At 40.3% G+C, this 111,466-nt stretch overlaps 2 protein-coding genes and 1 long non-coding RNA gene across 11 annotated transcripts; 1 reads left to right on the plus strand and 2 right to left on the minus strand.

Moving 5' to 3' along the window:
* The first annotated feature begins 2,493 nt into the window (after positions 1 to 2,493).
* LOC113128869 (uncharacterized) lies at positions 2,494 to 4,703 on the plus strand. The gene is made up of 3 exons (XR_003295546.1): positions 2,494 to 2,580; positions 4,054 to 4,104; positions 4,578 to 4,703. It is a non-coding gene; the product is annotated as an uncharacterized LOC113128869 (long non-coding RNA).
* Positions 4,704 to 9,075: 4,372 nt separating this feature from the next.
* On the minus strand, positions 9,076 to 32,889 carry sh3gl2a (SH3 domain containing GRB2 like 2a, endophilin A1). Of its 3 annotated transcripts, XM_026303440.1 has the most exons (12): positions 32,717 to 32,889; positions 15,284 to 15,352; positions 14,384 to 14,456; positions 13,621 to 13,764; positions 13,151 to 13,284; positions 12,886 to 13,044; positions 12,560 to 12,663; positions 12,251 to 12,366; positions 11,763 to 11,777; positions 11,600 to 11,611; positions 9,618 to 9,629; positions 9,076 to 9,508 (listed from the first exon to the last, which is right to left on the minus strand). In XM_026303440.1, exons 1-12 carry the CDS (start codon positions 32,759 to 32,761, stop codon positions 9,312 to 9,314), a joined length of 1,080 nt encoding a protein of 359 aa, XP_026159225.1. In that variant the 5' UTR covers positions 32,762 to 32,889; the 3' UTR covers positions 9,076 to 9,311. The 3 variants fall into 3 exon arrangements, with proteins under 3 accessions (XP_026159225.1, XP_026159226.1, XP_026159227.1); XM_026303441.1 differs by lacking the exons at positions 11,600 to 11,611; positions 11,763 to 11,777; XM_026303442.1 differs by lacking the exons at positions 9,618 to 9,629; positions 11,600 to 11,611; positions 11,763 to 11,777.
* A 5,669-nt stretch (positions 32,890 to 38,558) lies between these two features.
* On the minus strand, positions 38,559 to 111,022 carry cntln (centlein, centrosomal protein). 7 transcript variants are annotated; one of them, XR_003295514.1, is made up of 29 exons: positions 110,590 to 110,931; positions 110,240 to 110,327; positions 107,323 to 107,411; positions 105,716 to 105,800; positions 103,261 to 103,395; positions 102,158 to 102,337; positions 100,484 to 100,617; positions 99,420 to 99,582; positions 98,637 to 98,855; positions 91,945 to 92,085; positions 88,253 to 88,372; positions 85,405 to 85,526; positions 81,968 to 82,084; positions 74,734 to 74,834; positions 72,230 to 72,327; positions 70,698 to 71,233; positions 67,586 to 67,667; positions 66,124 to 66,199; positions 65,480 to 65,748; positions 62,199 to 62,420; positions 60,920 to 61,017; positions 58,027 to 58,153; positions 57,589 to 57,726; positions 56,774 to 56,959; positions 52,685 to 52,882; positions 48,908 to 48,982; positions 39,991 to 40,583; positions 38,839 to 39,640; positions 38,559 to 38,746 (listed from the first exon to the last, which is right to left on the minus strand). XR_003295514.1 is itself a non-coding variant. In XM_026303711.1 (28 exons), exons 4-28 carry the CDS (start codon positions 106,502 to 106,504, stop codon positions 40,473 to 40,475), a joined length of 3,756 nt encoding a protein of 1,251 aa, XP_026159496.1. In that variant the 5' UTR covers positions 106,505 to 106,582; positions 107,076 to 107,134; positions 107,323 to 107,411; positions 110,240 to 110,289; the 3' UTR covers positions 39,809 to 40,472. The 7 variants fall into 7 exon arrangements, 5 of the variants coding, with proteins under 5 accessions (XP_026159497.1, XP_026159496.1, XP_026159494.1 ...); XR_003295513.1 differs by having other exon boundaries at positions 38,559 to 39,640; XM_026303711.1 differs by lacking the exons at positions 38,559 to 38,746; positions 38,839 to 39,640; positions 110,590 to 110,931 and adding exons at positions 106,482 to 106,582; positions 107,076 to 107,134 and having other exon boundaries at positions 39,809 to 40,583; positions 110,240 to 110,289.
* Between the last annotated feature and the right edge of the window lie 444 nt (positions 111,023 to 111,466).

The following is a 111,466-nucleotide window of genomic DNA, read 5'->3' on the forward strand; positions in this document are numbered from 1 at the left end:
GTTTTATCTGTAAATAAAGTATGTCCTGTAATCTTGCTAAATCACTGACTGTCTGATGTCAGCAGTTACAGTGGTGAATGTATTGTTATCATAATAGATGATCACAAATGATGGGCAACAATGGGAAATAATGGGAGCCGGATCAGTAGTTAATCTAGAGCTGAAGTTAGGATAAAGGAGGTAGCAGAGATAAAAAAAACAAAAAAAGAAGTGCAGCGAAGGTTGCATGGATGGAGTTATTGTGTTGTATTAGTAATAAACACATACTTTGTTAGTCTGTAGTTTACATGCAAAGCTATTCTTAGATTTGTTCAATCAGATGAAGCTTTGCTGCTTGACAAGTTATACTGGATTCTTTCATAAAATAATAGGTTTTACCTGTATGTCTGGGTGCCTTTAGTGCCCAGTGAGGTGGCAAAAACCACAGGGAGACAGAACGAATGTTGTGTTAGTCTAACACCTCAGCAGTTCTTCACAACTTAAAGGTGCAGGTGTACAGCAATAAGGATATAACAAATTCCCATGAAACAAGACTTGTGTGAATTGAATTGTGTGTGGCCGTGCCATTTAGTTTGTACACCTGTGTGCACATATGCATATTTATTATATATGTGTGTGTGTACGATTTGGGCTGTGGTTGCAGGTTAATGAACTCAAACATGCTGTCATGCGGAGAGAGGTTTCAGCTCCACAGTGGCAGTGTGATGGGTGTGACTGTCTCTGGGATTAAAGTAGGAGAATAGATCCAGAAACAGACCAGTTCCACCGCCTGGCTGCTCAGACTCCTCCTTAACTCTGAATGAGGAACTTCTGACACTTTTTTTTATATCATAATATCTTTATCAGTATAAGCTGTATTATTATTTTTGCCATCTGAATTGATTCTAATTTTTACCTTTGAAAGTGTTTGAACCTGTTACCTCTTGTAATTAAAAGCTGAAGAAACAGCTTTTTTTTAAAAAAAAAAAAAGTCTTTTTTTTTTTCTAGATTTCTTTCCCCCCTCTGGTTAATTTATTTGTTTATCAACTTTTTGTTTGGGACACAATTTGAATGGACAGGTGGATTTGCACACCAAATGCGGTCCCATTGTACTGTTTTGCATGCTGCGCGGCTGGCCCTTAACCTGGCACCATTTGTCATGAAAGCCCTTCGCTCTGGTTCACTGTCGACTTACACTTTTGCAAGCTGAGCCACTATAGAGAGGTTTATGACCAAGAATAAGCGACACTGAAGTTAATGCACTCAGTGACTCAGAATAATTTGTTAAAACTTTGTTCAAATATTTTTATTATTTGTTTTATTGTGTATAAACTGATTTGACATTTTTATATTGTTTGGATAGAAAATTTGTTATTTGGTAAACTGAGCAGTTGACTGACAAAACAAAACATTCCAAAACATTAGTTTTATATTTTATAGACAAAACGAATAATCCATGAATTGAGAAAATTATTGTTAGATCACTAGATAGTTTAAATAATAGTTACATCTGTGCTTAATAGATAATCATTTTTGGCCTAAGAGCTAAATTTAATTCTAGTGTTTTCCATGTGTCTTTTAAATATTTTGCTAGTTTGTTTACTCGTGCAGTGACATCTTCACATGAAATAACCTGTTACACCTGTTCCATGAGATTAGATTAGTGTAGAAATCTATTAAATAAATTATGTATTTTTTGTTTAATTCGATTAATTTGGCTCCAAAGGGGGAAATTTGACATTTCGCTAATACTTTGACAACCTTAATTGTTTCAGCGTGAGGTTGAGTCAGTATGAAGTAACTGATTAATGGCAAGATATCCAGAGTTCAGAAGAGCCTCATAACTCTTATTATCTCAGTGAATGCATAAACCACTTTAGTCACCTAACTACCATTTGTTTGTTTTGTAATTATTATGTCAGTCTACCCAGATGCTATAAAGCAGCCAGAAATTAACAGACGTGTTCACATCTGCTGTCCTCAGTGGCTTTGTGGTAATTGATGATACTTTATTTGGAAATCATTTCGATAATAAACAGATTGACTGACAAGTGTAAATGAAGCTAAATTAAATGTTAACATTTTCTTTGTTGCTGCACCTGAAGATAGTCTGACGACCGGAAATACAGGTGTTGACAATGTGCAGGATTTTTTTGTGTTTCTTTTTTTTTTTCAGTCTCTGTGTGATGTACTTGAAATGTTTTGGCAGTATTTCCACTGATGCTAATTACACTTAATGCAGTCAAACTGAAAAAGAATTGAATTGCACAACGTGGATCACAGTGTTGATACTGATCCTGCCTCTGAGGACACCTCTGAGGACTGGTCCATGCCTGGTGAAAAGAGAGGGTGTCTGACACACACACTTCCTACAGTTTGGTGAGTTTGATGTGATGTTGATCCTCACAATTTCCTTTTTTTTTGGACTTAGAAAAGAGTGTTTTGTGGCCACACGCATTTTCTCTCTGTTTTGGCTTTCAGTGTGTAACCAGAGTCACAGAGACTCTTCGTGGGGGACAGAGCTGGAGTTGGAAGTGGAGCTGGAAACCAACTCAGACCTGACAGACAAGTGTGGCGTCAGACCCTGAGAGACCCTCACAGTAAGAGGAACAAATATGCAGGAACACCCACACAAAGTACCCGCTCACGTTGGCACTTACCTGCTCCTTTCAGTCCCCGCCTCCCCTCTTTTCTCTCCCTTTCTCTGCTGCTGCTGCCTTATAGCTGCTGGACTTGTCTTACTGCCTCGTTTGTCATCTCCAATCACTTGCTCTTTGAGCGGCCCTGACAGACGAGGGTATTAACTGCCTCTGTGTGGTGTTGAGAGTTGGGCTTTCCTGCTGAATAGCAAAACTATGTATAAACGCTACAGGAAAACATGTAATGACACACACTGGCATACTCCCACCTACAGCTGCTTAGAGTGTGATTGTGTGTGAATGCTGAGAAGTCTCCGCTCTTTACTCTTTTTTTGGTTTTTATATTCTTTCTCCACCTCATATTCCTATTGCGTATATACTGTTTTCCCCTCTACTTCTACTTGACCTCTTGCAATGTCTGGTTTTGGTTTATTGGAGATGTTTTACTATAATGTGATTTGGAAACAAACAGTTACAATGTCAGACACAGGAGGTTCTATAGATTTGTGGTTTGGGGTTGGCCAGAAAATAGATGCAGCCTGCCATTCATGCATTAAGAGCTGTGGCTGATTCAACTGTCAGATATGATGGAGTGGCTGACTACTCTGCCAGTTTAAGCTTGCCATGGCTGACTAGCTGAGTGGCTGACTGAAAATGCAGTATTGCTCTTCTTTACATGCAGACTAAATGAATCATTAAATCTTCTGTAGACAGGCTAGTTCAATTGGGTTTTACAAGGGAAACTTTGCCCTAAATAGTTTTTTTTTTTGTTTTTATTTCCTTGATTTTTAATTTAAGTACAAAATATCAGGTAATAATTAAAAAAAAAAAAAAAAAAAAAAAAAAAAACTTGTGGCAATTAAGTACAACATGATCGGTTGTTGGAAAAGTTTCGCAGCCGCAGCCACACGTCAGTGTCTCTAACACCGGCTGATGTGGGCAGACACAATGGCTGCAGAGGAATTTTAGAAATAGTAGTTTCTGTCTGGATGGTGCAGTGTCCAAGCAGGCCACCCACCAGGAGAGTGGGCCTGAGGAATGCTTTTTACTGGATTGCTTGTCTTATTACAACCTCCTGCCCCCCCCCCCCAGACCTACAGTGTGTGTGTATGTGTGTGTGTGTCTGTGTGGGCATGTGTCAGAAATGACATTACGTACATTACCTGGAACACAGGAGTGTGAATGTGTACATAGATTTTCCATGTGCACTGTGACCACCAGTGTTTTTCTTCTGACAGTTGGCCAGTAACAAAAAGAAAATGGTGGTAGCTTTTTTCTCCAGCTTGCTGACAGACTAATTAAGGAAAGAGTGTAAAAGAAGGTCGCATAGTTGCAGCTGAAACAAATTCAAACAAGTTCAGTATTTGATTGATAGAAAAGTCTGTGGCAGCAATTTAATTTTGACAATCTTTTCTTTTTTTCTTTTTCCTTCAGTGGATCACTTGGGGTAATGCCGGCTGGGTCTCCCTCCCACCTCTGCTTCAGGTCAGCGCATCAGGGCTATATATTGGCTTCTATTAGCATAACACATGAATCTCTGACCACACTGTTGTTGGCCGAGTTGCATAATGGGTAAATGTGCCAGGTTTTCACAAGCAAGAAAATTCTATGAAACAAAACAGATGATATCTCCTAAACTGTCCAACATGAGCCCAAGAATATAACTTTTTGTAATGCTGGACCAACACAGGACTCAAATCATTTTTAAAAAAGAAAGGTCAGAAATTTAGATATGTTGAATTTTTTTTTTTTTGGTCTAAATATTTTTGGCTGACAAAACAACCCGACTGCATGAGTAAGCTTGAGAAGACATTTTTTTCATCAAATAATTGCTCAGCAGCAAAGTTATGAAAATGGAAATAATTGTTAGTTGCCTCTCAAGTGAAACGTTACTACTGACTCAGTCCTCAACTTTATTGTTAAAGTGACATCTTCTTTTTCTGTTTTTCTTTTGTCAGCTCCAAACCCACAAATATTCAGTTTACAGCGATGAGCAGACAAAGGCACTGAACTGTCACGTTGGAGAGGCCAAACTGACTTTTCAGTTGACTGGGTAGGTTAATAGTTTTCATTTCTACAACAGGTTACTGAATGTGCCATTGCTCTTAGTATCAACAGGTAGCAACTTGATACACCTGCTGCTGATCAATTATTTAGCACTGACTAAAATTATGCATTTTACTCTGTGGTGCTAAATAAAGAGCAGTTTAAAAATAGAAGTGATAAGAGAGACCATTGTGATAGACTTTATTGTCTAAAGTGTTTTTCCACTTGATGTACTTTGACAATAGTTACACTGTTTTACAGTGGTGTTCTTACCTACACTTCGTAGAAGTAGCAATAGTAGTAGTAATACATTGCATAAGTATTAATATTAGTTGTATCTTTATCTTAAAGCATCAACAGTAAAATAAGTAAGATCTTAATCTGAAAAGTAAATAGTAACTGAAAATTTCCAATTAATTTAAAAGGTAAATATTTGCGTCTGAAATGTGGAGAACTGAAAGTATCAAGTAGCATCACATTACAGTAAGTAAAGTACTACCCATGTTTTCAGGCTTTGGTTGAGCACTATGTGTTTTTTTTTTTCTGCCTTCAAATAAGGCATAGAAAGAAAAACCAAAAAACTTGGCCAGAGTACTAGTAAAGATAAAAATACGCTTTATTCTAAGCAAGCTTCATGCTGAGCACTGTAAGTCTGCCACCACTAGGGGAGGCTTCACTTCTACTTCCAATGTGAGAGAGAAAACTGGCAATATTTCACAAACAGCATTTAGTAGAAGACGCCCTATATCCACATTATCCACCTGCACACATGACAATGCCAGTTACTGTATTTTGTGGTTGGCTTAAGTGTTTGTAGATTTATCTCACCTGCAACCGGTCAAACAAAGTGCAGGCTGTGTCTATATTTGCTGTGATCATGGGGTGACGGGCCACAGGGTGTGTGACTGTGACAGTGACATGCTCTGATGCTGTTCAAAAGAACTGGCTGCCTTAATCTGCTGAAGGACTTTACCCCACTATATTGGATGTGTCAACACAGCAGAGCGTTATGTTAATTTGTGTGTGTGAGTGCAGCAGTGTAGAGGGAAAGTAGGGGTTAAACTGTCTATGTGAAGAGAGGGTGTAGCCAGATTGACTGGTGGTGAGAGATAATGGGTGGGGACCAAAAGGTGTCACCGCTTGTCTGATGTTAACTGTCAAACAGTTATAACCTGACCTGGTTTATCAGATTGTCATGATTGGAAAGTTCATCAGAAACAGCAGGAATATATATTACTTTTTATTATCAATATTATAGTACAGGATTTCATGATTGTACTGGTGGGACTTTCACAATGGAGTTTCAATGTGCAAAACATCTTCTTTATAAGTTCAGTTGTTGAAAATAGGCGTGAGTTTCTTAAATGCATTAATTCTGTAAAGCAAAGAACGTTAAGGTGAATTTTTTATTTTTTTTGTAGTGATTTGCAGCTATATTTCTGTATATTTAAGTGATAATCATGAACGAATGATAACATGAGGTGGCTGTATTGTTTGTGTTATATTTTATATGAAGCAAATTAAGAATTTCTAAGTTCAGAGTTTAGCGAGTCAGCTTATAGCATTTTTGTGTTGCAGGTGGTTAAGGTGAAACTAATGTCAGCTACTTAAAATACTTTTAGTTAATGTGCAACATTGATCACATTTCAGGCTCAACCCAAATACAGTTTTTTGGTACTTGTACATAGGAATAACACAAGAGTGTGACCAAATTCATTTAATATTTACAACATTACTCATAGTAACTGGTTTATTTCTTTTGGTTCCTTTAAGGGGCAGCATGGTGGAGCTTCCATGTTCTCCCTGTGCTTGTGCGGCTTTTCTCCAGGTACTGACCTATTTTGTCTTGTTTGGCTTGTTGCAGGTGGAAAAGAAATAATGCATCTAATTAGTTGTTTCCTGTTTGCTGAGCTGGGTTGCTGCTGTGTCTTCTCAGTGTAATGACAACAACAGCTAGAGCAGTGCAGTAAAGTAAAATAGCTGATTTGGAAGAAACCTAAATTATTCAGAATAAATTTGTTTTTATTCTATCATCAGTGTACTTTTAGCTTGAGTTAAAATCCAGAGGACGTGTATATGAATTGAAAGCTGGTAGGGCAATAACCATTTCTCAGTATTTATTTGAATAAATTACATTGACTTATACATTTGTAGCATACCGTCTTAGATTCCAGTGCAACAATAAAATGACAGAAAAGAAAAAACAACCCAGAGACAATCATGTGCAACACAAAGAATCCCTCCCTCAACATTGCTTTTTGATAAGTACGCTCTCTCTATGAATATATATGTATATGTATATATATATCTATCTATCTATCTATATATATATATATATATATATATATATATATATACACCTATACTGCATGTGTATATTTTTGTCACAGTTACAAAAATAAGATACGTTACTGTAGATGTGCAACTACACCAACAAGGTGAAAACAAAACACAAAAGAGCTGTACAGTCCTCATTGAGGGCAAAGATACACACAATTGTTAAAAAAGTGAAAGAGAAAAAGAAGGAAGGATTTATATCGCCTTTAAAAACAAAATACGTGACCTGTTTAAACTGTATCATTATTCTTCCCCAGCCAACAAAGTTTGTTAAAGTTGTACTTCCCTCTGAACCCCCCCCCCCCCCCCCCAAAAAAAACAAACAAAACAAACAAACAAGACTTAGTGTGGGTTATTAGTTGAGTTTGCATAATTTATTGTAATTTTACTCAGTATGATTTTTTTCCTTTGATTAAAGAGACATCAATGTTTGTTTTAATGCTGAACACTGTCAGAGACAGTATATCTTGAATACCTCGGCATTAGAGGTCCTCTGTAACCCCATCCCTGTGCATTACATGTAGAGTCTGCAAACCAAAATGCACACCCCTCCCCCAAAACACACGCACAACATTACTACAAGATGGCGTAAAAACAATGTTACTACAGCACAGATTATTTTGCTGAAGGGTTAATACATCGTTGAGGTTGCAGATAATAATCAGCTGACGTAAACATATAACAGAGGCCAGTTAGATTTATAGATATAAGTTAAAGAAGAGAAAAAAAATCCTGCACAATACTGCAAAGAAGCATATAGCTGGTCAGGGAAAATTAAACAATAGTATGTATAAGATCTAACAGTGATTCTGAGGTCTGACATGACACATTAAGGGGGTTTAGTGTACCATTTCGATTTAAGTTTTTACTGAGAAAAAATAATTTTAGTTTGTATTACACTCGCCTATTGATATATTCCTTTTCCTGTTAGGAAGTATTTCATAGAGGATCATTGCTGGCTACATCTAGTTTAATCTTAATCAGAGGCTTATAGACAGCTGAACTACAGAATATTTATTTTACTGATAGGGATGGAGCAAAAACAGCTACACCTTCTGCTGCAGAGAAAACAGTTGCCCCAGTGAGCATTTAAGTCCTATAAGTTATTATATCACAAAACATCAACCATTTTTTACCACAAGTTGCCGATAAAATACACGTCAGAGGATTGAAACTTATGCATCAAAATTTTCTTACGTCACTTCAAACTGTTTTACAACTTGTGTTTCTGCACATGACACCATCACTAATCACTGGCTCAGATATGTAATATCACAGACTCAAGAATACGACTTTAACCCTCCTTGATGAAATTACCAAAGAACCGGAGACTGCATCAGACAGACTTACTGACACTTTGCTGTTAGAGTTGATTCAGGATTTTGCAGGTAACTTTGGCATCTATATCACATACAACCAATCACACATATGTGTTGAAATGTAAAAGAAGCACTATGGATAATCTCGGTTTTCAAATAGATGATTCTGTCTAGTACTTTCTGAAAACTCTGAATACTTTAAATGTCAGGATATCCTTTGGACAGATGTTTTAGAACATGATAGGGATGTGGTTTCTCCAGGAATGACCCAAGCATGCCAAGAGAGGACTCCCATTAAAAATAGGAATATTTAAAACTAAACAAAATCAAGATATTTTTCCATAAGCTAAAATGTTAAACACTTGAAACCATGCTTGACCTAATGTTCTAACAAACATGAAGCACATGGACCATTTTTTTAAACCTAGTATTTGAGAGAAAAACTTCTATCTACTGTAAAGGTTTCCACATAATACAGTGAATGAGAGTAAGCGTGACTTTTCGAAGCCGTTCTGATAAACTCATGACAGATAAACAGCCAATGTAAACCGAGACAAAAGTCAGGACAGAAATGGATAAAATGACTATAGAAGCCTGAAGGTACCTTCAGGGATAAGGGGGAAACAGTGCCAATTTTTTTTTTTTCATTTAAAGCAGGGCTGACCAACTCCAGTCCTTGAGGGCCACAGCCTTGCTTGTTTTCCAACTATCTGTCCTGCTTGAAAAACAAGCAGGACCGTGGCCCTTGAGGACTGGAGTTGGCCGTCCCTGCTTTAAAGTTTTTATGCTGAATTAGTGCATAAATCATAAATCTTATTCATATGTTCATTCGTAATTGTGTTGATGCTGTTTTGTCTCCTTTAAAGTGGAGTACACATGGTGAATAGGAATGTTTAGGAAACGGTTACTGGGAATACTGGAGGGAAGAACTGGCGGCCAGGATTTTTTTTTTCCGCCACCGTCACAGACAAAGCTGGTAGTTGTGAGGTCCTAGTGTGGCAATGGCACCAGGATATCGACGTAGTTGATGGGGAAGAAGCCAGAGTTGCCGTGCAGCATCCCCTCGTACCAGTTTTCATCAATCTTGTTGGTTAGGGTGATGATATCGCCTTCCTTGAAGCCTAGCTCACCGTCATTCTCGGGGTCAAAGTCGTACAGGGCACGACAGCAGGGCTGGTCCATAGGGGCTGGAGAAAAAGAAGAACGCGACAAGAGGGACAGTTAGATGAGAGGCTGAAAGTGGAAACAAGATGCTGCATATAGATTAGAGGCAAGAAAAGCTTGTGTAAGGCTCACCTGGAGACCTGGCTGAAAGAGAGAAACAGAAGAGGAAGAAACAGCAGAGGAGACACAAAACAACCATCAGTCACTATACGATTACAATTAAATTTACAAGGCTTAAAGGAATAGTTCAGTATTTTTGGAAATACACTTACTGTGTTTTCTTTCAGCTTGAGAGTTAGATAGGAGGATTGATACACTCTCATATCTGTCTTTTAAATATAATGAGATCAGCTTAAAAGCTCGAAACAGTCACTTTGGGTATTGTCTCATGATTGCATGGTCTTGGATAGTCTTTTTCAATAAAGCATCAATCTCACCTTTGTGTCGCTTGTTTGTTTTGCAGTGTGAAGTGAGCTCATTGCTGCCCCTTGTGGCCACTGACACAGCACCCATTGGAAACTTCAAAGTACCCGTGTGTCTTCCACCCTTCGGCCTCACGGGGGCACCAGTGAGCCCACTATGGTGAGTGCTTCACAATGTGGTGAAGAATACATGGCACAAGAAAGTTTACTTAGACAAGCAACACAAAGATGATGAGGTTTATGCTTCATTGGAGGTGTTGTTAAAACGTATAAAGTGGACGCAGACTAATTGGTTGTTTTGGCAAATGGATGTCCGCTCAACCAACCTGATCTCTAAAAAAACAACCTACCTATCAGCACATCTAATGCTCATTATATGTGATTTGTTTAATCTGTTAAAAAAAACGAAGCATTAAAAAGACATTTTGTTTTATAATCACTGTTTCTTGGTTCTGGGCAGTGGTCAGGAAGTTACTGCTCCAGGTCAGGAAACAGTCTGGCAGACAAGGTCGTATTCAGACTGAGATTTGCTCTGCATGAAACAAAAACAAAAGAGGTTGTGTTGGTGGGGGTGTGTTGCTTCACGTACTATTGAGACAATGAAATATGAGCCAGGAAATCCAGCAGAAGGAATGGATTTATGTGTTTAAAGCTTATTAGAGGCCCAAACACAGAACAGCGGTTTGCCAGTACTCACAGACAGGATTATACAACTCTGGAAAGTCATCATGGCGGCATTTGTTTCATCTTTGGTCGAGATGATCTCCAGGTAAACAGCTGAAATACAGCGTTTACGTTATAAAGTAATCCACCAGTATGCACACCTGTGTTTTTTTTCACACACTGTGGTCTCTATGTGAACACAGCCTAAGTCGATAAAAATGATTAAATCATGAGCTTTAGTATTTCTGGTAGGTGGATTGTTTTTGCATGGAGGCAAAATAGCAAAATAGCTCTTCCCCCATGTATCTAGTCTTTTTCTTCGGTAGTTTCATATTTAGCGTCTAGACATGAGTCATCACTCCTCTTATCTAATTCCAACACAGAAGCAAATAAGTGTATCACTCAAAAAGTCAGACTATTCCTTTAAAATTACAACAAAATTGGCAAGTTGATTTAAAAAAAAAAAAAAAAAATTCAAAGAGAAACCGGGGGTTAGACAGAAACGCACTCATTGCACTGCAGATGAGCTGCACTGCAAACAAAAATGCAGACACAAATCCACTTCCACAAAAGTCAATTTAAAGAAGGATAAGAGTGAGAGAGAGATGTTGCATCTCTTTCCAAGTCACTCTTGCTCACCTGGAGATCTTGCTGCAAAGGGGAAAGGGTGAAAACAAAGGTAAAAAAAGGAGAATTTTAGGAATGCGGTTTTAAAATGGGAAAATTCCGAATTAGTAGATGAGTAGCTGGTGGAGCAATGAAGAGGTCGATATACAAGAAGAAATACAAATTAGACAGCAAAGTGAAAGAGAGGCAAATTGGCCGACCGACAAAGAAACAGAGGATAAAAATGATCAGAAGATTGATGAGAGAACAAAACAGAAAGAGCAAATGCTTATCCGCTGCTAAGATGTTCACATTATATCGAGCGGATGGCACTTGTTTTTCTGCTGTGGGTATCATTTGGTGGAAAAAAAAACAACAAAAAGTTGAAAAGATATGGTTGTATCTCTGGGATTTTAGTCTCACCTGGAGATCTTGCTGCAAAGAGGAAACAACACAAGGGAGGGGGGGGGGGAGAAAAGGAGCAGGAGTTCTCAGTGTAAATGCAAAAAGTGTTGAAGAAATGAATGTGATCACACATCACAAACATACTGACAGAAGGAAAAAGCACAAGTTTGACCAAGCTCACCTGGAGATCTCGCCCCTACAAGAATAAACAAAAATCATAGGTGGAAAGAGAAAAGTGCAGAGTAGTATTTAGTTCAAAGACTGATAGATATTCTGCTCTGTACAGGTAATTACTGAAATGTTGGGAAAAGAGCTGGGAAAAGAAAGATAAGATTAACAAAGACAATAAATACCATAAATTCTCAAATATATTTTCATTTACCTCAATTACTGAAAGTACAATGTTTTTATTTCGAATTTCCCCTTTTACATTTGAGAATTTATAGTAAAGATGAAAAACCAGAACAAAAAAAGAAATGTTAAAAGACAGGGCAGCATGAATGAATAGAAACTGGCCCAGAAGCTAGTCTGGACAGGCAAATACTGCTTCACATTATTGCAAAGATTAACTGGTTAGATTCCCCAGGGAGACTATACATTTAATTCAGTACCGGGACTAATTTCTGGGCATGTTTCTGGATGGTGATGTTTGTATGTTCTGGGTCTCACCTGGAGAGCGAGCACTGTGGATGCCTCCATTGTGATTCTCACTGATTGAGAAATCCAGAGATGTACGTGGTTTAGGAGCGTACTCCTTCCTTGGTTTGCTAGAAGCGTCCCGTATCCTGCAACGTGTGACAGAATTCATCAATGCCCAAATAAAACAGACCCATATTAACCACATTCTGCTCCCTTGCATTGGTAATAGCTCAAACATGTACTTTCCCAAATGCCACTGACATTGACACTGACAACAAATGTTACATTCAAAGCACATTCAGTAATGTTAAGAAAAAAACAAGAAGTGTCTGAACTGACCGGTCATCCATTTTGCTGGAGAGCTGTGTGAGGATCTCAGCAGCTCGGGTGTGGTACTCCACCTGGGCGTGGACCAGAGCAGTGAGCTGGCTCACCTGCTCAACCTGGTGACGCAAGACGCAAAAGATCTAGGTTACCCCTGGAAAAAAACTACTCCAATACGTAAAAGGTCATAAACCACATATATTTCCAAGGCTTCAGGAGCACAAAAAGGTGAGTGAAATGGATGTAGGACGCAGTAACAATGGAAAGTTTGTTGATAAATAGATATGATTAAAAATCCTGGCTGTGTCAATAAGGAATGAAATGACTGAAAAACTACTCACATCACTCTCCAACAGGTTGAACATGCTCTGCTCAGCAACCTCTTTGGAGTCATCGAATTTCTCGAGCGCTTGTTTGATCTCGTCCTCTGTCACTTTGCCCTGGCGCTTCTTCTTGTAATCAAAGTCCAGACGGCGCCCCTCCAGCTTCTTCAGGTGATGCTGCCAAAGAAAAACAGACAGTAAATCTGAATCCTTGACTGTAGGGTATAAGGTTTTTTTTTCTTAGCCCTAACCCGTGTTATGTATTAGAGTTCTGCATTTGTACCTGAATTTCCTTGATATCTTTTTCATGGAGGTTCTGCAGCGGATCAATGAAATTCTGCTTGACCTCCATGTCCAGAGCGTCCTTAACCTCTCCCAGTTCACGCATGGCTTCCCCAGCATCATTCAGTGCAAGACCTTTAAAAAAAAAAAAAAAAAAAAAAAGGCACTAAAAACACGTCATTCATTGTCATTCAGTGCACAGGGTAGAAAAAAAATGCATTCAAATCTGGAGCAGACTTTGACCAAATCTGGAGCAGACTTTGAAAAGGTATATCTCTTTAAATAACATTTAATGCCTTCACTTGTGAACTAAATAGAGGAAATGTCAGGAATCTTGTCTGGAAAGTAGACTCATGCATTTTTCATCACACTGTTTCAGCACCCTTGAGGGCATTGAATTATGCCACTTTGTTCTTGTGAAGCCTATAAAGAAGTGTTTCTGTGAGAAGCTCTTAATTTGCCGCAGCTCACCGAAGTTAGACTCCTCCCCGAGCTCCCTCCCAAACCTCTGCATGGACTCTCCCAGGATGGTCTCGGTCTGTGTGTAGCCTGGCCCCTTCTCCTGGCCCCTGATACGTGACATGGAGCTCATCATGCTCATCTTGGCTCTGGTGGCTGGGAAAACAAGGCGTTAATGAAACCAAACACTTCAGGGCTAGTGCCTTGAATTTGTAATCAGAGGACACAGTGCCTCAGACACTAAAGTGAACTTTATTAAAATGCTTGGCAGAGATTAGTTGCTTGTGGTGAAGTTGGGGATTATTTCATGTGAGGATTGTTGCAGAAGAACTAGCATTCAGAATAAACTGTGTATTAGTGTGAGATAAACATCAGGTCAGAGAATACATATTAAAACCAATACACATCAAAACTATAATAATATGCCATTATTAATCTGAATCTTTCAACGTAATTAATGTCTAAATGTAGTGGAACAATTATTAGTATTTCCCAATAAAGTATTGTGTATCAAGTATGACAAAAACATAAGTGGAACTGAATTACCGACCAGTCCTAATGTGTACACATGTGCGTACATATGACTATGTAATGTCTAGTGTGTGTACTGTATATGATATGAACATGCATGTTTAAGATATATAGTATAGTAAAAGTTTGCAAATACTTTTAGACTCTCAGAGTATTGACTCTTGAGAGACTAAGGGCTTGATGAAATCCACACAATCAAAACCACCACATTCACCATAAACCATCCACAGCTGGTTTATGTCACCTGGGTTTGGCTGCAGATACTCAGTGGTCTTGGTCATGATGTCCATCACTGCCCGAGCTGTGGAGTCCACCTTCTATAAACCACAATGTAACCCAACGCACGGAAGGAGACAGAAACAGAAGGTACAGAAATAGCAGCTACAATAAACAAAAAAAAGATGTGCACAGTAGCAAAAATAGGAAATGGCTAAATGATTGCAGGAGAGAGGGAGTGAAATATAATAGCAGTAAAACAATTTGAGGACAAAAACGGAAAGTGTTGCTTTGTTCTGCAGCTTGTTGGTGAGAGGGAGAAGCACGGAGCTGAGAGCCAGCACCACATTTGTCTTTTAGTTTCAGTGTGATTAAACTCACCCTGCACCACTCAGCCTCTTTTTTACTGTACACTGGATCTACTAACATATTATCACATATTGTCACATGTAAAATACACACATATACTAACATGAGATGAGGCTTAAGGACACATATGTCAAACAAGTTGCAGATAGGTTTTTTTCTGGGTCTTTGCAGGAGGAGATTTCTAATGAACTCATTTTAAATGCTACGTCTAAGAGTATTAACATGGGGGAATCTTAGTTTAAGCTCTACCTTCTTGCTGCTGAGGCTCAGTCAGGTTTTCAGACATACTGTAAAGCTTTTGCGTTATAATGTGATGAGTGGGCGACCACCAAAGGTTTATTATTATACCACTGGTGGACCTTTGTTGTTTTTGGTTACTTATAACTTGCCAGCAGCTTTCAAACATGACAGCATAAATGGTTGGTGTAATAATTTAGAAGCTGAGCAGATCAGGAAGCCACATTTTGTTACTGAGTGTACAGAACTGTAACAATCTGTACCAACTGTAACATCATTCTTGTCAAGATGATAATAGGAAATTGAAAATGTTCAGTCTTGCCTTTTCCATTTCAGTGAAGTCCTCATCGAGCTTTGTTCCTTCTGCTCCTCCAACTTTCTCGCTCACTTTCTGCAAAAGACAAAGAAATTTGTTTTTTTAAACTTTTATTATCTTAAAAAATGAAGGTCAAGTTGGTGCAAATATTAAATGTTGGAGAATTCAGTGAGGTCATATCCAAAGCTGCTGTAAAGTAAATTACATCTTAGTTTATATTGTATCCACTGTATGTTGTAATAAGAGAGTGGTTCATCTTGTTAGGATGTGCAATGTGAACCAGCCTCTGTCTGCAACATCCTAATGTCACAACCTCCCTATTCCAATTAAGATTATATCAAACAAATACCAGCTTAACCTTCAGGTATTAGGAAACCCCTTTCATTAATGCTCATGCTGCAGTGTGAACCTGATCCTTCGCTGTGACAACACCAGTGCTGGCAGGTAACAACATCAGGAGTGTATTACTGATCTTCACCTCAGTACTATTGATCTTTATAGAATTAATCTGACCTTTACGGGTTATCAATGAGTCTCTGTTGAATAATTAAACACAAAAAGCAACATTTTTAGCTTGAGACTTCATAAAATGTAGTAGCATCAATTTGTGACCCTTTGTTGGAGGTTGTAATGATTGTTCTGACATTAGTTTACTAAAACTAATACACACACACACACACTCCCCCCTTACTCAGTTTAAACTAAAGGCAGTTCGTCTTTTGACATAAAATTGTCAGGCTCATTCTGTGTCACTGCTTTAGACAGATGCTGCAATAACAAGGCAGATAAAATATCACAAGCTGCTTGTATTGGCTATTATATACAGTAGCTTCAGTTTCACATGCACAGACATACACTGTATACAGAGAAAGCGACTGAGGGGAAAAGAGCCCAGTTCCGTTGTTATTTCTAACACTGCCACCATGCAACTCCAGTCTGTGATGTAACCAGACGCCTTTAGGGGGCAGCAATCTGACACAACGAGGCCAGACACAGCCCTGAGAGGAGGGACTGAGGGAGAGAAAAACAGGCGTTCAGGGATCATCATCAACAATGCATGACTAAAGGAACCATGAAGGTTAAGGTCAGTGGATGAAATCTTTCTTAGACACTCACACACACAATAAACACACTTTACCATCCATGTGTAGATTTTATCTTTATGCTGGCTCAAGGGTACAGTAAATGTTTTTCCAAAAATCCAGGCAAAATTAAAAAGATCCGACAAGAGCAAAGTAGCTGGAATGAACTGGGTAAAAATGATTTTTCCAGCGGTAAAAGCCTAAGGGGTGATCTGTGACAGACAGAGCAAGGGAGGGGGCGTTTATAAGATTAAGCCTGTGACAGCAGTTTATGCAGTGTAAGAACTTTCTGAGGATTGGTGCTCTGAGTCATCTCAGCAAAGGCTCTTCTGATCCCACTTGTCAAACAGCTCAATATTTTGACAACAATGCAAAACACACACACACACACACACACACACACACACACACACACTTGACCCTCCCCACACACAGTAGGGTGTCTACAGTGCCCCACACTTCCTGCCGCGAGCTTCACGTGTACGTCACCACAGGGTCTTCAAATCATCCTTTGGTTTGTTGCCATGGAGACAACTACTTGCCCATGCCTGGCTTAGCAGGTGCATTAGAGTGTATGTCTCAGCATCTGCAAAACCCTGTTATTTCTCCCATGACCTTTTACCTGCATTATTTCCTGATGGTCAAAACGTAACTGGGAGGTGCGCTTCACATCGCAACCACTAAGCTGAGCTTCTAAAACAATGAAGTGGATGGCTGTGTATGCTCGATGTGGTCCCTGCAGTGTATTTGCCTGTTTGCACATACACAAATATATAACCTGCAAATAGAGACAATAGCTGACATTTTATATAGAAACTGTTTTATCATAACACTGAGCACTGAGTGCTGAGTTTAATGGTCATCTGAGCTGAGATACATGGACTGTATTTCAACCCGACATAGAATAACTGAGAATTTGAGTGATTTTTATTTGTGGACTGAGAGCTTTAATCATTCTGCACACACACTCATTATATAAAGTATACTGGTGTGTAATGAAACTGTTACCGATTTGCTGCTTCTGCAGGATATTAGCAATTATCTTTTTTCTCTAGAGAGAAAACTAGTCTGAAGTTCTGACCCAAGATGATGATTAGTGTTTATGTCCACACCAGCTCTAACTGTCTCAAGTCTGTAGTTTTGCACTTAAATCTGAACTGACAGAAATGTTTACATCTGTACCTGAACTGAAATAAGATGTCAGTATGCTAAAAACCAGCAACCTACACAGTGTGCACATTAAGCAATTGACAGCACAAATCTTGATATAGTAAAAATTGCTCAGCACAATTCACAGCCCAAGGTGATGTTAGTAAAATGCTTATTTCACAGTCCAAACCCAAAGATCTTGGGTTTACAGAACAGACTCTCATAAAGGAGTTTGACAGTTTAGCTTGAAATATTACTACAATGAATATTACCAACTACGTTTTAGTTGATTAGCTAATTGATTTATTGACTAATCTTGTGAGGCCTAGTACAGGTTATCAAAAACTGTAGCCCCAATACTTGCTGAGCACAGACAGGATTTGCTGGCTTTAGAGAAAATATAATCTCTAATATGCCAATTTCCCAAGTGAACTAGAACAGACATTATTCTTCACACTAATCTGCCACATTTGTACTTGGAAAAGCAGCAGGGTTTTTGGGAATCAAGACTGGGGACTTGGTCTTGATTGATACACACTATTCAGAGCTCTCAATAGTCTCAAAGTCTTATTTTTGTGTGTCCCACACCAATGATGTTTTTGGCTTAGAGACAGACAGTGGCTCGGGAATCAGAGTCAGTAAAAGTCTGGCTGTGCTTGAGCTAAATAGATGAAAACAATTCAGAAGAGCAGTGCCTTTAGGGACACGCGTATAGCTTGGCAGGAGAAGAGCTACTGAACTTAATAAAAATTAGCTGTTGGTGGTTGTTCGGAGTAAGTGGAGCAGCCTTGCTGTGCACGCTGCTGCCCATGGCTGCTGTCAATGCGTATTCAACCCCCAGACACTCGCAAAGTGGAGGCAAAGACAGAATCCACGTTGAGCTTTAATGGCTGTAGGCCGAGGAGATAATTCAGCACCGAGATGGAAAAGACATACGTGCCTGAACACTCAGAGACACTATAACACTGTGTATCATGTCAGCCAACAACCACAGGACTGATGATGGACATGATATGTAACTCCCTCCAATCTTACCTAACAGCCAGGAAACAAATGATCTAAAACCTCCTGGGGAATTAGCAACATCAGTGTGTTTTCACACATAACTGATCGCTTTTCCCCCATATTCTGCCCCTCACTCAAAAACCCATCCGCTCATCACTTTCTCTCAGGCCCACATTCCTCATCCTCCCTGCAGCAGAAGGACGCTACAAGGTGAACGCAGCAGAGGAATTGGCAGCGTGGGGGGAACCTTTCAGGGATGAGTAAATCGGGAATTTGGGTGCTGGTAAATAACAGCAGTTGAGTGGGTGATAAACACGGTGACCTGTGACATCACAGCTTGTAAGGCATCACATGTTCTCGTAGTATAGCAAATACTTGTCGTGCACAGTGCTGATACATGACTAAATGCATGTGATTCGTGATGTCAGTCCTGCAGAGCTTGGACTGGGTTATGCCTAATGCACTGCAGTCATTGTAGTCCGGGCTTTCTATATGTGAGTTCACTTAAAGATGATCATTGAAATCAGCTGTTTTAAAGCTGCTCTGCTAGCAGGAACATTTTTCAGGCGCTCAAGGACGTTTTATTTGTTGATTTAACCGTGGACAGTGAATGCAGTGCATAGTGAAAGAAATAACAATGGTGCTACATAAAACATTACAAATTCTACATGTGCAGACGTCCAAGCAGGGGCAGTAAGGTACAAAACAAAGATATATATTTACAATATGTGTATGTAGCCATGTATTAAATGCCATTCTGCTACATTAAATAAGCAAATGATTCACCTAAACAGAATTCCCACACAGATTAATGAAAACACTCCTAGGGAGTTCATACAGAAAGGCTTTACACCTGTGGAAGACACAGTGAGCTAATACTATTATACAGCTGAAGAGGAAACTGACCTGAGATACACTCTTGACACAGAAGGTGTGTGTTGTTGCTTTTAAACAGCCCAGGATTAGATTGTGCTACTCACTTCAGAACACACAGAAATTGCAGCATCATATCTATTCATGCATACACACAGGCCCTGCTGATATCCTGAGGTTAAGATATTGGCTTCCTCGTTCTCACGCCTCTGCTTTTGTGTTTCTCTGAATCATAAAACATTTGATTTGATAAACATTTTTGGATTGTTTTCACACAAAAGGAGCCGAAAGGAACAAATAGAAATTTTGACCCTGATGGTGGTGCTAGAGGAAAACTCAGAGGAACGTTATTCCTAAGGGGGAACATAAACGACTGTACCAAATTTCATGGCAATCCATCCAATGGCTTTTTAGATATTTTCAGTGTGGACTAACTCTCTAGTGTGGCTAAAAATAGAACACTCATTTGACCAACCAAGACAAAAATATCAATACCAGATTGCTTTCATGTGCTAATAATGTAGACAGCCTACTGCATGTTAATCTCTTCACTGCTTTGCACCTATCATCATCTTTGTACAAGCCTACACTGTTTTATTCTCAACTGTACTGTTAGCACTAGTGTCAGTCACATGCCGCCCAATGTGAGGTGCACAAGGAGTGTGCTGCTGCTGCTGCCCCCCCGCTCACTAGTCTAATCCTGGCTGGGCACACAGAGGCCCCTGCTTTAAATATGCCCACGGTGGAAGAGGGAGATTAAAGACGACAAGAGTGATTAGTGAGGCTATTAGGAGGATAGCCCCTACTGCTGGACAATAGCAGGCCAGGATCGGACTCTTCCTATAGTTTTAAAACATGTCTCCCCTCCTCCCCTACAGGCCTGCTTCCTACCAGCCCCTTTTCCCCTCTGTGGGGAAATCTCTGGCTGGAAGCATCTCCAAACGTCTTAAAGTGGTATTCTCATTACATTACACCCTCTCACTTAATCTATTCAACTGGGATATTTTTCACCTGTTTCTTCTTCTAATGTTTCTTTTTACACCTTGTATGTCATGAGAGGAGAAAAGGATGATGAAGCAGGACATGAGTGGAGAAAGACAAAGACTTTGGACAACTGGGGATATGACACTGAACTGCCAAAAACAATTGCATAACAATGCCCAGAAGATCTTTGTCTTACCTCTCTTTTCGTCTTTCTCAGATTGCCTCACTCTTCCCATTGTCATATTTCTCATGCAACACAGTGCAGAGTACACTCACTGCAAGACTGAGTGTCACTGTTGGATTGTATTCGCTTCAGCTGGCATCTAATTTGCCACAGTTAAAGCTTCATTTTGGCTGACCAGGCTTTCTAAAGACATAGCACCAGGAGGATCAAATGGTGCGTGGGTATCAGAGCAAGTCTAGCTGTCCAGGAAAAGACCTGTGCACTCAGGGAATCAGGGAAAATCCACTTGTTATTCTTAAATGCTGGTGTTTAGTGTTAATGTGTGGGTGGCTGCAAACTACAGCTGTTTCAGGATGACAGTAATCCAGCAGAACATCCAGGCTTGGAGCACTGTAATGGGAGATGCTTGTGAAACCCACAGAGAAACAAGCAGTGACAAAAGTCTTACACAGTCAATCAGGAAACAAAAACGGTAACCTCATTTTGGACAGGTAGGTGTCAATTACAAACTGATTGGACTGTGACAGATCAGGGTGCCAGCTATTTCCACTGTCCAGACTTATGGCATCATCCATCCACTGGTTGGCCATGCTGCTTCACTGACCTCTATCCTCTCTGAGTGTGTGGCCTCTAGCTGTTATAATCTGATTTGTACATCTTTGCATGGCTCTTATGTAACAGCAGGGATGAGTCTGTGGCTGGGGAGATGTGTGCGCTCACACTCATCCGTGTACTGTGTGGCCAATGGGGGATGAGGAAGAAGAGCAAGGGTGGGGGGATGGGGAGAGAACCAGCTGGCACTGTGTGTGAGGAAACCGCGCCAGAGTTTGTGAGCACTGGGCTACGTGATGATGATGATGAGACATAGACAGAGGATGAGTAACTGCATATATGACATGAATGATGGTGGGTTGTACGATTGGACTGTGTGTGCAATGCTCACGACGAATATCAGTGAATCCATATATGAACCCACATCAAAACAATAGTTACCATGAACTACAAGGAAAGAAACGAATCCACCCCCTCTATTGTGCTATGACTGTTTCATCATAAAATGCTAATGTTAAGTATTTTCTGGACAATTACTCTCAGAATCCCCCTGACAGATCATCTGTAGTTCTGTGCTCTTTCAAGTACCTCTTGTGGTTAATTTTCTAACCACTGCTTTTGTCATTCATTCGTTAATTTCACATCTGCCCACATCTCATTTACTGTTCATTCATTGTTATTTTTCATGAATGTAGCAAGGTAGCTATCTAGCCTTAAAAGATGCTGACATTTCCAATTCAAACTGCTGTTAACCAGCACAGCACCAATTCTCATTGATTCAATGAAAAAAAAAAAAAAAAAAAAAAAAAAGTGGTGTAGTTGAAACCAGGTTAGAAAAACAGCAGTGAATTATTCTGCTGAATAAATGCATTTGTGCTTTATGAATCTATCCTTCCATTAGTCATCTACCACTTATCCTGGCACGTCCGTGGTGGCAGGGTGCTGGAGCCAATCCCAGCAGACATTGGGCGAGAGCTGGGGTCAGACCAGTCAGATCACCGGTCATGGAATGTAAAGGTTGTTTTCCTGTGACCTGCGGCATGTAGGTGGCCGGACTCGACCCCTTGACGCTGCACACTGTGCTCCCACACGTGGAGTGCTGGCTGTAACCTTTCACCTGCTTTAAGAATCTAGCTCGAAAATAAATAGCAGAAACATAAAGGCTAAAAAATGAGGAAAAGCTTGAAGGAAGGACTGGCATCACCACTGAAGCAATTAAAGATAATGTATATTTGCACAGAATATCCCATTTAGTGCAAAAACATTCAAATATCTGTATCATTCCTAGTTAAAGGCAGTCTCTCATTAATAATCATCACCCACAGATATGAGAAACATCACCGTGAAACAACGATTTCAAAAATGATACCGCATCCTCACATTCAGTGACTCAATTATTGTGTGCTTTCTCACTGAAAAACACACACACACACACACACACACACACACACGCAGATGTAAATGAACACATCCAGCTACATAAACAACGCACTTGCTTTCTCTCTTACTTTGCCACTCTGCAATTTCCATTTCAAATGCGAGTGTGTTTCTCAGAAGAGATAATGACAGAGCTTTGAGGCCCTTAGAGGACTTGACTTTTTCCAACACATAACTCAAAAGGGAAACATGTTATATTTATACAGTAGGTTTATGGTAATATCATTTTAATGTTTAGACAGCAGTGCTGTGATTTAAATCTGCATGGGTATAATGATGGTGCTGTCAAAGATAATGAACATGAAAAATCGATATTGATGACAGATATTAAAGCTCGGCTCTGCTGCCTGTAATGTGTGTGGTTGTATCTGTAATCACCGGATTCATGTTCACATAATTTAACCTAAACATTATCGTCCAGCTGCCTGTCAGAAGGAAGTTCTCTAGCATGGATCTCTGAATCAGTTATTAGTCATAAGTAACTAACCCTTAACCAGCTTCTGCTCTAATTCATGCCATTTATTTTATTATTTTATATTAAAGTAATCCTGATATAGCATCCTGAATCCTGAATAACACCCAATCAATAATATTTCAAGTAATATAATAAAACATTTAACAACAAATATAAATGATCTAAAAACACAATTCAAGTGCAAGGCCCTGTCTATGTGCAGTATATTACACACTGGTCCAAAATGAATAATATAGTAAATAAGATTCAAAATACTAAATATGTGTATATAAGGTAGAAAAGATGTGAGTATGGAAGGATCTGAAACAACAGCAGGAGGAGAAGAAATCAGATAAAGAGGACGGTATGTTAAAGTGTATATGCTGTGACAGTTTGCCTGCAGAGAAACTCTGGTTGCACCATTAGGGAAGACAACAGGAGTGTACAGACTGTGCCGGGGGGGGGGGGTGGGGGGTTGGAGACAGACCAAACACACTTCACCAAGGTCCCTGAACTCAGCACAAGCTTTTCGTACAACACTAGACCTGTGTCGAACAAACACTGCCTATCATGAAGGAACATTATCACTGCTGATGAAGATAAATGTTTTGTACTTTTAAGTTCGAGCTGAACCATCCAACAGCAACGACAGAATAATGGATCCTCAAACAAACACCCAGAGGTGTATTTATACCAAAATCAATAAAGCAACAAAAAAAAACAAAAAATTCTCTACACTCCACACAGTACTACATACTTTCAATCACACTGCACCAGTTCCTCCCTAAATAAATAGCAATATCAATTCATCCAGTAGCTGGCATTAAACAAGAAATAAATTAAACACCATCCTGTATATTCAACAGTGAATTTCTGCTGTGAATCAGGACTGGTCTGGTTTGATTAGATTTCCTGTCCATAAAAAGGCCATGACAGGAGACAGACAGTAAAACCATCAGAATACCTATGACTGAGCTCTGTCATATTCAAATATTCATACATGGGGGGAAGTGCACTAAATATATGCTTAAACAATGGAAACTAAAATGTACTAAAATAATCAAATTGTCAGAGCAGAAATAGGGTTTATTGATTAGTCAACCAACAGAAAATGTATTTTAATTAATTTCTTAGAAACATGTGACTCATTTGATGCCCAAATTATATATTTAAAGATATTTATCAGTTTGTTGAAAATCATTATACATTAGCCTTTACAGATGTCAAATTTATTAGACACTATATACTTTGCAGTTTCTACAAGAACACAAGGTGATGAAGACACTTGTTTATGCAAAGCAGGAGCATGATTAAATTACAGGGGCAATTACAGGTTTGGTAATAATTAATGTATAATAATAATGATAATAGAAGTGCAGTATATTTAGGGAATTTTACCAAGACACGGCTTATACTATATCTATTTCTAGGTGGTTTTCTAGGCAGTAGGTAAATGTGAGAATGGCATGTAAGCACCACATGAAATAAAAAAAAAAAAAAAGCTAGTTTGAAAAAAATAGCAAGGAGGAGCTATAAAATCTGCGACCCCATCACATGGTACATTTGGCAGTCTGCTCAGCACATGCAGCACGTTTCACAGATTATAGCTGCAGCCCTCTGATTCTGAGTCACACAGATCCAGTATGATGCAAAGTCACTGTGCTCCAATTAATCTGAGTATAATCCCTGACAAGACATTCAGTCTCTGCTCTGCAGTTGGTGGGAGGCCTCTATGTGGACAGGGCGTATGAGTTTACTCTGTGTGTCCATGGCTATGTATCCTGTTTTTTTTTTTTTTTTTTTTTTTTCCAGAAGGCTTGTATGATGCTGTCCACCAAAAAGACTGTTGGACACTCGCTTCACCACATATGTAAATACCATAAAGCACACACTGTTCCCTCCTACCCCTCATTACCGTCCATTCTTGAGCCAAACTAGACATTAGACGTGTGAAGACATGATGCTACAGCTGCCGGAAAGCACAGCCTCATCTCCTCTTTTGTACTACCCAACATCCTTCACTTCTCTCCACTTAACTCCACTACTTCCTCCACTATTTATGCCCTCTCTCTATCATCTTTTCTCCTGGTTTCCTTCTTTTTGTTCTGCAAGTTTCCTGTCCAATTTTCCTATTTCACTACCAAAGAAATAACGTTTTTGCGCAAAAACTTTTTTGCCATGCTTATTCCATGGATCTAGAGATTTAAATGTTTGTTGACTTATGTTGTCCAGGCTGAAATATCTTCTGCAACTACTGAATTGATGGAGCTCAAATTTTGAAACGCTTTTGCTTTCCAAAGAAAAAGTAGCTACAACCTCCAGTGTTATTTTATACTCTTATAAGGTTTTATCTGTGCAAACTGTTGAACCTTTGTCTTAAATCTCGACTGACATGAATGACTTGCGTGACTTGGTCCATGACCTCTGTTTGGACAGAGACCTTTACGCGTGCGTAAATTAACTACAAATGACAGACAATAACTTCTACAATATCTCTGGGAATGCAAACACCTCCATATCTGCAAATTATATTGCTTTGCCCTTCACTATAGCCGCATTGTGTCGGTAGCTATAATACAAGCCAATAACTAATAATGAATGGGTTTTGAGGAGAGAGTCCTGTTGGGTTATAGATTTAGATAATACAGATGTGACCCAAATGCCCCTGAAAGCAGTGGTGTGTGTATGAATATGGAGGTTTCATTTAGCCTTATCAACGTTTCCAGTTATTTCAATGTAGAAAAATACATTGCTGTTGAATCATCATACAACAAAAAACCGCAAGCATTATACTGTTGTGTATATTGCTGAAATTCATGTGAGACATATTCATGGTCAATTTTAAAGGGAAAATATAAACAAAAGGACCAACCAATCCTTAGCTAACCTTAGTCCACAGCTGTCTTTCCTGCAGTGGCTGATGCCCAGAATATACAACAGTACTGAATAAAAGATTAACCATGGCCTGGTTACTGATGCTGAGAGAGAAGAATGAGAAAGGAGGGAGGGGGGAAAGAGAGAAACCACAAACAGTGATGAACCACAGCTCTCTTTTTGTAAAACAACCGGAAATCCTCAAGCGACTGTCAAAATAAGAATGTATTCATCTCTAGGACAGCAGGAACCAGAGTCTTCATCACTCCGCACCACCTTTCTGCTTTGACAGATCTGAAATTGGCTCAACATTGTTTGTTCAAATTTCCTCTAGATGAGGAGTTTAGCTCACCAGTGCTCTTACTCAAAACATGCCGACAGCAGGAACCACAGTACAAGCTAAGAATAGGACCATCACAGTCCATGTCTGTCAGTCATTGACCCCCAGAACAAAGGTGAACGTCACAACACTCCACAGTCCAGTTTTCAACCCTGTAGCTCCTGCATGTACACTCCTGTCTAAAATTATGCTATTAACACTCTTCTCAGTGTTTCTGACCTTTTATTGAGTTTTACCAGCTTTACAGGACCTACTGAAATATGAAGTATGTCAACCTTTCAGCGTTTTGTTTCTGGCCACACCTTTCATTTGCTATTTGAGGTTGCAGCAGCCACTGCATGTCAAGTTATGTTTATCAAGAGTCAGTAGACAAAGTCACTGTTGTAACGCTGACATGTGGATTAATGTAGCGTCAGGGAAATGAAAGATAACATTTGTTAGAGGTGAGGTGACGGAGGTTATATTTTACAATCACAGCAGTCAAAAATCTGTAACTGCAGCTTTAATATATAGCAAAAACATTCCTGTGAAAGGTTTCCCTGTTTGAAACCTTCAGGAAGAGAGTAGCTGTCATCAGATATGTGAGAAAGATTTACTATTTGCAGATCTCTTGAGAAAAAAGACTAAGTAAAAACTTTTTTAAGCCAGAAGTCAATAGACAAGCAAAGGTGATGAGCAAATAAAGTTACTATGAGAGGAGAAAATATTTCAAAACAAAAGGATGGGAGGTCACTGAAGGTACCGACTGCTGGACTCTGTCCAGTACAGCATCACTTCTGCTGCATTGCTGATCCACATGAGAAAAAACAGGATACACTGGCTGGCCTGGGACACATGCATTAAATTCTTAGAAGACTATTTTAACAATGACTTTCTATTCTCCGACTCATGAGCAGACGGTGTACGTGAAACAATTCTGTAACTCACAACCTACTTCCAGTGCCAACTTTCAATGCCTGTGCAAGACACAATGTGCCATATCTGAAGTGAAGCGGAAAGGATGCTGTAGAGCTTTGGGTGGTGGACATAAACTCACCCATTTGACTTTCATGCAAGAGATGAGTCTGTGTCCTCTATAATTAACGTTTTCCTTTTTATAGATGCTCTTTCATAACTATAACCCTTTTAAATTCCCCCACTCTTAGCATCAGCGCAACCTTTCCCTGACTGTAGTACTGCATGCAATGTGGTAGTCCACAGGAATATAGAAAATTCACAGAATCAGACATTCTTGTCTGGCAATAGTGCAGTGATACAATTATCACAACTCCTGCCTTTACCCCTTGACCTAGGACACCCAGTACTATTCTCTTGCAGAAGATGGTGTTCTCTTCTAGAATTAGAGCTGCAATGACTCATTGAGTAATAAGGAATCAAGCCTGGAAATGCTTTTCTGGTTTTAATGCTAAAAAGTGAGGTCAGTAATAATTAGTCAATAATTATTAGTTACTCTCTTACCCAAAATCATTAAGCTTCCAAATTTGACTGATATATTACCAACATCATTAAACTGAGCTTGGTAGGAAATTATCCTAAAGTTTGCACAGAGAGTCAACCCCTGCAGATCAACTGTTATCCTTTCTCTTTCCTGTTTGACTTGGCTCAGTCCAAGTCAAACAGGAAATCTCTGAATTCTCTCTCCACCTCTCTGCTGCTCCGTCCCTGCTCAAGGCTGCTTCCTATCACCCTCTCTTTCACCTTTCTTGTCTTCTCTTAACTCTCTTTTCCTGCTTCACACTCTTTGTCCCGCCCTCCCCGTCTGTTATGTTCCAGCTGGATCTGTTTTACGCTGCACTGCAGTAGGCCTAGTGAGGATGCAGGCTGGATGATTCAGCCGATCACAATCTGGTGTCTTAATGCCCTGTGGGCGTCATCCACATCCAAGGACCCCACTGCTGTCCATGGGTAAGCACTGATCTATATAGATGCATGCTCACGTGTGCACTTGCACATTATATTCTTTATGCTGACAAGAATTAAATCTAAATGGACCCAGTGCTTGATAATTTGCTTTTAAGCTACAAAATGGTATCCGACTGACAAATCTGAATGCTTCACACAATACAACAAGGGTTAGACAACTGTGCTATGGTTATTAGTATTCAGCACACACACTGGGAAACCTCTAGTCTAACCAGGGATTACTATTCTTCTATCGGCTGTAAGAAATATATTTTAGGTGTCTTAAAGCTGCTTTCTAGCTTCCCTTAGTTACAATGCTACCTGGAGTTCACCAGTGGGATCTCTTATGATATCTCAGTTTGGAAGAAAACTGGAAGGATACACTGTGTTTACATGAGTCTAGCATTACTGAATCAGTGGTGCTGTCATCCTAAATCCATCACTGTCATGAGAGCATGTGGCTTACAGCATGGTAATGAGAAGAATTTAGCTCACAACACTCACTCTAAGATGCCATTTTATCTTACGCCACTTAAAGTTAACTAAAAGGAATCAGCGTAAGAGCAAAGGGGTCTTCAGTATCTGAGGTGCAGCTGTAGTCCGAAGTTGGACTTTAGATGAAGGTACAATTTAATTTTTTCATGTGTTAAAAACCACAGTTACAATTTTACCATCTTTAAAAAATGAACTTTAATACAACTAATTCTTAAATTTGGTTACTGGGCATTAAACAATAAATTACATGGTTTTCTACATAATGTCTTTGCCAAAACAACCAACTGAGGAAACATGTGAGCCTCTTTCTGACATTGACAAGAAGGAAAAACAACCATTTTATCTGGAAAAGCAGCAAGATCCAAACCACCAGAGTCGTATTTCTGTTTCCTCTCTCCCTCTCTCTCACTCACTGCCCCACTTTCTCAAATGTTCTTACCTTTATATTTATCTCTTCTCTCTCAACTAGTTTCTATTCAGTAAACCCATTTTTGTCTTCCTTAACATACACTGGAAGTTCAGAGGACACATACACGATCAGCTGGAGAGCCCTACACACATACACGACTCTCCATGGGAATAGAGCCATCATGAAGGTAGCAACTGCTCTATGCATTTCTATCATTCGAGTCTGAGGTGGAGTTGACTGATGACATAAGTGAACGGTTGTTCCTTTAAAATATCTTTGTTTCTTTGCTTGAAACAATAAGAGGAGAAATATAATGTAGGTTTTTCGGAGAAAGACGTTATATTTCTTACAAACAGCTATAAATTGTCTTTAATTATAATCTGCAACAGTATATGTGGAGTTATATCATAGTGAGTAGTGAAAATCAATATTGGCATTCTATATATTCTAGTGGACCTGTTGTGTTTTACCCTTCATGCCTTGTGCTTCCCTTCTTTTTAAAATGGCCCCCGTTATTAATGCGCCAGTCTGAACCCCAGTGTCCTTGAATGTGTGAGAAAGATTTCTTCTATTAAAGAAGTGTGATTGTGGTTGTGTGAAATAAATTACTCAGTGATGTATGTGAAAAGGTGAAACTGAGGTGTGAGTGTATGTGTTAATCATAAAATCCCAGTTACTCTATGGCAATCTGCCTTTTACGAGCTATTTCTCTCAGCCTCCTCTCAGCAGAGTCCACAAAGTCTATAATTAAGAGATGCAGCAAGGCCCCGTGCACAACAACGAGGATATCTGTGTCTCATAAAGCAGATGCTGTACACTTAAGTTCAGACACAGTTGCACTGCTAATTAGCAATTAGTGACACAATGGGCAATAAGGTTGATGCAGCATTTCATGATATTCAATCTGTTCTTATCTACATATAAACTAGTTTGACTCTAATGTGGCTCTGTTTACATTTGGATTTTTTTAAAACTTGAGCTCTTGTTTCATTATAAATATTAAGACAAGTCCACTGGTTCTTTGCTGTCCTTAGGTGTGGGCACTATGACGGTACATGTTGACTATATACAGTATATAAAGAAACAATGTAAATGTGTCAACCTTCTGTGAATTTACCATGCTGTTTATACAAAACTAAACTAAAGGGCTGCAACTAGCTTTTATTTGCATTAATGATTAATCTGTTTGTCTTAATTAACTGACTGATAGTTTGGTCTTTTAAAAGTCAGTAAAATGTGGAAAATCACTTTCCCAGATTCTTTACTAACATCATCCAACCAATAGTCTAAAAGCCAATTATTGTGTTTACAGGGACAGAAAAACAGGGGGAAAAGGAGCAACAGAGTATTTTACTTAACATTAGTCTGAAATTGATTAGCTCCAATGAAATAGCTGATTGATTGAACAATTATTTCAGCAGTAATTTTATTCATATTCCTCTCCCCTAGCTGCACTGCAACAAGAAAGAGCCAATGATTGTGCATCTTGTGTAAAGTAATGCAGATACCGTAGTACTATCCGATTATTTTTAATTCCCTGGTCTTAGACCACCATCTCCTGACCTCATGTCCTTGTGTTGGGGTGGGGACTTACTAAAGTATGGTTGGGCAATGTGTCTGTAACGTGTGCAAGTAGCCAGATTGATGGGTTGCTGCCTATGTGAATTTGGGGCGGATTACAGGACTGTGGCAAAAGAACAGAGGGGTCGAGGGGAGCCTTCTGCCACTGAGAGTTTGGGGAATATGGCATAATGTGGTGCGTGTATGTGTGTGTGTGTTGGGGGAGGGTGTGTATCATGTTAAAAAACACTTGGGAAGAGACCACAGAGACTGCAAACCCTTAGCCTAAAGTTGATTTAGTTGCACTGAGAATAGCATAATGATGAGTAATGAAGTGTAAAAACCTGCATATTTACACATTCAACAACAGCTCTTAATGCATGCACACTGAAATATAAACATATTTAAAGATATAAATGCAAGTACATAGCCCTACTTCACACACACACACACACACACACACTTGAGGCTGCAGAGTAACATGTGCAGCGAGAGAAAGGGCTCTGCCAATGGGTGACAATAGACTCATCACAGATTTAACAGCCATCTACCGTCTCTACAGCCATCTAATGCCCCTTGTGTGCAGCTGTCTACTTCCGACTTCACCAAATGAGCTCCTGATTAAAACTGAGAAGTGTGTTAACAGGCAAACATGGACGTTTCCAATTATTTCTGTTTTTATTTAATCCTTCCACATGATGTAAGTCTTGGGTATGTTTTACTGCTCTTGTGTCTGGGTTTCATCATCAACACAAGCCTGTCAAAAGCGAGAGTGACATTAATAATATAGATGACTAATGGCAGCATAATTCAACTAAAAATACAATACCAGATTGCAATTCATTAACATATTGCATCCCAGCTGTTAATTGTACAAATGGCCTCCTGTCCTCAGAAATTACTACCTTATTCTCAGTCATTGTCTAGCATGCAATTAAAAGAGATTAATATCTACACGCATTGACCTTCAACAGAGATGTCATTATTAGTGTCACAGTTCTGACAATTGCTTATAAAGATAAGGAATAAGGCAAACTGGGAGCTGTAGCTAAGGCCAACTGGTAAACAAGTAGGCAGAGAGGAGCTGGTGTGAGTCAGCCAGGCTCGGGGTGTCCTGCTGTGTGCTGCCTGAAGCGGATTGTCAGTGTTACTGTGACTCACCCCGAACACCGGACAGCCTCCCTCAGAGATCTGGAGCTCTCAGCTCACACAGGGAATACAAGTCAGTCAAAGCCCTAGAGTTAGTGGTGAGGGACAGATCTGTCAATGCCTTTGACCATCGAGGTCCCACTCAAGAAGACTGATGACCTATGGCCAGCACTCTGATGGGCTCCAAAGTTAATGATGCTTAAAGCTCTGCGTTTGACGCCAGAGCCTCTAAGTAATATTTTCATTATGCAGTGGGTTCACATCTAATAATACACGGACTCATAGTTCAGAATAAAACGAAGAAGACGTCATTTAATTCATCACCATATGGCTCAAGAGGCGTTGAGTGCGTTTAGAGGGCGCAGGGATCATGGCGTGCCGCTGCTGGTAGGAGCGGATTTCCCAAGGCGCACTTAGCGGTTGCATAACACCGTGCGCGTCGGAGTTCCCACTGTGGTTGCGTGAAAAAAAACAACAACACAGATTTAAAGAGTCATACATTAAGGGATACCTGCGCACAAGCCTACAGCTGTGAGCGGCTGCCATTAGATAGGTTTCTGAGAAGAATGTCATCTGAAGGGTATCGAGAGGAACTGACGTCCCCGACATCACAATCGTGCCATCTGCCCCCGAAACCGGGTAATTATCCTGCGCCTGTCCGCCATGCGTCCAATAGGTTCATCTTAAAACCGAAACGAAGACTCAATATAGATGTAGATACAACAGGAGTAATAAATAAATAAATAAATAAATAAATAAATGATTCTGTGGGTGCGTTGCTGCATCGTGACAATCTCACCAGTGGAGTTGATTTCAGCACCAGGACAGCAAACTACAACTGCTCCAAGAGACTACTACATGCGCACTATCATCAGTTCACGAAGCTGGATCTCTACCACCCAAACGCCAAATCGCTGCTCACCAACAACGTGACACTTTGGCGTGAAGGCAGTGATAGTGGTGGAGCTGCAGGACGTCGCGTCCTCTTACCTGAGTGGCTTTGTGAAACTGCTTCTTCAGCCCCGCTACAGACATGGCTGCTACCCGGTGCTTCTAGTTGGGAATATGAAGGTGTGTGAGAGGAAATCTCGCTCCTAACTGTATCTGGTGATGATCTTGTAGCCGTGGCTAACCCCTGTCTAGGCTGCTCCACCACCAGAGGAATCTCCTGTGAGAAAGGGGCTGACTAAAGCCCTGATCAGGCTATTGGATGTCAGCCCCACATGTCTAAAACGGCGCTGACGTCGGAGCCAGCTCCCTTTAAAGCGGCCGCCTCCTCACTACGGCTGGACTCTTAATCTAAAAGATCTTTCTAATATAAGCTCGTTTAGCAGGAGGAATCTGCGTAAAGCCCGAACCAGGAGACAGATTTTTCTATCCCATTACACTGCGCTTCAACATCAGGATAAGGTGATACTATAAAAAAGAAAAAAAACAAACAAAAAACTAAAACAACAACAACAACAACAACCTTAAAATCAATATCACTAGATACATTTTGTGTGTTTTTATTTCGTAAAACGTGAATGATGAGCTCTATTGTATGGAAGAAAAGGCAACACCGCAAAAACACTTTGTTACCAAATTAGTTCCGGCTCCTATAATCACGTCTGCAGTGCGCCCACATCTCCAGCACCGTGGACAGCGCCCATCGATGGGAGACAAGTCCCAGTGCGATCCATCTAACTAAGGGTGATCTGTGTGGTAAACTAACAGTCCTACCCCTCCATTTCTATCCGTGAAACATGCTCTACCTGGCAAACAACATAGTAAAATAAATAAATAGACCTTTATCACCTGTATCTATGAGTTTTTAGAACAGACTTGTTAATGCTGATTTTGTCCTGTGTTAGTTTTTTGCTGTAAACCTAAACACAAATTCCACCGTGGACCATAAATTAAGGTTCTAACTATCCGAATCATACATACACATCAAATCACAAATCAACTTAAAGTGCTATTGACATCCATCAGTAAAAAGTGAAGTTCACGAACAAAACCTACCGCGCGTAATGGCACTGTTACTGCTATGGCGCTGAATTAAATAACAGGGACTTTGGTTATTTCTAAGGACATAAAAAAAAAAGGTTTGTGGTCGTTCTTGTGTGGAGAACAGTGGGATTCGTGGTATTAATACACAATAATAAACGATTAATAGTACAAGAGGACTGTATTTACTATGAAGCAGCGATAAGCAAATGTCTGCTTCTGTACCTGCAGCTTTATCACGCCCCTTTTTCAGCTTCTCAGGCTCAAACTCAAGCCCCGTCACGACGATATTTTCCGGCTCAGACCATTGAAAGGTCTGTGTAGTAAAGTGCACGAAACTGCAAGACTAATGCGCGTTCTAACTCTGAGCTAAAGAGAAGTCACCTGCGCACATCTATCAGCTCAGCGCAGCCCCTCGACGCCAGATGGCTGCTCGCTTTTAGGAGGACTACTACATCCCCATATGGTCACTATCACAGCCCTATAATAACACGCAGACTACCGATTACAAATAAGCGATCAATTCCCGAATATGGCCGTAACACCGGGATGAAGTGTCCTAATAACGCAAACGTAGCCTTTGTATCCTTTTAGTAAAAATCTCGTACAGTGTGTTTTTCACATTAAGAGAACATGTGCCACATCCCCGTCTGACAACATATACCTGTAGAGTAGGTTTACACATGCTGAACTGTCTATAACTTGCATTATGTATTTGGATGTAATTGACTTGTCTTGTAATGATCAGATTCACCCACAGCAGATGATGGTAAGACAGAGCGCCTTAAAAACATTTCCTATGCTGCTGATGCCACCCTGTGGTATTTCTCTGAACATACAGCCAGATGTAAGGAATGAAAAGGAGAACCAGGATTGTCTATTACTGACAAACAAAAACAGTGATTTCCATTAAACGGGGGAGAAGTAATTCTGAAATCAGGCCATTGAGCACAATGAATTCACTAATTGTGAGATGAAGTCAAAAATGAAAACAAATAAAATGATCTTACAAATGAAGCCAATCATGGGCAATGGGATTAGACCACATTTTAAGGGTCAAAATAAAGAAGAGGAAGTCTATATACTGTAGCATAATATTTTGCACAAAGAATTATAGACTGGATTCTGTATTGTCTTTCATTCAGGTCTACAGACTCTGTCCACAGTCCAGTAAAAATATGACCAATAACTATGATGCTTTGCTACCACCTAGTGGTACATTACAAAATGATGCAGCAATGATGCTAAACACGTTAAACTGCCATGCAACACAAAACTACAGAAAAATGTATTACTTTCTGATTACATCAGTTTCACAGTATTAACAGCATACAGCCAAGGGTATATACACTGTAGAAACATCTCAAAAACCATACATCAAACCAGCTGACACTACCCTGAGCTCAGGGCTTTGCTCAGGTTTCGGTGCTCAGTCCCACAGCTCACTGATCTCCATGTGCCTGAGTGGCCCGAGGTGAATGTGCATTTGTCTAAACTGGGGAGATAATAAATCTCACATGTAGTGTACAGTCAGATGGAGGTCGAGCTCAAGTGAAATATGAGATTGTTGCCATTAACTTTATTACAATAAGCACTGGCTTAATTTTTGTTATTAACTGACTGAAAGTTGGAATAATACAGGTTTTGGTTTACATATTAGTATTATGTTTGTGTACAGAGAAAGTGGTTGTTTGCACGTCTGACGACTACATTTGGTTCATTCTGTGGTAACTGGAAGTCAGTCTAACGAAGTCAACAGAACTCTATAGTTTGGCATAAAGAGAGATGCCATCGTGAGATCACCAGAGTGGACAGTTTCACTCCTCAACTGACTGAGGACACAGTCATGAGAGTTCTCTAACGTTACAACACATGCAGATTAAGCTGACAAACAGATCAAACATCCATGACCTCTCCTGTATCCGGTAAAGCGACTCTAATAAAGAGCTCTCCAATAAAGAGCTGGTCCACTTTTAGATGACAAGGACAGAATCTGCAATGACCTTCAATTACTTTATTTACCTTAATTTAACCATGGTAGTTTTCTTATGAACAATGGTCTTCTCTAAAGCTCAGGAGCACTGTTATTGCCTGTAACATATAAATAACATTTCATCACTCCCTCTATTTACCTTTGAGGGATCAACCCACAACAAACTAACTTCACTTTTCTATATTAATCTTAAAAATATCAGCAAATGGTCATGTTTGTATTTCACCCTAAAGAATTTGCATCTCAAGAAATCTGCAGTTTCATGAGTAAAATCCTTGTGTAGGTGTAGATGAAAGCAGTGGGATGTGCTGTGACAGCAGACCAGTGGTCATTTGTCACACATATGCCAGTTACATCACTTGAGACAAACAGCACACACATACCAGACCACGGTCATGTGTTTGTGTCTGTTTCATAAAGCCTACCAATCCCCACGCTGCTCCACTCCACTCAAACATGCTAATGTACCTGTGCTCTGCTCTAATTGGTCCCAGTGATGCTCTCTGCTCCACCTGTGTTCATGGGAAGCCTCCAGTCAGTCCTGCAGTCAGGCCCCCGCAACTGTGTGCGAGCACGCAGTGGTAATATTATGCAAACAAACACTTCTTTGTTGTTTGGCACCTATTGCACCAACCTGCCACTGTGGAAGAAAGGGAGAAAGTAAGTGAAGGGAAAAGGAGAAAGGAATGGAGGGGTGGAGGAGTAAGGAGTGCTTGAATTCATTAGTGTGATTACCTGAGGCGTGCTACTTTACAGGGGGTAATCTGCCAGTCCGCTTCATACCCTCCAAACTTCAGCCAGTCTGCTAATGAGCGCTTGGAAAAGTTAGTCAAGGTGGAGAGGTGCTTTGAGGAGCTGTACACCCCAGACTAAGGTGCTATTATATATGCTGGATCAGAAAACAAAGGATGGCTGCCGACTTTAATAACAGCTAGGACCAATGAAGACTGATGCTGTTATAGTGTTTTGTTTTGAAATCTGAAATCACCTAACAAAATGGTATGATGGATAGTGAGCTTCAGAACAAAAAATCCCCTGCTTAAATCTTTGCTTACCTGAAAGCATGAACTTTTTGACAATATAGTAGCATGCACATATTAGTTTGACTTATCTGTGATATGAAGTGTCACATTTTCTACACCATTTGAGACAACCTACCAGGTTAGTCACAAGGACACCACAGAGTTCAGTTAGTCACATCTCTCTCAGGTAATGTCGAGAACTACAGCTCCCTCCTACTCTGTAAGTAGAGGTAGATTAGAGATCAGATCAACCCCCCCTCTCATTCTCCTTTTCTCTTTATTTTTCTCCCCAGGAGCTCAGGCCATGGCTTTAGAGAGACAGCTACCATGAGCAAGGCTTAGGACAGCCCACGGGGACGGAGAAAGTGAGAGTGTCAAAGAACAATAAAAGTGCAGCAAGGGCTTGGTTACAATGGACAGGACAAGACCAGAGGTGAGAAGGAGGGAGAGAATTCCAAAAAGAGAGACCAGAAGATATATACAGTGTGTGTGTATATATTTATGTATACACACTGTTGAGCGAGACAGAGATCCTGTAACTTTCCCCTTCCTCTCACCCTGTGCCTCTGCTTTATCACACAGCATCAAAACATAGCTTTAGTCCCTTGAGTAGCTGGCCTTTTTATCTGCTCCCTAGCTTCCCACGGTGGGCAGCATCCACCCATAATCTGCTGCCGTTTCATGTCTGGAGCGCTGTAGAGGAGGATAAGGGACTTGTTCAAGTGAAGATCAATGAGGTTGTATACATAGCATATGTGCATCAGGGGAATGAAATTCCTTTTTTCTCTTTATGGTGGCATCTGATCTAATGAAAAAGTACAATATACATGGATGTATTGAGAAGATATGTCTGCGACAAAAGTTTTCACAATAATTATCGGGTTCTTTAAATTTTTACACTACGGTCAAGGTTAATACAGAACTGTGGTGAGATTTCTGTCATGCACACTGTAAACAGCATCAACCTTTTGTTACTGAACCATCTCCCTGTGGGTCAAACATGCACAATACACACAAGGAAAAGTGTAAACACGTTGCATTATACATTTGTCAAAAACACATTTGGCTGTATGTCACAGGTATTTCGTTATTTAAGACACTGCCAAATGTCTGTGTGTGTGAAATCAAAGCAGGCTGGTGTATTGGCAGAAATAGCTGGGGTGTGAATCTGTGTCAGTGAATAAGGGAAATCTCCAGAGGCTGTTTTTTATTCACTCCACAGCTGGCTGACAAGATCTGCAAAGACTAATTGTGCATCCGTTGGAAGCTGCAGAAATTCTCCGTTTTGGATTTGACTGTTCTTTGTACAGTGGGCTACCTGCTTTCCCACCCAAGTGGCACATACAGGGACCAAGGGAACTTAAAAGTACAACAGAGAAGCCTTGAGTCACACGCAACATAACAACACATACAAACACAAATCATCGATCAACCCCAAAGTCAACCCTTGACCCTGACCTCCTCTAGCCCTCCAGGAACAAGTCTCCTGCAGGAACATGTGGAAAGGAAAAAAATATCAAGTTGGATTTGAAAAGAAGTCAGAGTGAAAGGAAGAGATTCAGACAGGAAACAAATGACACTGAGCTGATTGTGCTGGAACGAATAAAAGGGGAAGAGAGGAAAAACTTTGCATTGGAACTACTGATCAAAGTAATCCCCACAGGAAACCTCTTTTAATGAGAGCTGTACAAGAAAAGAAGGGTGGAAGACAAGGAGAGAGTGAAAAAAAAGATGGGTATGGTACACAAATTCTACACAAAAAAAAAAAAAAAAAAAAAAAAGAGAAAGATGAATCATATACAGTGCATGTGTGTGCGTGTGTGGCTGGTTGAAGGGTGTTTTCAAGATCATTTTAACATCTTCACTGAGGGAACGGCAGAGGCAAGGCCAGGTTAATTAAACCCAAGGGAGTACCAGTTGAGGGGGCACGCATTTGAATATGTCACAGTATGAGCGTGTCAGCCAAGGCCGGATGGTGGGGCTTGGAGAGCAAACATGTTGACTATGCATTACACACTAAAAGGAAGAGAGAAATAGAGAGAGTCAGATAGTAAGGGGAGGGGGCTCTGAGATAATTTGTGTGGTACCGATGCTTTGCTCTTCTATACCCACTGCGCCGCCGGATTTCTCTGAGTTATTAATGTTTGTCATTAGTTGCATTACGCTGGAGGACAGTGACTGGAAAAAAAACTGCAGAAATTTATATGGGACAAATATTGACAATAGCTGGCTCCTGAGTATTGGAGAAGAAAAGATGCAAACTATGTTAATGAATGGTAATTAACCACGAGGGTTTGTCTCTCCTGGATCCCAGCTAAATTGGTCCCCGAGTTGCAGCTAGAGACAGTCCTGGCCTAATCCTTTATTATAAAAAGATAAAGGAAAACGACATCATTAGCATATATTTGTGAAAGGAGGGGGGATTAAAAAGTGGAATTATTTCTTTTTAATTCCTGAATGGAGGATTCTTCAAACCATTTTTAATTATACATAATAAAAAGAAAAGAGTAAAAATGGTAAAAAGGAAAACAAAAGCTAGGGGAGGAAAATAAAGGGGTAAGAAAAAGGGGAATGTGTGGTGTCTTGTGTAGGATGCCAGCTCAAGGACAGAGGAGACCAGGATCATGTTTAATATTCAAAATGAATAATAAGACAGGAAAGAAGAAACAGATAAAAGGGTTTGGAGGTATCTATGTCAAGGATGGAACCACTCCTCTAATACACCCCTGTGCTGTGCGGTATGTGTGCCCATGTGGACCCTTCTTAATGATGTCAACAGCAGGGGTCACTTGTTACAGACAGGAACCATGCCAACAGTCAGCTGTCAATCATGAGAGAGGTGTGAAAATCCTGCTGTTCCACGGATCATCCTCAGTCACCATCACACACAACCGACAGCCCTTTGAACTGCTGAAACAAACAAAATACAACAGAGCATTTAGACAAAGAACAAGACCATGAAATTCAATTCAACAATAAGTGCAGTCTTTAAAAAACAAACAAGCAGACAATAATAAATAAAAGTTTTTATTTAGAAATTAGGAAGAGATTTTTAGCAGAAATCATATATATTATACATAATTACCTATTAAATTATCAACAGAAGAAGTAAAGCTGTTACTATTTAAAGCCTCTTTAAAGTTCATTTCCTTCTGAAATCAGTACCTGTAGTGCATTTGATGAATAAAATTCAGTGGCTTTAATCATTTAATAGGTTTTCTGAGAGCAGTGTAGTATCAGGTCTCATAAATGGATCTAACCTCTAATACTGAATATTCTGCTCTGTGCTGCACTCTGACATTCTCAAAGTGTCGACTTGGCATTGCAAGGTCAAGTCCCTGCACCCTTAGGTCCTTGAGGTGCCAAATAAATTAGGAAGAGAATTAAAAAGGAGAAAAAACCTAAACATTAGCGTAAGCATTTGCCTTATCACCCCAAGTCTGTGATGAGAGTGGGGGAGAGTGGCTGCATTGTAAATTAGTTCAGTGCTGAAGGGCCGTCTGACAGTCATAGTGCACTCAGCGCTAACACAGATGTCGAGGGCTCATTTACAAAAGCTGGGCTGCTGTGTTGCGCCAGTGGCCCAGAGTCAGTCGACAGCGCTTTTCTCACAAATATTGGTTCTGCTGCCCCGGCTCAGCCTGGCTCAGTCCAGCTCCCACTGAGCAGGAACAGGGAGGGAGAGACGAAGGCAGGGAGAAAAAGAAGAAGATGACAGTTTTCCCAGCCTCAGCCCAGGGAGTCAGGGTTTTTCGCTGACTGGTGTTGTGAGCGTGGCCAGCTCTTCTGTCAGCACTTTCCTCTCCTTCATCTTCACGCGCACTGCCTCTATTAGCTGGCCGGCAGAGGGGATCTGCAGGGGAGGGGAAGGAAAGAAAAAGGGTGTGGGGGTGGTGGAAGAAGGGGTTAGAGAAAATGAGAAAAACACCACTATTAAAAAAAAGTCAGATTTTTGACACCTGGCAGCTTTTCAGAGAGCCTATTTGCTGTTTTGTGAAATAAGAGAACTTCAGATGGGGCCTGAGGACTTGTGAAACTTTTGAGGGACCGTCCATGTAGAGGAGCTTTGACAAAACATTTCACAAAACAGGCAACACAGCTGTAGTTTCACCACCTCATTTCTCGCTGCTGTTTCTAACCTTTCATTTACAATTAGCGGTGATGAGTGTATGAGTCTTCGGTATTAAAGGAAAGTTTCACATTTTTTCAAGTCTTAAAAAGACTAACTTTCCCAAATGTGCATACATTTAAGCTTGTTGTATTTGTTCCTCCTGTCCATACTAGCAGTATCGGGATCCTGTTCAAAACGTAAATCCAATATAAGGAATTGTGGGAAGTCTTGGTCTACCTAAAGTAAAGCTAATATGAGTTATTGGTAGTCTAGGTTAGACTAATTAAGTGGGTATCTACCAAAGCTATAGAATATTTAGTACAAAATTACCTCATTCGGTTTGTATCCCTCTATTGCAGCTGAGCAATGCAGAAACCAAAAAAGGGAAATTTTGGACTGATGAATTTTCATATTACCCTCAGCCTCAGCTAAACTAAACACACTTTTCTATTTAAAGGACTGTGAATTTTGTCCCTCATTTTATACTGAACTTATGTAAGGAAGGAATCTCTTCATAACAACATGGAAAGTAGTGATTACAGCAACCAAAAAAAAAAAAAAAAAAAAAATCAAATAAACATTTTGAATATACATGATGTTTGTTAGCTTTTTAAGACATACCTAAAAAATGTGACCCTCTTCTTTAAATACATGGCAACCATTGCCTTGTTTTTGAAGGGGATGGAGACAGACTGCATTTTCCTTTAAAGATGAAGTGGATCACTTTTCAGCAGATAAGTTGCCATATGTGTGCACTTTATTGTTGTCACAGAAACTTTGAAAACAAAGATTTGGGAAGGTCTTTCCTGGCTAATTCTGCTTATCCTCTGAATCAACACAACAATTTCATGGTCATTAGGGTGCCTGATCAAAGGCAGGTATTCATATTGTATCACCCATACATATTCACTTCAAGTTATGTGCTGTCTTTTACAAACAGCTTCTTGAAGCAAAGAGAAACAAATGAATTCCCTGAATAATTTCCTAAGTCACATGGCATTAGATGGGAAACAGACAGGCCAAGCTGTAAATAGTAAATTCAGTATCAGAAAATCTTTCACTTTCTTGTGACCATTTGAACCAACATCTTAACATGCTGTGACAAATATTACTGTACAACATCTGCATAAAGGAATACACAATATCTTGTTGCTGTGAAGTGATTAACACAAACTCACAACACAAACTGGAATTAGGACTGTAGCTGACATGTTTTAAGAACCTGGAAGAGAATTGATGTGATATGAAACCAATGAGAAGTGAGAAGCTCACAGCACACATACAAAACACACACAGTCCTCCTGCCCCTTGACACCCGTCTTCTTCATTAAAGGTAACAGGAGCTGGGAACACAAGGCCATGTGTGTGAAAGTGTGTGTGTGCACTTGAGCATGTGTGCAATAGGGAGTGAGTTCCAGCAGCACTGGATGCATCAAACACAGCACTATTCCTTAGAGAAGCACAACACTAAAGTAACTGCTGAAACATCTCCCTCTGCCCTCCTGGGAAAGCTCACTCTCTCTGTCTCTTTCTCTCTCTCTCTCTCACACACACACACACACACACACACACACACACACACACACACACACACACACACACACACACACACACACACACACACACACACACACACACACACACACACACACACACACACACACACACACACACACACACACGCAATATCCTAATCAGCTAATTGCACTTAGAGCCACTAACTATGCAAACAAACCTACTAAAATAGAGACAGAGACACAAATGCAAGGCTCTGTGGGACAGCAAAGCGGGAGACTAGATCATTAAAACTATTGATATGGGAATATGTGTAAACAAAATTAACAGGTAAACATGATCTAGATAAACCTAAGGTTGCTGAAACTGAACCTTACAACAGCTGTTGAAGCCTTAGCCACAAAGGTTACCCTCTCAATTCCTTTAGGAGAAAGCATAAATCTGTGTAAAATATGAATAAAGACAACAGGAATGATATCTTCATAAAGTTTCATAAAGCTGATATAAAGCCCGTCACAGAGTACAGTGAGAATATTTTAGTCTCTCGTACAGCAAATTATTCTATTGCATTTGATATGTCTCATTTTCGTTTGTCTCCCAATTGTGTGTAACTCACATCAGCAGATCCTGGCACAAAGAAAAACAAGCACTCACGCTCTGTGATGGGGGCGAGCAGGAATTTCATCCCCTTTCATTTAACTGCTAGATTTGCTGGTGACTGATACCCTGCAGGGTGGTTAGAGGTAAGCTGTGATGCAGCTGCTCTACTGCATCCCATGGGTTCTTAACGCAGTGTTAGGAACTGGCACTAATGTTATGCTACAGTTGATTTAACCGGGTTCCTGTCCCCTTTGGCAGAGTTAGCCAGGACCAGCAGCAGTGCTAAGCAACATAACTGCTGTTTTGCAAGAGCTGCTGTCCCCTATGGCAACAGTACAATAGCTACTGTAGCATTAAGCCATGCTAACGCACATCCATTACTATTCAACAGGCCGTGTAGAGCAGGCCTTTTGTCTAGGTATGATTTCTTAAGCATGTTTTAGAGATGAATAGATGTGTAAAGCCACTGACATTGACAAGTGTGTTTGTATATATGTGCGTGTGTGTGTACACAAGGACAGAACCCAAAAGCAAAAGGTATTTTTATGAGCCAATTAAATGACATTGCTATTCTATGGCCTGGGGCACACTGCAAGGCAAAGAGCTACTCAAAGTTGCAGCACTCCAGTGACTATTGTCTGGTAGTGGCATTATGCACCAACTTTTTTTTTGTGGTAAGATCGATCATTCTAGCTCTTTTGTCTTCTCCCTCAGAACTGGTTAGTGCAATTATTTCCAAAGGTCCAATTTGTGAGTAGTTGTAGAAATGTGTTAGGCTGCTGGATATCTAAATGAGAAGGGAGGGGGAATCAGGGCACCAGAGAACAAGGGTACATCAACCATCAGCTAGTAGTTACTGAGTTATTCTCTAGTTTAACACACATTATCAATAGATTATATAATATCAATATACTATCAAAACTGTAAAACGAATGTATAATTAGGTAGCTGTTGCCGTTTAATTGAACTGCAATATCCTACTACAAAAGCAAAATTTGGGCCCTTCAAAAGTCCTACAGTGGTGTTTATTCCTATAACACACATATACTTTTGGTATTAAGCAGCAATATTTGACTGGTAGGACAGGAGTGTTTTCACAGTGGTGAAATCTTTGTCCCTGGCTGATAAGCCATCTTCAATCTAGGCCACTAATCAAGGTAAGGAAGTAGTTATAGTAGTTTTATCACAGAAGAGAAACACTCTTTGATCTTTGATCTTCTCACTTTTGTTTGAAAATCAAATTTATCAAACGGGGGAATAACAACAACAACAACATGATAAATAGATTAAAAAAAAAGCCCAAGCACAAAGGCACCAGACTAAAAAGTCTTGCATTTGATTATCTCCGATAATAAATATGTCACATTTGCAAAAAGGGGCTCAGGTAAGAAAATCACTACAGCACTGAAAAACCTATTCTCTTCCTCTCCTTCGTAATTACCTACCCCTGTAGTGGAACAGAATCCCTCTCTTTTCTCCCCTTTAGGCCACTAGAGACTGATATGAAAGGGAATTGGACACTTGGGGCCACAAATACTGTAATTAAAAATTTCTCCTTTTCTTGATACGTTGTTTGGAAACATCATTTCAGTGTGCAACACGCATTTGTTAGGAATCTGACCTAAATACACCCCAGATTATACACAGGAAAGCACCAGGTCTTTGTTTCAGGTTGCTACTCATTATGTGTGAAAATGAGGTGATTCAAGTATGTTTGGCTTATAAATATAGAAAGGTGATATCCATACAAAAGAGATGCAACCTCTAGGTAGAATATAGTAATTAAGAGCACACCCATGATTAACAGTATGTCTGATTGACCAAGGTAGTGTACTGGGAAGCAGTTAGGATCAACAAAAACTGCTGTGCTGGCAGCAAACTGTCACATTCAAAATAAGAAAGTGATAAAAATGATTTCCTTTTAATATCTGCTCAGTGAGTTAACGGAATTTAACACATCTAGCTGTTTATTCAGTGTGGAAATGTCTATTTCCATCATTTATTCTGTCTTTCTGTGGGAGTCCACTCTGGTCCAAAGGACGACCGTTGGGTGAAATCACACTGGCAGCAACGCTAAAAGTCCAAAATAGCATCATGATTGAAGAAAAGTAACATTATTCACTTGGACTCTTTCCAACAATCTACTGTCTTGAAATATGTTCTTTGCTGTACTGTAAACTTGTCTTGTTAAATAACCAAACCAGCCCTACACCAACAAGTTGTATCTGCTGATTCTATTTCCAATTTGAATGCACTGAATAAACCCCTATGCTCTGACAGTAACTACTCCAACAGCACTTGCCTGCTGAGAACCCCCTCCTCATCCCCACCACTGTTCCAGTGACATATTTACAGTACAAAGCCTTGACTCGAGTCCCCTCCACACACATACAAACACACTAAGAGACAAAAAGAGTGGCTGATTTAATTAGCGCAATCATTAAATGAGGCTTAATTAGAGTCACTTTCCTTCAGAGAGAAGTGTGAGACTCAGAGCTGTTCCTTGTCATTACAGAGGCATAATGAGCCACACAACACAACAGCTCTCACAGCACTGACAAGAGAAAACTTTCTCAATACAACAGCGTTGCAAGGTATATCGAGAGTTAAATATGTAAAGCCCTAAAGAACTGCCAATATGGTGAGAAGCTTTGACAAGATGTGATATGAACAGTCTGTTATTTAACTTCAGATAAATGATGCAATATACTGTTGTACGTACCAGCGAGATACAGCAACCCCTCCCCCAAGTTCAATAAGTGTTTGAAATTAAAGGACTTATTTCTGCCCCATAGTCCATCCATAAATGCCTTTGATGTTTTATAACAAGTCTGGCCTGTCTCTACTACTGTCTTAATGTAATGCTCACCTGCTTGTTATAGTTTGGAGGCTGATAGGAAGTGATGCTTGTACGTCTCCCCTGGGTGTGATTGCGAGGTAAATATTAGCAGGCCCTCAGCGTCACCCCATACCAGTAAACCAAACCACTGTCCTCTCATAAAGAAATCAACAGAGTCAATGACTTTTAAAATGTTATTATGCTGTCATGAGGCTTGAGATGGGTATATGTGTGTACAAAATGAGTCTGAAAAATGATCTGGTGGGAACGTGTGTGTTTGCGTGCATGTGCACACGCTTGCATGCACATGCTCCTCCTGTTCATTATTGGCCAGCAGCAGAAGCCAGTCATTTCCCTGTCTTCATAAAGACTTGGCCCATTAAATTCTACCTCCAGTCAATAATTAGGACTCCACAAATAAACCAAAGGCAATTAAATCAATGCTTCCCCGGGCCGGTGCCTGGACCCCATGGCCCACATGGACACTCCATCTTCACTGCTGGCCTTATTCATGGTGGGTTGCGGTGGAGCCATACAGTACACCCCCTGGCCTGCTCATGATTATTAGATAGCTCCGTCCCTCGATCCTGGCTATGGAGCGCCGCTTATGGTGGCTCTCTACTGAGAGGCATAGGGTTTGATTTCATTAACTCACCAGTGGAGGTGAGAGAGGAGGAAATGAATGCAATGTTTCATTTGATTTTGAGTGGACATGTGGGGCAGCGGTGAGGGGGCTCCAGAAATCTATGCCACTTCTTTGGCATGAGGGGAGCAGTAACTCAACAGATACAGTCATATATCTCAGCAACACACTGTGCTGTGGATGTTTGTCTTGTTCTGTTAACATGTGGCAGCGCATAACAGTGGTGACAAACACACACAGAGACACAGATACAGTACATACCACTCTATAACCCTTTCACATTTGTGAACGGACACAGACACACAGACAGACACACAGACAGACACACAGACAGACACACAGACAGACACACAGACAGACACACAGACACAGACACACACACAGACACACACAGAGTGATTGATGGGTTTGCTATTGACAGGGCCACTGAGATAATAAAGTGCTGTCCCACTGGCAGCTCCATTAAGCACTGACAGTGACAAGATGAAGCTGGTGTGAATGCTCACATGCACACATGGATATGTACACATACCCAGACATACATACACACAGATTGACACATTCACAGTCAGTCAGGGACATGAATCTCTCTCACATCTTTCCTTTCACTGGGTCTATTTCTGTTTTTGTGTCTTTTTATCTCAAGAAGTGTGTTGAGTGCAGCTCGAGGGTGAGCACATATTATTATGAGGGAAGTCTGTTATTAGTGTCACAGACAGGGTGACAGCCCAGGCCATTCCACTTCACATATGTTCTGCTTAGTGAGCCTTTCATAAGCTATGACAGAGACTAGTGAAACCAAGTGGGTAGAGGATGAGAGTTCTTGAAGTATATTCACTCGCTAAGAAAACCAGAGGTTTCTTAGAGATGTGTGCATCAGCAGAGTCTAGTAAAAGCACATTATTATAGAGGTTTTAGAAATTACACACTTTAGGAAATCTGCCTGAAGTGATCAACACTCAAGTGCTAAAAGTGTCTGCATAAGACCTTTTCCTACTTGAGGTGTCATTCTGACCATCCAGAAAAGACAGCTATATGAAAGAGACAGGTGGTGCTTGCAGTCCCTTTGATATGACTGTATGCTTTTAAACAGACAGCAAGAGGAAACAGCAAGATGGAGAAAAAAAATTAGTAATAAATAAATAAACGAAAACCAGAACAAGATGGACTTGAAAGGGGATAGAAAAAGTCTGCTGCAGTGAGGGGGGATGACTGCGGTGGTCCCAGCTGTCCCTACAGGGACCTGGGGGCGAGTCTCAGCCTTGTCATACTTGGCTCTTCTCCTCCTCCACTCCCTACACCAGCTCCAGTCCCCCTCCAGCCCCCCACCACCCCTGTTCTGCCCACGGAAAACGTCGATAGCAGGCTGCCGGTGCCGAGGTCTCTGGTGGACACTAGCTCATTCTCCCGGCATCGACAGGCCCGCCAAATCAATATTTAGTTCCCCACTAACAAGCTGCCTCGGGGTCTGAGCCAAAGAGAGTGAGAGAGAGAGAGTGAGAGAGAGCAAGCTCGAGAAATAGAGATGGAGAAAGAGAGGCATGCAGGACAGTGGATAGCAAAAAGAGACAGAACAGGGACTGAGAGCTGTCCAGCTAGAAGGGAAAAAACATGGATTCAGTAGAGTGTTGTGTGAGTGTTCGTGTAGGAGGGGGAGAGGAAGGTGGAAAGGTCAGAAGAAGATCTGGGGAACAAGAGAACAGTGTCTGGTGTGTGTCGTGGTGCGGAGGCGACGCATGAGTGCCTGCGGCAGCCGTTGACAAGAACACAGACAAGCCACACATACACACACTCGACACTCTCAATCATACACATATCACAGCGAGGAGACATTGACAGCACTCGTCTAAAGCTCCAGCAGAGCAATCACAGATGAGTGGCTGTGCACACAAAGACTATCACACACTGTGAGGATGTAGTTGCTTTCCTTTGTTTTATCTTTTGCATCATTGTTTTTGGTTTTTAAACCCTGGTGCAGGACACATTTGGGTGTGTTGTGTGTGTGTTTTATGGGTTTCTTTTATTTGAGTAACACAGGTACCAACATTTTTGTATAGTGAAGACAGATAAAAGAGCATATCAACAATAAGATAAAATATTTGATGATCATTGACTTGAATGACTATGAATTATTACCGAATAAAATTAGCTAGCTAAAAGTTTACATTTCACAAAGTATTGTTCTGTAAAGCAACAGCTCTGTCTTTCTCTGTGTGACTGAAAGGAGCTCAGTTTCAAGGCTACAAATGTATTATTTCAAAATTGAGTGTAATAACCAATCATTTTTTACAGATTATGATGGAACATTTTTGAGAATCCCTTGTTGTTTTTAAGTTAGGTGTTCTGATCCATTTTAATTTTAATTTTTAGTTACTAGGTTGACAAATGAATTTACTTCAGTTTGCACGAGTCCTTACTACTGAGATGGTACAGGTATTCGTAATCTTTTATCAGGAGTGTGAGCTTTACCTTTTGCTGCAGAATGTAGTTTAGGTGGTTCAGCCACTCCTGGTCTGTTGATATGTCTGAATGGGCTTCTGTCCCCTGCAAACATGAAACCAAATTTACACATATATTTCATTGATAAATGAACACATGGTTATTGGAAAAAAAACAAGATTACCAATGGTATTATAGTTTTTTATGCACTGTGTAAAAAAAGTCAAGCAAGTTAGACACAAGGTGTACATGATATCCGATGTTTCTACACATAATCTACCACTGTATCTTAACATTGGCCTCTGTGAGTCTACTGCTTGAGGGCAGAATTGTAGCACCACACCAGCCAGGACCTTGAAGAAGCTCTCTGGAGACTCAGTGGCAGAGTACACCAGCATAAGTTTGCATGCTACTCATGTATAAAGACCTAACAGAGTGGTAGCCTTGTTACTGCTAATGAATAGGGTGAAGTGAGACTGTGTGGCCATGTACACCTCAGCAATAATGTGCTACCTCTTCACTTCGAACCCCAGGTGTTGCTGCTTGAAATGATGTGACAAGCCTTGTACTGCCTCACTGGGACATGCGGAGTGCGGGTGGGGGGGTGGGGAGTAGTGTGTGTATGTGTGTGGCTGAATCTTAATCCCTGCACTCACAGACTGGTGAACCTAACAGCCACAATCCTGCAAAGTCTGGGGATGCAAAGGCTGCCTAACACCACAAGTCCATATAGGGGCTCAGGCAGAATTAATGTGAACTCTTATTTGTTTCGGGTGTTGACTTCACTAGAATGTGCTCTCAACATTAGAACAGCAATACGAATGTGAATGAGACAGATAAATGTTGGTTTTCATTCTAGTAAGTAAAAAAATGAGAAAAAAAATATTAGCAATGTTAAAGCTTTGCTCTTCACAGCCATTGGAAGTGTTACCATGCATTTCAAACATATCACCTAACTTTGTGTATGTGTGCGTGCTACATAAATAACCCCATATGAATATAATTCAGTGCCATAATCCATCTGTATATATGTTTTCACTACTTTTGATTTATAGTTGGTACATGTTGGCCTTCTTTTTAAATCATGTGGCCACAATAATACAGGTTTGCTAACTTCTGTACTTTAACATGATGCAGTGTGCCTTGATCCATTCATTCTTCTTGGCAGAATTCAGAACAATTCAGAAAGAATTTGTAAGGTCTTAAGTTACCTCTTGTTACATGTTTTATCCCTTGTAGCCCAAAATTCTTGCTGACCCAAGGATTGAACATTTCAGGAACAACAGGCACAATTTGTCACAGTATGTATAACGAAAGTCTGCAAGGGGTGCAAATATATATTTTCCTTTAGCAGTTCTCAGCTTCCTGGCATTCTCTATGTGTGATTCTGGTGGTAGCACCAGGGCTACGCTAATTTCGGTGTATGCCTAATTAGCGATTGGTGCTTAGAGTAACTGGAAAGTAGAGCGCAGGAGAGCCGGGGAGGGGGAGTACAGAGTGTGTGAGTGTGTGTGTGTGAGCGAAGGAGAGAAGAGGGCCTCCTTGTGACTACTGCATTCAAACTTACCACATGGTGTGTGAAGGAGTGTACGTGCATGAGAGACAGCGTGTTTGTCCACCCTGGGGTAGATATATAACAAAGCACTGACCCTCCATCTAACATTAGGTGCAAAACAAACTGGCCTGGCAATTATAGCCTTATTACATCTGGACCATTAACTCTACAACAAGTTGCCTAGGGAGCCTGGAGCTGCTTGGCCCTCACTGGTCCTCTTTTGCACGCTATGGAATGAATAAAGGCAGATAACAGTGTACAAATATGTGTGGAGTAGGTATGTTTCATTACACTTACATGCCTTATTTGTATATAGTTACGTACATTGAAACTGTAGTAATTACATGAAAGTCATCTGTTACCAAAATCTCCCAACAACAAAAATAATTAAAGTTTTTGATATGTGCGAAATAAAAAATGCATCGATTTAAAACCCAGTGCTCTACAATGTTGAAAACTAAAAAATGTGGACAAGAGAAATCTGCCAAACTAAAGTAAAGTAGCTATCCTTGCAATGGAGTATTCTCATTTAAAAGTATAACTGAAAAGTAAAAAGCAATCCCATTGAGTCCTCTGCTCTCATTGAGCACACGCAACCAAGTGAATAAATGAATACACTATGTGTTGAACTTGTTGAAGAATGGAACATCCCGATAACCCGATGTCATGTCCATAAAAAAAAAAAAAAACAATCTGCAAAGCTCATTACAATTTGCAATTCTGAAATAAGTGTCATGAAACTTTATCTCTGTAACCAAAGAATTTCCAACACATTGTCAACACAATATCCATGAGTTCAGATTCTGGATAGCTGTAAACTGCTGAATGCTCTTTAATTTGCTCAGTCACACCTGCACAGCTAAAGAACAGTAAAGCTCAGGCTGGTGGAGGTGCACTTGATTTTAAGTTTCCTCCAACCCCAAGCTGACTGACATCTATATATAGGCACACATATCTTTTAATGTGTCCAGCAATAGTGTCAGTTGGAGGACACATGAAATGGCCCTTGTTTGTCCACCTATACAAACCTAGAGTCAGATACACATACATTTGTGACATATTTAAAATCAGTAAAACATATTTGTGCTCTTAGTCTCACTCTATTGCACAACATCATTTTACATTTCCTGGTGGGTCTGTTTATTCCCAACAATGTTGTGATCTATGAATGTTCATTTAACAACACAAAAAAAGTCTGCTGTTAATCAACATTAATAAGACAGAGAAAACAAGTAGCGAGGAGTCAAGAATGATTTTAACCACAGAGGTTTCAGCTCTAATAAGGGGCACTTTTTGTCAAGTGAGAAACTGTTCACTGTCATCTCCTGGGTGGAGCTGAGCTGAAAAGGGCTAAAATTGGTTTCAAGTGTGAGTAAGTGTCTAGTGTGCTGTCTCTCATTTTGTGATAGATGGGAGGAATTCCCCAGGGATGGGAGGTTGATTGTAACATAGAGTTGCTAATTGATGACACTGCTAGGTATGATCAATGATAGAGAAAGGACCCACCAAGTTGTAAAAGTGTGCGAAACTAACGTTTGCTACTGGACAACAGTCAATTGTCAATGCAATGCTTGCTTTCACTAGAAAGAAAAGAGTTGTACTTGCTGAACTTATGCTACATTAAATCTTACATCAAGTTGACAGGTGGTGCAGGTGTTGACAGGTTTCTGATTGTGTTGAGACAAAGCATATACAGCTTTTAAACATAAGGCCCATCCTTCTCTGTTGCACTTCAACTTCGCAACTTATTAGGGACATGCCTTGGTGTGTGGTTCACCTTTACAATCATTACTTGGTGTTCAACCTCTTTACTTGCCTACATCTATCTACCTACCAATAGGAGAAGGTCAGAAAGAAGCAGAGATTTACAGCAAGGCTAAATACTGTTAGATAAAGGTGAAATGAACTAAAAACAAAAAGCTTCTGTTTCTCCTTATTTCCTTCCTTCTCCACCAACGCCAATCTACAGTATCTGTTCCCAGAGGATAGGCTGAATTTACTGTAGCTACTTGCCACTCATTTAGTCTCAATTGACAAGGAAGATACCCAAAAGCTAAAAATCAATACTGATGATATAATGTCTACCCAATTCCTCCAGTGCAACCACTAAGCAAAACCCCCTGAAAACTTTTAGGAGGTTTAGAAATGTTACAGTACAGAAAATCTATTACAGGTAGTGGTGCGGGCATAATCTAGACTTGGTATAGATCCTTAAGTTGGTGTTCTTATGACCCCCTGTCCCCTGGCCTTACCTGATCAGTGTCCATTATGTCTGCAAGATCATTCTCTGACATATTGAGGATGGAGGCAGCAATGGACTTGGCCTTGATCATAGACTTGGCTGAGAGGCCACCCTTTACTGCCACAGCACTGGCCTGCCTCAACCTCCTCCTCTTCATCAACTGCTGCTTGACCTCTTGAACGTCTAAAAGTATTTCACTGGCCACGGCCTGAAGGGTGAGGAGAAGAAGGAATAAAAAAAGAGGATGATGAAATGGATATAGAAAAACAAGAGGGATAGCTCTGCCTGGCAGATGAATAAATGAAATTGATCAAGCATGCGCCAGAGAGGCCTAGTACATTATGGAGGAATATTGAGTTTGACACACACAGATTCTCTTCGGTTTCGCCTCACGCACCCTTGTAGGAATATGGACCTGAGGGTTTGCTGGCCTGTCGATTGAAAGCTGAGGGAACACAGCTTTGATATCAAACGTACCCCAAGTTTTGCTAAAATCTCCACAGTCCGAGAATCGTGCTTCAGAGAGCGCAAGACAGAGAGCTACTGAAAATACAGCCATTCATTTATTTATTTGCTTTCTGAATGTCTCACAGTACAACAGGGCAGCATAACACTGTTAATAATTAAGCTATGAGGGGCTGTTTCAAATGGTGCCCGAGTGAATGGCAAGCGAGAGGAAAACCTGGGATGGCACAGTTGTCGGGCACTAAATGGAAGTTTGCTCTAAATACAGAGAGACAATTAAATGTTAAAACTGCCACTGTACACGAGAAAGTCAATAAAGTAAACTCCCCTTTGCTTCATTTTGAGCTTATTGATCGAGGCAATAATCTTCTGTATCATTCCCTTGTAAGCCTGCTGAAAAGCTGACCTTGGAATAGATGGTCAGATGAGGAAAAGCTAGAGACATGAGAACTTGCAGTACACCAAAACAAAATAATAAAACAGCACAGTACAACTTGCTCTTGGACAGTACACAATATAACCAGGCAAAAGAGTGCAGTGTATATATACACATACACAACATAAATACAAACATATGAAAACACTCCAGTGCATTATAGTAACAAGGGTAATCACACATGAATAATGTGGAATAGCAGCAACCACCTCCACTCCTTTCTCTTAATTTCACACAGGTGGACCAGGTGCAGTTTAGAAAGCCTGTGGTGGTTCTCCTTGGAGAGTGCTGAGTGAGTAGTTGGAGGCTTGTAGCTGACAGTGTGTGGAGTATTGCAGTTTGTTTATATTAACAATAAATATACACACAGAGAGCTGAGATATTCAGTTTAAAATAATCATTAAATATAAAGAAAGTAGTTAAACAATGGTACATAGAAATCAACTCATGGAACAGTTTTCCCTCCAAGTCTAATACACACAAAACAAGATAAGTGTGATAAGTATCCAGCTTCAGTTATCCAAGTTAGCAGGTCCAGGATTTACTACTTCTAGATAACATGAGTGTGACTGGTTTAATTTACTTACTCTTTAAATTTTTATGAATGGCCTTCTGCCTTCACGCAGGTGTAAAATAAGCAGAATAGCACATAATAGATGATGAGCAGAAATCACGGCCATCACTCACTTTCTGATAAATTAAGGTAGCTTTAGGCCTTTTTGGTGATCTGAGAACTGTTTACCCGTAAGGAACACATAGCTCATTAGTTGAACAGTACATTCTTTTATTTACAGGCTAATAAGTATTCACTGTCACTAGTCGAGGGTTACATCCAATTGACCTAAACCTTGCATGTGGAATAACCCAGAAAAAGATTAAGGGGTGAATTTATCACTCATCCTCAGCCCTGGTGAGAGACAAAGGAAGGAAGGTGGATATGTAAGAGTAAATGCACACACACGCGCGCGCGTGCGCGCACACACACACACACACACACACACACACACACACACACACACACACACACACACACACACACACACACACACACACACACACACACACACACACACACACACACACACACACACACACACAAACTATTCAAATACAAACATGGAAGGAGTTTTGTGTGTGTTTACATGGGCATCTGTGTGTATATGTTTGTTAAGAACCACAAAGGGCAGTTTCAAAACAAAGTTTATTGTACTTTACTGTTGTTCATATACCCTACAACCTGAGGGAAATTATTAATTATAGAAGCACCTTTGCCATGTATATGAAAAATATATAAAGGTAATCACAGGTATTGGTTGATATATCATCACTGCAGAATACTGCAACAACTTCAAGTAATTAAAAACAGACATTTTTCTTCAGGAAAAAAGTTACAGGTATTTCGCAAACTGTGCACAATCTCATACTTTTCAGCAGGGATGACAAGCCAAAATATTCTGTGCAAGAGAACTACCTCAAGTGTATGTCTGTGTTTTAGAGTCACTTCATGCAGGGCCACTGTTTAGCAGTTCAACAACAGTGCTTACAGCCTGGGGCATGTGCAGGGGCCAAAAGGGTTTTCTGGCACGCAATAAGAAAAAAATTCTACACACAGACACAGATACACACACAGACACACACCGCATATACAGACACTGAGAAGAAAAAAATTAAATAAATAAAACAAGCTCATAAAGACACACAGGCGCATCTATACACACACACATGCACAGCCCTCCGGTCCTAATCAATACATGACAAGAGTAAATCTCCTCCGGACGTCAGGCAGTCCAATCAAAGCGCTTGGTGTTCTTATAGGGGATCACAGGAGCCAGGGGGAGACAAACAATGATGTGAATTCTCGACAACAACACAATGGCCCCAACAGCCTAGGGTTATGGGAATGGAGGAGAGGAGTAATACGAGCATATAACTGTTTCTAAGTGTGTGCGTATATATATATATTATATATATATGTGTTTCTATTTTTAGTTTTTTATGTAGATGACTACGTCTTTGCCTGGGTATACAGCACATTTGCAAAAAAAAAAAAAGAAAAAAAGACAAGGGTTTATTCAGGAAAATAGAGGGTTCCTCTATTCAGATGCAAGTGAATCACACAAGAATAACTGCTTCAATAACTTAAAATACTTGGAGCTTGTGAAGACAAACACAAAAGAAAATGGCCACAAAACTGTGTCCATAATCAGCCACTTGATTTATGTGTGTGTAAATATACTGCCACCACTATCTATCTCTGCCAAGACTTTTCCTCCTTTGACAGACAGATGTCAGCTGAACAGAGGTGATGGACAGCCTTTATCACTCTCTGCCAGAAACACACACAAACTGACACAGACACACACACACCTCAAGGTGATGGATTAGGGTTAGACAAAGACAACAGTGCCCATTCACAACTGGCATACAGTATTCTCACAGGGGTTGTGGGGGTTGTGTCTCATTATACATTATAAGAAAGTGCACATGCATAAATGCACATACATGCCCTACAATTCCATCCATCAACCTTCTGCCATTTACAGGGAGCCCGGTTGTTGTGGCAGCAGGCTAAGAAGTAAGTGTCAATTGTCCTTCTTTTTAGTCACACCCCTAAACTGATCCTGGGGGATCCTGAGGCTCAACCAGGCCAAGTGGGATGTGCAATCCTTCCAGGGTGTTCTGGATCTGGTACGCCTCCTAATGTCTCACAGGGAATTATCCTGCAGACATTCTTGAGCCGATGCCAGAACCATTCAACCTAATGTGAAGGACCAGTGGTTCTGTTCTAAACATTATACCCTTGGTTATTAGATGAGTGGCCTTTATCTTTAGATGATTTCAGAGGTCAGGATCACAGTTGGAATAGTAAAGTGAAAAACCTTGAGACCTAGTTCCCTTCTCTGCACAACAGTGTGGTACAACACTTTTCAGATGTTTATTTGTTAACCATGGCATCAAAGGTGATGGTTGTCATCCTTCTTAGAGTGCCCAGTGAGCTCCAGAAGTCACCGTTCAATCAATCCCATAAGGCAGTTTTCATGTGCAGGGGTCAGCAAACCACAGCTGCTGCTCATTCAATATCATGTGTGAAGGACTTGTGGACACATCACACCATAGTGGTTTAAGATGAGTTAGATTCTTTGACTTTTCAAACTCTGGACTCATGAGCTTTGATCCCTTGTCCCTTGTGTACAATACCTTGATGAAAGAATGAAGCTGCTCCAGCTGGGCGTAGGCCTGGGCAAGTTGTCTCTGAAGCTTCTCCAAGACATGGGAGCTCTGCTGGGTCAGTCCCTCCATTTGCTCAGTGGCCGTCCGTTCCAGTGCAGCCAAGGCCTGCTCACCGTCTCCCACACGAGCCTGTAGGGTTTGCATGCGCTGCTCCTATAAAGAGAGCCGGTTAGCTGAAAGCAAAAGTCTTTCTTTGTTTTATGAAAAATACAATGGCTACATAGGCCTGCAAGACATTTCTGGCAATAGTAGTAATTGTAGAATTAGAAATGCTCTGACTTTGGGGACTTCTAGTGGCAGTGTCTAACCTGGTGACATTGAATAAAAGTAAGACTGAAACCATTTTCACCAGAACGGTATAATTTTTCATTAACATCACAACTATTATGAAGTGCTATCATCACAAAAAATGAATTCTCAAAATGCAGTTGTCCATGAAAAGTATTTCTGCCACCTTGAACTTTTTGGAAAATTTTACAACTTAGAGTAAGTTTTACCTACTTTTACACTTGAGTTTATGCTGTTGTCTGATCTCAAATATGCTTGTTTAAACTTCTCTATTTGAAAGTTTAAACAAAATATTAAAAAGGACAAGGGGATGAATTGTTCTATATTAACTGCATATAAGAAGAGGAATGAAAATGTATAGCTGGAGTATAAGGATTTGTAAATGAAAGTTTTTCTCAACTTCTGTTACACACAACACATTCCTGAAATCAATAGCCATTTCAAATGTTCCATATATAATCCTAGTGAGAACTGGCAGTGTGGCTGTTTCCAACCTTCTTTTCCAGTTCCTCTTTCAATTTTGTGCAAGAGACTTCGTATTGGCTTTTCTCTGTAGTTGCCACATTCAGTCGTCTTTTTAGGGATTCAATAAGAGCTTTCCTGTTGGTGGCTTCTTCTGATAAAGTCTTCACCTGTAGAGAAGTGGAGGAAGAGGGGAAGAGGGAAAGAGGAAAGTGAAACAACAATGAACAAGGTAGTGGGGGAAATACAGTTCTCTTTTATAGATGACAGTCAATCTTAAATCATAAATCTAATCTAAATCAAATCTAATAAGATAACTATCTATAGGATAAATAAATCTAAATTAAATGAAAATAATTTCCTTTACCTTTAGTCAACCTAGAGAGAGACATGCTGTGAGTCATTCTACAAGTGTATCAAACAAATCTGATGGCATAATACTGATGTCAACTGTGATGTGTGGGGTGTACCTTCTTCTCCAGCTCCTCCACCTGTCCTCTGTAACTTTTCTCCATCTCCTGAAGGAACTTCAGTCTTGTCTTCAGGTCCTCCACCAGCTGCCTTTTCATGTTCACATCTCGCTCTGTGTGGCTAAGCCTGAGAATATGAATGAAAGCAGAATTGCAAACTAAATACACAAATATTATTTAAAGCATACATGACTATTCTACACAGATATTCATTTTATGTACTGGTACACATTCACATACAGCAGAATAAAAAAAAAAAAAAAAAAAAAACACACACACACAAAACTGGCAGGCACAGTGTCCCCATGCAGTGCATCAGACATGACAGCTCATTATGACAACTAAATACACTGGCATGCTGTTTGGGTAAATGAAGGGGGGTGAAATAAGGATGCATATATAATTCCAACTGGCATATATTAGAACAAGTGCTCTGGTGGGGAATGCTGCAGTACGTGTGACTAGGGAGTCCTTTTTGACAAACGGCATTTCGAATCAGCAGCGACACTACTTGAAAGATTGAAAGAATCAAGTATTTCAATGTTTATTATTTTCAGTGTTACACCAGTCACATTTAAAAACAAATCAACAGGGGAGTCTGGCCTGGGAAAGACTGAATATAAAGTGAACATGCTTTAAAATATGTTGTTTGTGTCTTGTACAGTGAGCTCATAATACTTCCATAAAGAGAGGCACATTTTCTGTATTGTAAGCTCTTTGTGTCTTAACTGTCACAACACGCTTTGGGTGTCACTTCCTATTTGGATAACCTCCTGTATTGAAATGTTTAATATTCCAGCCTTCTGCACAGCCATATTATAATAAGGCCTTGTTTTAAATTGGCTCAGTATGTTAGCATGTTTTATTCTGTTTTCATAAAAGGCAAATATGAGGCATTTTTCATGGTTGTCTGCACCTTGGGGAACTGGAACAAACAGAATAAATATCATAAGGATGCAGTTCATTTAAATGGTTTTTGCTGTTTTTTTTTTTTTTTTTTCTTTTCAAAGATGTAGTGGATTCCTAAGCCCCCACGTGCATCATAGCTGGTGTTTTAAATAAACAGATGACGCAATGCTAGAGCAAATGCCTTCGTGTAAGTAAATGTCCCTGTCTCCCTAGGTGGATGATTGCCTGAGGGCAGACTGGCTAAATAAATGTGAGCTTGTCCTATTGGAGTGACATTAAATGAAATGAGAGAGGAGTCTGGCCTGGGGACTTTGGGGGAAGTAGCGCTGGCTGGTTACTCCATGGATTTGGCCATTAATGAGAAAACCCATATTGAACCTTTCAGATGACTGTCTGGTGTTGACTTAAAGATAGAAAGCAGCAATAAGAGCTCAAGCTGCTCTCTCTACCCCAATGCTAATGGCAATTAGATAGACACCATTTATTTTAGATGTTCTCTTCTACATCCCAGTAAGAATAGAGAATAAAAAAGAATGAAGGATATATAGTGCTTCTGTCGAAGTGTGTGATCTCTATTTATGAGTGTTAGTGCAAAGAGAGAAGGAGCGCATCAAACTATATCCCACTCACTCACACGTTTGTTCCCTTTGTTCTGTGCTTGTTGGCAATATTGTTCATCAAACATGCGTGTATTGTAATGATAACAGTCAGTGGTCTGAAGAGTGTGTGTGAGAGTATGAGAGCGCATATTTCTGTGTATGCTGTTAAGAATGAAGTGCGGATGGACGTTTCATGTGGCTGATAGACAACAGGGCTAAAGATGAAAGAAGCAGCTTCATAAATAAGGCAGGGCCATAGTGCCGGATATTGACTGAGGACATGCCAGTGTACTTTGAAATTCATTTCTTTTTTCCCCCCTTCTCTTCTTTAAGGCGAAGCAGCCTTGCTCCCTGTGTGTGCTGAGATGTATATTTCAGAAACGTCTAGACATGTCTTTCATTCTGAGAAGGGGTCCCTCCATGGAGGCAAATGGTGTGGTAGGCTCCAAGAGATGGCGAGTTACGTGCGTGTGTGTATGCCAGCAAGTGAGTGTGTGACAAAAGCCTGAGGAGAGGCTGAGGCTGCCGTGGAAACTCAGCTGAGAGATGTTCACACTGTTGGGCTGTGATCTGCTGTGCTTTGGTCACATACAAACACATACCCAGTGTGATTGTACACATGCCCTAGATGCATTATTGAGAATAGTAGGCAGAGGACACAGCATACTAGACATAGAAGAACGAAAAGGGAGAAAGCCAAGTTGTTCTTTGTACATTTCTCTCAGTTCTCTCTCAAGATGAGATTCTAATGCAAAATGATCATATGCACCGTTCACAACACTGTTCAAATCTGGACAATTTCCCTGAGTGAATTGTTTACACCTATACATTCTGACTGTGTAATGCAGCTAGTGTTACAGTAGTTGAACCATGTAATTCATTAGGACTTGTGGCCCACAGGCCAGAATGATGCTGTGTGGGTTTTAGTGTCATGGGCCAAAATGGTCCCTCCTGCGGCACACAATCAATCAATACACTGCTTTGATCAGCACTCCACACCAGCTACCCACATAAGCAACATTACATTACATGACACACTAGACACCCACATACACACATGTGCATACACACTAATTCTTTTAGCTACTTTTATTCACTAGCTCATGAGAACACGCATAATTTGACAAATGATTCATGCAGAGGAGAAGCATGCATAAGTGGAGCGCAGCAGACAGAGTGCTGCCACACGGTGGAATCAAACACTACAGATGAGAGCTGTACAAAATGTGCAAACATGCAGACAGAGACAGCAGGAGATCAGAGACAAAGACAAAGAGATGGATTCCAAAATAAGAAAGGCAAAATAAGAGCCATACTGCAGAGTGACAGCAAGAAAGACAAAAAGAAAGTAGTAATGCCAATGAAGAGAAAGGAGTGGAACTAACTTGTCCTGCAGCTGGCGGAGCTTGTCCTCCTTCTCGTGGAGTTGGCCTCGCAGGGCTTTGTTAGCTGCCACCTGCCTTGTGACCTCCGCACTTGCACTCTGGAGGGAGGGCACATGGTGTGTGTGTGTTTGAGGTTGTGCGATAAGACTGGTGAAGGTTTTCATGACACAACTGATGACAGGTCACACACAGCATGCTTCCTCATTATAGTTACAGCAGGACAGTGGAAGGTGCTTGAAGAGGTTAAGAGGAAAACAGTATTTTTTTCAAAATGGAAGAAAAGAGTAATAAAATAATTTATAAACCTACTGAATGTTACAGAAAATTATGTTGACTGTGCAAAAAATAAACAATAGGCTTACTGAATTCAAATAGCAAATTAAATTAATTTTAGAATATGCAATCTGAACCGTCATTGAGGATTTTTCATTGCATGTAAACTGGTTATATTGGTGAGATTTGTATAAAATATAACAATTTTGTGCCTAACACACATAATAGTTCATGATGTCAGGTTGGCTTCTGAATGAATATTTCAATGTGCAGGTTCACTCTGGTTTAAAGGGCCCCGTGTCTCTTGTGGGAACTGTACCAGTAATATGCACTCTTTTAGTGTGCACACCCCACAGCGCATCCTTTTCCTCTCCTTTTTGCTGTCACCTGACATGATTTCCTTAGCTGTGTGTAATGACAGCAGCAATCTGCTCGGTGACACTGATGAGCTGGCTGTGAAAAGGGTGATAATACTGTGGAACCACTCACTTTATTCCCTAAGATGTAGGGCACGTCTCTACTGTTATTCCCCATTTCTCATCTTTCTGACAGGTACTCCATAATAAGATCAAATGATAAGAAATGCAAATTCATGTCGAAATCACATGCAATTTCAGGTGATGTTAAGTGAAAACTGTAAGGATCAAGAATTTGTTTTTTTTGTTGTTTTTTTTTTAAACCTACTATGATGAAAAGTAAAACCTTGAAGGGGTTCCTTTCAAACTTTTTAAACTCCCAAATGACTGCAGGCTGAAGTTGACAAAACTTACTAGGGAAATGGTTTTATAACATAAAATACATAAATGCACATTAATCCAATACAGTTTGGGATATCATAGTCAAACAAGCAAAGACAAAAATCAAACTAAAATGTGCACAATTTAGAAATGATATTTTCTTACTATTACTTCATGCTTTCAGAATGCTTGTTGTTCGTGGTATTATGCACAGACAAAGCATGAGGCAATTTATTAACTCCAGTGCTTATGAACTTATGAACACTAACCTTAAGTTTGGCTTGAAGTTGTTTGACCTCAGCATCCTGGACCTGGGAGGCAAGGTTAGCTGAGGCAGGAATGGTTCTGCCTTGGCAGGAGCACTCTGCATTTACTGGTGCTGTTGGTGGTGGTGCAGTTTGCTGTGGGAACGTGATCTGCCTCCACTGCTCCAGTTCCATCTCCAGAACCTTTTTCTGCTGCTCCACACCAGCCAAGTCAGAGGTCAGCTTCTGTAAATTGACCAACACACACAAGTGAAGGGCCAGGCTACTTATGATGATACCATCTTAAAACTAAAGTTTTGTTTACAGTTATTAAACCAGGGAAACCCATATTTGTGTTATATGATGGTGAGAGTTAAGAGGTAAGGCAAGAGATAATATACAGCTACATGAACTGAGATTAATTTAAGGAAGATTGAGTAAAACCAAAACCAAACCTTCTTTGCCTATAATGCAAACATGGATTAGAGTTAAGAAAAATTCTTCTGATGTACATTCATTTCCAATTCATATAAATATGAAAAACAAAGTAAACATATGCTTGAAATACTGTGCTAGTCATGGGAGGGTTGTTCTCTTCTTTAATATCTCGTCTGTGATAAAACTCCTTTTTTATGCTAATTAGAAGACAGATGATGCTGTTGCCGGTCAATAGGGGCTAATTCTCACAGTGATTGGCATGCATAATAAAGCCATCCTGCAGAATCAGAGAGCACACTGGGACAGAGGGAGTTGAGCATTTGGTGAGTGGTTGGGTTTAGCGTGATGAACGATAATGGCACTAGCTGATCATGCACAACATACAGTGTTGTATGTATCAGTGACTCTTAACATATGCATCTGAGATGAACAGTTTTAACACATATTTACATAACACATATGTGTTGGAGCTCAAAGAAGCTTTTTGCATGGTTGTTAAATATATGCGCTAAAATCACATCCCTGTAAACATGGTTCAATATTGTCACAATTAGCTGATTTGATATCACATCAAACATCAAGAATCCTTAATGGCACAAACAGGAGACATGATACATGAAGATGTAAGCTGCATGCATTGGATAATCGTTGGGACACATGTAGCTACACCCACACACAGAGTGCACCCACACACCCACAGCCACACACAAATGAAACCACAGAATCCCAGTAGCTTTCTTTCTGCTCTGCATACATGGAGGTTATTGGTATCTGGTTGCTGGCTGACACCTTTTAATAGTATCTCTCTTGTTTTAGGTTTCTCTGCTCTGTTGAAGACGCACATGCCATATCTCTGGGGAGAGAGGGAAGTGTAGACAGAATGAAAAGTGGGGCTATGGCTGCAGTGGCTGTGGTGCATGAACTAAGAGTGGCATCGATGACACTTCCTGTAAGACAGGCTTTGATTTCACAGGCCATTTTCAGCCCTGGTGAGAGATGACACTGACACGGACTGATATACCGGTGGTGCATTAGGCTGGAAGAGTGAATTCCTCTCCCTCCTCAAGCACATGGTCACACTCATTCACTGAAGTTCCAAGTGATCATTAGTATAACTCAGAAAATGCAGGGTGCTAAAATAGCCATAACTCCCTTGTGGTCACACACTCGTGCACAGAATAGCTAAAGTGAATTTGTCAACACAAATAAATGACTGGACCACTAGTGTAACATACCAATTCTTTGGTCACGTTGTATTTATCTTACTGGCCATACATTTTATGTCATATGAGAAGCAACTATGATTACAATTTAAATACTTTTTTAAGGTTTTTAAATTTAGTCAGTTGTCGGTACTCCCTAATCCCGAGATAATCCTAGCTCTTCACATGTTAAAGGAGGACAGGATATCCACACTTAAAACGATAAGGCTTGTAAACTCAGGAGGTGATGTCACACTACACTGAAAATTAAAGTAAATGGCGAAGTAATGAGTGAGTGAACCAAATCCAAGCAACCAAATGATCATGTATTCATAAGGATGATACGCATGACTAACACATTTTGTCAAGAGCTAGATTTAGGAGGGCATGCTTAACCTGTCACCTGAGTTTTTAAGCCTCTTATGGCACGAGGATCATTCTGGTTTACTTCCAATTTAGGTCTTATTTGTTGCAATTTTTTGCGATTACTTCAATAATAACAGGGCAGAATGGCCAAAGGATCATGAGACAGAGCAACACAAACAAGTTTCTGTGAAACTGCCATGCTAGTTCTCACATGATGGCCCCTGTGGAGGCTGTCCTAAGCCAATTACAAGCAGAGTTGCAGTTGAAGAGTTGGCCAGGACTGGCTGGAACAAGCCCAAAGTCCATCACCTCTTGCCCTTTCCAGAGAGGGCAACAAGACCTGGCTCTGGCCAGTCAGTCAGCTCCAACTTTCTCTGGTGGAGTGGCATTAATACTGCAGGAGGCAAGAGGAAACAAACAGGAAAGACAACAATTCCCTCTATGTCCACTCATTCAAAAAACAGTGTGTCTCTGTGTGTGTTTGTATACGTGTGCCTTTACTTCTGTGTCTGAGGCTAAGGTCTCGCTGGGCCTCAGCAATCGGATGCCTGGCTGGGTGCATGAGGGCCACTTCCTAGATAGCAACACTATTCTGCACTCTGACCTGTGTGTACAAGTCCAGTATAGTGCATCTCTACTGTTCTGTACAAAAAATATACAGACACATGTATCTAATCAGGTGTCCAGTGGGCCTCCACTGGCTGCTGCCATATCTGAATTCAACAAAAGAAGTCTCCTGCCTGTTACATTAATGGCTGTGTCTGTCAAGATGATGTGTGTGTGGATTTGTGTGTACACGTGTTGTTCTGCACAAGGAGGCCCTGACAGGAAAGATGCTGTTTAGAGGCCAAAGTGCTGGGTGTTTTATTTATAGTCTATACCAAGTCTTAGAGTTTCCTACCTGGAGGCAGATACTAAATAACTAAATGGGTGTTGTGGCACTAGACTCCGCCACCTTGTGCGTGTCTGCGTACAGAGTGCACAAGCTTGGAGAAATGTAACTGCTAGTGACAGAGAATGTCATGGAGAGCTGGCTTATTGAAACATTCAGCAGGAGAAGACAACAACAGAGCGAGAGAGAGAGACTACATGGTGCTGACCTCCACAGGTGAGGGTAGGTCTGTCAGCCACACTTATTAAGTATGATAAGGGCAAAGGACCTGCTGCTGCTGCACTCTCAGCACCAGAAAATACAAAAGAACCACAACAAGAAAGACAAAGACAGAAAAAAAAAAAACTTCCTAACCCTTACAACAGACTTTCCCCTTTACTCATCTACCTGTTATTTCCCCAAGTTACCTGTGTGAGCTGCTTGCTGCTGCAGAGCTTCTCACTCAGGGAGTTGAGCTGTGCCGTGATCTTCTCATTGGCCCTTCGCAGCTCTCTGGCTGAAAGCACAGCATCCTTTCTGGCACCTCGCAGTATGTCAATGTGACGCTGTAGGGACTCTATGCGCTGCTGCATAGAAGAGGAGGAGTAGTGCTGGTTCCTTATCAGCATCCTCTTCCTCCTCCACCTCCTTTTCTCTCCTCTCATCTCATGATCCCAGTGCTCATGCTGTTTATCATCTAACAGGAGGAAGTACAAGCAGGCACCTCAGAGTTGACAAGAGCACAGAAAAACTCCAAATCCCTATTTTAGAATCTGCTGCTGGGAACTAACAGGCATATGTAAAAGTGTCTTTGTGAAAACTGTGATATATTTAACAACTTCTATGATTAACATTTTCCATTTTTAACAAACTCCAGAGTATCAAGTTCTGGGGGAAAAAAAAAGAAAAGAAAAGAAAAAAAAAAAAAAAACAAAGCTTGTTCTCAAATACCTTGTTTCTGATCGACAGCATGTACATACTTGTGAGTGAGTGAGTGTTCTTCCTGCTTAATTAAGAGTCGATTAGATTTTTGTAGTTTTGCATGGGTGCAAAAAAGGAAAACTTATGCTACCTTGGGCCAGAACACTGGCTTGTTTCCTATTAGACTCTGCTGCGTCTGTGTTTGACATGAGTGAACACCTGTAGGACTGAAAGAACAGAAAAGTCAAAGACAGTGATGAAAAGCAGCTGTTTAATGTAACACAACCGGTTGACATGTTGTGCTTCCTGAGACGCTGCTCATAATGACACCGTGATCAAGGGGTGTGCTCAGGTTAACGCAACAAATCACCCTGTGCTTTAATAATTCACCTGAATGTGTTCAACCAACTTCATCCTGAACGCTTCTCAGCACCAATATGACTTGACAGATGCTTGCAAATGCCGCCTTTGTTCAATCACTGTCTGAAAGCCTTAATTGACTCCTACAGTATGACGCAGGAGTGTATAGTTATTTGCCTCATAGGAGCATATGTATGTATGTGTGACATCTCCCAACTGCACCATCGTTTGTAGTGACATCAAAGGAGAGCCCCCACCGCTGTCGTACCCCCCCTTCCACTCTGCCTGTTTCCTTTGTATGGGGGTCAGGTAGGATTTGATCAATGCCAGGTTTGATCACACAGTGTCTCACAGAGGGTAGAGGGGAGATCAACCCTTTGGTTTGTGACATAGCATGTAGTGAGGGGCTGGAGCTGTCAGAGTGATGAGCCCGGGAGGAGCTGATGGGCACATTTAGTGGATCTGGAGTTTGGAAACTAAGGGGATCCCAGAGTAAAGTTCGTGACAGCTCCCTGGCTATATGTACAACCACTCTCTCTCCGGCTCTCTACCTTCTATGTGGTTACACAGAGCTTTTTATTTTATGTTTTTATACTTTTGAAGGCCAGCTCAAATGGGCTCTTAAGATACCAACTGCACAGTTATAGTGGTGTAGGAAGGTATGTTTAGAAGAACATAAAGTTAAACACATGATTTGCATCAACAACATAATGCTTTGTTCAATCTCCAAATCATCCTTAAAATCACCGTGCCAGAATAAATCTTCAGAGATTGAGGAAATTTTAACAAAGAGTAGATATATGTACTGTATTAGGAACAACAGAATAAGATACATTTTCAGTGTTACAGGGATCATATTAATCATTATGTGTTTATATTATATTCACACATAGGAAATTTCTGGCTTAAAAGACTAATTTTGGTTAGATTCTGTTTGCATTTTGTTTTTCGTACAGTACATCTAAATCCTTTGTGATAAAGTATTTTCACCTACAATTCATTTTTAAAATTCATAAGAAACAGATGACCATGAGTGCTAAGGTTTTTTAAACTGCACATTTTTTATGATTGTATTACATCATTGGTACTATTAAAATAGGCCTGAAAACATGGCATACACTCAAACTAAGTCTGGCTATTCACATAAATGCAACTAAAATGTGACTCTTGAGGAAGGGATCAGCAAGTTAACATTAATATCTGACTGTAGTTTCTGTAAATGTGCAATGATTAAAGGATAATAGAAAACCAACCTTTCTGTTGGCATGTTGTCTGGACGATGCTGTCCATGAAGACACACTGTTAAGACTGTCTGAGTATTCCTCACCACTGTCACTGTGGAGAAAGGTGAGTTAGTACTGGCAAGAAACTGAACCCACAACCCTGGTTCCGAAAGTACCACCCTTGGACAAAAATCCAATTTACCTTTTATGGTTGATTTAGTTGACAGCAAGCAAAAATATGTGCATTTTGCCCCCCCCCCCTTGCAAAAAATCAATGCCCCATCCAATTTCTGAGCTGCAAGTGTAAATGTGGGTGTAAATGAAGTGAAAAGCTGCAGTGTCTGGTGCTGATGGTGAATGCATCAACATGTATGAGAGCGGCTGTGGCCTTCATTAGCCCTGTGTGACAGACGTGTGTGAGAGGCACGGCTGAGCGGAGTCAGGCAAAGTTGCATCTGATGGACACACGGTAAGGGCTTCCTGAGACGCACACACAAACTCACACAGACACAGGTTTATTGACAGTGACCTTTGATGTGAAGGTGGAAGCCAGTGACATTTACGCTGCCGGGTTTATTAAGGTGGGGCCTGGGAGAAGCAGTGGAGGTAAAGACCACAGAGAGAGGATCTAACTGGAATATGACAGGGCTAGGGGCTAGTTAGGGTTAAACCTGGTCTGGAAGGGGCACAGGGACTTGCTGAGGATCACTAATCACCCCCACTAACACCAGGGTAATACAAATTTCAAGAAAAATGCCACCTGATTTGTGCCTGTTCGGCAGTTAAAGAGGTCTATCTCAAATCTAGCCTTTTGTACATAACTCTGAACTCACCTATTACTTTCAACTTTACGTATGCATTATACGGAGATCTAGAAATGTCATGAATTAATTGTAAGGATAGTATCTCGGCTGTTCCAAGCATATTTTAATGACTTTGCTGAAATAAAGCTAATCCAATGCTGATACTTATTTTTACTCTATCATGCCCCTGCAGAAGTATTGTGCTATGTCCACTACTGCAAAGCTACTGCCCTTTAACACAACCTTGTGTATGGGCTGAGGTAACTTTTTTTACCCTAGTTTTTCCTCTGACACCAAGTTAGTTATTTAGGCTGCTGAAACTGGGCTGGTTACTCTAACTTATCTGTGTTCCTGGAAGGTGTGCTATTCAGGTATTTAAGTATTTAAGTACTTGTTCCCTGGACATGCTTTAATGTACATTATACTTACAGTATTGTTGGCATACTGATACTCCAGGGGAGTATGTGTATTTATATGCAGTGTACATACTGCATGTAAAATTGTGGAGGTCAAATACAAAGGGGTGACAAAATGAAGGAAAAAGCTGAATGAGTAGCGAAGCAGAATGAATGCAGAAGCTTCCATAAAGGGATAACTGAATAGTGTGAAGAGTGCAAAAAAGATGATGTGAATCATATGCTATGGTCTTCACAGTCACTGGATCTTAACCCATTTAACACCTATGGGAGATTACTGACAGATGACCAGCACCACCACAGTAAATAATACAAAAACTGCACTGAAATGTAATGGTTTCTCATTTTTAGTTTGTCATCCATTTTCTCAAGAGCATAATGAAATATATAAACACAGCGTATTGCTTATTGCTACTAACTGAATCTTTCAGTAAGATATCTGATATTTGCTCCCATTCTGTCCAACAAAACTGCTGATCTTCCCAAAATGGTCAGCAGCCTCCAGCAGCTCAAAACTTGAGAGGGAGCCAGAGGCAGCAAGAAAAAGGAGGAGAAAAACAAAGACTTGTCAGTAGCCTTAACAAGTCTGACATCTTTATTTGGCACTATTTAGGCTAAAGCTTCTTAGGCAGAAATACTGTATTTTCAGTAGCGCCTACCAGACATAGTGCTGAAGAAGACCCCTGCGAGATAAAGAGACACAGAGGGCTTTACAGTAACAAATCAGCTGACAGGTGTCTTAAATAAGACAACATCTTAGTTTCAACCCCGTCTTCACAAATCCACTAAGATCCTCCTCTCAGGTAAAGCGTATATTAGACTGCTGCTTATTAGCTACATGGAGAGGCATTAGGAAAGCTGGGCATAGCAGCACCCAGTCCCTGCTAAACGGCCTCATGTGGATAGAGCTATGGTGGATTACAGTCTGATGAATTAGTTGGTGAAGATATGGAGAGCTAGTAGCACTGAGGAAAAGAGCCATACAGGGAGAGAAAGTGAAGGGAAATAAATATTAGCAATAGCTCTGAGTGCCTGAAATCAAATCAGCCCGACCATCACTCAATAAATGTTGGCTCAGTGGCTTTTTTGCATAAAACATACATGAAATAATTACTGTCGATGGTTCTTAATTTAGAGGGTGTTAAACAGCTTGTAGACATCTGGTACTGAGCCGAGTAGGGTCATTCAAAATTTATCTAACTAAATTAAAGCGAGGAGAGAGGAGGGTGCGTCAGATGGAAAGGAAGTGTGTGAGTTGGGAGGGGGTTACAGGGGTGGCTGGAAGAAATAAGAGGAGCACACACACATTTGTGAATTGACATACCACAAGATAACCAACATGACTAGACACAGGGTGGGGTTAGCTTCACTGCATGTATGGTTGTGTGGTAGTTGCAGGGGGATCCTTAGCACTGTCAAGGGGGGAGTTAGTGAATATGCAAAGGACCAGTAAATTAAATCAAACTGCCAAACTGTCAATTTTGGGGTAGCGTGACTAGTGCATGAAAATGGCATCACTGGAAGGTATCAAGGCTTTGGCGGCCCCCTTATCCCTGGGCTTTTCTGGCATCGGTTCAACTTTGTGTGGAGAAGTGGCTAATTTTGCATGCAAATTTCAGTCAATAAGCTCCAAGCAAGGCGTCCCAGGATATTTCAAAGGATCTGACAGTAGTTTCCCCCTCCTCTCTCTTTCTCTCTATCATTCTTGCTTGCATTCTTCTTTTGGCTCCTGAATACCAACTAGACAGACAATGAAATTCAATCACCCATTTGCTTAGGTTTTGCATATGCACATTGTCCCCTCGATGCAGCATGCCCCCCCCAATTCAGCCAACCTACCTTCTCCATCCCAACAACCTAAAAATAATGAGGTAGGAGGCAGTGAGAATAAGTGCATCTGCGTATGTACGTGTGTATCATTACCCATCTATGCTCATGTCTTCCCACTCGTCCTTAGTGGGACTGGGGCTGCGGCCTTCCCAGCTGATGGCTTGATTGGGACTGACTGGTCGGTGGCTACACTGGTGTAATGGACCTCTGAGCTTTGCTGTTTTGAATTTGACCTTGCTGCTAATGTTGCTAACAATCCTGCCTGCCAATTTTGGTGCTGGTCCCGCTGCACGGTTCCTATAGAAGTCCCTGGCTGCTCTTAGAATCCCTAGCTCCTGTCTCAGCTTCAGCAACTGCTGATGAAGCTTGGTAGCTGCTCTCTTAGAAGCTGCCAGCTGGGCTTCTAGAGCCATGATCTCACGGAGATGCTGTTCCCTCTGGGCCACAGCCTCGGCCTGGGCTGCCTCTCTGCGGACAGCTTCTTGGGTTTGCAGGTGATCCACGGAAGCTTGCAGTCTGCGGCACTTGTGGGCCAAGTCTTCATTGGCCTCGAGTAGCTGTTCTTTCTCTTCCCTGAGCCTCTCTGTCTCATCCTCTAGGGACATCATCCTCTGCTCCAGCTGCTCAATCTAAAGGAAGCAGATATGGCCTGAGTCATACAACATGGTCAGATTTTTTTTCTCTAGTATTTTTTTTTTTTAATAAATACTCAAACTTTTCAACACATTGCTCTTGCAATTCTAGTGAAAACAACAGAGCAAACTGAGTTCCCCATATTGTTCTACAGTATATGTTAACGGTGAAAATTCCAATGAGAAAAGAGTCTATAATTTGTCTGTTGTGTATTTGAATGCACACAGTGGGTTTCGTGATACTCCACTGACATCCTTCTTTACCACTTAAGGAGAGAAAAAAAAAAAAAAAAAGGAATTGTACCTGTTGTACCTCAACTGCAGCCTGGCATGGCTATGGACATCTGACTGGCACCCCTTACCCTGATGACCCCTAACTAGACAGCAACTAGGAGCACTTAGTGTATTTGTAAGATCTGTGGTGGAGACTGTTTAAGGGAACAGTTGATGCCTGCTGGGTTTGTGCCTCCAGGCAATTTTTCCCTTTTATTTGGTTCTCACTCTGCCTGCTGGTGAAACCTGGTACCTTTCAAACAAAATTAGATGGCTATCCCCACTCTTGATGATTCACTGCCATGAAAGCAGAAGGGGAGCAATACACAGAATAATTCCATGCAAGCAGGTGTTTTAAAGGCATGTGTGCACCAACATGAGTAACCTACTAACAGCTCTATTGCAAAAAATGTTATTATTTTACAAGATACATAATTTGATACAATTTCTTCTATTTAAGTCCTGAATTTGTTTGTGGTTATTTGTGTAATTGGTTTTAAACTCCAAGAAACAAACAAATTGCTAGCTGCAACTTGACTTTAAAATGACTACATGACCTATTTTCCCAAGAGTGAGAACATTTTCAAATCATTCGTGATAGAACAAATATAGAACACCAAATTTTCTAAGAAGCATTGTGCTGGAGTTGTGCATTGTGCTCTGTCGGGCTTCCTTTATAGGCAGTGACAAAAAACACTTAGCAATGGCATAGTGCTGTACCTTTTTAAATGACTGTTCCATTCGCTCTGAAGAAACAGAAGGCTTTTTTGGAGTGCTGCTTTTGACCTGGCGCTCCTCTACCACTTTATGAAGCAATTCTGCAAAGGGGAACAAAGCTCATTATTGTGACATGATGTGTCAAACTCAGGCTCTTCATCAATAGAATGATAATAAAGAGGGTACATTAAATCAATTAGCACTACTAAGTCTAATTTCCTTCCTAAGGTCCAGTTTCTTTTTTCTTCTTTTGTCAATCAAATTAGATGGAATGCTCACTAATGCTGTTTTCATAGGAAAATTTGCAGAAATTTTCACTGCAACAATCTGTTCCCTTTTTCTAAAATCTTATCAAACTGCCATTTTTCTCTTGATTAACAGAAAGAAGTTTTATTTACTAGTCCACTAGGAAATAGAAAAAAAAAAAAAAAAAAAAAAGCACACAATGGTATATAAAATGTGCAAACTCTCTCTAGAGATCTTAAACAAACGAAGAGAAGTGCTTGAATCCCTTGTGAACACAACTCCAGGCTGCACTTCTTTGTAGTCTTTGTTTCTCAATGGATGACTAATCTCTGTAGACAAACATTCTCCTTTATTCTGAGAACTTCAATAGTGGCCTTGGCAAACATATGATTTAAGCTTTATGTTAACAACAGAATGCATGCAGGAGCTAACATGTTTGGGGATTTGACGCACACATATTCATAATCCAACATGCCTCTGTGCCACTGTTTGGCATACAGTATATACCTGGAGAGGCAGATATCTTTCCTGCTCACCTAGATGCAAAGGGCAACACAAAATAATATAAAAGTTTCTGCCTTTCATTCTCTCATGTTAAACATTCATGACAGGACGACCAAAATAATTTGTACAATGAGGCTGGAAACATTAAATATTCAAGAACTTGACTTTTCAGGTCAGTTGATCTTTTTGAGAGTGAGTTGGAAAAAGAGGCCACAGAAGGAGAGAGTAAAAAGAGAGCGGGCTATGTTTTGAGGATCTGCTGCTCCTTTGCTTTGCATTTGACGCTTTGCCCAGGGAAGTTTGTTACTTTGAATTAGCCTGCTCTTTTGTCTTCCCAGCATGTCACATTCAATCAGACAGAGCACCAAATAGGACAGGAGGGCTGCCGTGTTCATTGGGTACATAACCAGGTTGAGACACAATTATCCAGCTCCAGTGCTGGTGGCTTGGGACTTGGCACCTCAGCACTACCTTGATAAGAAGATGTGGTGGCTCCCTAGTCACTCACTGTTGGAGGAGGTCCTGGCTGTGGCATATATTAAAGTCCCTCCCACATCTTCTCATGGGCTGTAGCACAAAGGCCTTGTTCTTTTCATCTGCTGCCATTACTTAGTGTGATCTTGGTTTGAGCACTTCAACTCTACATCCCTTTGTTTGGGTCACAAAGGTACTTTGGGAGTATGTGTCACAGCTATTCTTACCGTATTTTACTTAAAAATGTGGATTTTACTTTGTATTGATTCCAAACACTTTAGTTTATTTCAGGATAAATATTGTCAAAATGACAACTGGCATTCGCTGATTGGGTTTGTTAGATTATCTTCTCAAAAATTAGCATAATATCCAGTTTATTCATTAGCGTTACCATGTAAAAGTAAAACAAAATTAAAATAGGCAGTGTCTAGATTATATTTCTAAAAAAACTTATATAAAAACAGAACAACTATTTGTAGTAAAACAAAAAGAACTGGAGAGGATGATGTGCTGGCTTTTGTTTCAGTTAAAGGTCACATGGTTAATGATTAGTTACTGTAAGTCATAATGTAATTTACTGCATATTTTGTGATTATTTGTCTGACAAGCTGTAAAACTAAGTACCAGTATCCTTTTGAAGGAGCTTATTTCCTGGTATTTCTGACTAGATTGTCGATAGGAGAGGATCCACCATTTTAATTAGTGCCTTCCTTTAAATCACATACTTGCATCTACAACAGACACCATCACTGGTCGTGAAGAAATTAAAGTGATCTAGGACAGATTTGTTATTGAACTGGTTAATTAAGGCCACTGGTTGCAGCGGTCAGCGTCTAAAGGTTGCAGATTGGATTAAAAGTGATGGGCTTTTTAACACTGGGAATGATACATGCAGACAAGATGAACACTACTTGATCTCCCAGTCAATTTGCCAGGAGTTGATCAAGTCTTAATTGAGTTGTCCTATTAATTCCACTGGGAGTTGTCTTATTAATTCTGCTCACTACATGGCCAAGAAGTAAAAGGACAGCTTAAAGAAGCTATCATGTTTCACACCTTTACTTTTCCACCATTAAAAGGTGAAATGTCCACTGCTTTTTTCTGCTTTATTCTTTCAGCCTAGGGCAAAATCCTAGGGTTACATTGTAAGAAGAAAAAGTGTGAAACAAAGAAAGAAAGAGGAAAAAGAAATGGAAAGATGACAGATGACTAAAAGTGATTTTAAATAGTCATGTTAACTTGTATGTCCTCCAAAACACATCCTGAGTAGAAAAAGGATTTACCTTGATGCTCATTAGCAAGACACAGATGGAGCTCCTTCACTGTGGCCCGATCCATAGCAGCTTGGACTCGCAGCATGTCCAGCTCCTCCTCCATGCCAGCTCTGCAGTCACACACATTATTATGAACCTTTCTTCACACAGCTCTTATGAAAAAGCTGTATTTCTTCAAATATGAATGGGATAACAAAAAGCAATGTGAAAGCACTACCAACAGAAGCATTGGGTAATAATCATCTATTCAATTCCACGTAATATTACTCTGGCTTCCAATATGGACTCTATTATTGTAGAAACCTCTTACACATTTTAACATGATTCTTGTACTTGTGTTTTTTTTTTTCTTCCAAACAGAAAATATGACATGGTGAAGAAGTCAACTAATTAAAATGCTTTCTAATTCATCTGAAAAATCAAAGTGACATGCAACATGAAATGCCAAGGTAGGAAAGTACAGTGTGCATCTGTGTGTGTAGCACAACAGACAAACAGACTGGAAAGTGTGCCCAATTACCTCTCTGCAATTAGCTTGATTCCTGCTAAAGGCTAATTATGTGGAGCCATGCACAAGACTTTGCACTTTCAAGTTATTATTAGGACCCCAACTGAAGTCTACTGAGGATAAACACAATCCCACTGAGAAAACCACACCTGAAACACACACCTAATTTCCCTCCCCTCTGCTCCGCTGAGTTGGAGAGCAACGCTAGAAACAAACTCCTGCTACTGTAGTGGCTTTCTTCCCTCAGTTAACCTCATTACAATGGCAGGTCTTCATTCTGACTGTCTTCTTAAGGCAAGCAGTGAGTACAGCATGTGAGTACAGCATGTGTGATACACTATGACACGTTTGAAGAGTAACAGGGCATTTATGGCTACGGTGAACTGTTATGAACATAATGGCAATTAACTCAAACTAGACACCTGTTTCAGCCAATCTAATTTTGCTAGATCAACCAAGAGATTTTTTCCATACATATGCCAAGAAAATGACTTGGGAAAAGTTATCGCCATAGCACAGGGAAGGGAAGTAATTAGCTTTTCAGCCCACACAGTCCAAAAGAGGCCTGGTCTAATGGCTGACCGCAGCTTAAATAAGTACACAAATGACTCTCCCTGAGGGGGGTGAGGCAGCAGATGGATATGTGTCGCTCCTCTATAGATTTTCCTCCATAAATGAACTCAAGTCGATGAGGCTCCAGCACAGCCGCACTGTTTCTAGGCTGTTAATGGGACAAATGAGCTGAAATATGCAGTGTGCGGAGGGAGCTGGTTCCATCTCATGTTTCTCTTTTATGCCTTTTCAAATGCTGATGGTATTGATGCTAAACCAAAGTTCATATGCAAAACATTCAATTTTGTTGAAGGATAAGCATACTTTCTTGGATGAAGAAGGGATTGGATTGCAGATGTAATTCATTGGCCAGGGCCTCCAGTTTCACATCACAACATTCTGGAAATGAAAAACTACCGCAATACTTATGCTGCAACACTTAGAACTGCCACAGTGAGGGAATTATCATGGTTAGGGACATTACACAAATAATGAGACAATAATACAAATTTATCTTTGACTTTAAAAATGTATTTTTCATATTTAATTTGACTAATTTAGTGACAGTAAAAATAAATGCAACTGAAACAATTAATACATGCTTGTAGTTAGCTGACTCATCTGTATATTTAAACTCTGTTACACCATTTTGTTTTGCTCACTTTTGTTTAGTTAATTCACATTATGTGAATCCCAATGCTCTAGTGCTAGGAGTTATTTTGTGTCGGACAGATGACATTGGGAATTACAGTATCAGTCAATGCTTTTGGTTAATTTAGTAAGAAACTTTATATCTTACTACAGTCTCCACAGTCACACGTTACTTCCTTACTATTTTCAGGCTACTAGGGACCTTATTATGGCAAAAGAATATGAAGGGATATTTAGGCAGCAGTGTAGGGTTGTGATAGCACTGAGCTAAATTCTAACCTCAAGGAACTACGCTTTATATTGGAAATACATTTTAGCTGCTGCCAACTGAAAATGATTTCAGATCCTTTCCCTACATCAGGCTACCTTCAGTAACCGGCAATTTATCTGGAACAAAACCATGTTTGCCTGTCATACTGTATTCACAGTGGATAAAGTTCTCTAAAGCTCCTGCAGACTTTCCTATAAAGTATTTCAAGTCTTTTATTTTGGATAATAAATCAAGTGAAGCTAGTTGGACAATCTTCCATTACCTCTCATCTTGCCACTACACCTAAGGTAGAATAACACCATGCAGACATAAAGCCAGCAGAGATTTTTTTTGGTGCAGAAACCAAACTAAGGGAAACAGACAAGTGTTAATGATGTGGTCTGCAATGTAAGTTGGTGTCTCACGCTGCTCTTTTGGCCCCATTTTTAAAAACAATTTCTCTCTCGTGCAGTGCTAGAACTTCAGCTTTGAGCTATCCACTCCATGTCATTTGATCTCATCTCTACCTGTGCTTCACCTCTCACAGCTTAGAGCACTAACTGCCAGCCTTTATCCACAAGGGTGTATAGCACAACATCATCTACAGCCATTGTGCTTTCAAATGCCAGTCTCCTCTTGGTTTCCTCCTCAGCACAGGCAAATTCAGAAAGAGCAGGGAATAGGGTGAGAAAGTGAAAACACCTCTGGCATTTTATCACTGGGGAAACAAACTTGTTTTTGGGGGTGTGTGGAGGATACCCTTATGGTTCAATTTCGGCTTGAGGGCTGTTCATTCATAGAGGGTGTTTGGGCGGATAAGCCACTGCTGTCAGCAGAGATGGTGGCTGGTGAAGTTTGCACACTCTGTGCTGTATTTTAGCTGCAGGCAAAGCAGCAACAAGAGCAACACTGAATCTTTAAGAGCCAGGTTCTCCAGCCACAGGCCACTGATGAGTGGTAAATGGGGATTCATGTAAAAACCATCAGTGGAAACAACCTAGGATGTCCACTGTGTTCACAGTTTAAGAGGCTTGTTGATGCCGCTAGGTATCCTAATACGAAATAAAACAATCATAATGCATTTATTAAACATGGGAAAGATATTTGCACATATAAATACAACTTCAAATAACACGCACAGTCAATGACTAATATGTAGGAGGGAATTTGTAAAATACATCATACTACTGCTTGAATCGCTGTGGTTTGGTTCTTTGAAATGACATTCTTTGCACTCTAATTTTATGTTGTTATGAGGAATAGCATCCTAAAGGTTCCATCATAATTACTAAGTGTAAAACAAGTTTTTTTAGACAATAATTAATTGACCAAATAATTAATGAAGGAAAAATCTACGTCGCCTCATTTAAAACATGCATAAAACATTCTGTTTATATATGTGTGCGTGTGTGAGAGAGTGTTGGAGCAAATGTGTCCCTCCTCCAACTAAGCCCTGGTCCAGGGGGCAAAAGATTCTCATTACTTCTAATACCTTTTAGCAAATCAAGATGAAACGAAAAGAAATAGGGGAATATGAGGAACATCAGGGTAAACTTTATTAAGCTTAATTAGAGTCAACGTCGCTTATTGGGGAGGTTCACGCACGTAATGGTCACTCTGTACAGAGAAGCGTTCACTGCTACTGCACTGCAAATGATCTCAAAGGCTTTTTTCCCCTAGTAATCGTTGCTAATTTATGCTTTGATGTCGTCTGGGTATAGCATTTTAAGTCCAAGGGTGCACTGCATGTGTTTATTCTGTTTATGGGGCCTAAATAATCCCTGCCTCTTTTTACAAACAGACCTTTAACAACAATTAACAAGCATGGACAAGGAGTGTTGCAGACAGATGCATAATGAGGCAGATAAAATGATTCCATTGCACAGTTCCTAAAATACCATGCACATAGCTGCTGGCAAGCCATCTACCACTACCATAAAGAAATCATACAACTGAAAGATGTTCTAGTTAAAATGTTGAGAGTGTAGATGGGTCTCAGTTTTTATAGCAACCCTTGGTTTATGACAATCAGGTGAGAGATGATCCTGAAAGAACCAAATTCTTTGATGTGGTCTCATTTATCTGCTTAGGCACATGATGAAGATACAAAATATTTGTAAAATTTCTGCCCTACTAAATTTGCTCATGTTCCAATTTAGTTGCTATTAATATAAAACAGAAATGTCAGCTTAGCTGTTACATGGTGGGTCACACAAACTCAGAATTGAAGCGCCGAGTACTAAAGCACATGATTAAAAAAAAAAAAAAAAAAAAAAAAGATGTCCTCAGTGGCTACCACATTGCCAGCTGTCTTATGAAGCAACAGCTACACAAAAACTGTTTAATTGACAATTTGAAATATGCAACACACAAAATTTTAGATAATAATGTGCTACCATCTTTTTGACAGAAGTCAGGGTAGGTCCATTTCCTGTTATAACATGACAACAAACACATGCCCTTGACTTTCCAAGATGATATCCTCACATTGCTCATGCTCATGTTCTGGTGTCCATATGATTTTGACCTTGATCATCCAATGTATATAGTTAAAGCTATATGTGGTATGCAACTTGTTTCAAAATATGCTCCAACACATCTCAATGTAAAGAGGTGCTCTCCGAGTTGGGTGAAGTGAATTAATTTTGAATTTGAGTAATTCAAAAACATTCCGCAATTCCTCAAAAATATGACAAATATTAAAAATGTGTGTTGCTGGGCAGGCACATTAATAATAGCACATAGGAAACTATTCTGCTAGTAGTTCACGTTGTATGTGCATATTATTATTCAAGGAAAAAGCTGTCAAACAATAAGCAATTTGCATCCTTAGGTTAATAAATAGAGCCATGGGGAGCCAGTAAAGAGAAAAGATACAGACCCTCTCTCACCTGTAGTTACAGGGGAGCCTGGTATAACCTTCTTTTAACACTGTGGGGACCCACTGTGCAGGAGTTATCCCAGCAATATTCATTCTGGGAAATGGTCATTTGGTTCTCAAGACAGTGTTTTACAAGTGCTGTTTTTGGAGGAGGTGATGTGGAGCATCTGTGCACATTCTCATGACAATGAGGGAGAGAAAATGAGAGACAAATGGAGTTTAAACAGAGACTCTCCTCTAAAGTCCGCCACTAGGCATCTAAACCTTTATAAGGGGCCTTTATTTGGCCCTAAATTCTTCAGCTGTCAGAAGTTAATTAGCCATTAGTGGATCATTGCTAACACTTATCTAGCATAACCTTCACAAGCACAATGATTATAATGCGGTCAACTGCTGTAAATGTTTGCCCCAAGAGTTTCCTCACAGTTATGCTTACAGGAACTCTTGTTGTACCATAATGCCTTCTCTGTTGCCTCTCAACAGAAATTTGCATGGAACGGGAGTAAAGCAGTTTGCTTCAGCTGGCCTCGTCTAAAGTCCCAGCAATGCAGTCCATACACTCCTACTCATTCTCAATAGGAACGCAGGAGAGAAAGGAGTGGAATAGAGATGGGTCACATGCTTTTGCTTAGTTTAACAGACTGAGCTGCGCGTGTGTGCAGATACATGCCCTGGAACAAAGAGTTTTTCTAAAGCACAAGTTTAAGGATCCTTGCCAAATTTACTTTGCACTAGTCCCTGGGTAAGCAGGGGCCATAGGGGCGAGTACGTAGGAGAAGAGGTGGAGCTGGTCAGGGGCACATGAAGAGGCTCAAAACTAACCTCAGAGGGCAGGCAAGTTATATATCCAGGAAAGAGTCCAGCCACTCTCCATCCCTGGTGGTTTCCCTCACAGGTCAGTTCCAAGGACCCTGCCAGTTCACTGTAGTCTGGTTGCCCACCCCCATGCCCCACCCTCAGACTATCCAGTGCTCCAATCTGCTCAGCTCTAGCTGTGGCCAGGCAGGCAGGCGAATTGACATCCCTTAACAGGCAGCATCGACGGCACTAGGGCTGCTAGCCTGTAATTAGCTCGGACAGCTCAGGCTTGGAGAGAGGCAGCTAGGCTATATCATAATGAGCTCAGCTGGGATTAGGAGGACAGAGCAGGGGGTGAGCAGAGGGGGAAAGCAGAAGAAGGTGGGGGGCAAGTACCAGAATTCTGGCCTCAGTCTACTGCAGCATCACAGGGCCAGAGGGAGGCAACTGGGAAGACAAGTGAGAAGAGGGCAAGAGGACGGCACAGAGACTAAGATAAAGGAGGAAAGAGGAGAGGAGAGATGAAGGCTAGGGGAGATAGGAGAGAGGACTGGCTTTGTATAGTACAGGGTCAGTGGTAGCGGTACAGTTAAAGGGGCTTCTCAAGATCAAACAAGACAATGTCTATACTATACACAGACAGACTATAGAGTAATGTAGATGGAGGAAAGAACGACAGACAGAAAGAGAGTGGGGAAAAAAACTAAGTACCAAGTGAAGAAATTGAATGAAAAGCCCCTCTCGCCTAAGTCACTAAACTGTAGGTCAACATTTGAGCTAATAACAGTACCACAGCTTGCAGCTTCACAAGTATGTGAAATGTCTTATTGACACTCACTTAATATCTCTAGCAACAGGAATATAGTTTGGCTTAAATATTCCATTAAAAATGCAATTATTTCAAAAAGACAGAGCCAGGGATTCAGATAATGTGATTTTTACTTCCTGCACTTTTACGTGTGAATTTTTGGATACCCAATTTTACAAATGAGCCCAGAGTCTAATGATCTTGCTTTGGCCCCTGCTGGCTGGTAATGATGTGGAGGGGTAGGTGAACGCTGTTAAGCTGGGAAGGGCACGCTCAAATTTTAACACCCACCAACAAGATGGGACAGTGGGAGTTTTTGTCAGTGTGTGCACACATGTAAGGCCAGGTTCAGACAGACTTTCACTCAGTGTGAAAAAACACAGCTATTCTCATTCATTTGAGTGAAACAGGTTGACATCAAAGAGAGATCATCCAAAATGACAATGCATTTTGTGGCAAAAATGTTCAATCTAGTTAAACATTTTCTACAACTCAACATGAGGTCATAGAGCAAGTTGCTTCAATGGCCAATCAGACATGTAAGAGCACATTCCTGGTGAATTACTCTGTGAACACTGGTTTTCTGGTGTTTACCTAGTGATTGTCACAACCAAAGATAAAACAGTTGCCAGTTAATGAATTTCCAGAGTTCTATGCTGTACATGAAATGACATGACCCCAGCAAATATCTGTATAAATACAGACAGAGAGAGAGAGAGACAGTAAACAAATGTGTGTATGCACACGATAACACTGACTGTTTCAGTCAGAAAATTTTGACAGCAGGTGACTTACTTTTCAATGGAGAGTTTCCTGGTGAGGTTTTTCAAGTAGGCCAGCTCATTCCATACTGCATCGCTGTTCTCTTGTCTTAACTGCCATGGCTCTGCGCGGTGCAGCTTTCCGCCTGGCCTGGACATACACATATAAGAAAGCAAAATGCAAATATAGAGGCAAGCAAAGGTACACACAAATTGAACAGATAGCTTATGGCACACAAACACCGACATCGCAGAGAAACATACAAACCAGGGACATGGTTGATAATGTCCATTACCTTGCTACCTCTGGCCAATTCACCTGGGGTAACAAGGCCCCTTAGTCTCACACACTGTTTTTGTTATTCAGCCATCTTTAGCAGTATTCAAATGAGCAGCCTTGACTTTGACATTTCAGTGGCAAATCATGTGCACACATATGCATGTTTGTTAAAGCCCAGGGCACTGCCCATGTGGCAGGGCAGTGGACCATTCCCTGTGTGCCATGCAAATGTAAATAATGGCAAAAACACATTCGCAAACGAGGTCATTCAAATGTCTACACCTCACTTATGAATATTTAATGACACTTTGTGCTCAGTAGCTGCCCCCTTCATTGAACTTTCCCTTCAACTCACACACACGCACACCCAACTCAATCAATCAATCTTAGTCCATCACATTCAATTCCAATTAGCCTTTAATTAAAAACTGAAACAGCTTTTAGTGAGAAATCCACAGATTACAGAAATAGCAGATTCAAATAAAATTTTTGTATCACACAATTATGCCAAGAGACACACATATTACAGTTTCTCATTTTCAATCAATCAGTGAGGCAGATGAGTAGAAATTGGCAGGGTCACCACATTTTAGAGGGCTCTTTTTCCTTTGGTCATTACTGGCTATGTAAATTCCACCACTCCACGCTAATACAAGTTAAACTACTGTGTCTGGGAGTTGCAGAGTACTAAGGACCAAAAACAGTTTTCATTTATAAGCATACTGCTAATGCCATTGTGAGCAATTTGAAGCCCTTAAATGTGGGTACTACAGGCTTGTGTTAAGTTTCCCAGAGTGCACAGCTACTTAACCAATAACCTCACTGCGTGGTTACAGAGATTGGTACATTTTTACTTCTTTACTGTGAATTCAATTTTACCAACAGCTTTGTTTTGCAGTTTCTGTAGGATTGTTTTAGGAATGTAGTTCCTATGAAAGGTGTATGAAGCTGTATTAAGTCACAGTAAAGCTTTATACATTTTAATTTGTTTACAGTGGACCTAAAAGCTGTTGAACACAGAGCCATGAGAGAGCTATCTTCTTCAGGCCTCAGTGCTTCCTCCCCTATGGTATTCTAGTTTCCATTATTAAACAGGAGGAAATAGAGAGAACTTTTCCATGCCGCTGCGGCTAATTGCTCTGATTCAGGGGGAATCTGTTTATGGGTGCAACTTTGATCAGAGTACGGATGCTTTAATAACCTTTAATTTTATTTGCTCACCCCCATCATCCCCAGTCTGATTAAAAAACTTTTTCCCTTCTCTAATATAAATAAGAAGTTAGCTTTTCCCCCTCTCCTTCATACCATTTTGGGAAAATATGGTGGTAATGGTGAATGACAGGGTAGTTTCACTGGGACTGGCCAACTGCTCGCCTGCATGCTGATGAGCCAATGGAACCTTTGCCTGCTTGGTGATTGGCTGGTTGCTCTATCCTGGGCGGAACTCATTATCACACACTCACAGGTGATGTCACTCAGCAGCTGGCCATACAGCAACCAATTGTCTGAGTCAATACCTTACTCGGCTGATAAGAAATGAGAACTGATATGAGGAGAATTAAAACCTGGTAAGGACGAACTATGTTAGTGCCTAACGTCAATGTATTTTATTCTGGGGAAACTGTGTGTGTATGGGTATAAATATACATAAGAGGGAAGACACATACTGTCTTATCTTTTGGTCCTGTACACAAAAATGGAACAAAAATGACCCCCCGCATCTTTCTAAAAAGGCAACAACACAGCATGGAAGCTACTGGGAAATCCCTAACAAGCTCAAAATGCAATGAGACTCGACGCCTATCCCCACTGACTTGTTAGGGCTCTGATTTTCCACCACTAATGGGAGTATTTAAGTCATTTTCTATTGTCTCTCATTCAGGTTGGCATTACCCCAGTGGGCTTAACAGCTATTTAAGAATGAGCCTTAATGCCAAATGTATGCCAGGATCATAACATTGTGAGTGGCTGGTGCCATGGAGGGCTCTGACTGAAAAGGGCAAAGCTGCCGTTTTCCATCAATTTCATGTCAAATTAGTCATAAAATACAAATACACTGACAATGTGACAACAATACATCTTCTTAGCATTACCACAAACCTTTGTCTAATTCTAAATATACACATTACAATACAATACAATACATACATCTTCTCATAATAAACATACCATCTTTAACGAAAGTACACTAACACTTATTTGATAACCTGCTAAAATGTATAACAGCAGCACAAGTGGTGTTGAGAGTTTTCTCTCTCTACAGCTCTACAGTCTTTGTTCCCACTGTCTCAGACACATGCTGTTGAGCCGCGCTGAGCTGACATGAGCCGAGTGGAGCCTAGCGCTGAACACGCTCATTCACTCACTCCACTTTCACACGGGCTCACATTGCACTGCTGTTTTCTTTAATTAACCCAGAGAGAAAACAGCTGACGGGGTCAACACTTTGCTCCCGAGTGGCCACCAAACATATGCACCTTTAGCTACATTGTAAAATGGCCTCAAACACACTCAGAGAGAAGAAACAAAGATGGAAAAACTGGGGAAGACAATGAGAGAACAAGAGTTTTATATTAATGACATTTTCCACTTTATGTAAAAACCCTGTGGTTTCTGGTGAAGATAACACAGGAAATGACCCACTCCCATCCTCCCCTCACCCTCCTCCCTCCACAGGCCTTCTCAAACACCTTGCACCTCCCAGGACCAGACACCTCCAGCCTCTGGCTCTCACATCCTAATGAACGCTGAGGGAGAGGAGACAAAAACGTACGCACACACTTGGCACAAAACAGCCCAAATTGACTGGGCTTAAAACCTCTGAGTTTTTCAAAGGCAAAGGGAGGAATTCCTCCCACTTTCCCCAAATCCAGCACTCAGGTCTTGTCAGACAACATGTGGAGAGCAATGAGGCCCATAAGACTATTTGTGAGTGGTTTCAGAGGGTTGTAGCATTTCACAAGGGCTTTACAGATAAGGCAAGGTGAATTATGCGCTTTGAAATATCTTTTACTTGCTGTGGAATTGGAAATTATCCACATTTCTTTATTTATGCAAAAGGTGTGCATTTTATGAGTCTACCATGTGGATACCAAAGTCCTGTGCACTGTATGTACAATAATTATTTTGTGATATTTTCTCAGTGTTGTTTGTAAAAGAGTTTCTTACTAAACATTAAACCATGTACTCACAAGCCACTTGATTTCTCCATCTCTTTCAGCTGGTCTCTGAGTGTCTTGTAGTTGGTCTGAATCAGACATAGGCGTTCACGACGTTTATCATGAGCCCTCGTCAGCTCTTCATTCTCCTGCATCTGTAAAGTACAGTGATTTTTTCCCAGAAATTGAATATGTCAAATGAAACATAACTTAAACAAGACAGCTCACATCTTATACAGTGGCACAGCAGTATAGCAGGGAAAGTGAGGAAAGCCCATAACCGTCTACATATTTAAACTGCTCTACAGCTGAAGCGCCTTTGCCTGACAGAAACCAGCAGGTTCAGATTGTTTTTTCTGTTATCCTTCCTCCCTGACAAATGCTTCCATGCTCACTGTGCAACTCACTGAGACTCGGTTAAAGGAAGACATTTACATGAGACAAGTCAATGGGGCCACCAAACACCAAGCTGACACACACACACGCACACACAGAGTCTAATCTGTAAAGAAACTCTTTCATTGGAGGCCATTTGATGGCCAGCACATGGTGGTGGGGCTTATAGCGGTGGGTTTGTAGCTGACACTATTGTTGACAGCTAATAAAACACAGCAAGATTGGGCTCCTGCTTTAAAGAATGAGTAAGAGAAGAACATATAGATTTTTCTTGTCAGGGGCACAGCTCCTCCCTATCACACTGACCTTAACAGGGAGGGCGATGGAGAAAACACTTTCAACAGGCAGGACAAATAGAGGTGGAAAAAGAGCACAGGGAGGGAGTTGATGAAAATAGAGGAAAGAGAAAGGGAGAAAACAGAGAAATTAGACAGAGAGCAAAGCAAAAGGGAAAGTGAAAGGAAGAGTGTAGGACAGGTTTCTGCTTGAGTGGCCAGGGCTAGGGAGAGTTGTTGAGCACTTTCTGAAGGGAAGGAGCTTGTTTACTGCTGATATGACACGGCTGCCCTGCAGAGAAGGAAATGCGAGCCCTCAGCCCTGTTATTATTAACAAGGACAAAGAGAACAGAGAGTACACAAAGATCCACTGAACACACAATGGGTGTGCGCACACACAATGCACATTCAAACTGCCAGTGTGACAAGTATGGATTTTCCCTAGTGTGGATTATTCACAAAGGACATCTGCAAGACATCCTTAGCCCCTTCAAGCAGCCCCCGACCTCTCAAAAACAAGGCTCTAACGAAAGGGGCCAAACCAGGGCGGTGTTAACTGGTGGAACTAGGAGCTGGTTAAGGACACAAAAGAGTTGAGGCTGACTGATGGAGGGGGGCAGGATGGAGCAAGTGGCAGGGCATTAGCCACATCATGGCTTCTCTGGCTCCTTATAGAGCTTCCCCTGGGCAGCCCATCCCTGGTCATCAGGCCATAGACCCTTGCCCACAGATCAATATACCCCCTCACTCAGCCAGCATACAGATCTGTGGATGTTCTCAAGCTGAAAAATAATTACACAGCAACAGCAACTGTTTACTTGAAAGTGTGCAAAAGAAAAAAAGAGGCCATTATTACGAGAATTGTTTGTTTGTCTGCTGCCGTTAGCTGCTAAGGTCAACATGTCAATGGTACAGGTTGTATATCCGATTTGAAAGGCATTCTATTGGAAAGAATTGGATGGGATCAACTAGAGAACAATGGACTGGACAGAGTGAGGTACCTTACTGTAAGAGGCTGGAGGTGAGATCTTAACTGTCATTGCTGCAGGGCATGTTGCTCAGTGCCACATCCAAGCAAAGAACATAACCACAAAATCACACTCATTAACGTGGTCAAAGATTCAAGTTGGCAGTTACAATTTTTCTGGGCATACCTTGCTAAATGCTCCTCAACTGGCAGACATGTAAATGGCACCATTAACTAAGACAGTCATGCGTGTCATCTGAATCTATATTGAGTATTACCATCTGACTAGGTACCTGCAAGTGATATAATTCAGACACTTGAGATCTGACAAGAAAATGATGCCTAATGCATTCTTGGGATTGTGTTCAAAGACAAATGACCTCTGCATAATCACTCACTCACTGGTCAGCGTGAAAGACAGAAAAGATTAAAAAAAAAAAAAAAAAAGCAATAAGAAGGAAAGCTTTAGGTGAAAGTCCAAAAAGCATGGCAGTGACAAAACAGAGAAAATAAAAATATGAGACCTTAAAAGGACCAAAAGAAAGAGGTAAAAATTAAATAGTAAGTATAACTATGTTTTGCTAACAGTGGTTTTGAGAAAAAGACCAGGACTGAAAAAAGTAGGAAACAGACATCAGAGCATGTGAAGGTTAAAGATGTTTCGTTTAAGAGTAAAATACCTGCTGCATCCACTTGTTCCTGAATAGCTCCTCTCCTGCTGTTTCACTGCCTACACATACTCTGTGTGTACCCACACATGGGTGTGTGTGTGTGTGTGTGTCTGACACTGCAAAAGAAGGTCATGGAGGAGACAGCGGTGGTGACAGTAGTGCAATTGAACCTTTTGGACACCATGAGGGTGACAGTGCTGAAGACCTTCCTACAACTCTGCAGCTTTTAGTAGCAAACATATATGCGATAAAAGGCACAGCAACAGGCAGCTCCATTAGGCCGGCCTAGTGCTCCAAGCTATTAGCTGGACACCAGTATCCCAAAGAATGGTCCCTATATATTTTCCAATATGTTTATGTATTCAAAAATTCTTGGAAGTCAATAGCCACTGGCATATGTGGAAAAACAGGACATGAATCTGTTCTGATAGAAAGAGACACAAATGGAAAAGAAGCTAGAGTAGGCCGCAGGAAATAAAGGACATGGACATTAAAAAGCCAGAGATGAGTTATTTAATGTATACCAGAGAAAATGAAATAAGTGTATTAATTTATATTAGCTTGTATTTACCTTCAGTTGCAGAAGCTCCTCAAGGGTTTGCATCCTCTCTTCTGCTCCTCTCATATTTCTACCACCCAACTCCACACTGGTGGCTGGAGACAGAGACCTGGACCGCTGCACAGATGCTCCCTGGGACAGGTAAGCAAAGAAGCATTAGGATGACAACTTGAGCAAACTTCACTTACATGGACAGCCACAAACCCATGCAACAATTAGCATCTGTAGAAACAATGAGTGAATGCCAATAATGGAATTATCAATGTTCATTCCATTCCCTTCTCACCTCGAGTAAAACATGGTCTTCCTCACTACACACATATGCACACAGAAACAAACATTTTACCAGAGGAATAAAGCAAGCTGGAGCAGCAGTCCTCAGAAGCTGAAGGGAGGAGGTTCAGTTTTGTGTGTGCATGTGTGTATGTGTATTTGGAAGTTGCAAGCTGAGAGCGGCAAAGGTTTCTCTCTGCGACTGGCTAATGAGTATGTTCATTTCCATTTACATTGTTTCTTTGACAATAATGATGTCCCATTAGGGGAGACTAAAGGGGCTATAGATTCCAGAATGTGCTGGGCTTCATTACAAGAGGTGGGCAGGGAGGCCGCTCTAATTGCTCTACTAGGGGCCTCCAGGTTATACTTGATAGGACAACTGGAAGAGCCGCCGATTAGGAGGGGGTGCAGTTTGCTAGCTTGCCTCTCTTGTAGAAATAAATAAAGAAGTGGAGAAGTACTGGGGCCACACTGTAGAAAAGCAATGGGAACAATATGCTAGTGGAATATGAATATGAGAGGATGGAAGGGCCCCTGTGGTGTTAGGCAGGGCTGACCAGATGGTAGGCTAAAATATGCAATGCGACTAAATGCACAACAGTCCTTGGGCAAGAGTGGAAGAGTAGTAGAGGAAGAGGAGGCTGTGGTGGTGCTGCAGTGAGGAATTTGTTGATAGGGTAGTGGAGCCATAAGCCCCCCCCCTCAAAGTGTTAACTGTTATAAGCTTTGTTACTATTAAATTTATAACAAAGATTGCAGCACTGGTTGTTTTGTCGAGGTTTCTGGTTGCTGTGGCAATAGCAGGTGTTTTAGCTGACAGAGGTTTCAGCGTTCCATCTGAAATTAAATGTATGTATTAAATGCATTAATATATCTGACGCTGGTTTCAAAATGAGGTATGATATTAATAACATATTATTCATAATTTAAAGTATACATCATTGTCACTTGACTAATGCCAACATTCTCATTTCGTAAAAATATCTTTATTTACAAAATTTGCTCATGACAGAAAGTTCTGTATTTATATAAGTATGTTTGGGAATGTGCCCTGGGGCTACAGTTGACTTCAGTGACCTGGTGGGCCTGCTTCTGCTTTATGCCTGCGCGGGTGCCAACCGTGTGTTCTAACTCAGCCTTAATGACTCCATGCAACTAATTAGCAGATTGATCTGCATATTCCTGATGAGTACCAGGCCAACTGGCTTAGCCTCTATGTGCATGAGGGAAACACAGGGCCAAAAGGGGAATCCAAAGCAACTAAAAAGCAAAGGATTAAAAGTAAATATGACCAACTATGAGGTATGACTTACTGAGGATGAATTATAAAGATCCTGTAAAAAAATTTACGGAGAGTTTAATCAATAATAAATGAAATATTCTATTGTCATAGTTTTTCTGTGAAAACCAGAGCAGAGCAAGTGCGTTTTGTCTGAAGGGGGTACAGAGAAAGGCGACATGGTGACACTGACAAATGACAGATTTGTTGCAGATGTTCTCTCTGGTCCAGTTGGACGCCTGTCTGCTTTAGGTCCAGAAGACACATGAATGCCTTCTGTTTATATGGGAAGCTCTATGCTGTGACATTGCTAATGTTCTATAAGACAGGCCTAAATGACAAAAAGCAGAGAACACTAAGCAAAGAACGATGTGCCCGCTGTCTACCTCATCTCGGCAGCTGGTTGGCGACCATGACCTGACCTGTGCATTCGTACGCTGTAATAGCTCTGTAAACATGAGAATGCAATGCAGATGGTGGGATGGACAGCATACAGTAAGAGGTAAATGATGAGAGAGGCTGGTATCAAAACAGAGTCTGTATGCAAGCAAGAGTAATACTCTTATTTACTGAGAGGTCAGCATCAGTGGCAAGAAAAAATACATTTTATCGACTGCTTCCTTCACCCTCTTTCCCTCCATCTCTCACAAATAGGGGTCACTGTCATCAATGGGTTTCTTTATAACTGCAGCACGTCATGTGAACGTCTGGAGTTCTCAAGCCTGAACTTTATTTATTTTCGCATAACACAAAAAAATCTATTAAAAAAGGAACAGACAAAAGACTCAACAACTGCCGAACGTAAGAGACAGTAAACTGAGATCTGGATGTTTAAGGTAAACAACATGGATTGGTGCAGCTCCTATTATATAAAGTGAGCTTACAAACACAAAGTCTGAGTGAAAGCGAAACTGCACACTTCGTAAACTGCATAGGTTTGATACAATGCTAAATACATCATGCTCATAAATAATCACTGAAAAAATTTGAAATGTTTTTTTTTTTTTAAATTATTACTTAACTTCAAATGATTAAAAGTTAATTGATTTTTTTTTTTAATTAGGTTTTTACAATACAAAGAAGTTTTTTTTACTCAAATCTTGAGACACACTTTGGTTTTCATTCTTTTGGAGACAAAGACAAAGCAACTGCCTATTCGAAAATGTCCAGCATCAATTTAACACTTAGTGTATGGAGCAAATTGTGAGTCATGTACCACTGTGAACTGTTCCCCACCTCAGCCAATAATCACATTTTACTTTAGGCACTTACTGCAAGAGCTGCAAATTGTGTCTTAGGTGGTATCACATGGCTGCACACAAGGCTCATTCTATTAGCTTTTGACCTTGCAATTTGGTGTTATTGTTTTAATGTAGTGTAATGAAGCATATCAGGTTTATTGGTTCTTCGGAGCATCACCACATCTGAATATTAAGCAGCCAACAGCGACAACTATTAAAGATTTTTACATTTACATTTTTAGTAACACGTACACAATCATACACACACACACACGTATGTATGTATATATATATGTATGTATCTATGTATGTATGTATATATATATATATACACACACACACACACACACACACACACACACACACACACACACAACATAGCAAAACCTCCAGAAAAGGGAAGCACATCAAATGATGTCAGGTCTATACTTATTTCGATTACTTTACATGTGCAAACTGCATAAGCAGAAGCTATAATGAGGAGTGTGGTACAAATTAAACAATGTGTGTTCAAATCAGTTTTTAAGTGAACGAGGCCAACTAGGAACATGTCCTGCCAAACTTATGAATAGAATACTGAGAAGATCAAAAGCTTCTTTTTTGTTCATAATGTACTGCTGAAGCGATAAATTAGCCAGAGCCTGAGCCCAAGGCATGCGTGAAACCAGCAGCACACGCTGGCTTGGTCACAGTAGGAAGGGCATCTGTGTGTGTTGGGATGTTCAGGACAAAGGTTGGCAGAGTCAGGACCAGAAGAATCACATGATTCGCAACAGATAATTTCCTTCATATCGCTTCTCCATAGCTTTGATCTGATCTGAGTAAAGTGGTAATGAATAAGCATCAGAATGTTAGCTCCATGTATTTTTTGACATAACTGCCATTAGTGTGTGTGTGTGTTAACCTACTTGCTGTCTTCTGACAGAACTGGTGGATCTGCGTTGAAGGGTCCTGTCCTCTGGCCTTTGATCTGAGCCTTGGGTGGAGGCCTGGTCAGAGTTAGGACTAGACTTCTGAATTGCAACATCAACCTGCTCTGACCCCACTGCCTGTAAGAAGAGAAAGAAAAAAAAAACTGAAAATGTGTGTTTGACCACAGAAACCAAGAAAGACAGAACACAGACAAAAATGTTTTGAATCCAAAGTTACAGGAAGAGGACTTGGGTTATGGGTAGTTTTTGTTAAGTAGAAAATAGTTTTATTGCCTACAACATGCTGTAAACTTAAATGTGTTAATATGAGTATTTTTGTCTATGACAGTAACATTAAATGTTCAACATGTTAGATTCATGTAGGTAAGGACAAGCATGATCCTTAATTGGTCTTGACTGGTTCCTAGTCAATGCCTACTATACAGTTTTACCTGCTAAACCAATAACAGAAGAGGGAAGCTAACAAGCATTCACAACAAATAGTCATTCAGACAATCTTAATATTAAAGCTGTGGATAGAACATACAAGTGCAAATTAGGCAGGTTTGTATACTTTATACATTACTGCTATGATAACATACTATAGTATACAGCGGGATATCTACAGAAGAGGAGGAGAGGGCCGTTTGCTCAGTGACAAGTGATGATCTCGGTGTACATTGAGCCAAATTTGATACAAAGAAAGAACATTGTTTCGGGTTAAACTGAACAAACAGATATGTCATGTGGCAGTAGGTTGAGCAACTACTGCCTCAAACACTGTAGTGGATGTGGTCTCATGGCCTATCTATTTCTCAGTGTCTTGCAGCATCTGCACACATCAACACACAGCAGGAACAAAACTAACTGTAGCAGACAGGAATGAAGCATAGCGCCCACCCACAGAGGAGTGGGGTGTGATGCACACACGTCCATCCATGTGTATTTGTCTATAATACCTGTGCACGAATTCATTCTATAATGGCTATTTCACTTGAATCTTAACAGTTCACTGCTGTCATAAACAAATTACACTGCCCTTCATGATGGCGTTAAAGAAACCATCAACAGACATCAGCGACAAGATATATTCAGAAGCTTACACACTATAGTGTAAAGGCATTTATATACTTTGTATAAATTTAGCTGATGCCTTGGTCCTTTATCTTGATGTTAACACTCACCCACATTGCTCTTATCACCTTACAGCGTACACTCACAGCTTTGTGTTCTGAAATCTTTAACAAAAAAGGTGTGAAACACTAAAAAAAAAAAAGTCTTACTTGATACGATAAAGAACACTTCTACTCAACACATCAAATATAAACCTTTTGACAGATGTCTTCACAACTGTGCTTTACTGGTAGGCCAGGTAACTGCAGAGGATGTCATCCCTTTTTTCCAACGGGTCCTGATTGCATTATCAGAAACCTGGCATCTGGGTGTGACCTTGTTAACTGCCAGGGTAATCAACTTTAACCAAAGGGGAGGAGAGGGGATGATAAATTATTAGTGAGGAAGATTTTGTTCATGTTTTATTAAATTGGCCTGTCAAAGGGGGTTGGTCAAATTATCTGGGGCCTCGTTTATTGGAGGCCGGCCATATTGGCACATCTGTTACAATTATTTATAATTTCCAGGCAGTCAAGAGGATGGACTGGGTTTTTCGGCATCAGCCACATAAAGCAATTTGGAAATTAACTAATGTGGGATTTTTTTTCCACCCCTCTCAAAATCAAACTCCTCTCTATCCTGATTTCAATCCAGCAAAAAACTGAAAACTTGGGAAACTGCGAGACAGTAAAGAATCTAAGAGGTAAAAGGGAAAAAAAATAAACATATTACAACAGCTTAGTGAAAGCAACGGATGAAGAGAGTGCAAGAGTTTGAAAGAGAAAAAGAGAGAATGCAGGTGCAATGTAAAAAAGTGCAAGAGGGGGAAGCTGAGGGACGGAGGGGAAAGAAAAGCCAGTCTTGGTAATTACTGAACACGATTAGGTTCTTGGGGGAACTTGTCTGGCGCTCACGGCCCTCACTGGTGAGGATGCGGCAGGCAGGACCATATGGAGCGAGGCTTGTGATTGTGCTCCCTGAAGCTCGTGACCCGTCTGCTGCCGAGCCCTTGAGCTGAATGTGAAATGAGACTTGCCAGGCCTAATGTTCTACACATGCACCATTTATGCCACAAAACAAATCTGATCACTGTTAATTATGGAGCAGCTATAATCAGGAGGGGCTGCAACACACACAACGAAATGCATATAAAAATTTACACAATCACAATTACACACATCTGTGAAGGGACAGAATTTTTAAAAGTGACAACATGCCTGAGAGATGAGAGCTAAAAAGTACATGCTCCCTCACTGGGCCAGGAGGACTTTGTATTCAAGATAATAACATATGTATGAGAATGTGAGTTAACTAGTAATGCGGTGAGGAAAGACTTCATAAAGCAGTGCAATGAGTAGGATGTAGGGTATGTATGTTTTTGTGCGAGTCCTCCTACACACTCTGTTTGACCCGGGCATTTGTGCTTGAACGCGTGAGTGCATGTATCTGCAGCAGCACATGGCTGTGCTTCATTAATGAGGTGAGCTGTGCTCTACAGAGGTTCTCATCTAATGAGAGCAGTTGAGCTGGTAAAACACACCACTGGAGTCCATGTCATTAGTGTGGCCCTGGACATCAGCCAGGTTCAAACACGCTCCTAAAAACCCATGTTGACAACACTATTTACTGATAACACGTTCACAAAATAAAGTAGCTGACAAACACAGCATTATTAACCAGAAAATATTTCACTATGACTCTTTAAGTGTTATTTGAATTTAGAACATCGACATGTTTTCACATAACTGAAGACAGAGGCATATGTAAATAGAAGCTGGAAATTGCACTAAATTTTGAACGTACTCTTAGACAGGTCCTGACAGTTAAGCCAAAGCAGTGGAGTTCCAGATGGGAAACAGATAAAGGGAGCAGCCAGAGTCAAAACAAGACCCATGTGGAGATAACTCAAAAATATCTGACTTATACAAGATTCCCATTAGATTCTCTGAACATGAGCAGAGAAGAGTAAAAGTGCCCTTATGCATAATCAGGAAATCAATCATACACAGCATCCATGCTTCTGCTTCTGCTGTCATTTCCTCAATCCTTATACTACTCCAAGGTGCACTGAAAGGTCATAGACACAGGTTGACTTATATATAGTACATAATACACAAGAGCCCTCTGGCTGACTCTACTTTGTTTAAGTTTTAAGTAGAAAAATTAATTTGCAAATTTCTTTGTAACATTAGAGTTTCACAGCTTTCACTTGATGGTTGCCATTAATGATGATCAAAAGAAATGTTTCACCTAAGCCAATCATGACCTGGCAAAAGAGTGGGCATATTTATGGGTGTAACTAGCATATTAATTACACAACTAAAAGTGATTAGAATTAAAGAAAATACTCAAGCTAAAGGAGATGTGTTATGTGGGCTTTTTTTAATAAAAATTTTGTTTCCGTGCTTAAGGTTAAAAAATCAGTAACCGGTCTGTGTTAACAAATAAAGTGTATGCTGAAATTGCACAACAAATTATGTAATAGTATTATGAAAATGAGTTCAGTTCATGACTCTTTATGTTTGGTGGCTTTGTTATAACAGAAGGTCACATCTGTGGAAACAACCCTTATCAAATAATCAATTTTGATTCGTCATACTAGGAAAAGCACAGATATTAACCATACCATTAAAAATGGCTCAACTGTATTCCAGTGATAGTGTGACAGTGTGTAAGCAAGCAAGCAAAAAACAAAAACAAATAAAAAAACAAAACAAGACTAAGATAAAGTAAAGAAGCAAAATAAGATCATAAATCATTAGATCAGCATATCATACATTTTTTTCCTCTGTGTTTTTCCCTGTATGACATGCCAAAATGTTCGCACATTAAAAAGTTTCAAAAAACATTGAAAAGATAAGAGGGCTTCTTACACTTACATTTGGATTAAACTTCCCTGGAGCAAATGGGCCTGCTTAATTTTCCCTTTTCAGTGCTGATGAGAGAATAACCAGTGCTTTGAATCACTGCCCACACAATTAACAACTTACCACTCATTTACGGTGGTGAAGGTTCCAGAAAGCCTGAGGTCTGGTATGGATTCTAATGTTGGTCTTTAATCACTGCACAGCTATAACAGTAGCCAAAAACAAGACTACTATAAATACAATGATGCAGTTTGGGACATAGTTATAAATGATTTAACAATTACTCTATGTATTTATTTTTTTGTGCTAATAGGGGATCTCCTCTCTCTAGTTTGTGATGGTGACCACCCACCCCAGCAGCCACAACCTGCATACCCTGGCAATTTGATCAGACTGCATCTTATTGTGTGGGGGGTCACCCAGGTGCTAGATGATTGGCCAGGCCCAACAGTTAGCAGATCAGGCCAAGGGACCATTTCCAATCTGACATTATGGAAAACTTTCACTGTTTTCAGTACATACACATAACCCTACTAACAAGAGAACTTAAACTATGAGTCCATGTGTTGAAAGGCCAACAATAATTTTGATCAACTTCACAACCTAATGTCAATCATGCAAGATTAACTGACTGGAGTACATATAAGATAGAATTAGAATAGAATTACTCATTAACTGAAAGCTAGGAAGAAGAGTTTTGGTTACAACAAACATTTTCAAGTCTAAGCCTTTGTAAAGTCTTGCTAAGCTTCCTGTAAAGCGTTCATTTGGCATAAGACAAGAGAGTGCAGACAGTCAATCTTGGTGCACAGCATGGAGGTATAACACACAATGGGTGTTATTCCTCTCACCTTCCCTCCTCCTTATCCTCACTCCCCACCAAAACCACTGTGGGAGGGGTGTTCAAAGCCGTCGCTCTGGTCCATATTCAAATGAGCGCTGCGTCTCCCACCTGTGCTCCTGTTGCGATCAGCCCTTTGATCACTTCCAATGGTAACTTCCACCAAAACATTTAAAATTAAAATCAATTCTGCCTTAACAACCTGAGCATTAGAATTAAACAGGTGTTTGGGAGGAAGTTGTTACAGAATTTGCGATTATGTGCTCAGATACACACCTTTATTTCAACATGCACCTTCACAGACACACACATATACACAACCTGTCAGTGAAATTAGAGTGGGAAACAGAAAGCCCTCTTGACTGAGTGCTATACCTTGGGATACCTGATCTGTTCACTTTGATGTCAGTAGGTAAGAAAGTTAAAGAAACAAATCAGGCAGACAGCAGCTACATGTGTTCAGTAAACAAAAGTTGATATTACTTCTTAGCATAAGTAGCATAGCATGATATTTTTGTAATTATATCTCAAGCCTAAAAATGTGTGAAGCTGCATTTATTCTTGCCTGGAGGAAGAAGGTGGAGTTCATGTTCAGTGGGGTAAAACATACACACACTTTATACATGCATGTATGCACACATGCAAGCCCACACTACAGCACGCAGCACTAACTGCATCTACTCTAAATGTAGTATTAATTACTGAGCGAACACTGCACTACTGTATTTAATTACTGACTAAATGATCCATTTATATTTCACCGCTCGTTAAATTAACAGGGTTAAGTGAGACAGGGCAATTGTAACTCACTTAACATTTGAGCTGATATCTTTTAGTTCCACAGACTGGGGGCAGCACTGTCAGAAAATATCAACCAATCAAAAACAATTACAGTCTGTGGAGACAGAAACTACTCAACTGCTACAAAAATATTAAAATCCACAGCATCAGTCTCAAATTTGTTTTATCTGCAGGATAAACTGAAGTCACACTCCAGAATCGATTGAGAGACTCATAACAGTCGTCCTATAATGTTGATGGAATGAGGTTATGTGGCTCAAGATTTAGACACCTGTTACTGTTCTCAACCATTTCTGACACTGTGGTCCAAGAAATACATTTCACTGTGTTATTAGGAGTTATTAAAAGGACACCTAGATTGTGGCTGCCTTATTTAATTTATATTACAGCCTCCACTGTCTTGGGGTGACAGTTCAAACGTAGTCAAAACCCTACTGACTGACAGATGTATAACTGTAACTCTAACATCATCTTCAAGAACATTAAGAGGGCTCCATTTAAATCACCTCTCTCTCCTTATTTGCTATCTGATCCAAGTGTGTTAAAAGGACTTCTAGGCAGGTACTTGGGTGGGAGGAGAAAAAGAAGACAGATAAAGTCAGAGAGTGCATGTGTGCCGAAGTGTGAGAACGAGAGATCAGATAGCTGACATGGACAACACTGCTGCTGAGAGAGAAGGATAAATCAAGGGTGAACTAGAGCAATATCAAGAGAGTGATTCTCAGTTAAATACTACCACCACCAGCCATGTTGGGGGTTGTCGGTTATTACCGTGCCTACTAATCCACCTACATATTGCCTTTCCTGCACTTTAGGACAATCAGACCGTGGCTTCTGACAAGTCATTGACAGAAGTATAGTAATATAATGTGTTCCTTTTTAAAGAAAAGACACACATACATTATGCAGGGTATAATTAGCATACCCCTTTTTTGTGCATAGCTTCACCAATGTATATCAAAGTTAAACTATGGCCTATGTGTAGTAGTACAGAAAACTCTGTATCCGGGAGTTGCAATGCACTTAATAAACCTGAAAAAGAGAGTGTCGCTGTGGGGGATGTTTACCTTAAAGTTGGTTTGTCTGTTGGGTGACAAGTAAACAACTGTCTGTGGAACCTGTGGCTGTAGCTGTTGAAGTTGTTCCTGCTGTTGCAGCTCAGCCTGAAGTTGCAGGATCTGTTGGTCTTTCTGAGCCAGCTGGCTGCAGAGCATTTGGTGACTCTGACGAAGGCTGGCCTCGCTTGACACGAGGGCCTGGTAGCACTGACTTAACTCTTTATACAGCTGTCAACAAGCGCAAAAACAAAAGACATGGGTTGGAAAAACAGATAGGTTGGGAGGGGGGGCAGGAAGGGAGGTGAAGAGGTTTGGATGTCAAATGGAAGAAGAGACAAAATCACTTATGAGATTAGGTGACGTGGAAAATGACAAATGTTTTCATATGGGGATGTTTTCTTATTTCCATAGCAATAGCAAAGACATATGCTACGATCATCTAAGTAAGGATGAAAGGAAAAATGGAAGGCTAAAAAGGCAACAAAAAGAGAAAAGACAAAAAATGTTCCTTTGTCTTTAAATATTGCTATTAAGTATCCCCAAGACTCTCTTTATTTCACTTCCTGAGTAGTGCTGTGTATGGCACAGTGGCACCATCATCAGACAGAAGGGGTGGTCAGCTGAGAACTCAAAGTTACATGATACAGTGAGAAAAACCCTTCTTTTCTGGTATAAGCAAAATAAGGTTAACTAGGAACTAGATTATAGTTAGCTTGGAAATAAATCCGGAGTGCAACAAAATGGTTCTAATGATAAGTTTGAGGTATGGTGTTTGTTTGCATGTATGAATACCCTCTGGTAGGAGGTGGTGTCAGCAGTATGTGCCTCTTCTTGGTTCCTTAGGACTCTCTGTGTGTCTAGGTTAAGTCCTTCCAGTTGCTTGATCAAATGGCTCTGCTCTGCTGCATGCTCTGTGCTCTGTCTGTACAGAGTCTGCACTTCTGCAAACTCGCCACTACATACACACACACACACACACACGCACACACGCACACACACAATTCTGTATATGTATTGTAAAGCTAAAAATATTGCATATCAAAGCCTGCACCTTTTCTCCATTAATACACTAACATTACATGTCAAGCTTTTTTATTTAACTCATGAAATATAAAGACAAAAAATTCTTGAAGATGTATGAGGTCATAATTTAAATTAATGTGGCTTTCTGATTCATTAGTTTGCTTATATTTTAAAATAAATAAGTAATAACGTTAAAAAGTAAAAATTGATATCTTATTCCAAATATGCAAAATTATATTTGTACTAAAATGACTGAATATCACATTGATGTAATGAATCAAGAAAAATGATACAAATTTCCTTGAACATAAACCGTTAGCATGAAAGTTAGTTTCAAAAATTTGTTTTGCATCCCATGGCATTACCACAAAGTGCTCCTCTAACTCCTCCATCTTTAATCACACAGCTAAAACCTTAAGAATTGACTCTAGCTCTGGTGTGACTGACATGTCAGAGTGCTTCTGGCATTAAAACAGAAAAGTAGTTAAAAAAGGTTGAGATTACCACTAAGGCTCCTATGGTTCTCACAGTTTTTATCATATCGACTAAAGCTTAGCCAAAGCCTGCCCTGTTTCCCTTTTCTCCCTCTTTTAAAGCACATGCACTATGCAGGGCTTATCAAGTGGCTTTAGGTGAGCCAGAGTGGAAGAAATCTGTGTCACCCCCAAGCCGTATGGTGTAAAGAGCAATATATTAACTTCTGCACACAGTATCCCATGTAGGGTGAGATATATGCATATAGGCACACAGGCAAGATCCACAGTCTTTAACTAATAAGATTACTTCAAAAAAAATATTTGGTGTTGTTATAAGCAGTTGTTGTAAGGGCTCACCGAAGTTGATTTAGTTGCCCCTCTTTTGCTGCTACCTCGCTCTCTTTGGACGAAAGCTGCATCGCCAGACTCCTACTGTGGCTCTGCAAGCTAGACAACTCCTGCCACGCATTGTGTAGCTCCTCCTCCAGTTCCTGGTCAAGTAGAGTACATTAAATGTAAAGTAAAAGAACAATCGGATTTTTGAGAGTATTTCACAAAATAGTCCACCTGAATATACCAAAGAGCAATTATGGTACTGATGAAGACATGAGATGATTAAAACTTATGAATTTCCACCATATGTGCTTCAAAATAATATTAAGAATCACTTTATGCAAGCATGCTGTTACCAGTTGTCTATACCAAACACATTTCAGATGTTTTTCTCTTGTAGGTCTGTAAGTATGTTTGTATGAATGCAACTACAATAAATACATATTGGGTACTGTCAAAATGCTCCTGAGAGCATAGCGTTAAAAAGGCTAAACAGATAATATGCAGAGACCGACATGGACTATGGCTGCTGCTTTTTCATTATGCAGCAGGTGTAGACAAGTTGTTCATGACAGCTTTTCCTTAATAAGCAGAAGTTATTAGAGCAGTGCAGACTGCATGGCATCAGACTGCACACGGAGTTCCGAATTCCTAGACAGTTTTAATGTAATTAAAAGCAATGTTTCACACAGCCAGAATTAATCATATGCAAAATTAATTAACTATTCATAATTATGATATAAAAAAATAAGGACAAAGTAACAACACACCTTACAGTAGATTAAGGTTGTGTCTAAATATATGACACAATATGGAAGACTTGAATTTTTTTATTAGCTGATGATAAATAAATTCCCGGACAAATCTTTGCCATGTAAAACAAATTGGCATGCTGCATCCACCACATACCCTCTATTCTGCATCTTACAAATCAGTACATTATACAAAAAAATGAGGAACAGGTGGACTGCCTTAGGATGTGATGGATGTGCATAGACTAGATGCTGCGCTCCATCCCATCCAAGTGTAATTACTCTGCAGTACTGACTTATTCAAGACTTTCTGTCTGACTCCATTTGACTACGATAGCCAAATGCTTCATAACAATTAGTCTATAAGGACAGAGAAAAATGCAAAGTTCTTCTGTAGCTGTGGTGTCCTGCATATAGTATTGGCAGACAAATGATTTCAGCAAGGAAATGACAACAGGTGTGGAACGGAAGCTCTTCAAGGACTTTGATTGTGATTTCACTGATTTAATGTTTAAACTTCAACACAACAATTGCTGTTTAATGACTGTATTTCTCATGTTCATAAAGATGAAATGTATTGACCCATAATGATGACTGAAGCAATAGACAGATTCTGCCTTTCTGTTTGGGGAGAATGAGTGACAAAAAAAAAACAACAACAAAAAAAAAAAAACAAATATAAACTCTTGCACCCACACATCCAATTTTGTGGTTTAGAGTTTTCAGGTGTTTCAGGTTCCTTTAGTACAAGTTTGAATATAATCTCTGCGCATTTAAAACTCTGTTCTTTGATGCAAACATTTATAGTCACATGCTGAGGAAGAAAGGGTATGAGGGATCAGAGAGTTCAAGTTATGCAGATGAATGGGAATGCTACTATGTCGGCCCCTTCCTGTATAACTTTGTATGTGGTTTGTGTCTGTTGGACTTGTCCCTGTGTTCATACTTTTACTCTGGCCTGGGCAGCAACCCTCTGGTCTCGTTGGCTGTTAGTCTGCCTCTCCTTCTCCTCCAGGTCAGCTCGCAGAACAGCACAGCAGGATGTTAATCCCTCTTTCTCCTCCTCTAGAGCCTGCACCACCTGCCGCTCCTTCTCCGCAATCCTCCTACATTCTATCTTCACTTCCTGAATAAAATGAGGTGTATGTATAATGAGGATATTGGGAGGTCATGAGTGCCAAATAAACAACAGTGACAAAAAGAGAATCAAAGAAGCAGCGATTCTGAGAAAATGAAAAAGAACCATGAACTACTACTACAAAAAAAAAAAAAAAAAAGGGGGCTGAAATTAGGCTGAAATTAATATGTAAACAGTGGAGTGGCTTTGCTATAGGAGCCCCCTGCATGGGTCGCTGATTGGCCAAGGTCACCTGTGCTGTAGCGCTGGGCCCATGCAGCTACATGTTGGCTGGTGTTGGCCGAGGCGTGTTGCAAGAGCAAGGCTCGTGCAGGTACAGAGGCCAGTCTGTCGGCTTTAATGACAGGCTCCTAATGAGAATGGTGCTTGCAACGAGCTCCCATTAGGCTCAACCTAGGTCTCCTTTGATGCTGTCCCCTACAATTTCTTACCAGGAGACCTCACCAAGACTGTGTAAGGGCCATTCCTTTATCAATTAAACATAGCCAGGTCCCATCTAAGCATAATTAGGGAGAAGCCACACCATCACATGCACACTTCACTTACCCCCACTGAAACAGTCATTAAGTATTTATCTGCAAGTTAACAACCTGCTTTCCCTCCATCTTTCTCTCTCACATACACACTTTTGAGCTGTGAAGTATTCTCTGTTGTCAGTAGCAGAAAAGAAAGCTAAAAGCAAGAAAGGTTGTGACTGAGCAAGGGCGAAAAGCATAAAGCATAAAAGCATAGGAGAAGGCACAAAGACATAGAGATTGTGTTCAAGAGGGCTGCACATTCCTCTTTCGCTTCTAAATGATTCAAACGCCTGTGGCTATAGCCATGGGGGACTTGTCATGTTCAGTGCCACACAGAAAAGACACTTTTTGACTCTGAGGCCCAGGCTGCTACTGAAAATTTGTTCCCCCAACCTTAAGTTCCTGATTCCTATTGACCAGTTGTTCACGCAGAGCTGTCAGCTCCTTGTTCATTAAGGCACTCTCCCCGTCTGTTGTTGTCCTCCTCTGGACCAAACTGTTAATCTCCTGCTGCTGCCCTGTCACTTTCTGTGGTAGACATTTGGAGAAAAAAAAAAAAGACAGAGTGACATGGAGACAAAGACAGAAAAAGAATGCCACAGGTTCCACTACACATTTAAGTCTTGGAGAACTCAAAACTAAAACTGATGGTCTATAATTATTTTTACCCTTGAGGCTGTTGTAACAGGATGCAACTAACATTATTATGAATATTGTTTAAGTAACTGATCAATCATTGGGTCTATAAAGTGTCAGAAAACAATTAAAAATACCCATCAGAACTTCTTTGACACAAGTTATCATCATTGTCAGTCCAAAACTTCAATATTGATGACATTTTTGTTTGATGTTAAATTGACTGATTGGAACAGCAACCATTCATTTTCATAGAACACAACCACACATGATCTGACACTTAGTCAACCCACAAACCTGGGTCCTAAATGATGATGAATTTAATGACTCTCAAGGTTCGCCAAGCCAGAGGACAAGAGAAAGGGTGCAATGACCACCCACTTCTGATGCTGGAGAATGTACACCAAATGTTTTTTGGCAGCCTCAGGAGTAGGCTTGCCTTTTAATACTGCATTGGCTGAGGTTTGGCATTGGCTAGTAATCCACGGCCTTCTGTGGGTACACCCTCCTTTCAAATAACACTGTGCCCTGGGATACAATTAATTGCCATGCTGAGGGAAATCACTCAGATATGGCCAGATAGTGGATTTAGCGTTCCTCACTACTCCTACCTCACCATGGCAAGAACAGAGGGGCTTTAATAGAGATTTATACTGGAGAGCAGAAAATAAATTCAAATGTTGATAATGAGGTAGACAAGAACAATTTGAACCCCAGTTGTGCTCAGCTGATACAAAAGAAAAAAGGAGGGGTTCTGCCAAGTTAAGAGGTCTAGGACAGAAAGATTAGCATTTGAAAATTCCCAGTGCAGTTCAAAAATGAAAGCTAATTATGTTACAAAAATGGAAAAGACTAGCAAGGGAAACTATATAGAGAAAGAGGTGGAAGAAAAAAAAATAGACCTGGAAGAAAAAAACATCATCAAAGTGGGAGAGCTAAGACATTAAGAGGAGTATGATATCCTGTGTGGAATCAGTGGACCATCACCCCCCCCAAAACAAAAAACAAAACTAATTAATCACTATTGGGTATGTATGACAAGACTGTGAATGAGATGATGAATGTATTGAATGACACAACATAAAGTTCACTTCCATTAATGACCTTCTAAAACACTGTGACAGTTTCATTACAAATAGTTTAAAGTCACATTGAAAAGCAGAAGAATGCAACTATTAAGCAGATATCTGTAAAAGCAAATTCACTATGCACACAATCCACATTATTTTAGATCAACAAATTTCAATTCAGTAGTGAGATTTTCACTTCACAGCTTACGGAATCAAGCAGCCTCCACTCATATTAAATCCCATTCAGCAGACAGTTTTTAAGAGAACTGTTCCTGAACAATAAAATTCCAGGGAGAATCAGTCTGATATCAATGTAATTGTAAGCTCATGGTGCATTTCTCTCTATTCTACTGGACGCAGTCCTAGCCAGATGCTATGCAAATGAAGGCAGAGAGATTTGCTTTCCAGTTAGCTGTCCTTGGCACTAATGGATCAATTTGACTTAGTAAAAACTGACTGGATTTTAGGAGTCTATTATGTAATTTTATTCTTCATCTGTACGGAAAAAAAACTGTGGTGTACTGTGGTGGCTACTGCCATGAAAACTAGACATAATTACATATCACATCTTGTGCTTCTTATTACTATACCTGCTGTATTGACTAGATCAGTGTTAAGACTCAAAGATGGATGGTAATGTTAAAAAAAAAGAAAAAACTGAGCTGAAGACTCCAATGCAGCCAGTGTCATTAGGTACAAACAATACTAGATGAAGGACACAAATGAAGGAGATTGACAGAAGCTTCAGTGAAGGGATGATGATTTGGAGTAAATTACACCAGTAATGTCATTATACTATCCAGAAATATTACTTAATGGGCAGAATGAAGGAAAGCTTGTAAAAAGAGAAAGAGCTGAAGTTGTTCAGATTGTATTGATTTTTATATTACATTTACCTTTTTACTTTCTCTTTACATTTTAATAACCTAAGAATAAACACCTGCATTTAACCTTCAGTTTCTCCATTAAAGCTGACTGTAGGCCAAGAGCATCTACCTTTTTCTTTTGTAAAAGGCATATTTGGTTTGAGAATATAATTTGACAATTTTCATAAGTAGACATTTCAAGCATGGTTCAATGGGACTAATATCTAACAAACTTTTTTAAACATTTACAACCTGTGGGACCTCACTTTACTGTACCTGTTCCAGCTCTTGTATCTTGTAGTCTTTGGCCTGTAGGATCTCCAACACTTTTCTGTCTTTAATCTCTGCTTTGTGCTTCTCACTATAATTAAGAGGAAAGAAGAACAAATAGTCATCTAAAATCAAATGACTTAAGGCTGTAGGGCTACAACCATGGAAACAATGCAAAGTACATCCCCAAACATCAACAGATACATTAACATGGCCATATAAAGGGAACAAATCTGCTTAAAATTGCTGTAATTTTTATTATTCTTACAACTTTGTATCACAGTTGATGGTAGTTGTCTGTACTTAACGAATAAAGAAAAAACATTTTCATCCCTTTATAAGTAGCTAGTGTTATTTTCTGGACTTTTTTAGTCTACCAGCACCTCCTCATAATGAACTTTTCAGGAGACAAAAAAAAAAGCCATCAATTGGGAACTTGTTTGTTTCCACAGCTTTAGGCAACCAGAGGCCCCACATTCTGACCACTTATCACTTGCATCTACCCCTTCCATCTTCGAGGCCTTCTTTCTCATCTCTTTGTCTCTTCTGATCAGCTCTCTCCCGTGGTAGAAACTAAAATAAGTATCTTGTGTCCCTGGAGGATCTGGAACGCAGGCTGGGCTAGCTACATCTTCTCGTATATTTCGCTGCGTTCACCATGTCCTTAAAACATACAACCAATCACTCTACAAGATTCACGCAGGAAAGGGAAGAGAGGGTGAAGGACGGTTCCCAATGGGCACAAGCACTTGACTGGAGCCAACACAATTACCATGTCAATATCCTCCTGCGCATCAGGTGATACAATAAACATACACTCTGGGTGTATGTTCCCCCACAGTCTCAGCAGACCAGCATACTTTGATGGGTTTCCTAAGGGGCTATAAAGGAAGTGAAAAGAGTGTGGAGAGGGAATGAGAGGCACAGGTACTGAACAACACTCATGCTGCTGCACTGTGTTTTAGCCCTATTAAAAGGTCTTGCAACAACTAACAAATCTCAAAAAGCATGTGATATGCACCAATAAAGAAAATATCATTCTAAGAAAAAAACTGAAAGACTGAAGATAAGCATTGATAAAAACTTTATACTTATTGTAATGGCAGTTAGAACAAGTAGAAAAGAAATCAGTATTCCGCATGCAATGATACCTGCAAGATAATTTGAAGTCTTTTTCCATATAAGGAGAAACATATTTCATTTATCCAACTATGCATCATCAGGAAACAGCATGAACGCCTGTCTTTCATGAAAGTTCCCATGCAACTGTTTTTTGTATAGCTTAGTCACCCTGCAAAAGAGGTCATATTCAATCTCACAATTTATCCGATAAAGACAAGTATTTGGCAGGAGTGTTTCAACTGACCAGAATGGGAGTGGAAAAGGAAGAGTGTTTTCATTAAAGGGGTTTCCATGGTTGAACTGCTAGACCAGGGATAAGAAAGCTTAAATCAGCATCTGCACCAGATTCTGTCGTAACCCCAGTAGAATGGCCAAGGTGCCTTAAACAACCCTCGAACGACTTTCACACATATTTCTCTTCACTTGTGAGATAAAGGAATTTTCATCTGCTGAGCTTCTCAGGTAGCACTCTGAACGATGAATCTACTCACCGCTCAACTACCAAACTAACAGCCTGGGTCAAGTCTGGATTTGCCACTTGCAGGCGTTTCCATAGGGACCACACAAACTCCTTGTCTGCCTGTGAAAATAAAGGGTTCAGTGAGTCAACAGCTGTTATTCTTAATTGAGATAAATAGCTTTAGATCATTTTGCATTAAAATGCAACGAGGAAAGCCAAAGCACATCTCAGCATTTCTCACTGAAAAACTAAAAAATACATAGCTCAATGACATTAGCATATGACAGATGGGGTAGTCAATCAATAATTTAAACAAAATAGTTTTGATCTGGCCTGCCTTCTCTAATTATGAGCCTGTCTTAACAGAATCTCCATCACTGAGATGTGACCTTCGACTCAAGGGGAGCAAGCATTGACACTTGTCATTATACACTATTTATGACTGGGGAGAGCTGGGGTCCAAATCAAAACACAGCAGTCGAGCTTGCATTTTCTTTATTAATCAATTGCTCTCCGGATATGTTTTCCACTTCAGCTCCAAAGTAACTAGCCCCAAAGAAACTCAAAACTGATGACAGAGTGAGTCATTTTCAAGTAGAAAAACACAGCCAGCCCCTGACACATTTCCAATTCAAATTGTCGTGCTGGTTTTTCAAACATTTTTAAGCTACATTACATTTAATGAGGGACATCTAAAAACTACATTTTCTGACATTAAAAGACAGAATTATACCAAATCGACTTAATATAAAATTATCTGATAAATTATGTTCACATCATCATAAGATAAAAGTCATCCCTCCCACTGGAATCTACTGGTCTCCAATTAGTATATGAATTTTAACCCTCTTTTCAAATGTGTCTAATCAATTATTTATTAAAATGGCAGAAGCAGACCTTGATAAGACCATGAGCTGAACATATAAAGTAGAAGGACTGTAGATCTGTCTCTGTATGCATCTGTGTGTACAGAGTGAGAGCAGGGTGAAGGGGGATAAGGATCTCACCAAATCAGCCCTGCAATGCAGCTAACGATGAAATTAAGCAACACAGTTGACTCGAAATAGGTGGTCTCCCTCTGCCTGGCCTTTGGTTGCCATTAGCTGATCCACAATCAAGTGTTCAGTCAGGACCCTCATCAAGAGCTCTCCTCTGCCTATATGTACTTAAAGATGCACTGAATGTGTGTTTGATGATTGCTGAATTATTCATATTGAACCTAGACACCGAAACGCCATGGGCTAAACATACGAAAGAGAGCCACTGGAATTCAGCACATATTAATAAAATTATCATGGTCTAGTAGGAACATTTGCTGGTCGACAGATGAGACACTTTGGAGTTAATGGCAGTCCTGAAGTACATCTTGCCAGAGACTAAGACATCAATGGTATTCAAATGCCACTATTTAAATGGTACACTGCACAACTAAAGGTCCCTATTAAATAGACAGAATCACTGATGTTCTACTCCATTTAAGACCACCAAGGATGGTTTCCATGTCAGTTCAATGTAAGGCAGCAGGAAGTAAAGTTACTGTAGTATCACGGGTAAACTTGTAGCCCTATAATGCAGTGTATTGTAAACAAAAGAAACATTCTAATACAATGAAATGGTGTTCTCATTTGCATGTCAAAATGCAGGTAGGACAAAGGCCAATGTAGTGATACACACAGCACAGAAAAAAAAAAATCTTACATGCTATGGAGAATTGCTTTGGCTTATGGTGATATACAATTTGAAATTCATTAGCTTGCCCTGAACACTAGAAACATGTCAAGTAATAACAATTTTCAGTACTATGTATAGTTTGCAAAGAAATGCTTCATAACTGCCCTTTTTTTTAATTAAAAAATATAAAGGTCACTTGGAACATGCAGCATGTTGTTATGATAATACAGTCATCTGAATTTGCTTTGTTCTGGTGGTATTCAGTGCATTTTGCTATCAAAGTTTTTTTGTTGAACTGCACAGACTCAAATGAATTTGCACCACAAATGATGTAATTAAGGTAAACTTAATCTTCTGAGGAAAGTTAATTATGAAGCTCAACAAAATTCATACACAGGATAAAGAAAGTAACAGGATTATATGTACCTCAACCTCACAAAAATGTTCCTGGTCAATGTGCCAGGTGATATCTATGGGCTACTAAAAACTATAATGTAACACATCAACTGTTGAACCCCTCAACTGTCTATGTACCTGTTAAGCAAGGTACTGTGGATGTGCAAAGTGAGTTACTGAGTTCGGTTCACTCATGTTATTAGGCACCACCTGGTGGTGAGTAAGCAAGGTCAGCCTTGGTCAATCACTGACTAAATGAAGATGAAAAGTTCTTAGATCTGCTCACAAGCACTTTCTGTAACTCTGTCTCTGTATTAATTTGAACAACAAAAAAGGCAGGTCAATTATTTGAAAGGTACTCTGCAAACACATCATCACTTATGGTCCTTCCTGAACATTCAGTAAAGTATGATCAGGACATTTACAGATTTTTGCAGGTAAATGGTATTTTATGCAATTGAATAAAATACACTAGGGACACTAGAGCCATCACTAACTCCCTGAAAATGGATATACTTTCATTTTCAACTGTTCAATGCTAGCGAAAAACCTCAAAACTACAGTCACAGGTTTAACAGACACAACTGACTATGGTGCTTTTCTTGTAGTTTGCCCAGAAATAATGTATTTTACATGAGTCTGACCCAACAGTACCAGCTACTGTTACACATTAGTGCAGTAAGATTTTTTTCTAAATTCACTTTCATAAACAGAGCAATTTATTGAGGACACAAAAATAACTAGCAAACTAAGACATAAGGAAATACTCTTTAATTCCTGTACTACTTTTAACATAAGACATTTTTCAGATAGCAGCTTAAAAACCCAATGTTGCAACGTGTACGCATCCATCCTGACTATGTAACGCTGCTTCTACACACCTGACACTGCATTAACTCATCTGATAAACTCTTCACTTGTTCCTCCAAAACCAGGACACGACTGTCGTCCGTGGATGACATGTTGGGACTGAAAAGGAAGCAAAAAAAAAATTCCTGAGATCTCAGAAATAACACTTGCAGCACTGGATAAAAAGATAATGCAAATAGCACATTGACATAACTGTTATAAGCTCGTTCGTACTTCACTGAGGACGACACTTTCATACTGGAAATGGGTTTAGCTAACTTATTTATTGAAAGCAATATCAACAGGTGGTCTGTGTTTTAATCTGACGTTAGCTAACCACTGACGTTACAGCACGTTTGTAAGACAATACAAGCAAGCTCACCTTAGACTCCTTTGTAGTTAAACGTGTAGACAGTTTATCTTTGAGTGACTCGATAACCTGCTAACCAACACTAGTTAGTTAGCTAGCTATATCAGCTGCTTCAGTTAACGTTGCAGACCTACGTTAACACAACACAGTGCTAACTCAGCTAACGTTAGCACTTTAAAAAACACTCGTATTTTCCGTTTCTCGTCTGCGTTTGACTGTGTCCGGGTCTTCGACTACAACGCCCCGCACAATGTCACGACGTACTTCAACGGCGTCACATTTAACTAATCATTCTCGAACATTAACACGTTATTTATTTTTTTATGTAAATCCAAAAGAAACTTTGCCAGTGAAACGTACCGTTGTCAATAACTACCGGGATGCTTTCCTCTTTCAAAGAAGCCCGCCGTTTTCCGTTACTGTCCCTCCGCCTCTTGGGTTTCACGTTACTTCACGACAGTTGCCGTATATTTACGGTATGTCGGTTTCCCAGGAGGGGACCTTTGGGGATGTTTGAATTGGCACTAAGCAAAAATTGAGCTGCATGCTAAAGTCTGTACATCAAAATAGAAATTTGTTGATATTTGTATTGAAGGGAAGCAAATACTACTCATGTAGCGAGCATGCATTAACACGAGCCTTTGTTCAAATGTTAAAGTTGCACAGTAGTTTGGGGTACATTAACATGAAATTCCAGAAAATATCAGCATATATCAACGAGATGCAATTGTCATGCAGTCAGTCAAGAAACTGAAAATTGAAGAGAGGCCAGTTTTTACGACAAGACAATAATCCAAATTAAAAAACAGACATTTATCTGGAATTATAAAAACTGCACAAGACAAGGCTACTGATTTAGTAATGTAGTAATCACAAATAAACTGTGATT

Source organism: Mastacembelus armatus, chromosome 1 (genome assembly GCF_900324485.2).
Source record: "Mastacembelus armatus chromosome 1, fMasArm1.2, whole genome shotgun sequence".
NCBI classification, from domain to species: domain Eukaryota; kingdom Metazoa; phylum Chordata; class Actinopteri; order Synbranchiformes; family Mastacembelidae; genus Mastacembelus; species Mastacembelus armatus.

What these genes read in the sequence shown, in the direction of transcription:
- sh3gl2a (XM_026303440.1), bottom strand. Translation starts at nt 32,761, where the DNA reads ATGTCTGTAGCGGGGCTGAAGAAGCAGTTTCACAAAGCCACTCAG. An exon ending in ACTTCACTGAAATGGAAAAG is followed by an intron (nt 14,457 to 15,283) that starts GCAAGACTGAAC and finishes TGTGGTTTATAG; the next exon opens with AAGGTGGACTCCACAGCTCG. An exon ending in TCAACCTGTTGGAGAGTGAT is followed by an intron (nt 12,664 to 12,885) that starts GTGAGTAGTTTT and finishes TTGCGTCACCAG; the next exon opens with GTTGAGCAGGTGAGCCAGCT.
- cntln (XM_026303709.1), bottom strand. Translation starts at nt 110,320, where the DNA reads ATGTCATCCACGGACGACAGTCGTGTCCTGGTTTTGGAGGAACAAGTG. An exon ending in ACAGACAAACCAACTTTAAG is followed by an intron (nt 92,086 to 98,636) that starts GTAAACATCCCC and finishes CTCTTCTTACAG; the next exon opens with GCAGTGGGGTCAGAGCAGGT. An exon ending in GCAGCAAGCAGCTCACACAG is followed by an intron (nt 62,421 to 65,479) that starts GTAACTTGGGGA and finishes GTCAATTTACAG; the next exon opens with AAGCTGACCTCTGACTTGGC.